Source organism: Heterocephalus glaber, unplaced genomic scaffold (genome assembly GCF_053883595.1).
Source record: "Heterocephalus glaber isolate CG9 unplaced genomic scaffold, H.glaber_assembly_v1.0 deba00001472, whole genome shotgun sequence".
Lineage (NCBI taxonomy): Eukaryota > Metazoa > Chordata > Mammalia > Rodentia > Bathyergidae > Heterocephalus > Heterocephalus glaber.
The window spans coordinates 24581695-24721226 of NW_028258315.1; the positions used below are offsets into that span (position 1 = coordinate 24581695).

The 139532-nt window shown below is 41.5% G+C and overlaps 18 protein-coding genes, 11 non-coding genes and 4 pseudogenes across 35 annotated transcripts; 16 read left to right on the top strand and 17 right to left on the bottom strand.

Annotated features, from left to right (window-relative positions):
• The first annotated feature begins 2753 nt into the window (after positions 1–2753).
• H1-4 (H1.4 linker histone, cluster member) lies at positions 2754–7060 on the top strand. Its single transcript, XM_087181853.1, has one exon. The coding sequence runs from the start codon at positions 2827–2829 to the stop codon at positions 3487–3489; it is 663 nt and encodes a 220-aa protein (XP_087037979.1). The 5' UTR covers positions 2754–2826; the 3' UTR covers positions 3490–7060.
• Positions 4370–7060, top strand: LOC101703236 (histone H2B type 1-M-like). The gene has a single exon (XM_021260502.2). The coding sequence runs from the start codon at positions 4370–4372 to the stop codon at positions 4748–4750; it is 381 nt and encodes a 126-aa protein (XP_021116161.1). The 3' UTR covers positions 4751–7060.
• Positions 7061–23984: 16924 nt separating this feature from the next.
• Positions 23985–24493, top strand: LOC101699198 (histone H2B type 1-C/E/F/G/I-like). Its single transcript, XM_004847537.4, has one exon. It carries the CDS (start codon positions 24031–24033, stop codon positions 24409–24411), a length of 381 nt encoding a protein of 126 aa, XP_004847594.1. The 5' UTR covers positions 23985–24030; the 3' UTR covers positions 24412–24493.
• Positions 24494–28266: 3773 nt separating this feature from the next.
• Positions 28267–30323, bottom strand: LOC101699549 (histone H4). 2 transcript variants are annotated; one of them, XM_004847539.4, is made up of 2 exons: positions 29916–30323; positions 28267–28470 (listed from the first exon to the last, which is right to left on the bottom strand). In XM_004847539.4, the coding sequence occupies exon 1, from the start codon at positions 30249–30251 to the stop codon at positions 29940–29942; it is 312 nt and encodes a 103-aa protein (XP_004847596.1). In that variant the 5' UTR covers positions 30252–30323; the 3' UTR covers positions 28267–28470; positions 29916–29939. The 2 variants fall into 2 exon arrangements, with proteins under 2 accessions (XP_004847596.1, XP_004847597.1); XM_004847540.4 differs by lacking the exon at positions 28267–28470 and adding an exon at positions 28479–29184.
• Positions 30324–30502: 179 nt separating this feature from the next.
• LOC106007632 (histone H3) lies at positions 30503–34732 on the bottom strand. Its single transcript, XM_021260498.2, has one exon. It carries the CDS (start codon positions 33704–33706, stop codon positions 33296–33298), a length of 411 nt encoding a protein of 136 aa, XP_021116157.1. The 5' UTR covers positions 33707–34732; the 3' UTR covers positions 30503–33295.
• Positions 34733–34921: 189 nt separating this feature from the next.
• Positions 34922–35356, bottom strand: LOC101700399 (histone H2A type 1). The gene has a single exon (XM_004847541.3). The coding sequence runs from the start codon at positions 35354–35356 to the stop codon at positions 34964–34966; it is 393 nt and encodes a 130-aa protein (XP_004847598.1). The 3' UTR covers positions 34922–34963.
• A 271-nt stretch (positions 35357–35627) lies between these two features.
• LOC101700762 (histone H2B type 1-N) lies at positions 35628–36717 on the top strand. Its single transcript, XM_004847542.3, has one exon. The coding sequence runs from the start codon at positions 35673–35675 to the stop codon at positions 36051–36053; it is 381 nt and encodes a 126-aa protein (XP_004847599.1). The 5' UTR covers positions 35628–35672; the 3' UTR covers positions 36054–36717.
• Positions 36718–43716: 6999 nt separating this feature from the next.
• Positions 43717–45036, bottom strand: LOC101701115 (histone H2B type 1-F/J/L-like; annotated as a pseudogene).
• Positions 45030–45546, top strand: LOC101701480 (histone H2A type 1). Its single transcript, XM_004847543.4, has one exon. It carries the CDS (start codon positions 45083–45085, stop codon positions 45473–45475), a length of 393 nt encoding a protein of 130 aa, XP_004847600.1. The 5' UTR covers positions 45030–45082; the 3' UTR covers positions 45476–45546.
• Positions 45547–46088: 542 nt separating this feature from the next.
• Positions 46089–46727, top strand: LOC110349753 (histone H3-like). Its single transcript, XM_087181856.1, has one exon. It carries the CDS (start codon positions 46263–46265, stop codon positions 46608–46610), a length of 348 nt encoding a protein of 115 aa, XP_087037982.1. The 5' UTR covers positions 46089–46262; the 3' UTR covers positions 46611–46727.
• A 1996-nt stretch (positions 46728–48723) lies between these two features.
• Positions 48724–64801, bottom strand: LOC101702177 (histone H1.3). Of its 5 annotated transcripts, none has more exons than XM_021260496.2 (3): positions 63345–64801; positions 63066–63109; positions 48724–59869 (listed from the first exon to the last, which is right to left on the bottom strand). In XM_021260496.2, the coding sequence occupies exon 1, from the start codon at positions 64736–64738 to the stop codon at positions 64079–64081; it is 660 nt and encodes a 219-aa protein (XP_021116155.1). In that variant the 5' UTR covers positions 64739–64801; the 3' UTR covers positions 48724–59869; positions 63066–63109; positions 63345–64078. The 5 variants fall into 5 exon arrangements, with proteins under 5 accessions (XP_021116155.1, XP_021116154.1, XP_004847601.1 ...); XM_021260495.2 differs by having other exon boundaries at positions 48724–61402; XM_004847544.3 differs by having other exon boundaries at positions 48724–63109.
• LOC147826246 (uncharacterized) lies at positions 49488–49811 on the top strand (annotated as a pseudogene).
• On the top strand, positions 52912–54816 carry LOC147826247 (histone H3-like; annotated as a pseudogene).
• Positions 64802–69053: 4252 nt separating the features above from the next.
• On the top strand, positions 69054–69468 carry LOC147826248 (histone H4). The gene has a single exon (XM_087181858.1). It carries the CDS (start codon positions 69096–69098, stop codon positions 69405–69407), a length of 312 nt encoding a protein of 103 aa, XP_087037984.1. The 5' UTR covers positions 69054–69095; the 3' UTR covers positions 69408–69468.
• Positions 69469–73785: 4317 nt separating this feature from the next.
• Positions 73786–74217, bottom strand: LOC110349750 (histone H4). Its single transcript, XM_021260491.2, has one exon. The coding sequence runs from the start codon at positions 74150–74152 to the stop codon at positions 73841–73843; it is 312 nt and encodes a 103-aa protein (XP_021116150.1). The 5' UTR covers positions 74153–74217; the 3' UTR covers positions 73786–73840.
• A 912-nt stretch (positions 74218–75129) lies between these two features.
• Positions 75130–75611, bottom strand: LOC101700900 (Histone H3.2). The gene has a single exon (XM_021260832.2). It carries the CDS (start codon positions 75608–75610, stop codon positions 75200–75202), a length of 411 nt encoding a protein of 136 aa, XP_021116491.2. The 5' UTR covers position 75611; the 3' UTR covers positions 75130–75199.
• A 1040-nt stretch (positions 75612–76651) lies between these two features.
• LOC106009622 (histone H2B type 1-C/E/F/G/I) lies at positions 76652–77096 on the top strand. Its single transcript, XM_087181859.1, has one exon. The coding sequence runs from the start codon at positions 76688–76690 to the stop codon at positions 77066–77068; it is 381 nt and encodes a 126-aa protein (XP_087037985.1). The 5' UTR covers positions 76652–76687; the 3' UTR covers positions 77069–77096.
• A 13352-nt stretch (positions 77097–90448) lies between these two features.
• Positions 90449–90901, bottom strand: LOC147826249 (histone H3.1). The gene has a single exon (XM_087181860.1). The coding sequence runs from the start codon at positions 90899–90901 to the stop codon at positions 90491–90493; it is 411 nt and encodes a 136-aa protein (XP_087037986.1). The 3' UTR covers positions 90449–90490.
• LOC101698466 (histone H2A type 1) lies at positions 90449–92287 on the bottom strand. The gene has a single exon (XM_087181861.1). It carries the CDS (start codon positions 92232–92234, stop codon positions 91842–91844), a length of 393 nt encoding a protein of 130 aa, XP_087037987.1. The 5' UTR covers positions 92235–92287; the 3' UTR covers positions 90449–91841.
• A 210-nt stretch (positions 92288–92497) lies between these two features.
• On the top strand, positions 92498–92964 carry LOC101698085 (histone H2B type 1-F/J/L). The gene has a single exon (XM_004847534.3). The coding sequence runs from the start codon at positions 92558–92560 to the stop codon at positions 92936–92938; it is 381 nt and encodes a 126-aa protein (XP_004847591.1). The 5' UTR covers positions 92498–92557; the 3' UTR covers positions 92939–92964.
• A 2336-nt stretch (positions 92965–95300) lies between these two features.
• On the bottom strand, positions 95301–101007 carry LOC110349751 (histone H4). 2 transcript variants are annotated; one of them, XM_087181862.1, is made up of 3 exons: positions 100277–101007; positions 96873–96959; positions 95301–95493 (listed from the first exon to the last, which is right to left on the bottom strand). In XM_087181862.1, the coding sequence occupies exon 1, from the start codon at positions 100959–100961 to the stop codon at positions 100650–100652; it is 312 nt and encodes a 103-aa protein (XP_087037988.1). In that variant the 5' UTR covers positions 100962–101007; the 3' UTR covers positions 95301–95493; positions 96873–96959; positions 100277–100649. The 2 variants fall into 2 exon arrangements, with proteins under 2 accessions (XP_087037988.1, XP_087037989.1); XM_087181863.1 differs by lacking the exon at positions 96873–96959.
• A 745-nt stretch (positions 101008–101752) lies between these two features.
• Trnam-cau (transfer RNA methionine (anticodon CAU)) lies at positions 101753–101824 on the top strand. Its single transcript has one exon. It is a non-coding gene; the product is annotated as a tRNA-Met (tRNA).
• A 3723-nt stretch (positions 101825–105547) lies between these two features.
• On the top strand, positions 105548–105620 carry Trnar-ucg (transfer RNA arginine (anticodon UCG)). Its single transcript has one exon. It is a non-coding gene; the product is annotated as a tRNA-Arg (tRNA).
• A 2229-nt stretch (positions 105621–107849) lies between these two features.
• Trnas-gcu (transfer RNA serine (anticodon GCU)) lies at positions 107850–107931 on the bottom strand. The gene has a single exon. It is a non-coding gene; the product is annotated as a tRNA-Ser (tRNA).
• Positions 107932–113739: 5808 nt separating this feature from the next.
• Positions 113740–113821, bottom strand: Trnas-uga (transfer RNA serine (anticodon UGA)). Its single transcript has one exon. It is a non-coding gene; the product is annotated as a tRNA-Ser (tRNA).
• A 453-nt stretch (positions 113822–114274) lies between these two features.
• Trnam-cau (transfer RNA methionine (anticodon CAU)) lies at positions 114275–114346 on the bottom strand. Its single transcript has one exon. It is a non-coding gene; the product is annotated as a tRNA-Met (tRNA).
• Positions 114347–114732: 386 nt separating this feature from the next.
• Trnag-gcc (transfer RNA glycine (anticodon GCC)) lies at positions 114733–114803 on the bottom strand. Its single transcript has one exon. It is a non-coding gene; the product is annotated as a tRNA-Gly (tRNA).
• A 7710-nt stretch (positions 114804–122513) lies between these two features.
• On the bottom strand, positions 122514–123544 carry LOC101700538 (synaptonemal complex central element protein 1 pseudogene; annotated as a pseudogene).
• A 1102-nt stretch (positions 123545–124646) lies between these two features.
• Positions 124647–124718, bottom strand: Trnaw-cca (transfer RNA tryptophan (anticodon CCA)). Its single transcript has one exon. It is a non-coding gene; the product is annotated as a tRNA-Trp (tRNA).
• A 2150-nt stretch (positions 124719–126868) lies between these two features.
• Positions 126869–126941, top strand: Trnar-ucg (transfer RNA arginine (anticodon UCG)). Its single transcript has one exon. It is a non-coding gene; the product is annotated as a tRNA-Arg (tRNA).
• A 5655-nt stretch (positions 126942–132596) lies between these two features.
• Positions 132597–132678, top strand: Trnas-aga (transfer RNA serine (anticodon AGA)). Its single transcript has one exon. It is a non-coding gene; the product is annotated as a tRNA-Ser (tRNA).
• Positions 132679–133045: 367 nt separating this feature from the next.
• Trnar-acg (transfer RNA arginine (anticodon ACG)) lies at positions 133046–133118 on the top strand. The gene has a single exon. It is a non-coding gene; the product is annotated as a tRNA-Arg (tRNA).
• Positions 133119–134633: 1515 nt separating this feature from the next.
• Trnaw-cca (transfer RNA tryptophan (anticodon CCA)) lies at positions 134634–134705 on the bottom strand. The gene has a single exon. It is a non-coding gene; the product is annotated as a tRNA-Trp (tRNA).
• Between the last annotated feature and the right edge of the window lie 4827 nt (positions 134706–139532).

Sequence of the window (139532 nt, forward strand, 5' to 3'; positions counted from 1 at the left end):
CCATCCTCCCAACATGTGGTCACACCCAGCATGGATGTCTCCAGCAGTTTCAGTCAGGCCAGGAAATCCAGGGAAGCACTCACGTGACAGGAAATACTTTTGCCCCGCCAATAACTGCAATGAGAGCAGCAATCCTTCTCAGATTTGACTGCCCATAATACTAGCAAGAGAAGCTTGCTAAATGTTCAGATTCTGAGGACACACTGGAGATTTATTAGATTGAATTCCTTGGAGAAATGCTTTGGAAGATACTGTAAATGTATAGATAAAGATGGATCTGTTACAGAATTTCTGATATAGCCAGCCTAGTAGGCAGATCAGTGAGGAAGGGAAGCCTTTTGGTATATCATCTATTTCATCACGTTAAAGTGTCAAGTAAATATTTGATTCGATAATAAGCCAAACATCAATGACTTCTTTGTCAGCCAATAGGTTTATTCATCAGCCAGACATGTGGTGGCACATGCCTGTAATCCCAGCACTCTGGAGGTTGAAGTAGAGGGACTGAGGGTAGTTCAAAGCCAAGCTACATAGTAAACTCAAAATTAGTCTGAACTACACAGTGATCCCATCTAAAAAAAAAAATAGTTTTATTCACCAGAAAATATACTGTGCCATAAAGGACACATAGAGATGACTTGAAAGATCAAAGAATTTAGAGAGTTTCAGTCCCTCTCAATTGGAAACAGTGAGAAAGTAGACTAAAGAAAGGCATTAAGAACAAACTTCAATGTGTTGTAGAAAGTTCTATTCACATCATTAGTTGTCATTAACAGTGAGTATAAGCCCAGCATTATGTAATCAAATGCCCATATACTGACAGTTTCTCTAGTCTGTTCTTGAATTTTTCCCACTTTCTTTTTATTTTAACAAATTTTAAAGGGCATATGTATTTTGCACTACCATGCACTAATTAAACTGAACATATTAGCTTGGCATGGTGGTAGACACTTATAATTCCAGAACTCTGGGAGGTTGAAGCAGGAGGATGGCAAGTTTTATCCCATCCTGAGCAACTTATCTTAGTGACATCCAATCTCAAAATTTTAAAAATGCACTTAAGATGCTGTTCAGTGTAAAGGCCATTGGTTCAATCACCAGCACCCTCTGCAAATTGAAAATATTCACAAATCAAGGCTTAAAAAATACTGATAGAGTACATCATTTTACCCCAAATGGAGCATTAATTTAAACAAGGCTACATTATTTTTAAAATATTTCATTAATGTAGCATAAAAGTTCTATATTCTCTTTATCTCAGTAGGTGGGTTTGTGTGTGTGGAAAAGATTTGGGGAGCTAACACTTAAAATGTTGTCCAGTGTCATTTTACAACTAATCATATCCATAAAATAGTATCATATCATCTTAGAGCACTGTACAATATTATATTTTGTCCTGTAGTGGTGGCTTGCAGTTTTTAAAAGCCAAAATATTCCCAGAAATAATTCTTTTTGTGGGGCTTTCATTGTCAATTTACACTTTTCCTTGGTTGGACAACTAGTTTAAACCCACTTTGTCAGTACTTTGCAAAGCTACCTTCAGGAGACAAAGACGTAACATCTCAACGCTGCTTCTGAGATTGAAATTTTAACTTGTCATTCAATCCCTGCCTGTTACTTATTTTGTTTTTCAAGGAGCCCTAGGAAGCATTAGGCCATAATCTTCATGACGATTGAAACCATACATGTTGGGTAGGCTAGTCATTCATCAACTATTCAGTAATAACAGGGTCTGAGTTTCTTTAACAATGGGATTAGTAATGTTCCAATCCACACTTCTCGTTTATTTTTCTCTTATGATCAATGTTTGGATTCCAGTTCTCATTAGTATATAATAATTTCATCCTGAAACACATGCTTAAAAAAACAGAAACGCTGTAGACAAATACTTCAAAGGAAAGTGCACCTCTGCTTCCAGGGACTTTATGGACATCATATGTGCTTTATTCGAAAATTAATCCTTTTTCATCTCTATACCCTGAGTATGTTTCAGACTTCTCTTACTTCCCAAAAATCCTGAATTCAAGGTATCTCAGCTCATGGAACAGTAGTCCAGAGGAAAGAGAAGCAACAGCCCCGCCCCCAACCCTTGGGAGCAGAAAGGAGAAGAATTTTCCTAAGGAATTATTGTAAAACTCAGGTGCTGTAGAAGGAAATAAAACCATAGTTGCTTAGACTGATGTCCCAGGGGTCCAAAATTGAACCTCAAATGGGCAATAATTTGTGTGGCATTAAACTAAACCAGTTTGATGAACTCAAATGCCCTCGGCTCAATAGGCAGGACTCTCCCAGGAGCTTGTGTTACTTCCCTCACTTAAGTGAAGATTTGTAATAAAAATCTTAATGCCAGTGGCATGTTTTTTGGATATACTAGAAGCTAACCACTTGGAGAATCATGTTTGAGAGGTCAGAAAACTCTACAGTTAAAGATCAGTTTATAATTTACGAAGAAAATAGAAAGTTTTGTTTCTCTGAGTTGAAATTTGCCGAGCACGGCAGGAAATATTACTAGTTTTTGGCAAAAGGTTCAGTGCTTTCCTCATTATTTCAGATCTGCATGAAGCCTGAGACTTCAGGGATCATTATCTGAGAAAAATCAAGCAATTCAATGTAGAGAATTTTGATATTTTTGGCTTTTTTTGAGGTGTAACAAACACAACTCGGGATCGGAGAGGACACTCTGCGGCTGCCAGCGAGGCGGGCTGGACAGCGCACCAATCACGGCGCAGCTCCGCCCTATATAAACGGGCGGGCGCAGAGCCGCGGCCGAGTCCCGATCAGTGCCTCTGCTTCCGGCTCGAGTTCTTTCCCCACGCCGCCTTCAGCATGTCCGAGACTGCGCCCGCTGCGCCCGCTGCTCCGGCCCCCGCCGAAAAGACGCCTGTGAAGAAAAAGGCGCGCAAGCCAGCAGGTGCCGCGAAGCGCAAAACGACCGGGCCCCCGGTGTCCGAGCTGATCACCAAGGCCGTGGCCGCCTCCAAGGAGCGCAGCGGGGTGTCGCTGGCCGCGCTTAAGAAGGCGCTGGCGGCCGCTGGTTACGACGTGGAGAAGAACAACAGCCGCATCAAGCTGGGGCTCAAAAGCCTGGTGAGCAAAGGTACCCTGGTGCAGACCAAGGGCACTGGCGCCTCTGGTTCCTTCAAACTCAACAAGAAGGCAGCTTCTGGGGAGGCCAAGCCCAAGGCCAAGAAGGCGGGCTCGGCCAAACCCAAGAAGCCCACGGGGGCCGCCAAAAAACCCAAGAAGGCTGCGGGCGCGGCTGCCCCCAAGAAGAGCGCGAAGAAGACCCCCAAGAAGGCGAAGAAGCCTGCTGCGGCTGCTGGCGCCAAGAAGGTGGCCAAGAGCCCCAAGAAGGCAAAAGCGGCCAAGCCCAAGAAAGCCCCCAAGAGTCCAGCGAAGGCCAAAGCGGTGAAGCCCAAGGCGGCCAAACCAAAGACCGCCAAGCCCAAGGCTACCAAACCCAAGAAGGCGGCGGCCAAGAAGAAATAAAGTTCCTTTGGCCAGCTGCTCAGAAGTTCCACACAACCCAAAGGCTCTTTTCAGAGCCACCCACTGATTTCAGGAAGAGAGCTGTTGCACATTTTGGGGGCGTGGCCACTACGCGTGCGCCGTGGGGTAGAGTGGCTCCGGGAGGGCGGGGGTCGACAGCCGCGCGCTTCGCTAAACGCGCTAACGCAGCCGGGGGAGAATTACTAGGGGCGTCCCCTGCGTCAGGGTTGAGGTCTGCGGAGTACAAGAGTAGGATTTACACAGCTAACCTTAAGGCTTGGTAGCTTCGCGGAAGTTATTCCTACTACTTCCTAGAGGTGTGCATTTCCACTCTGCTTTCAGATCTGGAGGCGTGGCCTGTAAAAACAACCGTAATTTGGGGGTACAAAATTTACGAAATGTGAACTCTTAGCATCAAAGCGGCCAAAGCATTCTTAACTAAATTTGGAATAGTAAGCTGTAAGGCTTCAGGTTAGCAGTTTGCTGTCCTCGCACAGAATTCTCCTTTGCCGACTAGGTGATTTCACTTAGCCACAAATAAAAATGTGACCGATCACCAAAAGTGCCCAAGTGCTCTAAGAACTAGCGTCACTGCTTGGAGAGGACTATTTATAGCAGCTTTGGGGAGCCTAGTTAGAGCTTGCTGATTGGGCAAAAGTGAAATTACAAAATAGCCAATGAAAAAGTAGACCTTTAAATGTCGTTTACAATCGCATTTGTGACGACATTCTAAAATTAATCCAATCGTAGACGAAATATTACTAACCTCATTTGAATACCGCATCTATAAATGAGTGTGTCCTAGCTGGCGGGGGAGAGGCGAGTGATTCGCCAGATATAAGCTGTAGTGTAGTGATTCCTTTTTTTTTTAAGCACTAAAATGCCTGAACCCACGAAGGTCTCCCAGGCCCCGAAGAAGGGCTCGAAGAAGGCGGTGACCAAGGCGCAGAAGAAGGACGGCAAGAAGCTCAAGCGCAGCCGCAAGGAGAGCTACTCCGTCTACGTGTACAAGGTGCTCAAGCAGGTCCACCCCGACACCGGCATCTCGTCCAAGGCCATGGGCATCATGAACTCCTTCGTCAACGACATCTTCGAGCGCATCGCCGGCGAGGCGTCGCGCCTGGCGCGTTACAACAAGCGCTCGACCATCACGTCGCGGGAGATCCAGACGGCCGTGCGGCTGCTGCTGCCAGGCGAGCTGGCCAAGCACGCCGTGTCCGAGGGCACCAAGGCCGTCACCAAGTACACCAGCTCCAAATGAACTTGGCAAGTAAGCTGTCTTTACACCTAAGTCCAAAGACTTAAGATCTATGCATGATTTCGATCCATGAGTTGTAATTTTTTCACTCGGAGGAATTTTTTTCTTCATTGCATACTTAAAACTTAGTTAGCAACCTTTAATGTTTCATCATTCCCGCATACAAAATACTTGAAAAGTACAGGAAATAACTATTAGAAGTTGTCTACTCCCTACGGGCCCGTACAAGTTAGTGTTAACTATCACGTAAATATATAACCAATATGAGCTGCAAATGGCATTCTAAATTTGTAGCTCATCGTGTTCTTATACAGGTCTCAAGTTTTTCTTGATCTGAGTCGATGACGACTACTTACAGTGAGCACAAAAGATTGTGCTCTGGCAACTTCTATCTGCTCAGAGCTGGCATTTTCTTTTACTTTTTTCATCTTTACCATTTAGATGTGTGGTATTAAAACGTGACTGAAGACAATGTGAGATTTCACTAAAATAAGAAAAACTGCTGTCTCGCTTTGCTGCCCAGCGGATTTCCAGGCAAGGCTATGATATGCAAAAGGGCAGGCAGAGGCAATTATTTTGTATCCAAAAGGCCTGGAGGAACAGAGAAAGGGAAACAACCTTTGAGACACTTGCGAGTTGTACGTTACTGTGGTTTTCTAAGAAAGTTACTTAGTTTATGGTCCTTTTGCGCCCTTCAGCTCACAAATTCCTCACAAATCCCCACAGCGAAAATTTTTGTTTGAATAGAGCAAGTCCACACTCCGTGAAACGTGGAAGTATGAGCAGAAAGAGCAATTTAGAGAAATACAAATGAAAACAACACTGAGATTCCATCTTACTCTAGAAAGAATAGCTATCATCAAGAAATCAGATAGCAAGTGCTAGTGAGTCAGGTGAGAAACTAAACTAATACCATTATGGAATTTAGGATGCATACTCCTCAAAACACTAAAATAAATTCATACGACCCAGCTGTCTCCATCCTAGGTATCTTCCCTAAAAAGCATGTATCATATTACAGCACAATTCACAATAGGTAAAACTTGGAAGCAGCCTATGTGTCCATGAACATATGAATGGATAAAGAAAATGTATTTATACACAATGGAGTACTACTTTGCCATAATGAGGGATAAACTTGAATCATTTGTGGGAAAATGAATGTTTCTCAAGAACTTTAAATGAAATAAATCAGACACACAAGCTAAAAAATATTGTGTGCTTTCTCTTATATGGGAAGTCCAAAATATAAATAAAGAGCAAAATAAAAGATAATAGGAAAGAAAAGATGGTGGGAGGGATGGTAGGGAAAAGTGTAGATGGGAAGGGAACATAAGAATTGAGATGTCTTATATACCTGTACCAATTGCTTATGAGGTTGAGATGTCTTGCATACATGTACCAACTGCTTATGAGGAATGTAATCATTATGTGCTGAAAATATGTACAATAAAAATTTGTAAAGAAAAATAGAAAAATGAAATGAGCAACTGACAATGGAAACAAGGAATAAAAAACAAAACAGACCTAGAATGACTCACTTTAGTAATCTGTGTAAACATAAAAAGTATATAGAAAGACTAAACACTACAAACATCAGAATTTTAAGAGAACCAAACAAGAATCTAGACAAGTTTTTATAATTAGCTCTATAAATGAAAAACTGATTTTCATATGCTTGTACCTTCTGCTCCATATTGACTGGCATCAGATTAAAGGACTTTGCAATGATACAAGTGTGAGAATATTTAAGCAGTTAATTATTTACATATATTTTGTATCTAGTGAACTTTACCAAATTGTTAATTCTACTACTTAATACATTGCCTTGATTTTATTGCTTAAGCTATTAATATTAACAAATGTTATTCTTTCTAGTAACTATTTGCTTTTATTATCTTATGTTAACTACAATTATATGCCATATTAGAAATGCTAGCAGTCATTCTTGTCTTTTTTCCTTATTTCCATAGAAATGGCTTTTGTCGTTTGTGATTGTGTGTATGTGTTTAGTATTTGTGTTGATGGGGTCTTCTTCCTAGTTTGTTTTAAAATTTTTATAAGAAACGATTTATGAATTTCATTCAGTCCCTTCTTTGGCATCTGACAGAAGTATGTGCTTTTGCTCCTTTAACCTGTTGCAATGCTGTATAGGCAAATTTCCTAATGTTCGTTCATATTTGCATTCCTGTGCCAAATCTTACTGTTCATGTTGTATTGTTAACTTAAATAATTACTGACTAAATTCTGCTTATATTTTACATGGATTTTTTTTCCATTTGTATTCATACATAAAATTATTCTATGATTGTCTCTTTTGGGTTTGCCGTCTTCAGATTTTGAATCTCCATCTCAGTTGTCCATTGCTGTTCAAATTATTCCAGAATTGAGTAGTTTAAATCAATGAAGATAAAACATTTACCACTTCTTTTGCTGTCTGTGGGTCAGGAACAGAATGAATGGAAGTGCCTCACAGCCTCTTCCCAGGTAAAAGTCAAGACAGAAGCATAAGCTGTAGTGAAGGCTACCATCTTCTAAACATGGCAGCTGTTATCACTCAAAAGAAATCAAAGACAAAGTGGAGCAAGCCACAATGCATTATCTAGCAGGAGAATTAGGATCAATTTTTTAATAGAGGGATTAAAAAAAAGTTTTGTGGACATATTTTAAAAGTACTATATCATCCTTTTTTTATATCAGAAATACTGGAATATAAAAAGTATTTGCGCTTCAAAGACAACATAGAAATTAGCTGTATAATCACCTGGATATGATACCTTTATAAACAATAGACCTTCAAGAATTCCAAAAACATGGACTACAATTGACCATTGTTTACAATGAACAATAAAATCCCCATAAGTCCCTGATGGACATTTCCATGCCTCTGAATAGGATAAAATGCCTCTGTACAATATTAGCAGGAGCAGGAGCCTTTTTTTAAAAAGACTGAATTAATGTGAGAAATCCTAAACTGCAATCTGTAAGGAAATCTCTGCTGTATGACTGTTGGAATATCCAACAAATTGGTTTGAAAAGAAAAATAATGAGGTAGAACAATAAATACTTAATGATAAAAATTAAAATCTTGGAAAGTATGAGGCAGTATAAAAATATGAGAAAATAATAGTCTAAAAAAACATGAGATTTTAATTTGGGTGAAAAGATAAAAGCTAACAATAGCTTATTTGATGTATAGAATTTAAGACTGAATAACTGTAAAATAAAAGTACAATGTGGAAAATGTAAGATAACAGGTTAAAAGCCTCAGGTATGTCAAAGAAGAAACTAAATAGAACAACTTATTCATGAAGAAATATAAGGAGATTCTTGAAGTGTGTACAAATACACTGGTAATTACAGCAGACCTATATTCAGAGTGCTTATTTATAAATCAATTTATTCAAGAAATTGTCACTGAATGTCCTTGGGCTGGGCACCAATGTTGGCATGGGGGGGGTGGTATAAGACTACAATTCTTGACCTCCTGGTTTCTTTCAGTCAAGAAGCAAGAGTAATGTTAATGCCATTGTGACATATCATGAAGTTAAGGAACAGTTTATAATAGTACACTTTAATGTGACACCAAATGCGGAGTTTAGGGTCTCCAAAGCCACCCTCAGATTTGATAATTCACTAAAATTCACAGAACTCAGTAAAAGCTATCATATTTAAGATTACAGTTAGTGACAACAACAGGATACAGATTAAAATCAGCCAAGTGAATAGACAGAGCAGTAAGAGAGTTCCAAATGCAGTATCATCTATAGGCAATAAGAGAAGGCAACATGGTGCGATGTGGATTACTGACAACCAGGAAAACTGCTGCAGCTTTGGTGTCTAGACTCTTTACTAGGCCTCTATTACATGAAAGACTGCTTATGTGTCTGGCTTTTCATCTTCAGTCTCTCCAGAGGGCAGGTAGATATGGCATGGCTCAAGCCCCCACCATAGATCATCTCGTTAAATTATCTGGAACAGCCTAGGGTCCCTGGTAAACACAAACTCTCAACAGGCAGGACATCTGTAAACCCTGGAGATCACCTCCTAGCCAAGGACAAAAGCCATGCTGCTCTTTGGATAATGTGAACTCTCTACAAATAGTCATAAGTCAAACTGTGTTCTCAATTTTTAATTAGATATATAGCATTAATCATAATGAACTGTACACCTATTTGGTTTTTGATTGTTCTATCCCATTATTGTATTGTCTGCCTTTGTTTTCATTTTGTTTGGCAGTACTGGAGACTGAACCCAGAGTCCTTGCACTGAGCTACATCCTCAGGCCTTTATTTTAATTTCTGTATTAAATTTTGAGTCAGAATCTTCATAAGTCCCTAAGTTGCCCAGGCAGGACTCAAACATGAAAGTTGTTCTGCTACATCCCTCAAGAGTGGTAGGATTACAGAAGTATGCCACCACACCCAACATATTATAGATATTTAGATCAACTGTAGACCTAGAAGCTATGAGAAAATTTCTCATTGATTTTTTTTTTTTTTTTTTGTAGTTTACTCAGATGAGCACCTTCAACAGTATCCTCCTTTATTTGCACTCCCTAACTCTCCTTCTAGAAGAATATTTGGGAGACTAGAGATCAATTTTGGGCAAAGTTTGGAGATCTTGAACTTCATTTTGGTAGCTCAAGACATTCTGTGCTGTATACAAAAAGAGCTCCCTTTTTTCATATGATCGGCAGCACTAACTCTACTGGCTTTTCCTTCCATAAACCATGAAGTTTGCCACACTGGTAGGGAACAGGGATTGTAGAAAAATAGATTGTATTTTTAAATTTTGTTTAACAATGTTAAACTACACTTTAGAAATACAAAACTGTTTTATAAACAACTGCAGGCTTGTGGCTATTTTTTTTAAAAACAGCATGAAGGGACAATGTGGCATAGATGGAAAAGACAAACTAGAACTTTGGGAAAGATCTTAGAGACGCAAAGAAAATCCTACAACAAAACGTGGAAGGAGAAAGGCTGAGAGAAAAGGGGGGATGAGTAAATTGATCTTTTCTTGTATTTGATGTCTTGGCTGTGTATAATACTTGTCATATAGTAACAGAAAGACTTTTCACATTTCTTGGGTTTTGAGTTGAGTGGATTGGTTAAAATGTCACAACTGGAAGGCTTTCACTGACCATCACATGTAAAATCCATCTTTCTCTCCCCATTCTTGTTCTTAGCATTCTTCTTAATTGTAGTTAGCCTTAACAAGCAACTTGTTTATTGTTTACCTCTGCTTCCCATCCTTAAGACTGTTCTACAGGAGTAAGGACTTCATCTTTTTTGCTGGCTCCCTAATACTTAACAGTATTCTGTACATACAGAAGATGCTCAAAAGCTATTCACAGGGAGATATAACTGATTATTTAAAGTGCATATATGTCTATACCAACAGGGGAGGAAGACAAGGGTGAGGTGTCATAATGGTTCAATTGAGTAAGTAACCCAGAAAAAGGATCTTACTTTCCTCATCTATACAAGGAGGATAATAATAATAGGTCACTTCTCAGGACTATTTTAAGCTTTGAGATAATTCACATTAAGCTTCTAAAGCAATGATAGACATCTCGTAAGCACTTAGCAAGTGTTAGCAATTGCTATATTTTCGTTTTCACTGAGTTGAAATAAAAAACAATTATAGTTGGTGGCCAAATCTCTTCAGCTCAAAAACTGAAGGATAAGGATATCAGATTTTGAACTGTTCGATTGCCACTCAAAAAGGATACTTGAGGGAATTCAAAGTAAAATCACAATATTTAAAGTCCCTTAATTAAACATGATTTGAGCTACTATTTGTAAATGCTAGTAATGAGTAAGGTGAAGGTAACAGTGGAGTGGAGATTTCCTGGTAGACCATTATACAAGCACATGTAAAAACTACCCTCTTCTTTATATAGAAAATATTACTTCTGATGATAAAATGACACCTGAAATACATTCTTCTTATTTCTTGAATCAGGGGACAGGTGCACATGAATGCAGAGAAGGAATGACTTCATAAAGTGAAAATATGAATCTGTCCATAGAAGTTATGACATATGAAGTCTCATCTGCATAAGAATGATTGACTAGTGTGTATCTCCTACCCAAATTTATAACCTACCCTGGTTTGCTGCACATTAATTCATCAAAAGGATAATTGCCTGAGCACAAGAGATTAAATAAGATGTGGCTTTTTTATTTTTTGTTTGATTTACAAAACTAGGATTTTCTTTAGTAGTAGTAGTAGTAGTAGTAGTAGTAGTAGTAGTACTATTACTATTATTAGACAGATCTTCCTAACTTGCTCTGGCTGAGCTCAAACTTGAAATCTTTCTACCTCAGCCTCCCAAGTGCTAAAATTACAGGCATGAACCAACGTGCTTGCTTAGAATTTTTACTTCTTTTACAGGCCTAGTTACCTGTAATTGATTATTTACCATGGACTAACCTTTCCACAAGAAGTTTGCATGAGAGGATAGCAGACAGTTTATAAATTAAACATGATTGATAAAATATGTGAGTTGGAATTCTGGCTTCATTGTTAATTCGAGTCTTTATTCTAGTCTTCTCTTTCTCCATATCTTGTCTGTCCATGTATGCATGCACCCATCCATCCATCCATCTACCTATCTTACCTTCACATTATTTTCTGGCATCAAGACCTAAATGAGTTAAACCCTAAGCACTGTTGGAGCTCTGGTAATGATTCTGATGGTAAAACAGCTTAGTTTAACCAAGCCACCATTTTGAGGTCACTTTCTGTATCTGAAGTAAAGGAAATGATACTTCGACGCAGTCTCAAACTTGAGTGCACACCAAATTTTCTAAAAGATTTTTATAATCACAGATTCCTGGGCACCACCTGCATAGTTTCTGACTCATTAGGTGTGGTGCAGGACCTCAGTTTGTATTTATAAACTACCTAGGTGACGCCAACGCTGCTGATCTGGCAACGTGTGGGTGGGACATAAAATTGTCTTTAACTGCTAATACCAAGTACCCACACAAACCCCAAAAGTTTGCAGCTTTAAACTGGACAAGAGAGGTCCTGGGAAAGTCAGTCCTCCTCGTGCGATTATCCAGGCTCAGGTTTAACAACAAATGGCTCTCTGATAGGACTGACTTGCTACGCCCCCTCACGCAGCCTCGCTGATAGGACTGTATTGCCACGCCTCTACACGCCAACGCTCTGATAGGGCCATCCTGCTATGCCCCCTCACGCCGTTCCCTGTGAGGTCTGTACGCTTCCTCCTCCTGGCTCGCGCTCCTGGACAGTCTCACCACACCCCCTCACCCGGTCCTTACACTCTGGTCTCCTTGCACCACTGGCTCCTCTATGGGGCAGCAAGTACCTTTAGGAAGCGACGTCGCTTGCGGGCGCCCCCTGGTGGATTCAAGACCCTCTCCTACTAAGTCCCTGGTTTAGGCGACCACAGAAGGACTGTATGAACACAGCTGGGCCAATGTGCACCTCAAACTAGAGAACCGCGAGGTTTGATGTTCGAAAAGTAGGGCAACGACGCACTCTCAGTCTGTTTGCTCCACTTCTAGCTTTTCTCTGCCAGCTGAAACCTCCAAGGAGTGACGCAACTTGCAGCTGCAGCCTCCTTGCACATCCTCGCTCTCTGGGCAACTGATGCGTCCCCTTTCTGTAGAAGCTGGGGACACCCCTCACGACCTCAGGGACACCTGTTGCTATGGGCACTTGGTGTGAGGATTGAGTGGTGTGTGTGGATAGTTATTTCCTAATTGAATACCTACATATGCACTTAATTCCATCTTCAGGCACAATGCCTAGGAAACACTATCATTTTAGACGCTTACAAAAATATTGAATTTCTTCTGCAATCATAAGAAAAAATGAATTTTTAGGTCGAAAATGTTTTAGTACATATTAATCTTTGTATTTTTTTAGTAGAGAAAGGGGCCCAAGAAGGCAGAAGCGCTTTGGACCCAAGAAAAACAATGTGGCTATGGATGCACATGGCAGACTGATCTTTGGGGTTACTTTTAGTTACTTTTTTTTTTTTTTTTAAGAAACTCCCAGACACATTTCAAGTGCTTTCCAGATGTTAACATATTTAATCTTCACGACGCATCTGTGCACTGTTGGTATCCCATTTTTGGCTATGAGTATATCAAAAGAATCTTAAAAAGACTTGACCAATGTTGTACAGTTAATAAATTGCAGAGGCATTCTACCCCAGGAAGGTCAGCTAGAATCTCTTCTCTTAACATCACAGTACAAATATTATCTCTTCATAATTCTAAGGAATTAATCCAAGTAACATGTTAACCCTCCTTCTCCCAAAAAAGTCGCTTCTCACAAGATAGTGAGATTTCCACTCCTCCCCACCCCCGCCCGCAGTGTTGTGCTGCACAGGTATTCTCCCTATATCCTATGTACACTCTCATTCAGCTACCACCCACCTCATCTGCAGAGATTCGTCGTAATTTTGCCACCTGAGCACCCTCTATATGAAGGAAGCCTCCATATTCTGCATTGACAACACACCACCCTGAGCATTCAACCAGGTACTTTTGTGAACAGTGTAAGTTGAGCTGAGGATCAGAAACTTAGTTTAAGGTTCACACCCTTGCCCCATCTCCAAAGATACAAAAGCTAAGGCTCAAAGCATCTGGTGAAAAGTGGTGCACAGACAACTAGAAAATGTCAGCAAAAGAGTCTCTCAGAGAACATCAAAGATTCCTGACTCTGTTCTTTTCACCTGCTCTCTAATTCTGAGCCAAAGCCACACTGCCATAATTCCTGTAGTTTTATATGTGTTAGTCTAAGGCTCACAACTATCTTCTTCCTATTTGAGAATCAGTTTGACTGGTTTTATTCATTAATATAAATTTTACCAAATACTCTACTAAATATGTAGTAGAGTTTGGTGTTATACTGAATTTTCAGGCTATTTTGCAATGTATGAACATGTTAACATATTGAGTCATCAAATGTTTATAGTAGAATATATATGCTATATATATAATATATATCCTGTGTATATCATATAAATCCTGTGTATATATAGCATATATATCTTTATATATACTGTCTATTTAAGTGGATAATTTTTTGTCCTTCCATAAAATTTCATAATTAAAGAATATTTATTCTTGTATTTAGAATCTTTTGCTTTTGGTTTTCATTTTTGTTTGTTTGTTTTTGGTCTTGATTTTGGTTTGGGATTTAGTTTTTTGTTTTTTCTTTTTTGAGACTGGGTCTTGCTATGTAGTTCAGTCTGGCTTCAAACTCATGAGGATCCTCATGCCTCAGCATTACAGGTTTACGCCACCATACCCAACTAATTGCATTTAGTATCTTTAGTCCTATTGTAAATAGTATCTGACTTTTCTAACTACTTTCAGATAAGTAATTGGTAATGTATAGAAAAACCATAATTTTTTATAATGTGCTCTCATACCTATTGACCTTACTGGGCTTTTATTAGATCTAATTGTTCATAAATTCTCATGGACTTTAACACTGACAGCTACATTATTTTCAAAAACAAAATTAATCATCAAGTCTTACTGAGTTTCTTACATTCTTTCTTCCTGACCATGTCTCCGGGCTCTGTGATGCCACATAGAATAGTAGTAAGTGCCACAGCCTCCAACCTTGCTTCTGGCTCTAAGAGACTTCTTTTAAACTTACACCATTAAGTGTTATGCTTACTGTAGCTATACTTTGTGAAGTTCTCCTTTTAGTCTGTTGAAAATGTTTATGAAGATTACGTGTCATATTCCACCATATACTTTGCCAGCATTTATGAAGATGGCCACAATTTTTATCTATTAATCTCTTATATTTGCAAATTTATATTAAATTTTTCTTTTATTCCTAGAATAAACCATACATAATAAGCTATTTTTAATAAAATGCCCTGTTAGTTTCCGTTTTCTAACATTTTAAATAGGCCTTTTTTAAATGAATGTTTATAAGTGAGGAGGGACTATTATTTCCTGTTTTGTTTTCTTTCTCTCTTCTCTCTCCCTCCCTCCCTCCTCTCCTCTTCTCTCTTCTCTCTTTATTTTTTCTTTTCTTTTTTGTAGCCCTCCAGTTTGGATAATAAGGTTATATAATTTCAAACAAAAAATAGTAGAGCTATTTTCCTATTGATTCTGTAAAATAAAGGTTATTGAATCCCTAAAATTTGTGCTTGCTTTGATGACACATATACTAAAATTCACTAAAATTTGTAAAATTCAACTGGGCTTGGCATCATTTCAGTTGAAGGGTACAGAAGTTTTCCTTTTTTTCTGCCTATCGTATTAATCATAATTTCTTTATTCATTTTTTCTTTTACTAAATAATTTTTCTTTTTTCAATCAAAAATTATTTTCAAGCCAGGTATGGTCCTAAATGAATAAACACTTAATGAATAAATAAATCTGTGTAGGTCTAGAGAACTTGAGTTCCAGATCCTTCCCACTTGAAGGGGATTACTATCTGGGACCACACTACTTTGAAGGCTCTGGATCTCCTAACAAGGGATTTGTTTGCCTTTTAAGAGACTAGGTGGTGAAAGGAACATGGATCACTTTAATTCGAGAACCCTTTTGTTGAAGACCAGAGTCTGAGCAAATCTAGCTTTAAACTTTAGAGCAAACCTCCCCTACCCTCCTTAGTTACTTTTCTTGTTGCTGAGACAAAACACCCACCACCCAGCATTAAAGGAGGAAAGGTTTGTTTCAATTCAGTTTTTAGAGGTTTCAGCTCACAGTTGGTTGGCTCCAAGGCAGGGTAGCAAGGCAGAGGGGCATCACAGAAGATAAACAGTTTGTGGCAGACAGAAGGCAGGAAGGCAGAAAAGCAGCAAAGTAGTGAGGAAATCTTCAGCAGAAGCCCCTCTCTGCCTTTTACCCCTTTCAGGCTACCTGCCTGTAGAGCGGGTAGCATTCACAACCAGATGGGCCTTCCCATTATCCACACCCAGAACCATGCTAAACCTATCAGTGGAGTAATTTAGTAATCACATACCCTCAATCCCAGCATCACTCAGTTAATCCCAACATCACACACCCTAGATCCAACCAACTCTGAAAAGCCCTACCTTTAACCACCAGAAGCTTTAGAGGGCCACATCTAGACACAAGCCAAAGCACCCCTCTTCCAAGTCTTGCACAAGACAAAGATTTTGTTTCTAAGAACTGTTGCTATGCTTTTCTCTCCTATTTAATGCATTCTCAAAGAGGCCTGCTTTTATGCTAGGTAACTTAATTATGTTTAAGACCCTAGAATTCTCTTTCCCAAGGGGCATACTTTAATTCCCAAAGCTCAGAATCTCCTAATAGGCAGTATTTGGCCAAGGGAACTGTAGCTGTGATGTTTACCATCCTAGTCCCCCCCACCCCTAAATTTTTAGTGAGGGAGTGTCAGAGAATTTCCTATTTTGTTTTTTGTTAGCTGGGCAGGGATGTGGTAGTGAGTGTTTTATACTTTTTCTACTCCTTAGGAGTTTTGCATTATAATAGCTTCCAAAAATATCTTCTTTTCCTCATTGCAAATAAAACCTCACAGTGTCCCTAGCTGTCCCTACTTTCACCTTAAAATTATACTTTATCTTATATTAGTATTACTGCATTTGCGTCCTCTTGGTAAATATTTTCCATATTTTTTCTTCATCTGTTTTACATTATTTTTCATTCCATGCATGGTTTGTTTTCAGACTGATGTATTTGTTAATATACATTTAATATATTTTACCAATTCTAATTTGAAATAAGCAACAAAGTACAGTTGATTGCTGCATTTTTAGTTTTATTTAAAAACAGAAACATCATAAAAATATAAAATAGTGAACATATTCCAGTACTGATATGCTTTTCTTGGAAAGGCAAAACATGAAACTTTCTTTCATGAGACCAAAATCATACAGCTAAATATCATATAATATGCTATACTTAAGTTAATATCGCCTATTATTCTGAAGTTTCATTTTATATATTCCTGAAAAATATCAAATTTTTAATTTAGAGATAATATGTATGGGGAAAAAGTCTATGAGAGAAGTATACTTATCTATAAATACACTGGCCAATTTTTGTCTTTAACAATCTTGGGATCTAGTTTCCCCTCATTACTTCATTATTAAATGATCACTGCCACAGAGAGTTTGGAACAAGATAGATTTAAAAGCTTTACCTGGACAACCAATCTTCATGATATATAACATATATGATTATAAATATCTGATATAGTTCAATAACTATATTACATTAACATAAAACCAAATGTGTTTAATACTTTATTTGTAAACATCAGACTCAGCAAGGTTTGAATGTGATGTTAGTGATTGCAACTGACAATATTAACCATGATCTGATCTGAGTCCTCTGTTCCTGGAACATAGCATTGATTAAAGAAATCTCCCCACCTTTGTTTTTGTTGTTCTGAAAATGGGTTACTGAAAGAAACTCATGGGACAAAAAAAATTTGTTTAATGATTGTTCTCATTCACCTATGACAATACATAGCCAAACACAGACCCTCCAAATTCTTTATAAACAATTAGGTAGATTGCTTTTCCCTACTAATATTTTGTTGTTGTTGTTGCTTTCTGCTTTTTGGAGAGAGGGTGTCACTTTCTAGTCCCGGCTGGCCTCCAATTTACAGTGATCCTCCTGCCTCTGCCTCCCTTGAGTGCTAGGATTGTGGGTGAGGTGTACATCACCAGGCTCTGAAGAAAAAAAAAAAAAAACCCTTCTTGACCAAGTTAGTTAAATTATCTCCTTCCTTCAGGCTCCTAAACTTTTGCCCACCCTAAAGCTGAGCCAAAATATCCTACTTAAGAGTCACTGCTAACCCAGAAGGAAGCTGCCCCACTGCCATTCCGAGTTCCTAGGGCAGAGAAGGTGAGGCACACCGGCGCAAGAAGCACCCCATCCCCACCCCCACCTCGCCGTGGAAATGAGAAGACACGTAAACAAGCCTCAAAAACAGACTTCCGCATCACCTACAGCAAACCCAAAGGGAAATGAGATGGAACAATCTGATACTCAACCACCTGGACTCTCTGAACTGGCAACAAAAGATGATCTGGGAAAAATGAAATCAGAAATAATTACTCAGATAACAGCAAAGATTGTGCTCATAGTGCAAGGCATGATTAATAAATCTATAGAGGATATAGATTTAAAAAAATAGAGGATCTGAGGAACATGATGGAATCCCAACATAGGAAACAAATGGAATCCATTAAACAGATGCAAACAGATTTCTGGAAGATTAAAAACTCTCTCGAAAGTCTGCACAGCAGAATGGACCAATGTGAGGATAGAATTTCAAATATAGAAGAAAAGATTTCAATTAGTGACCAGAAAAAGAAAAATTGCTTCAAAATTGTAAGGGAACACAAGAAATCCAGCAGCTGCTAAATGATGCAAAGAAGAATAACATAAGACTGATTGGAGTCAATGAAGAAAGAGGAGCGAGTGCAGATGACATAAAAAATCTGCTCACAGAAGTGATGGCAGAAAACTTCACAAGCAGGGGAAAAGAACTTCACATACAGATAAGTGAGGCATATAGGACTCCAGCTAGCCTTGATCAAAAAAAAAAAATCTACACCTAGGCATATAATAGTTAGGATTCCAGAAATCCAACAGAAGAACAAAATTCTACAAGCAGTGAGAGAAAAGAAACAAATCACATACAAAGGAAAGCCCATCAGAATCACAGCAGACTTCTTAATGCAAACCCTCAAGGCAAGAAGAGCTTGGAGTGATATGTTTCAAGCCCTAAAGGAAAACAGCCTCCAACCCAGATTGATGTACCCTGCAAAACTATCTTCAAAATTGATAGAGAAATAAGATACTTTCATGATAAAGAGCACCTCAGGAACTTCATGAATACCAAATCAGCACTCCAAAAACTTTTAGACAATATCCTAGGAAAAGACAATGAGGATCACAACCCCAGGAAGCCCAGCAGAATGAATCTGTTTGGTGTGACAAATTAAACGCAAAGGGGGAGAATCCAACAAAAAGAAAAAGTCATGACAAGGCTTTTAAAACTTTTAAATTCATCTCCCTAATGAGTGTATAATTCAATCTTGTTATAGTACTGATTGATTAGCATTTTTCTGATTCTAGAGTTGCACACCTTTCCTTGTGCTGTACTGGCTGTTTATCATCTTCTTATATCTACTTTTTAATTGGATTGTCTATTAATGAGCTGTAAGAGTTGTATATATTCTGGTCATAGGTTATATGCATTGTAAATATGGTCTATTTAAGGACTACTTTTCATTTTAACGATGTCATTTAAAGTTCTAAATTTTGATGGACTCTCATTTATCAATTTTTTTCTTTTATACATCATGGTTTTTGTATCCTAAATAGTTCTTGCCTACCCTAAATTCATAAACATTTTGTCTTATAATTTCTTCTTAAAGTTTTATACTTTTAGGCATTCATATTTAGGTTCATAGAACCATTCAAGTTATTTTTATGTATGGAAATAAAGGATTGAGCTTAATTTTTTATATACGACTACCAGGTGTTCTAGTGCCATTTGCTGAAAACACTGTCTTTTCCTCGGCTCTTGAATTGAGTTTATATTCTATAAAATGTTAATGTTAAATAATCTTCTTTCAAAACTCAGTTGACCATATATGTGTGGTTCTATTTCTAGATTCTCTGTTTTATTCCAATGATCTATATGTCTTTCCTTACACCAACACTGCCTTGATTACTGTAGCTTTAGAAGAAGTCTCAAAATTAGGTACTAAATGTCTTCCAACATTTTTTTTTTAACTTTTCTAGGTCCTTTGTACTCCTACATAACTTTTCAATTTCAATATCCAATTCTTCATTTATAGCAAGTATACACAGACCTGAATTTTTATATATACCTTGTGTTTTCTAATCCTGCTAAATTCAAGTACAAGTTCTAGGGGCTCCTAGAGATTTCTTAGTATTTTCTCTGTCGATGATCATTTCACCTACATATAAAGATTTTACTTCTACCTTGCCAATCCTATCCTAATTGTGTCATTTTATTGACAGACTATTTTGGTTTGGGCCTAGGTTTCAAAGTTTAATGGACAGATAAAGAGTAAGCATATTTGCCCTTGTTCCCCACTTTAAGGAGAAAGCATTGTATCTTCTCCATTTATGTAAGGCGTTCTCGCTGGAAGTATGGAGTACATGTCTTTAATCTGTTGAGAAGTTTCTCTTCTACTTCTAGTCTCCTGATAGCTTTTACCATGAACAGCTGTAGAATTTAGTCCAATACTTTTTCTCCAACTAGTAACAGGACCATGTGGCTTTTTCCTTTCCTCTGTTTAAATGATGACTTTTGGGGGTGGATCTTCCAATGCTGAACCAACACTGCCATCCCTATAACAAAACCACTTTTCTACATCCTGCCAGATCTGACCTCCAATAGTTTGTTTTGTTAAACAAATTTCTATCTATGTTCATACTTTTTTCTTCTATTATCTTTATCCAGTTTTAGGATTAGCACAATGTTGAGTTCCTAAAATGAGAGGAGAAGTATTCCTTGTTTTTTCTGCTTTAATTGTTTGATATAATTTATCAGTTAAAATGTTTATGAGCCTGCTGTTGTCATATAGGTAGGTTTTCAAGCTAGGAATATACTTTCTTTAATAGGTGCTATTCAAATTTTATATTTCCTCCAGAGTTAGTTTCATTAATTTGTCTTCCAAGGTACTTAGAAGTTGTCAAATTTATTTCAAAAAAGATTTTTGTAATATGCTTTCTATATCCTTTTAAATTCTGTAAAATCTGTGGTAATGTCTCCTAGGCCTTGATATTTTAATTTTAAAAATATGTAATTGATATTGTGTAATAGGAAGCAAAGTTCTAGGGGGTGGGGGAGGTGGGGGAGAGGGGAAAGAGGGGGAAAAAAATATGAGAAAAGGGAAAAAATATGAGAAAAGGAAAAAAATGGAAACGGGATCTTCGCAAGTGGGGAGGGGTGGTGGAGGGGGTGAGGGGAGGGCAGGGGAAGGGTAAAAAAAATTGGAACCAAGATACTCATGTAATGGTACAAGATCCCAATGATGTACGTAAATGTATTTTATACCTAAAATAAACGTAATGGTGGAAAAAAATAAAAAGAGTCACTGCTGAGAACATGAGTAGTTTCAGAGTGAAACATTCTTTGATCAGTTATCCATCCAATCCGGTGACCTTTTCATCCCACTTCCCCACACCCAAAGCCTTCTAGTCTTTTTCATTCTTTCCTATAAAAGGACAATCCTGTCTTGCCTCAACCCTGTGAAATTTGCAAATCTTACACAATAGCAACCCTCACCATACTATAACAGTGTATTACTTATCAATAATCTTTCTTAAGAAAAATCTCTCCCCTTCCTAAGTCTAAATTTGTTTCTTGACATAATATTTGGACTAATTTATCTCCTTTGTACACTTTTTATTTCACAAAATTTATGTAGGTATGGAATAAACATTGCACTTTGGGTCTATTCTCACCACTCTTCAGTGTCATGTAAAAGCCAAGTTCATTTACTTATGATGCACACATTTAAATTAGTTGCCTGGTCCTTTAGATTCATGATTTAAATCCTATAAACCCAATAGCTGTAAAGATTGGCTATAGTTAAAAATTAAGAGACAAAAAAAATAAAAGATTGGTTATAGCTGGATGTGGTGATCCACACCTGTAAGGCCAGCTACTTCAGAGGCTGAGGCAAGAGGCCACAAACAAGTTCACGTCCACCTGGGCAACTTAGCAAGACTCTGGCTCAAAATGAAAATGAAAAGGGGTTCGCTCAGTGTTAAACTACTTGCTTAGCAGGAGTGAGGCCTTGGATTAAATCCAAATGAATATACTTATGGGGCAAATAATAAAGTTTTATTGATTTAGTGCTCTCATTTTTTTTAGTCATATTTCTCTGAAATTGAAAATGTCAGTCTAAAAAGGTCTTGTGTTCTCAGGCGGTGTGCCTTAACAATGATCACATACATTTATACAAATAGATGTCCTTTTTAAAGTGAAATCTCATGGAGAAGCAGAAATTTCAGTCAGGTCAAATTTTAGCCATTTTTTACAGAAAATGTCACACCTAAAATAGCTATATATTTACTAAACTCTACAGCTTTGGTTCTCAGTGGAAGCCTTTCTCCATAATGGGAATATCATCAAATTCCAAACTATTAAATTAACAATCAGCTGATATTGCTGAAACTAATATAAAATTAACAAGTAAATAAAGCTAATGACAAGCTTTTATAAATTATTACACTAGTTATATTTCTGAAAATACAAACTATTCATTTTTTCAAATACATATATAAAAAGGAAAAAAATCATAGACAAAGAATGGAAAACGCATCATGTTTGAAAAAATGTGGCATAGAGGAAGACTGAGGGAAATATGTCCCTTGATGCCTTTTCTTTTTTTCTGCCTCTAGCATCTCCACTGAAGGTAAGAACAGAGGCAGCAAGGCAAATACACCCACAGCTCCTAGCACAGCACTTCTTACACTACAGTGTGGGTCCGTAACACCTGGGACCCACCTTAGGATGCAGTGTGTTTAGATCTGGACTGAGTGGACACTGCATTTCTAAACTCCGGAGTGACTTGTTACTGCTGATCCAGGGACCACATTTGGAGTAGCAAGACTGTAGCAGAAAGGAAGCAGTTATACTGAATTACCTCCACAGAAAAATCCTCCCAGATGCAGGCCCCCCCAAAGGAAAACATGCCTATAAAAGACTACTGTCAAGAAAATTGGAGGTGTGCTCAGAAAAATAAGCCAAAAACACAGCATAAGACCCAGCTGAGCAATGACAACGATATCAACGAAGGTATGTATAAAAATTTGCAGCTCTAGTGATAATCAGGAGCTAAATAAGAAATAGCAATAAATATCTAATCAATCAGAAACACAGAAAGACGAACCATAAAAAATGTAATTACATACAGATCCAGCCTCTTTTACATTAGTTATATAGCTGAAAAGCCTTAGCCTATTTATTTTTCAAAATACATATATAAGGTAGAAAATTTTTTCTCTACCATCTTAAGGTCTTTGGCTGAGCCTCAGAGTTAAAGTGACATAGGACAGACTGCAGGAGAAAAGAACACACAATTTAATAAATTTTACATATACATGAGTTCTCACAAGAAAATGAAGACCCAAAGCAGCAGTTCACATTGCGCTTACATGTACATTATTGTGTACATTGTGCTTACGTGTAAATTAGATAAGAGTAGTAAATTATAAAACCAGGATTAAGGGCTTGGGCTAAGGCAGTTGACGGTGGAAAATTACATGCAAGATAGGGGTAGTTTACAGGATTTTTATGAACAGATTTTTCTGCGCCTCCAATTCCCCTTAGTGATCCTTTGAGGTTAACCATTCCCTGTAGAAAGAATTTGTGCGGGCGCGTCGTGCTCCTAGGGACTTAACCGCAGGAAGCGGGTCAGAGTGGGCACGGTAGGAGAACCTAGAAAAGTACCTTAAAGATAGGAAAGATACTGTAGAAAGAAAACATGAGAATGGAAGAATCCCACTCCCAAAGCCAGGTTCAGTAAAAAAGAAAATGGAAGTAACCCTGTTCGATATAAGGCTTTTTCATTTTACACTTTTTCTTTTCATCTTTTAACTGGTTAGGATGGATATTCAGGTTGTGCATTTGTCTGGTCTTCACTCTGGCGATCATAGGTGTGATTCACTCTTTTCCAATGGGAGGGACCAACCATGTTGGCTAAATCTTCCGACACGATCTCTCCGCGGAATTGTCTTGTTGCCTCTCCAGGGACTGTTCCCTTTCCTTTCCTGCGGTATCTGCGTCCTATACACAGCAGGACGAAACCGACAGGCTTGGAGTTGTCCACGTGACTGCCGGCCGCTGGGATCTCACTTCTTCCTTTTCTGCCACTAGTCTAGAATCTAGACTCAAAGGTAAAATTCTGCTCTTCCAGATTTCAAATGAACTCGTAGACGTAACTGAGCAGCGAGGTTTGCCTGCCTGACACTTCAAAACATAGGAGAAAGCAACTTCTTGTAAATAAAGCTAAAGTGTTCAGAATAAGAGGTATTTATTGTGGAAAAGTTATCAAGGAGGCTAAGGAAGCTAGCCTGAATGGGGAGGGGAGCCGAGCTCTGAGGATTTGACCAATGCAAGATTCACTTAGACGTCATCTTTTGCATACAAACCACACTGGAATGAACCAATCAGAGATAGGAAAACTCAAATCTTCATTTGCATGACTTTGTCTACAAATAAGGAGACTCTCAATGCTCAGATAGCATTCTCTCCAACCCATACGAACAGTAATCAGTATGCCTGAGCCAGCTAGGTCAGCTCCCGCCCCGAAGAAGGGCTCGAAGAAGGCGGTGACCAAGGCGCAGAAGAAGGACGGCAAGAAGCGCAAGCGCAGCCGCAAGGAGAGCTACTCCGTCTACGTGTACAAGGTGCTCAAGCAGGTCCACCCCGACACCGGCATCTCGTCCAAGGCCATGGGCATCATGAACTCCTTCGTCAACGACATCTTCGAGCGCATCGCCGGCGAGGCGTCGCGCTTGGCGCATTACAACAAGCGCTCGACCATCACGTCGCGGGAGATCCAGACGGCCGTGCGGCTGCTGCTGCCAGGCGAGCTGGCCAAGCACGCCGTGTCCGAGGGCACCAAGGCCGTCACCAAGTACACCAGCTCCAAGTGAGCGCACGCGCCGCTCTCTGCAACCCAAAGGCTCTTTTCAGAGCCACCCATTTCTTCATAACTGGAGCTGCGCACTGATGAACCCTGTTCCATTAGCGGCACCGCTGGCAAGGCGCTACACCCGTTCCTGTTGCTTGTCCATGGCCCCACAGCAGTCCTCAGTTGCAACTGCTCACTCTCCGAGCTCTTGCTTCCTGCTGCCTGTAAAGTGGGTACCTTTTTAAATATTTTAAGAAGTTTGTTGGATGTTTGCAGAGTTTGATAAAGTTAGTAGTCCATAGAGTTACCTGTCTTTGGTAAGAGTTAATGTTCACCTGAAAGTTCTCTGAAAACTTGTTTCCATGTGAGGTTGGAGTGGAGTGTCTAACGTCATCCCTTTCTGTTCTAAGGGCTTAGATTTACTGCTAATCCCATAAACTTGCACAGGAGTTAGGTTGGGGCTGGGGGTGTGTCTAGGGCCTAAATAGACATTTTACTACTTCAGTGACCTCTTTTCATAAGTAGATGTGCAAGTGTTCTCAGTATTCATGACTTCAGTTTCCAAGCCTATGAGAATATAAGGATTGACTCAGCCTCCAATTTATTCTTGTTACTTGCAAGTTCCTATCCTACCCTGAGCCCTTCCTATCTTTTGTTCTCCAGTTAATCTTAACAATTTAAAAAAATTAGCAATCCTGGGAATGAAAACAAAGTATGGACCTAGGCAGATCAGTCTTTGTGGAAGTGGATTTGGGAGTGTTTGGAATAGAACCCAGGGCCTTGCTACATGTGTTCTACCGCTAATCCACACTTATTCTGGGTGTAGCTGTTTAGTGTTCATGTGCTGGACACGGTTCTGGAAGTTTGCTTTGCTAGAAACAGACTATGGAAGTTTTTCTCCCTCATTTCTCCAGTCCCTTCAGGGTAGAGGCTTTTGGGGAAAAGAAAGATAAAGGTTTGGTTAGAGGCTCCCAATCCCTAACTGGAAATACTAAACTTACCCAGAAATAATGGATCCTTGAGAAGTACTTATAGCCAGACTTCCCAACAGTTTATATAAACTTTTATTCTCTCAACAAGGTAAAGTAAAAGCAAAAATGAAACAAGTTTTTATGTTAAAGTTACCAAATTCCAACTGCATTTCAAGTTTACCTACTCACTTTTATTTTAGTCTGAGATACACTGAAAGTTCCTAGTCCATACTGAACCTACTTTCCTTTCCAGAGTCACGGTGGTCATTTTAAAAGCACATCTGATCATGTATGTACCCATGTTCTGATCCTTTCTATGATTCTTGGCATAAAATCACAAAATGAATCTATGGGCTCAAACTGCAAAGTTTGAGCTTCCTCTGACTCTGCAACTCAAACAATGTTTTTTTTCTTTTTGATTTTTGGATTTTGTTTTGCTTTGTTTTTTCTATATTTTTGTTTGTTCACCTTTTTCCAGTTTTTGGAATTACTTATGACCCCTCTGGGCTATGGGCCCTGCAATTTTTCTCAGCTGAAACGCCTCTGGTTCAACACCCCTCCCCCAACACACACACACACACACACACACACACACACACACACACACAGAGTTTACTGATCAAGTCCAAGCTCAGCTAATTCATCATGTTGTAGAAACTAGTCTCCACTGTTAAAAGGTTTGCATAGCCCCAGAAAACCTCCAAACCATTCATTAATAAAGTTCATAGAACCCTAGAGATTGGTGTAGTTGAATCAAGATAAGATCCCTAAATCTGGGAGGAACTCTGCCTCCTCCAGAGCACAAGACAGGGAACAAGGGGTTAACTAAGCAAAATCAAAATTGTATTAGAGAGGAAAAAAAACAAGAAATGACATTTGATTAGGCACCTGTACTGTCTCATACAAGGACATTCTGGACAGGCAAAATGAGTATCTAGGAGGCTGAAGGTCAACAATTATTCGCTCATATTCTAGTGGCAAGCACTGAATTATGTAGAAGGATATAGCACAGTGATTCTTAAACTGGAGCGTACATAAGAATCACCTGGAAGGCTTGTTAAAGAACCATGCTGGTCCCAATCAGAACATTTCTGTTGCATTAGGTCTAGGATAAAAGCCAGAAATTTACCTTACTAAAATAAAAAGTTACCATGAGACACAAGCCTAATAAGGCTTCCCCATCCATATGTTGCTTTCCTTGTGTTAAAGATGAAGTTATAAGATCGTGAAAGGCATATATGCCAAACAAGAAGATTAGATTTATTCTGTAGGCCATACAAAATGGAACGCTTCTGAGCAGGGACTGACATGATTAGCTTGCTTTTGATGGTAGGAGACCAGACAGATTGGAGGAAAATGTCACTGAAAAGTGATAAAAAAAAAAATTCAAGCTAAAGACACAGTAGCAGTAACAGGGTCAGAGAATACAAATAAATAAATAAATAAATAAATAAATAAATAAATAAATAAATAAATAAAATCAGAAGTTTCCATTCAGGATTTTGCAAATTGTTAGTTATAGTGCCTCTGTGCCAGATCTCAGGCACAGCAATGAGCAGAGTTAGCTGTCCTGGCGCTAAAATATCCTAGTGAGAGAAGAGAGACAATAAACAAGTTGACATCTCAGCAGAGTAATTTCAAGTCGAGAGTTCTGGATGCTGTGAAGAAATAAAGCCAAATGGCATGATACAGACTAGGTGATTCTGTAAAGAAAGCAACCAAAAATTGAAGAAATAAAGATTCCAGGACAAGGTAAGTATTGGTACAAAAAAAAAAACTACAGAAAGGAGTTTGTGCTAAAGAAATAGGCTTGTGTGCTAAGATACTAGAGACAATAAAGTATTAAACTATGAGGCTGAAGGTTAAATATGTGACTGAATGTGGTACATTATATGCCACAAGCTATAAACAGGTTATTCATACCACAGTACAGGGATTTTTAAGCACCTTTTAAATTGTAATGTGGACAATGGCTTTTATGAGGTTAAAAAGTAAAAAGAAGCAAGGAAAAAAAAAAGTTACAGTAAATAATCGTGGTGAAATTATTAGAACTGGGAAGGAGAGAGTCAAGAGAATTTACTGATGAATTGGGTTTATGTGAAGAAACAAATAGCTAGCATTTATTGGGCCCTTACCATACTAAAGATAGTAGTTTGGGCTGGGGATTTAGCTCAGTAGTTATGCTGCCTGTCTTGCAAGCACAAGGACCCGAGTTCGATCCCCGGTAATAAAAAAAAAAAAAAAGATAGTGGTTTAGTCAATTTTGTGCTGCTATTATAGAACAGCAGTGACTGGGCCATTGATAATGAAACAAAAGCTATTTCTCATGGGTGTAGAGGCTGGCAAGACCAAGGAGCTGTTGTCTGGCAAAGTCCTTGTTGCATCATCCTGCGGCAGATGGGCAAAGGGTAAGAGAGAAAAAGGGGCAGAACTCTGCCTGAAAAGGGAGTTATCCTATGTAATGAATATTGGAAAAATAGCGGTTACCAACATGCTACAGACTGCCAAGGTTAGGGAAAAAAAGCTACAGTTCTGAAACCTTAACAACACAACTGCATGGTTCAAATGCCCCTTTTTTCTAGGTAATTCTATTGTTATGAGAAATAAGAGTTACAGAAATACTAATAGCCAAAATACAGACAGTATCATGTGACATGCACTGGTCAAAATACTTAGCAAATAATTCTATTCAGTACCAAACCTGTAAGGTATTCACTGCTATCACAAGCATCCCTCAGTTCAAGGCTTCCTAAAACCTCAAAGGGATATGAGGAATGTTTCCTATCAATCTAACTTATGGGGCTGGGAATGTAGCTCAGTGGTGCAGTGTCTGCCTGGCAAGTAGGAGTCCCCGACTTTGTTTCCTGGTAAAAACTTAACATATGACTTGCATAATGACCAACTACTTAATATATAGACTTTATTAAATAAAGTGGCCAAATGGAAGACAAATCCAAAGGATCAAGATAAAATTCACCTTTCTTATAAGACAAAATAAAATCCCTGTTGTTTCTTATTTTGTATTCCTCATTCTTGTAAGATTCAATTCAGAGCCTCAAACTTGAGAATCAATCCTTCTTCAGAATGGAGGCTTTCTTCTGTTCTGCAATCTAAAATATAAAGAGGTGACCAATTCGAGAATATATAGGTCTGTTGACAGCACTCAGTGAATGGTGACAAAACTAACTTACATATTCAAGTTGTTCTCCACTGTTGTAATGTCTGCCCTTTTTTCTATATCCGTAAATTCTGGGTTTCTAGATCTCAGCTCTAAGTACCAGATTCGAGGATGACAGAAAAGGAAGGTAAGCCTCAAAGGATAAATAACCCTATGAAATGCTTTATGTCCATGTGTATTTTTAAATAAATTCTTTTCAAAGGACTTTTTCATCCATATATTAAGAACTACTCTCCACAGGGAAAACAGAATACTGTGAAATACCCAAGTAACACTGCCTAAGATACGGGAAAATGCATCCTTTGATTTTTTAAAGTATGCTGAATACAGTTCTGGGTTCTTCCCACAATACAACACAGTGCAAGAAATAACAGTTAAGGAGGATCATTTAACATCACCTTTCCTTAAAATGTTACAGGTCAAGGTAAGGGCTGCCAGGCAAGTTGAAAAAAACAGTATCTTGTATGATAAAGTTAAACTGCTATATCAAAGGCTTTGAAAGGTTTTGAAAACATCTACTTTTCTAGTGGAAAAGATTTATTGTGATTATTCCAATTCTGCAAAGCACCTCTTGCAATCAATCAGGAAACTTTGGTTCCTTCCAATTCGGTCTTGTATGTCTGATGCTTTGTTTACAACACCTTAACTGATAAGAGGAAAGAGACAAGGTTAAGTCCAGATCTGAGTGACTTTCATTCCTCAGAGTAACTGGGAAGAATTTAGTCACATGCTATTAAAAAAGATCAGGAAATGCTGCTTCTGGCTCAAGTTACCTGTCCTGTCATGATTTTTATAATATATATTTTAATTGTGTTTACACACTAATCCCAGGAATTCAGACTAAAACCCATTACAGTAATAGGACGTAGTGACATTCCTGGATAAACGAATAAAAGCTGCCATTGATTTAAGAATCTGACTAGACCACTTGTAAACACTCGTTTCCTGATACTGAAAAAGTGGTGAGCTTTGAATTAAAACGGAGGTTTCTTACACCCATTCCAACATGTAGCCCAGCATGTAACCACAGCAATTCAACATTAGCTAAATTTACAAAGTTCTTACTGATTCCTAAAATAAACATAGCTACAGATGGAAGTTGCAGCTCAAAGTCAAAAGCAATACACAGCAAACCTTTACACCTGACAGTTCAGGACACGTTTAAAACCTTGAGTTAGCGCATAGAACCTACAGAGGGCCCGCCTCCATCCCATTTCAGCACCACCCTACTTGTTTCCCTCACCCAAGGCCTTTAGCGAAAGGTAACTAAAATCTACGTAAAGAAAAAAAAAAAAAATCAAGCATACTCTTTAGAGTGAAACAGGTAGTTGGTCCTGAAAAGGACCTTTTGATTTGAATAGAAAATAGACGCTTTACTTAGGTGTCTCAGGCGACCTAGCCTCAGCCGCCGAAGCCGTAGAGCGTGCGTCCCTGGCGCTTGAGCGCGTAGACCACGTCCATAGCCGTGACCGTCTTGCGCTTGGCGTGCTCCGTGTAGGTGACGGCGTCGCGGATCACGTTCTCCAGGAAGACTTTTAGCACCCCGCGCGTCTCCTCGTAGATGAGGCCAGAAATGCGCTTGACACCACCGCGGCGGGCTAGGCGGCGGATGGCGGGCTTGGTGATGCCCTGGATGTTGTCGCGCAGCACCTTGCGATGGCGCTTGGCGCCACCTTTACCGAGGCCCTTGCCTCCCTTACCGCGTCCAGACATAGCAAAAGAGACGCTGAGCAAGAAGCACAAGGCTTTTAGGCCGATCGCTCAGAACTTTTATAATAAGATGGCGGACCTGTTTGGAAACTTGAAACGCAGGGGCGGGAACTGTGCTTTCAACCCTTCTGCGTATTTTTTTCCTGCTCAGACTGGAGGAGAGGGGAGGAGCCTGAAGCAACTGCAGAGCCGGAAGGAACTGGTGACAGGCCAATTCCTATGCTTTCCACAAAGGAGATTGACACTGCGGTGGCACCTCAGAATTCGCAATTATGAAACAAGTGCTGTAATCCCGTATTACACGCTTTAAATATAGTTTTAGGCAACTCATGTCTTTATTGTTTAAGAATCCAAGGTTATTTTATTGATTCACGTATGTGCAGTTACCTCAGCAGGGTTCGTTAGCAAGCAAGCCTAGTGAGGGGACTAAAGTATGTGAAGGTTACAGAATTAGAGGTGAAGCAGGTTAAAAGCATTGAGGGCTGCATTGAAGATTTATAAATGGGGCTATCCCGAAGGCAAGAGATCCTAGTTCTGGGAATTCAAGCTTTATGGCTTGATTGTATCCTTAATCAAGCACAGCTCTATGCCTATCACTACATGCTATCTCCCCAACCAGCCAGCATCATAGCAACCAGCCAAGACCATGCTCCACACACCCGCTGTGTGACCGTGGGTAAGCTATATACTCACTTTATATGTATGATGTTATTTTAGAACAATACCGAAATTACAATTTAATAACAGCCAAACATTATTACCTTGTATTATACCGTTGTGGCTGCTCTCATCTTCCAGCAAGGTTCACTTCTTCAAAGTAATGATCGGAAGAGAGAATCCTCATTTGCTAAACTTAGTTGTAAAACTCCTCAAAATGATAAATACTTAACTCATTGTTACATCACTGAGGAGTCCCCGTACTTTGGACAGAAGGCTGGGCTTCTCCATGATCTGTGGAAAAGACCAACTTCATCACAACTGTCCCTCAGATTTATATTGCATGTAAACATTGAAGAATATGTTTTTAACCTAGGATATATAGACAGGATTCAAGGGATGTGGAATCCAGATAGAAAAATATTTTTGATCTTTATTTTTCCAACCTCCAACCACACCTTAACATTTCTACAAAATATAAATTCAGATAACAGTATTAAGTGATATTACATATGCTATTATTCATACAGCATTTCAGTTGTCAGTATCTCATATTATTTAAACATTGCTTTCTCAGTTATTTCTTAGATCCATAGATCTATTACTTAATATATTAATGAGGGAGCATATAATTAGGTTAATATTTTACCAATTTTGACTGTGAAAATATTTTGATGCTATGTTTATATTGTTTCCCTTTGTAATTCCATGTTTTTTACATCAAGTATTTAAAAACATTCTAGAAAGGGGCCCAAAAGCTTTATTAAATGTACAAACAAATGCATGGCACCCGAAGTGGTGAGAAAGTCTTCTACAGAATCCTGAGACAATTGAAAGATTCTGGGATTCATAAATGTGCAGAGGAGCATTAAGAAATTCTATGAATTTTGGGGATGAAAATCATGTTAGTAACAATAATCTAATGGAGATACGTAAGGATAAATGACACTGGTTTTCTTCACTGATAAAGGGTAAAAACATTATGGAATTTTCTTGGAAAAATAGCCTCAATTTTTACTGAACCCTTAGGAATGAAGGTAAAATGTCCTAGGGATTAAAAACAGTCTCCAACAATAGATTATATCTTTAAGGTCATGGACAAATAGCCTCTTGATATACTTAAGTATATCTCTGGAATTAGTTTAGAAGTTCATGGTTAATAATAAATGGTGTTCTTTCTGAGTACAGGTTCTTTTGTGGCCAGAATTCTATGTTTCTCCAAAATGTGAAGGTGAGCAAAAGTCCTACTGAAGGTAAAAGCAAGTGGACGTTTTCCCATGAGTTGTGACCTTTACCCACATTCTTCTTTGCCCCATAATTATGCAGCCCATGAAATCTGTTTGCCTTGCAAAGCATTCCAGATCAAGAGGCACTCTCAAATAACAAACAGGAGTTGGACCAGTGACTACAAATTCAAAAGGCCTGATCATGAGAATAGAAGGCCCCTAACCTCCTCATTCCCTTTACCTTACCTTTACTCTGTAAGAGAGCTGCTTTTGGCACTTGGGAGCCAATGGCCCCTTCTCAGGTCATGATGGCTATTAGATCAATGTAGGAACTCAAATCAAGGAAAGAGCTCATCCACGGTGAGATGGGAAATGGTATAATGACCAAACTGCTACCTTCACTAACTATATTTGCATGGTGGGAGAATACTTAAAGGTAAAATTATGTCCAAAACCACATTCCAAGACTTCTGCTGTTTCCAGCAGAAAAGCCGCAAGTGAAAAAAACGGGGGGGGGGGGGGGGTGGAGACAGGGCACAAGGCCTCCAAGAACAGGGCTTTCCAGCATACCACATTCATCATCACATCAAAGCCATGAAATCAACCCAAGGAGGCCTTTCTCTAGCCACGCTCAAAGCACTAGGAACCTTGAAAAGAGAATAACCTTGTCAGGCTGGGACATGAGGAATCATACTCAAAGGATACCTCGCCTCTCCCTTCAAGCTTAAATCAGGACTTGCAGCTAAGATCAAGAGCAAGAGGGAGGGCTCAGTCAAGAACCTCAGGAAGGTGATGGGCTGGCTCATGGCGACAGCTAGAAATGATAGGACCCTAAAGGCCCCAACTGCTGGGACTGAGGTGGGTAGAACACCAAAAAGACTACGGCATAAATAGACTAGGAACAGAAGGCCAAAGCTCCCAGAAACAAAGTAATCAAACCCAAACCAGTCCAGCTCACCGGAAGCAGCGCTAAAATAGAAAGGACATTCAGAATTAAAATTCACTAATTAAACACCAATACTTTCACAAGAATGGGGATTTTCTTCGTTTGCGAAATACCTTCCTTTTCCAACACTACTGCAGTGCTACACACCTTTTACAAACACGTAGTTGGCTCTGAAAAGAGCCTTTGGGTTCAGTTGAGCACTGCTAAGGAAAAAAAAGTTATGCCCTCTCCCCACGGATGCGGCGCGCTAGCTGGATGTCCTTGGGCATGATGGTGACCCGCTTGGCGTGGATGGCGCACAGGTTGGTGTCCTCGAACAACCCCACCAGGTAGGCCTCGGACGCCTCCTGCAGCGCCATGACGGCAGAGCTCTGGAAGCGCAGGTCGGTCTTGAAGTCCTGCGCGATCTCGCGCACCAGGCGCTGGAACGGCAGCTTTCGGATCAGCAGCTCGGTGGACTTCTGGTAGCGGCGGATCTCGCGCAGCGCCACAGTGCCGGGCCGATAGCGGTGCGGCTTCTTCACGCCGCCGGTGGCCGGCGCGCTCTTGCGAGCAGCCTTAGTGGCCAGCTGCTTCCGCGGGGCCTTGCCGCCTGTGGACTTGCGAGCGGTTTGCTTAGTGCGAGCCATTACAAACGCGACAAAACAAGAAAGTACTAACAAAATGGAGACCGACGACGAGCTAGCTGTGTGTGTGTGTGTGTGTGTGTGTGTGTGTGTGTGTAAAAAGTCTCGTTCTGATTGGACCGACGAGCTTGTGTGTGTGTGTGTGTGTGTGTGTGTGTGTGTATAAAAAGAGTCTCGTTCTGATTGGACCAGGCAGTTGTTACCTTGAAGCTCGAAACACAAGCATTGGTTGGGACGTTTGCTTCCGAATCATTTAAACCTCGCTTGCACTTAAACCAAAAATTAACATATTTCTCTTAACCTTTAATTCCTGTTTTCTAACCTCTCTCGCTTGTAGCGTCCTTCTCTTTTATTTCAGATATTCCTTCACTGAGCTTCGGAGAATTTTACCTAGACATTAGAATGATATAGACGGCTTACAAAATACAATTTTTAAATTTTGGCGCCAAAACTGGCTTTACTTTCATTCTCTTTTTGAAAACGCGCAAAATGTGATTGGCCAAGTGATATTTTTAACCCCCATTTTTGAAGAAACCATAACATTACATTAAAAATAGACTTGTAAACTAGTAATTCTTAAGCATGTTAAAGTGCTATATTAACTGTAAATGAACAGCAGATGTTAAACTACATAAACACTTTAAACTATAGCTTTCTCATATAAATACAAAACATTAACACATATTTGTGTAAACGTACTGAAAACTATGCCCAGACAAAATATATGTCCTCTCAAGGTCAGGTTGGACATCGCTGCCTAGCAGCCAACCTGACTGTTAAGAAACATGATTTTGTATTTTCATTTACGACTGAGGACCAGGATCAGTAAATGGAGAACGGCTTATTAAACGCATTTACAAAAACACTAAGTACACAGGGGCACACTAACATGCAGAATTCCCTTTCTAAAGCATTTTGTGATTACTCCATTAGTTGCAAACTTTCACCCCAGTAGGTCACTAACTACATTTGCATTTCAGCGACCATTGTTTCTCCCTATTATCGGATCCTACAGATTTTCCACTACCGAAGCAAGGCTGCACAAATTACCTCTAATTCCCAGGTAAAAACGACCTGGAGTTAAAAATTACACTCTTGCAATAACTTTTCTGCTTCTGAATTGTACTTCGAAGCTGAGAAATTACAAAAAAATCACCTATGTCAGCATGGGAAATGTGTGCCCTCTTAATGAATATGTGGGTGGCTCTGAAAAGAGCCTTTGTTTTCTGGAAATAGGAATCACTGTAGTTTCTAATCACTTCACTTGCCCTTGGCCTTGTGGTGGCTCTCGGTCTTCTTGGGCAGCAGCACGGCCTGGATGTTGGGCAGCACGCCACCCTGCGCGATCGTCACCTTGCCCAGCAGCTTGTTGAGCTCCTCGTCGTTGCGGATGGCCAGCTGCAGGTGGCGCGGGATGATGCGCGTCTTCTTGTTGTCGCGCGCAGCATTGCCCGCCAGCTCCAGGATCTCGGCCGTCAGATACTCGAGCACGGCAGCCAGGTACACCGGGGCGCCGGCGCCCACGCGCTCGGCGTAGTTGCCCTTGCGGAGCAGACGGTGCACGCGGCCCACGGGGAACTGCAGCCCCGCGCGAGAGGAGCGCGTCTTGGCCTTGGCGCGAGCCTTGCCGCCTTGCTTGCCGCGACCTGACATTAACAAATGTAATCCTACACAACTAGGGAAAGAAAAAAGCAATATGATACTTTCCACACCAAATGACGAGTAATTATACTTCCAGTATGGATTGTAAATTCCGTTCTTTGATTTGCTAAAACAAACTCTAGGAGTGAGCCAATTGCAAAAGAGAACTCCAAAGCACATGATTTGCATATGACGTAATACCCACGACAAACCCTCCAATCAGAGCCTGAATTTTGAAACACCATATTTGCATAAGCGCCCTACAAATATTAATGCCATTTGGAAAAAGTTTACCACTTTTGTTCTTAGGCTTCAGAGTTCTGTCAGCATGCCTGAGCCATCCAAGTCAGCGCCCGCCCCGAAAAAGGGCTCGAAGAAGGCGGTGACCAAGGCGCAGAAGAAGGACGGCAAGAAGCGCAAGCGCAGCCGCAAGGAGAGCTACTCCGTCTACGTGTACAAGGTGCTCAAGCAGGTCCACCCCGACACCGGCATCTCGTCCAAGGCCATGGGCATCATGAACTCCTTCGTCAACGACATCTTTGAGCGCATCGCCGGCGAGGCGTCGCGCCTGGCGCATTACAACAAGCGCTCGACCATCACTTCGCGGGAGATCCAGACGGCCGTGCGGCTGCTGCTGCCAGGCGAGCTGGCCAAGCACGCCGTGTCCGAGGGCACCAAGGCCGTCACCAAGTACACCAGCTCCAAGTGAGCGCACGCGCCGCTCCCTGCAACCCAAAGGCTCTTTTCAGAGCCACCTACTTTCTCACTACAAGGGTTGTAATGACGACTACACGTTTTCATCGATTTTTTTTTTTTTTTTTTTTTTTTTTTAGTAGATTGCTTTTGCTGAAAATCGAGGTTTACATTGGTCTGGTGCTAAATTATACATTTGTAGACAGGTCGGAAGTTTGCTTGCAAGTGACTGACTGCTGTCGCCACGTCTACATTTTTCTTTTTGTTTGGGTTTTTTTTTTTTTTTTAAGAGGGTTTCTAGCTCAGTCTGGCCTCTAGTCTAGTTGGCTTCTTGATGGAGAGGATTCAGCAAATTTGGTTAATGGTCCTACTAGTGGTATAATCAGGAGCGATTAAATGATACTATTCTCAGTCAAGACAAAATTGTATGCTTCAAGTGAATTAGTTTACTTGAAATCCTCCAAAGTAAAGGGAGGAGCGTAACCGAAGTGTGACAAAATTGAAAAATGACCATCACTGGTTCCTTGGAAGGTACACTTAAAAAATTTCCAGTTGCCAATTCAGACTTTATTATTTTGGAAATTTTAATGCATACTTTATATAAATTTATTTTACATTCTGGTAGGCATAATTTAATGAAAAATAATATTACCGTAGTTATACCTTGACTTTCCTGCCCTATGTAGAGACACATATAGTACAGAATGAAGACGTACACAGTTTCTAATGATTACAACTTATATAAGTTTAAACTGCCATGAATGGCACCTCCTGTAGAAAAAATGATAAAAGTATAGATACAAAATATTTTAGACTTCCAATCAGTCCAGGGAAGAAAGACTACTCTGTGTTACATGACTTCTTTTAACGAAAATAAATTTTCCATTACCTACACAACATGCACGTAGAACACAATATACGCAAGAACATAAATAAACATTCAAATAAACATAATAAAAGCAACAAGAAAAATCCAGAAAAAAACCCTAAATGTCCCAGTTAGCTTTATATGAGTTGGTTACTATAAATAGTCATGGCATATTATCTAGGGAAATACTGAACTATGTAATATTACATAAGAAAATGTGTCCGTATTTGATTCCTTTTCCCATTGGAGAAATTATATAACTATCAAATTCTAAAAGCATTGTACCTCGAGGTAATAGCATAATGCCAACCCAGGGATGCCAGTCTTTCTCACCTTATCTGACAAAAGGCAATGAAAGCTGCACATGGAATTCAGTATACTAGCTGACCTACATTAATAGTGAAATCATACTGTAATTTGCAAGTGAACTCAATTTAATCAACAGGTTCCTCAATAATAAAAGAGGGAGTTAAAGGGCTGGAGATTAAGCTCAGTCGTTCCACCACCTGCCTCAGAAACGCAAGGTCACAAGTTTGATCCCCAGTGACAAAAAAAAAAAAAAAGAGGGAGTTAGAATCAATCATTACAGAAATTGCAGTGTGAGAATGATTTGGCTATAGACTGCAGACTTTGAAAATGATGGAAAGGAACCAGGAGTCGAGGAGAGGGTAGATTCTAACTCCTAAAAAACAAGGAAATAATTTTTTGTTATTGTTTTTGTTTGTTTTTTGTTTTTTAAATCAGAATCTCGCTATGTAATTCAGGCTGCCCTCGAACTCATTATGTAGTCCAGACTGGCCTCCAACTCTGGGGAATCCTCCTGCCTCAGCCTCCAGAGTGCTGGGATTACAGATGTGCACCACCACACACAGAGGAAACAAGTTTTAAATCTTCAGCTCTTGAGCTAAAATCAGACCAACATCTTGAGTTTAGCTCAGTGAGATTCATGAAATAATCCTGATTTACAGAAATATATAATTATAAATCTCATTACTTTTATTCAGTCTGTAATAAATTTTAGACCACAAATAGAAAACTAATACAACCACAGAGGTGAAAGAATTATTGACTACTCAGTAAAGTTCTTTAAGATTGTAATCACATATATGTAAATTTAAATGTGTAGATCCTATTGTAATTATGGATCCATGAAAATATTAAATATCACAGGCTTATAAAATTTGCAAATGCTTGGATTGCAGCAGCTGCAATTTATATTGTTTTGTTTTGGTTTGGTTTTAGCTAGCTTCTAAGGGGCTTAGTTTTTCTTTTTCATAGCAGAAAGTCTAATTCCCGGGAGCACCGTTTCTTCTATGCATTTGTAGCACTGTTATTACTTCTGAGTGATAAGAATAGCACTTCAAAACCCTTACACTAGTTATGTTAAAATACAGGATTTGGGGGGAAATTTGCCTCATACAGTCTGCAAATGACTTCGTCAGGCCAATAACGACACATGAGCAGGCCTAACAGACAAAAGAGGGTGATGTCAAAATACCATGTTTTGGAGTTAAGCAAGGAAACAGAGTTCAAAACATATATAATCACTTGTTAGAGCTCAGATTTAAATCCAACCCTCAGAGCACAGTGACATTTTAGGGCCACACACTGTGTGCAGTCCTTCAGATGCTGTCATCAGAAAGGGTTCCAGGAGGTTCCCAAAGTAGAGATAAAGAACCTAAACCTACCCTACCTACTAAATAAGTTGCAGATTCATTGACTTCTGTTGTGGGAAAAGAATTATCAGGACTGATCAGAAAGAACCACACAAAGGGTTCATTAGGCACAATGTTAGATGTTCACACTCAAGAGTGGAGTGCTGGCATTCAGAGAAATGAGACGTGTCATTTCCATGAACTGGGAACATTTAGGCCTCTCTTGAGGCATGAAAACCCAAGGAAAAGATGGACCAACCCCCTGAAGCATGTTGGACCACTCTAAGGTGTGAGCCCACTTCTTTGTTTGCTTTTTTAAAAAAAAAGAATAATTTAAGCATTATTTCAATTTTTTCAACCTGTTCCTTTATCTCTGGATCAGGTTTCTGCTCTTTACTTTTCTCAGGTAAACAAATGTATGAACTTACATTATATGCAAAGAACTTTCAGTGTGATGCACCTTGAAAGAAAGGAGCCTAAACTAACCAAGGCAATACCCATATATAGTCTTTGGTAACTGGGGCTGGGGCCCGGGCCCAGGAGTTATGGACTTTTAAAACATATACTTTTTAAATATGGTTTCTCTTCTCTCTTTTCTACCTGTCTATTTCTTCCATTCTACCTAAATAACTGGCCATCAGGCATGTAGTTCCAGAATGAGGCACACAGCATTCCTGGCTGCCATAGCCTACAACCCAACGGTTTGAGAAAAGAAAGTGATCTTTAAAGGATCTCTAACCTTGAGCTGGAACCTGGATTAAATGAAGAACTTATCCTTTGTAAGTTTCTTACATGACTGAAGCCCCTGAGGAAACACTGAACATCAATAAAGGATAGGCAGACAGTTTACAGTTCAAAAGTAACTTCTAAATAAAATGATAGGGCTGGGGATTTAGCTCAGTGGTTCCAGAGCCTGCCTCACAAGCGCAAGGTCCCAAGTTCAATCCCCAGTACCAAAAACTAAAAATAAAATAAAATGATAAGCCTCATAATCACCATGGGTCCCTAAATCCCAGGAGTAATGTTTGTATGTATAAAAGATATTGAGGTCATAATGTTACACAGAGAGTCATTAGCAGGCTGGAGACAAGTGGTTGGGGGCTAATTGAAAAGCAAAGAAGATGATTTACCTTCACTTTTTTACTCACTAACTATAGATAATATCCACACAGCTTGTAGTTTCAAACTTAAGCTAAAAAAAAAAAAAAATTAAAAAAAGATAATATCCTCTAAATGAAGAAATCCAACCACACCATCCTAGGCTGATTGGAGGCCACTTCAAGCCTCTCCCATTCTCGTATGCTTTCACATGTGCTGAAGATGAATAATCATGGGTAAATAAGGCCCCGTAGCCATGGCTTCAGCCCATAACTCCCATCACATTCTGCAGCCCTGCAACTGACAGACAACCACCACACACTGCATTTCTCAAACCTTATCTCCAGCAGATAGCCACAATTTCTTTTCACTGAACTTTTTCCCTCACAGCCCACTTTGAACTTTTCTGCTCAGAGCCACCCTTTATGCTCCCTACCCTATAAAAAACCTCACAGCCTGTATAATATTGGCTGCTCTGGTCTTCATACCAGCAGTCCCTCTCAGGTCTATTTGAAATAAACCTGTACTGACTATAGACCTCGAGTCTTTGTTTCTCCTTTTTTCCTAACAATATGCTGCTGATAAGGTCTAGGGCCCTAATATATTTCAGAGTATTTATGAGGGATTGGAAAAATCTCAAGGTCTCAAAACAATTTTAATAGAGACAACTACCTGAGGGGAAAACAAGGACCTACTTGCTCTGAAGTAGGTACTCACCGCCCATTTTATTTATACAAGAACAACAACATAGTGAGGGATCATTATAGGTATGGGAAACAGGAAGGAGAATCCTGGGCCCTTTCCTGCTATCCATTAAAAGTATGAGGTGTATTTTCTCCTAGGACAATTAGAGACTTGAAAGCCATCTTTGCTATGAACCCCAACTCTTTAAACCCACAGATGCCCAGTAGGTAACTAGAATTACAACAAAGTTTGACTCTCACTTTGGACTCTTTTTTGCTACTAAACTTTGTCCAAATCTCTTCGCAGCTCTACAGACAGACATATTAATCATTTAGGGACTGTCTATCTAAAAATTGGATGAACAAAATTGATTGGCTCTGAATTTACATAATCTCACCCTCTTAAAGACTGAGGACACCAGGATGGGTTATCTCCAAGGACATTCAACTATACCTGACAAGTCTCCAGCTATGGTCCTTAACCTGCTTGTTCTGAACTTCCAAGCACCTGGGAACAAAACTATTTCCCAGTCTAAATATTCCAGAACCATGACACTAGGACTGAGACAGTCATGATCAATAGGACCTAGTCCACCAGCTAATCCTTAAAATCTGGCCTCCTGCCTTTGTAAGTATGCCAGTCTAAACCCCTGTATCAGCCTAAGCACCCTCCAGCTACAACTTTCTGATTAAAACTTGTTCATCTATAATTTATGCTTTAGTTTAATTTCCATTACTTCTACAAGTAAAGACCTAAACTAGCCAATGAGAGAGGTATTCAAACTCTCACTCAGTGCAGATGGCTTCGTGGCACTGTCTGTGTTCTCAGTTGAAGCCATAAGTCTCTCTATAGCTACTTTAAAATAAATTCTACCAATGCTCCTGCTTGGCTGTCTATATTTCTTGACTGGATTCTTTCATTATACAGATCCAAAGACCAAGGAAAGAACTTTCAGTGTGATGCACCTTGAAAGAGAGGAGCCTAAGCTGACCAAGGGAACACCCATATAGATAGTCTTTGGTAACTGGGACTGGGGCCCAGAAGCTGTACACTTTTAAAACATATATTTTTTATTTATGATTTTCCTTCTCTCTTTCCTACCTCTCTTTATTTCTTCCATTCCACCTAAATAACTGGCCTCCTGACAGTTCCAGAAGGAGGCATATAACATTCCTGGCTGCCATAGCCTACAATCCACTGGTATGAGAAAAGGAAAGGAGGGGCCAATTCTTCACCATGTCAGGACCCAGATTCCATGGGGCAAATCTATGAATTGTAAACCTCTCTAAAATGATTCCTTCCAGTATAATTATTTTGACAAAAATGTCCGTATACTTGATTTTAGTAATATTCTCACTATAAGAAAGAAATACAGGGTACGACAACCAAACTTCAGTTACATGGCAAAACACAAATTTCTACTACAATCTTTAATGGTGTATTTTCTCAGATGTCTTATTAGAATTAAAAAGTACTTTAGTTCAGCAATTTAGCTCAACAGCACCACACTTGCCTCATAAACACAAGGTCCTGTGTTCAATCCCCAGTACCCCCCCCCCCCGCAAAAAAAAGGCACTTTAGTCTCTGTTAATGTCTCAAAGCTTTAGGAATTACTTTTATATAAATTATCTTCTCCCTCAAATATACTCTACACTTGTTTTCTTTGCAGATTCCTCCATCTTACTAGCACAAGTAGTAGTAGTAGTAGTAGTAGTAGTAGTATAGCTAGATGAGCTAGGTAGAAATATTCTAGGCAGTTAGATAGGGCTAGGTCCTTGAGAAAGTCAGTACAAAGGTGAAACACACCACAATGGTGACTGCAGACACATCGACTGAAATCCAGGCCTCAAGATGAAGACAAGATGACCAGGCCTACATACTTCCTCAGAAAACCAACACCGGGCCTAATGAAGCCTAGATAAACATCAGCCAGCCCAGTGGGTGACCAGAGACCGCTAGACCCACTTCCTAGGAGAAATCTTTGTTCTTTCCATCCAAGCTTGTTACGTGACTTGTTTCCCAGTTGGACCACCATTACCTAAGTGACTATACTTGTAACCTTATTGGATGAGCATGGCTATGGCCTACATTGTACCCACCTGGGTTTCAGCCTATAAAACTACTCTGTAAAGTGGGGTTCTCTGGACTACCCACTGAAACCCCTTCTGCCACTCAAGAGCTTTCCTATCAATAAATATCTTCCTACTCTTAACCTCCATTGTTCCTAGGACTCATTCTTCGATTTCTAGAGAACAAGGACTCGGTGTATCATACAATTAACAGGTTGGGAGAAATCATATTTCATATTTCATCTCCGCTATTATTTCCTGTAACAGTAGTCGTAGTAGTAGTAAAAATGCTTAAAGGCCTAGGAATTGAACTCAGGGCCTCAAACATTCTAATCAAGCACTCTACCACTGGGCAAACTCCCCAGACCCCTTATCCATCTCTAAATCTCCTCAGTCAAGCAAAATCATCTACTGAGGCTAAGCACTATTAGCTCAGAGGCCTGTATGCTATGCTAATATTCATCTCAGTTATCATAAATCTGCAACTAATTACTTTATCCACTGAGAAAATTGATAGAGACAAATTCTTTAGAAACTTACTTCTTTGAGAGCAAGGAAAAATATCAAAGTCCTTGGTGCCAATAGGAACCTCAATAACCAAAAGTATTAATATGTAAAGTAGCAGTGTTCCCTATAAAATAAGAGAGGTTTGGTTCTATCGGTTGATATCCACTCAAGAAAAGAGACGCTCTTAGAGATCATTTTTATAAAGATAATTAAATAAAAGTTACACTCTTACTGGCAGACTGAAAAGCAAAATTTGACCTGCACTATTCTGAGATAATAGACAGCAGTAGGAACTACATATAAGCCAGGGAACACAGAGAAAAAAGTCAGAGCCTAGAAGACAGGAGGATAGCCTGGGCCATCTGGGGAAACAAGAACTCTGGAGAGGGTGTAATGAGGAAAGTTCTGAGAGGAGAGTTGAGGGAAAACCAAAGAACTGGAACAAACTGCTGCGGCCAGCGGGGAGATTATTAATGGGGTGATACTAACACTACAGCTCCCCCTCTTACCTCTCCCTTTCCAGCTTGCTACCTTCCTTCCTAACAAGCATCCAACTTGGAGAAAAATAAACAGAAGCAGAAGAAAAAAAGAAAGAAAAAATTAAAGTCTACATTGCTGTCCACATGGACCACTCCACTGCTCCCAAGGCAGCTGAGGTCTCAATTCTCCCTATCCCCAACCCCACCCTCAGCCCTGCTTTTCATCCTAGACAGGGAAGTAACCAACAAAAAGGACATTATCTTTTTCTGCCAAATCTTGGAAATAGCATGGCAAGATTTTTAGTAATTCTACTCATCACTGACAAGCAACTTCTAACGCCTCTGATTCCAGTTTTGTGATGGTGACAACCCCCTTCAGATAGGGGAGTTATCAGTTCTTAGTGAATGAAATCCAGCACGTGACAGAACATCACTTACAAGGTTAGTTACTGGCTTCTGTAACTCCACTACCATTTGGGAAGGGGTCCTATAGATACTCCACTGCCACGAGGAACTAAGGAATGGTCTAACTCCCAGATCAAACAGCACACAGGACATGGGAAAAGATACGACAAGGAAAAGACAATGTCAAATGTTTTGTATCATACGCAGAGCTCTGTCGTCCTAGTTGTCCACCATAAATTTAGGGAGAGCATAACAGCACAATTTGGCCGGGAAGTTAACTCCCTAAACCACCTGAGGTCACTGCTCCCATGCCACACAGCATAAAAGTATTAGGGATTAGGTTGGAACATCTTCGAAATTGAGATGAGAAATGAATTTGCAGAAAGATTGCTGTTCAAAACAATCAGAATAGTCTCAGAAACCATACTATTAAAATACTTGCACAATACAGACAATGCACCTAAGTGAAACCATGACCATTTTCATTAAATGTACCTAAAAAGTAAGACTGAAAGGACATTACAACTCTGCACATGAGAAAATTAGCGGCTCTGAAAAGAGCCTTTGGGGTGCAGGGAGCGGCGCGTGCGCTCACTTGGAGCTGGTGTACTTAGTGACGGCCTTGGTACCCTCGGACACGGCGTGCTTGGCCAGCTCCCCGGGCAGCAGTAGCCGCACGGCCGTCTGGATCTCCCGCGAAGTGATGGTCGAGCGCTTGTTGTAATGCGCCAGGCGCGACGTTTCACTCGTGATGAGCTCGAAGATGTCGTTGACGAAGGAGTTCATAATGCTCATGGCCTTGCACGAGATACCGGTGTCCCGGTGGACCTGCTTGAGCACCTCGTACACGTAGACGGAGCAGCTTCTCCTTACGGCTGCGCTTGCGCTCCTTGCTGTCCCTCTTCTGCGCCTTGGTCACCGCCTTCTTCGGGGCGGGCGCCGATTTTGCTGGCTCAGGCATGTCGACGAAACTGAAACTAAAACGTAAAATAGAAGAAATGCTAAACTGAGAGGTACAAGAAGCAGTTCATTTATAGGGCTTGTATGCAAATAAGGTTTCAAAAATATTCAGGTCTGATTTGAAAATGTTTCAGTGACGGAATATATGCAAATTTGAATAATTCAATCTCCTTTCTTATTGGTTTGCTGGAGAAAGCAAATTTTAACCAATCAAATCTCTTGATTTACACTTCCGCCTGCCAGTATAAAAGGCTTCAGGTTTCTCCTACTAACACTTTTTTCCTTTCTCTGTGACTTCGTTTTCTAACCTCCAAGCCAGTATGTCTGGACGTGGTAAGCAGGGCGGCAAGGCTCGGGCCAAAGCCAAGACGCGCTCCTCCCGCGCTGGGCTGCAGTTCCCCGTGGGCCGCGTGCACCGCCTGCTCCGCAAGGGCAACTACGCCGAGCGCGTGGGCGCCGGCGCCCCGGTGTACCTGGCGGCCGTACTCGAGTACCTGACGGCCGAGATCCTGGAGCTGGCGGGCAACGCGGCGCGCGATAACAAGAAGACGCGCATCATCCCGCGCCACCTGCAGCTGGCCATCCGCAACGACGAAGAGCTCAACAAGCTGCTGGGCAAGGTGACGATCGCTCAGGGTGGCGTGCTGCCCAACATCCAGGCCGTGCTGCTGCCCAAGAAGACCGAGAGCCACCACAAGGCCAAGGGCAAGTGAAGAGGTTAGCCGCTCGCTGTTCAGTGGCCTCTATTCCTGGATATCAAAAGGCTCTTTTCAGAGCCACCTAATGTTTCTATAAAGCGCTGCAATGCTTTTGAAGCACATGAAACATTAACTGAAGTTATCACAAACAGAATCAAGTTTCGATTATTTCCAAGTGGAAACTCATGTTTTGCCCAGGAGAGGTCGGTTTCTTTAGTGCTATGCATCATAAGACGTTTCAGAAAAACAAAACTAACAAATCCACTGTGAAATAAACGTTCAAATGTGCAGGGAAACAACTACAATTCCATTTTTAAAATTGCGTCTTAAGCAATTAAGTAAAGGCAATTTAGACTATAATATGAAGATAAATTTGTGTCTGCATGAACCTGAGTACCCATAAATATGTCTAAGTTGGGCGTCAATATCCTCATTTAGAAAACCTGAAAAGAATAAAAGCCAAAATAAGAATAAAAATATGAGAGAACAAAGAAGAAAAACTAACCAATAACAGTGGAGGGCGGGTTTTTTAAATTACAGAGATGAGGACAACTCTAATAGTAACAATACTTTTAAAATGTTAGTTATTACCCTTCAGAAAACTGTAGTTAACGAAAACCTAGTCAACACAACACGATGCTTCGCTTCTATGTATTAAATTTAAAAGACTCAACTGAAAACCATCTTATTAGTCAATCTCTCCCTAAAGCAAACCTCAGAGCGCCGGACCGATAAACCAGACTCAGCTTATAAAAATTTAACAGGGTGACACAAACCCAGCTGCCCTTTCCCTTACAGCCAAATGAAGCAAATTGCTGGCAAGTTCGCCGGCTGCAAGACCCCGCGCAAGCAGCTGGCCACCAAGGCTGCCTGCAACAGCGAGCCGGCCACCGGCGGCGTGAGAAAGCTGCACCGCTACCTGCCCGGCACCGTGGCGCTGCGCGAGATCCGCCGCTACCAGAAGTCTACCGAGCTGCTGATCCGCAAGTTGCCGTTCCAGCGCCTGGTGCACGAGATCGAGCAGGACTTCAAGACCGCCCTACCCTTTCAGAGCTCCGCTTTCTTGGCGCTGGTAGGACTTTGGGTCGAATGTGCCCCAGATAGAAAATATATGACAAGAACCGCACCTGTTTACGTGCAAATCAGATGACAGGTCCTTGTAACCATTTATTTTAACACAGTGAAATCATAAGTCAAAAAATATAAAATGAAGAGGTACCAAGAGTTTCCCTCACTGAATGAAATAAAATGTTCTCATAGACTGAAAGATCACTTAACAAATTATGTCTTTTGTAAACAATTTAACAAAGAAATGTTAGGATGAGATTGTTGAATTTGAGAAAAACATACTGAAAAAAAGGCCATCAGTCTTTGGAGTCACAGCTGTTCCGAAGAATACAAATTTTGTGTATGGCTACAAGAAGTAAACAGAAAAGTTAACAAGAAACTTCACTAAGTTTGATACCTTAAATCAACAGTAAATAGTGCAATGCAGAAAGCATATTTTATGACAAATTTTGGATACAAAGTAGTTTAAAAATCAGTTTTGAATGCTTTCCCTTAAAAATACACTTTTGAAGAGAAAAATATGCATTGACTATGTAGTACTTGCTATCTACTGACTGCCTTGAAAAATTCAAGTATTGTTTTCTAACTGCCCACCTTTTCCATTATGAGTAATGGTGTGTTTGACAAGCCTTCCCTAGCTTCCTAGTGTGACTTGTTTTTATATAATGCTTCATTCTATCTCGAGTTGAACTGGTACCAAAGTTTAAAGGCAAAAGCCCAAGCTCTAAAGAACTCAAGAAACCAGGCTCTACCACGATTGCCAAAATGTCTTTAAAGAGATGAGCAGTGGTGAATGGGAGGAGTCTTAATCAGTGTGGTTATGCTGGGAAGGACAAATAAAGACATTCACTATTGGTATTTCAAGGTCTGACCAAAAGTACGAGGTTTTATAGGAAAGGAGATTTTAATGGCAAGGTTTATAGCTTTGCATAGCTGTGAAGTATGCATACCTTGCAGCATAAGTGATCCTAGTCAAGTCGTAGTCTTGGTGACCATTACCTGAGGACTGTTTCTTCCGGGTTGTTCCAGAGGAGACTTCATGGCTTTGTGGCTTGTCTGCTTCTGTTTAGGGGCACTACCTCATCATTGGATATTCTACAAGGCTCTGCTTTTCATAGAATCTAAAGGGCCTGTAGGTTTAGGACAGTAACTAGAGATTTCTAGGTGTTGCTCCATAGAACAAGACTGCAAAAATTGACAATCTGTAACCTCAATCCTGAAGGGAGATGACATAAATTAATTTAGGGATTATAAACCTTGGATTCCCAGTTTTTAGACATATGTACCTGTAATTTACATGATCACATAGAGAAGTGAACAACCCTCTGACTCAAAGTTTGAAGATAATGAAAGAGATAGATAAAATGGAGACAAAGATTGCAAGTTTGTCCTGCCTTTAGTTACCCATTGGGCATCCACAAGCCTAGCTTCTAAGGCCCTGTTAAACAGTCTGTTGCTAAATTCCTTAGAAATATAATGAATGTCCACTATTTTGCAAAACTTGTGCTATAAAGATTATATAAAGAATAAGAAAGGGACAAGTTAAAAGTAGAATCCTGATACAATGCTTGCAAATGAAATATAATACAAAGTAATAATAGCAATAATGAAAGCCAAACATGCAAATTTGATATTTCCAGAAACCACATCTTACAAACTGGAAAACATATAACAATATATTGTATTTAACCTCAAGTATCAAAATATTATTATTTAAACATATAATCATTATAAAACATTATTAATGTAAAATTTCTTTTCTTCACCCTTAATATTCCACAATGGGTTTATATTTTATTAAATCTGGTAACTTTTATGGAAAAAAATATATTGCATTTAGATTTTATGAACTTCACTGTCGAAAAATTAATTTTACATATATGAACTGTTCAGCTATACTTAATATTTTCCAATAATTAAAGAACCGACATTCTAAGGCCAAAAGTGGTGTCAAATTATTTCGAGACAATGCTGATCCACAGAGTAATGGCATTTAGGATGTGGAGATGGTTATGAAAATTGAGAAAGGTGGGGGAATAAATGTAATCAAATGAATGTTGGACTGATCTCTTGTATCGCATTTATAAATACACACTGTTGGGATTATGATAGCAACAGAAGGTAGGTCAAGATTGCAAACTACCATGTGAACAGATTAAACAAGCACTTAGGAAGAAATAAATGATAGGCCCAGATTCATGATGGAATTGACCAATAAGTTTTATTTTCCCCACTCCAAAGACCATTTTACCTGCATTATTCTGCATTTTAAGTGAAAGTGTACATGTTTTTCTCCAAGAGACTCATTTATTTCAGATATGCATGAATCACAGTACAATGTAAAATTTCGGAAATTTTCCCCAAAAAAACTGAAATAGTTTAAACTTGCAAGATAAACAGCAGCCTGTTCCACGTACGATGCTGTACCCCTGTGATTAATCTCTCTAGAGGCTGAGGCAGGAGAATCACCGCGACTTCCAGGTCAGTCTGAACTACACAGTGAGTTCAAGTCCAACAAGGCCATACCCTGGCTTCCAGAAGAGAGGGAGAGGAGAGGGTGAACGAGGGAGAGAGAGAAAGAGAGAGAGACACACAGAGAAAGACAGAGAAAGACACGTATCCTGACAGGTGGACTTGTTTCATCCTCGTAAATAGACAAAAAAATTTTAGCGCTCTAAAAGCGATGAGTGAAGAAATGAACCAAGACAAACAATGTAGTCCTTGACGCTTTCCCTTTCCTCCCTAAGGGCTGTCAGCGACCACCTCCGGTTGAGGCAGGCTGTGCTGTTACCTCAGGCTCCTCCCCTCTCGTCCACTCCGAGCAGGAGAAAAGTGTGCGAAAGGGCAGGAAGCACAGTTTCCGCCCCTGCGCTTGAAGTTTTTAAACAGGTCCGCAAGCCTATTATAAAAGTTTTGTCCTAGGACACTTAAAAGTAGTGTTGTTTGTTTGGTAGTTGCAATGTTCGATGTGTTTGGCCGGGACAAGGGCGGCAAAGTCCTTGACAAAGGCCGCGCCAAGCGCCACCCCAAGGTGCTGCGCGGCAATATCCAGGGCATCACCAAGCCCGCCATCAGCCGCCTGGCCCGCCGCAGCGGCGTCAAGCGCATCTCTGGCCTCATCTGCGAAGAGACCCGTGGGGTGCTGAAGGTCTTCCGGGATGGAGACCATGATCCGTGACATCGTCATCTATGCAGAGCACGCCAAGCGCGAAACGGTCACGGCCATGGACGTGGTCTACACGCTCAAGCGCAGGGACGCACGCTCTATGGCTTCGGCGGCTGAGGCTTCCGGGATTCGATTGGATCTCATGTATCAAAGATTCGTTTCAGGGCCACCAATCTACTCTGAAAAGAGCTGATGAACTTCTCTGGTCCATTCCATAACTGCAACAGTGGCAACTTTTGTAACATTTGTGGGGTTTCTCCCCCAATATTCGTAAACTTAATTGAAGAGTCATGTTTTAACGTGACTGTCTATAGTTAGCGGCCACTTAAAACGTAAGGCTTGAATATGTTCAAGTGGTGTCTACTGTAGCCCCAGAAAGGGAAATTTGGGTTGGAAAAATTTTTCTACTGGGTACATTGGCCTGGGGAAGGGGACTACGGATTACGTTGCCAAAGAAACGATTGACCAAATTTAACATTGATGTAGTTCACCTTACTGACTAAACATTTCGGTAGTTTAACTCATATAACTATGAAGGTGCTTAACCAGAACTGTAGTCACATTTCTTATCTTCCCTGATGTGTTAGCCCTACCCTTACCTGTAGCACAGATTCCTGCGTGCAAGCTAAATGAGCCTATCCTGGGGGGGAAATGTGGTACCTATGATCTTGCTGAGACAAAATACCTGACATCCATACTTAAGGAGGAAAAGTTTATGTGGCCCAGTTTGTAAAGGTCTGTTTATAGTTGGCTGGCTACCAGCAGGGTGGCCCACCAAAGCGGCATCTCAGAAGACTTGCTGTTGGAAAAGGCAACAGAAGCGGCCCTCTGTCCCTTATGTTGTATCCAGACTACTTGCCTTTAGGGAAGGGTAGCACTACACCCTAAATCCTAGCATCACAGCACAAATCAATCCCAACATCACATCCTTAATCCCAGCATCACACACTAGATCCAGGCACCACTGAAAAGCTCCTCCTATGCCCACATGAGGCTTTGGGGAGACATCTAGATCCAAATCAGAACATGCAGTAACATTAATAAACCTGGTTGCAAGACATCTTTTTAATTTTCCTGAAAGTACTGACAAAAGTAATTTCAACACATGTGCACACAGCTGGGTTCACCCTGCAGGCTTCAGACACTGGAACAGAAATTTGATAAATTGCTTCTCATTTAGAGTCCAGCAAAGGTGATAGGATGTAAATGTGTATCTATGATTAGATCATCTCTCATTGTAATATCCATTTCACTGGACTCTCAAATGCTGGCTTTGATGCATCAAGATGAACTGCTGGGAGGCTCAAATGAATAAACTCAGAACCCTCTGGAAACTAACAAAGGAGCCTCCAGCTGGCAAACCACAAGAAAACAAACCTTCAGTCCTACAAACAAATTTACACCCTGCCTTAGTGAAGTTGTAATCTAACCATTCCCCATTCAAAGGTCCAAGAGATTTCAGCTGTGGCCAACAGTACAAGGATCTGGCTAAGCCACACGCTGTCCCACTGCAAATTCAAGACTGATGGAATTGTCTCGGTGAGAGTGACCGCTAGGTGATCTGTGGGTGCATTCTGTGGGAGTTGCTGGGAAGTCCCAGGGACAACAGATTAAAGATAATCACCCGGATGTGCGCTCACTATGTCCCATGTGCTCCCCTAAGGAAAGAATGTCTCCCTGAATGTTTATTTAGATGTATGCCTTGCGATAGCTTCACTCCCGGAACAGAATTTATTGTCTTCATTTATGTAATCTCTGTAATCTTTTAACTTCTTTTATGAGTAATGTAGCCTATTCCGCACTGAAAGTACATGACTAGTGACATGTAGCAGCTCACTGTGAAAGATACAAAAAGAACAAATCTTGGTCTTTGCTCTTCAAAGCTGTGACCCTCTGTGCCTCTGTTTTGTGTCTTTCTTTTCTAAATAAGTCCCTTTCCCTTCAGGACACCCATCAAAGATACAACAGGAGAGTTGTTTAAAGCCACTGAATTTGAGGTGCTGTATTATACAATAGATAACTAATACTTCCTTAACGTACTTGAAATCACCAAAAACCCACTTTCTAGCCCAAATAACGGATTTGATGAACTGAAACTGTAATCCTGATCTAAGATATTTAAAAGAATAAGTATATGAATATTGTTTCACAACCCCCTACCCCCACCCCGTGAGAGAACATCCACCCATGGTTTGTCACAAATATTGGTCATGCCTCCATGACTATCCTAAAAGGAACTTGTTAAGTTTGATGTTCACACAAACACAATTTATCCAGCTCAAATCATTTTAAGCAATAAAGATACCAATGATCTATCTTCAAAATATGAACATGTGCAACCAATGGATTCCCATTTGTATCCTTATGCACTCCCAGCAGTAACAGGTCTTTATTTACCCAACCTTACTTCCACCCTACCGCACCCCTTTAGTCAGTGCCTGGTTCATGTACAACAAAACAGAAATAAAAAAAAAAAAAGAACAGGTCAGAACCTGGACAAGCACTATGGAGAGAAGAGTGTATCAAAACTTGTCTCAAAGAAAGGTATTGAAAAGTTTATTTTTAATGAAAATTTGAAGAATTGCCTTGGAAATAATCAACAGGCATAATAGGATTAAACTTTCAAGTCCAAGAACAGGAACTGCCCCAGCCTAATCCATTACCTGCTCTATGAACTGATATGTCACCTTTATAAAATGAGGCATTAAATCTGTAAAACAGATAAAACTACAATGTGGGCACTATATTTGAACCCATAAAAAATTAAGTTAAAGTATTACACTACTTTAAAGGCCACATGTGGCCACTATAGAATCATATTAAAATCTAAATATGGGACAAGTTTGAGAAAATTCATATATGTAGAACATCAACTGAAGCTTATAATATCTAAACATAAGCAAAAAATTAGCAATAGTAGAAAATTTGTTGCAATACTTTTCCTACTGCATACAATTGTGTTAAAATTCCTTGCTTCACTGAAAACTTGAAGTTAAATCACACACTGTCAATATGTTTCATATACACCCTATTTACAACAGATAAGGTGCAGAAACAAGATAAAACATCTTTATAAAACACATTTGGAAAATATCTTGTTGTGAGAATGCAATAGGCAAAAGTCGGTGGCTCTCATAAGAGCCCTCTGAGCAGTAAGATCAAGAAAAATGTTTATTTGGAGACTGTGACCTTGTTGACAATTTTGAAGATCTCAGACATGGGGTATGTGGCCACCTACCCCAGAGGTAGATAGAACCTGGATCTCTCTGGACAAGATGGTCCACTGTTCCTTGTAATGTGCCAGGAGAGGTGCATCACCCACAGTAAGCCTGAAGATTTTGACAATCACCTGCTTTGGCACCTCATGCACCTACCCAGAATAGCTCTACTTGCTGCAGCATTTCTTTTGGCCATCTTTCCTCACCACCATAGTCAAAGTCATTTTAGTAACCATTGCTATTGGTAGAACAGAAAAACATGGAGACTTCCACTGACAATCACAAAGTTCCTGTATATTGTACATATGCACAACCAAGGACTTATAAATCTAAGCTCTGACTAGAGCAAATTAACCAGAAGATTATCAGTATGTAAATAAAGATTTCCAATTCTGCTTTTCTTTTTTATTAGTTGAAAAAGGAACACCACCCGGAGCCCTTTAGGCTCATTTATAATAGTTACAATTTTACTAAGATTCCATCAAACCTCTTTTTACCATTTCTTTTGGATTTTGAAAATAACTAGGAACTGTCACATTTGAACCGAAAAATCAGGAAAAATATTCTCTAATCTGGGAAGGTGCAAATCCCAACAGAAGCTCAGTCAGTCAGAAATTGTTCAGAACACCCCGGGTGTCTCTGGAAAGAACCATGAGACTCTGCTGCTCTGGGCTCATAAAGAAATGGGAGACTCTTCCCTGCCATCTCTTTCACGGTTGTAAATTGAAATTTTTTCCCGTGTGCTTTTGGCACTATGTAGATTTTTCAAAAAACAAAACAAAACCAGTCAAAGTGGCAAGTTGTCCCTTTGCTTCAAACTAGATGTTAAAGGAACAGGGACACATTCAAATTTTCCTGCATGTATCTGGAATGAAAATCAAATTTCTTTACTTTTGAGAAGAATATTATGCAAGAGTCTGTCTTAGAGAATTAGATATCTACTCAAATAAAATTAAGGCCCATGAAAAGACAGACAACCTCTGTTGGTGGTTTGAGTTTTGTTCACCCTCCCCTCAGGCCCTGCAGTGCTGCTGTGAATCGGAGCCTTGCTCATGCTTATGCAAGCTCTGTATATCAAGTCCCAGACTTTTCAATCAGGAAAGAAAAATGCTAGAAGGAAAACAGCAGTTAAGTAGGAAAAACCAGCAGGTGTTTTTGCCGACTTAAATCGATAAGCACTGTCTCTTTCACACATTCTGCTTTACAACCAAAAAGATGGAAAAGCAAGAATATCAAGTTGTATGATTAATGTACTTATGTTTAACCCTCGAAGGTGGGGAAGCATTATAAAAGAAAGCTGCAGGCTAGAAGTTGATTTTTTAGGGGGCTTTGTAACTGAAATTAATGCATGAGAAACTGCATTAAAAGGATCGACCAGGCTTGAATCACTCTGGGCACTTCCGGAAGTTAGGAACCACCGAGAAATCTTCCCAAATCCAATCAGAGTGACTCAGTTCCTGTATAAATAGAGAAGCCAGCCAGCGTTTCATCCGCCTGCTTTCTGTTTGCTCCATAACTCACACTAAGCAAGCCGCCCGAAAGTCCACCTGCGGCAAGACCCCGCGCAAGCAGCTGGCTACCAGGGCTGCCTGCAAGAGCGCGTGAAGAAGCCGCACCGCTACCGGGCCGGCACCGAGGCGCTGCGCGAGATCCGACGCTACCAGAAATTCACCAAGCTGCTGATCCGCAAGCTGCCGTTCCAGCGCCTGGTGCGCGAGATCGCGCAGGACTTCAAGACTGACCTGCGCTTCCAGAGCTCTGCCGTCATGGCGCTGCACGAGGCGTCTGAGGCCTACCTCGTGGGGCTGTTCGAGGACACGAACCTGTGTGCCATCCACGCCAAGCGGGTCACCATGCCCAAGGACATCCAGCTGGCACTAAGTATCCGCGGGGAGAGGACATAAATTGCTCTTCAAATGCCAACTTAACTGCTTTCTCTGAAAGAAACTGTAGTTCTGCTAGTGAATAATTTAACAAGTGAGGTTTATTTACTCTGTCTTTAAAGGTTGGGGGTAGCTTTGGAAGTAAGCTTTTAACTCCTCAATGGATGAACACGTTTTCCCATTAGCTTTCATAAATTGCCACTCCCAAGCAGCCTTTTAATCTAGTCTCAACTGGTTAATCTTAGTTTTCGATCACCCTGGTTTCACCCATCCCCTTCCCTTTTAGCAGTTTATGGCCAGCCACTTAATGGTGTGTCAACGCTGAAAAGGCTTGGATTTGCAGGAAGCTTGTAGAGTACAAAGACCCAAGGCTCTTGGTCCACAGCAGGGTTTTCTTGTTCACTGGGTGTTATAGTCCAGTTTGTTGCTGGGACCTGCCAGGATTTATACCCCCTTACTAGGACAGAACCCTGGGCCTTTGCTTTGAGCTATATATACATTTTTAAGACAGTCTTAAGTAAATCAGTAAGTTGCCCAGAATGAGCTCCAACCTGTAATCCTACTGCCTCTACTGAACATGTTCTGCCCCAACTTCCTAGGTGCTGGAACTAGAAGCATGCTCCAACATTCCAGGCTTGCCAGCACCCTCTTGTGCCAGGTCTCGCACACATCACTGAGCTCCTGATGGGCCAAGGCTTAGCTTGTTATTAGGTGGATTACGAAGGACACAGATTCTGTTGGCCTGTATTCAGGTTTAATCGGCAAAGACTGAAGGAACAAATAACAGTCTCAGACAAACCTCTGAATGTGAGTTCAACAGAAACGCTGAGCCTTTCCAACTTTTCAACTGACATCCTCAAAAGGAACTTTTAAGCTTTCCTAAATAAGTCCTACTCTCTTGATCAAATCTTATCAAAATACCCCATAGTTATCACTAAGACACAAAAATCCTGAACACCACTGGAACACTCTCTGGCAAGAAATACTCTGTGCTTTTCACTCATACAAAAGCACCATTATGGTGACACCTTATAACATGTCCTTTCCCTGGAAGAAACATTCCTCATCGTTTCTGAACAGATAGCTAAATAAATCAGGAACTGAGTGTCTGGCTCTGGTTTGGAAATGTAGGAGAATGTTTACTATGTGAGAAACTGTTCTTCGAAGACTTTTTGTCTAAACATTTAGCAAATCTATGAGGTATCTTTAATTGTGCTTAAAAGGTTAAAAGTTTTTTAAAATTGTAAAACTCCAAAATAATTGAAATAATATCAAAAAATTTTATTATGAAATGCTGTTTCCCAACAAGTATCACTAAGGAAAGAAGTTAATTGGGTAGTAAAGTTAATAATGAATGTGTCTCAAAGTGATACAAAAGGCAAGTTAACCATAGTGATGGGGGAGGCAGACAATAAGACTTGGGTATTGTGAACTGGAGAACTAAATCCATCTGGAAAAAAGCTTAATGGTGAATAAAATAACTAGTCATAAGTGTTTGTTATACAGTGATTCCCTATCATGTCAAATGAAAGAATTCCATAGTTGAATGCATTTTCCTGCATACTTGTGAGCACAGTCCTATTTCCAGATTCTAGCACTGCACCTTTGTAACCTATGGTTCTGTCTGACAGCTGTTGGACTTTAAGACTTGAAGTAGTGAAGACAGAAATCACCTTAAGTCATGAAATCCATCAGAACATCCAGCATGGCCCTGTGCTTAACACAAACACAAAGGGAAGCTTTAATCAAACTGACATTTAAAATTAAAGGGCTTTGTTTTTTGTTTTTGTTTCTGTTTTTTGGTACCAGGAATCGAACTCAGGACCTTGCACTTGCCAGTTAGGCGCACCACCACTGAGCTGCATCCCCAGCCCCAAAGTAAAAGATTAATGAACACACAGAAGTTATCATTCAGTGCAGTCCTGTTAATAGAAATGAAAGATGGAGTTTATATAATTTTAATATGTAGTTTTCCTATCCTAAATAAAAATTATCAACATTTATTAACTGGCTGCAATGGGCCAGAAGTCCTTTATGATGCCACTAAAAATAAAAATTATTACTTACTATGTATTTATCAAAGACATAATTGTCATTCTACCAGTATAAAACTGACAAGAAAGCTTCAGAAATGTGGTAGAGCCAATAATTTTCACATTAAGCTTGAAATTTTACCAAACAACATCAGCATAACTATGATCAGCTACCCCTGATAGCTTTAGCATTTGAGGTGCCTGTTATGACTTGTATCTAGATGTTCCCCCCAAAGCCTCATGAAGACATAGGTGGGGCTTTTTTTGAGGTGGCTGGACCTAGGGTGGGTGATGATGGGATCAGGCATGCGATGCTAGGATTAAGGGTGTGAGTGCTACCCATCCTAAGGGTGGATAGCCTGGATTAGATATAAGGGACAGAAAAGTGATTATCACAGATTGCTTCTCACTCACTTGCTGCTTGCTGCCTTCTGCCTGCCTGCTCTGTGATGGCCCTTTTTTCCATGCCACCCTGCTTTAGAGCCAGCCAAATATGAACTAAAACCTCTACCAACTGTGAGCTAAATAAACCTTTCCTCTTATAGCTTTACGGTTCAGTATTTTATCTGAATAATGAGAAAAGTAACTAAGACAGTGTCTCAGGAAAGTTGACATAGTTTTATTGGTAGAATTTTTAAATCTTTTCATACTGAAAAAATCTCTGGGGGCCAGGGAGTAGGTGTTACTGGGCATTGAAGCCAAGGCCTTCACACTAAGCTACATCCCCAGACTTTTCTTTTGTTTTTTCAGCTAAAACACTAGGTTGCCCATGCTGGCCTTAAATTGCCACCCTCTTGCCTCCCAGAGTTCTGGGATTACAGGCCCATGCCACTCCAACCAGCTCTGTTGGTAAATTGTATTGCACTGCAGTTGTAGAAAATGCTACAGAAATGTCATCGATTCACATATATAAAAGTATAACATTAACACAGATAAGGCTTGGCCTTTGCCTGGCATTCAATTAATAATGTGTGTGCTTGTGTTATTAGGGATTTAATCCAGGTCCTTCACACTAGCCATAGCCCTACCTCTTTTACTTTTTACTTTGAGACAAGGTCTCTCAACTCTCTAAATTGCTCAGGTTGGGCTCAAACTTTTGACCAATTAATAATCTTGACGAGTTAACCACATATGCACAAACACACACACAAGAATTTTATGCTTTTAATTTTAAATGTCTTGTGTCATGACAACACCTATAATCCCAACACTTAGGAGGCTGAGACAATATAGTCATTGCAAGTTCAGGGCCAGCCTGGCCAACAGAGTGAGACCCTGGATCAAAAAACAAATAACAACAAAATAATGAATGAATAATATGAATTGTGATTTTATTCAGAGAACACAATTTTCTTTTAGACACAATCTTGCTGTGTATTTCAGGCTGGCCTTTAACTCACTGTGAAGCTCAAGCTGGCCTCAAATGTACTTGATCCTCCTGCCTCAGCCTCTCCACCTACGGGATTACAAGCATGCACCACCAAACCCAGTCAGATATCACAAATCTGATTCATTTATTTCACATGTACCTGTTGGTAGATTATTCTCTGTAATCACGTCAGGCTTACAGGACTACTTGCAAACACCTTTGGATTTAGAAAATGAGGCCCTAAAGTGACACATCCTCAGAGTTTCTTTCTGACCTTTTACTCTTTCCTTGTCTCAGGTCCCTGTTATCCCCCCAAGGCATGACAGAAACTAGAATTTCACCCCCTCCTCCCAATCCAGGTACTAGAAGACAGAGCCAGAGCTGCTTTTCTCCAACCAAGCCATAAAGCCTAGAAACAGTGCTGTAATCTTCCAGCAAACTTTCTTCATCTTGGAGTGGGCCATAAAGAAACTTTCTGACCTACCTTGCTTGAGAGTAGATCATAAGCTTCTCATTCCAGGAGTCCTGCCCCTCCCCTAAAGAGGTGATTGCTGCACACAAAGGCTGAGAAAAATCTGGGCAGACCTTGTGGTTTCCCCCATGCATTTAAATATCATTCCATTACATCCATTTTGCCCGATACTATTTCTAAATGGCTGCCCGTGCTCCCTAAGCATAAAAATGTGTATTTTACCTTTGGTTCTGATCTTGTCTCCAAAACCACTATGTCAAATAAAACTATAATCAGATAAAGGTATTATCCTTTTCTTTTTAACTTGTCCTCTTACTTTTCTTGTTGCTTGGACAAAACAACAAGTTAAAGGAGGAAAAGTTTATTTCAACTCACAATTTGAAGAGACTTTAGTCCACAGTCAGCTGGTTCCAAAGCAGGGCAGCATGGCAGACAGGGATCACAGGAGAGAAGCTGTCCATGGTGTGGCGAGCAGCAGCAGAAGTGAACTTGCCTTTCCCTTTTCTCCCCAACAGGCTATAAACCTCTTGGGTGGTGCCTCCCACACCCAGGGTTGGCTTCTGTCTTCAGTAAATCCATTCTGGCACACCCAGAACTAGGATAATTCCAACCAGTAAACTAATTTATGACCACAGACCCTTAATTCCAATATCAAACACCCTAGGTTGAGCCACTTCCAGAAAGCCCCTCCTATGAGGGCATGAGGCTTTGAGAGGACATGTAGATACAGTGGACCCTTTATTTACGAACTCAATTTGTTCATCAGAGGTGGTTGTAGCTCAAATTGGTCAACTGAAGGCTCAGGCTCCTTTACCCAGCCTTCAAAGTCTCTCGCCTGTATAAAGGCAGATCTCAGCAGCCTTAGAGAAAGATTGGCTGAGGATTTCTCAATGAATCCCACACAAGAAAAGGATGTTGCAATGTTCCTTCCAAAACTCTTTGAGTTAAATCTGTATCTGAGACCATCTGGAAGCACAAGTGGCCAGCGTTCAGGTCATAAATCAAGACATTGGTCATAAGTTAAAACTGAAATTCCGATCATAAGCCAAGTTGTTTGTGTGTCAGGGCCAGTCATAACTTGAGGGTGCACTATACAAGTTGTAACACCTGTCCTTTGTTGTTTGGGTTTTGGCCCATGACCCTTTACGATGGACAAAGAACGCATTCACACCTTTTTTCTTCTCCTGCAGAATATAAAATCTAAATAACAGAAATGTAATCTGTAAATGACCAATAACTGTATGTTACGAAAATCGGTAAATTTATACTTCATAATTTCTCCACATTCTCCCTACTGCATCTGCCCACAGTAATTATTGATATTTCATATTTTGAGAGGTTTTTTTACTGCAAAGTCAGAAATATTTTTGAGTTTTGTAGTAGCCCCAAAACTTTGGAATGGCATACTTTACAAGTTCAGAAAGATAGTCTGCAAATCAGGCCTTGGGAAACAGCAGAGAACTCTGTTACCACTGTCTTCTTATATAGGAAAACACAAACTAATTGAATGTGATTAGTATCTGGCAATAATGTATTTCAGTAAAGAGGATTTTGAAAATTCAATTAAACATATACACACCCAGAGTAGAGAAAAACAAGACAAAGATTAATTCCCTAGTTATTAGAAATCCATGCGTTAAGTTTGTTCTGCTGGGAATAACTATACCCCATTTCACAAAAGGACATTACTAGACTTTGAGGGGAGAAGAGTGCAAGGAGAAGGAGTCTAGCTATTTCGCCTCAACTGGCCTGGAAACTGAGATCCTCCTGACTCAGCCTCCCAAGTAGCTAGAATTACAGGTACATTATACTATGCCCAGCTAATAACTAGATATTTAAATTAGAGGAATTTGTTCAAGGAGATGAAATTTGAGATGGAACTCTAAGCAGCAAAAGGATTATCACAGAAGAAAACAGAGGGAATTGCTGGTAAGAAGTTGTGAGTGTGAAATAATAATAGAAACGAAGATTAATTTGTGTTGTTATTAGCGCCTGTGAATGTGAGCAAAAAGATATAATCATGAAAAGATGCCACAATTTTTCACTTGACTGAAAAGCAATGCGGAGTCAGTGACCATTTTTATCAGTATATTTTGGTTTTGGTTTTGCACAATGACTAGAATGTAGTAGTTGGAGCTCTTAGAGAAACTAGAACTAGGAAACTGATCAGGAAGCAATAAAATCATCCCAGCTGTGAGATGAAGAGCATGTGTGGAGAAAATATAGGATATATTGAGAATTCTTTAAAAGTTAACCTGAAGCCTGACGTGGTGTTGCATGCCTGTAATCCCTGCACTCAGAAGGCTGGGGGTCAAGGTCAGCCTGGCCTACAGAGTGAGTTCAAGGCCAGCCTGAGCTACACAGTAAGGCCTTGCCTGAAAAACTGCAACAGAAAAAATTATAAGAAGCAGTAGTGGTTCAAAAAACTTGAAATCCTGCTTAACGGAGCTGTGTCCAAAAAAGAAACCTGAGTTATTAACTGTGAGTGACAGAAAAATTAAGACCTCCACACATTAACATTAACTCAGCCTCCACCAGTTGAACAAAGTCAGGCAATTACTACATCAAAGGAACAAAGTAGTGCCTGCAAGTTACTTCTATGTCAGACCCATGCCCTATACAAAAGTGTTCTCCAGCAGCAGAGAGAATATGAAAATGTCCTTCACATCTTCCATGTTGTCTTCAGTCTTTACTCATCCATCCTCTGGCAGTCACTGTAACCCAATTTATCTGCTGAAAAATCATAAGAAATGGACGAAAAAATGTTTAAAGTTCTCTTTCCCTTGAAAATAAGTACTTGTTCAAAGCAGAGGAACGTCAATGTGAATTGACATAAGTCAGAGTAAGGCTCTGGAAGGTTGTGGACTTCATTGCTTCCTTTGCATTCCTTGCAGCTTGGGAAATGAATGGCTCACAATGAGCTAAAAATCAAATAGGGACATGTCTTCTTGTTCGATAAGCCTAAAAAGTAACTGAATTCCAACACTTTTCCTTAAGAGACAGGTGTAGTATGAGAAAAAGCAAAGAATCGAGAAGCTCATGTTACAGACTCCTAGTCTATTTCATATACTGACAACAAATGCTCATTTCTGGTCATGAGGTCTTTCTAAGCCCAGCATTTTCTCAACTTTAAAATAATCACTTCAAGGAGGGGGATTTAGCTCCGTGGCACCGTGCCTGCCTCACAAGTTCAAGGTCCTATGTTCGATCCCCAGTACCAAAAAAATAAAGAAAAAAATTAAATAATCATTTTATTCACACCTAATATCAGTGCTTTGTAGTGAGACCCAAATAAGACAGTTATAGTAAGGCTTTAAAAGCCCTAAAGTAGAGCTCTGATGGTCACTGTGATTGTGCTTACTGACTGAGATGTCCCACCCTCAGTAAGAGCCTAACTCTCATTCCGGAACCGAAGACCTCCCTGATTTCTTCCTCTTTCCTGCTGGATGACTCAAATATATTATTTAAAATATATTTTCCATTTGCCATTTGCCATTCTCTGATGATTCCCATATCCTTCCCAACCAAGCCACTGGCATAAAAGAAAGGTTTCCTGGCTTTCACTAGAAAGAAAAAATTGAGATGCAGCACTGGTTCAAAAAACTTAAAATGCTGCTTAACAGAGCTAGGAAGACAGTCCTGGCCACAGCCCTCTCCCTTTTTAAAAAAAAAAAAAAAAAAAAAAATAGAAAAGTTTAAGTAAGATGTAAAATTTAATAAAGCATTACAGAATAAGTAAACAAAAGAGAAAACAAATGCAGTGAACAGGTATTTCAATCAGGAGGGATTTTCAGGATTCTGGGGCTCAAGATTTCAGGGCATGTATTGGAAGTCCAGTATATAGTCTGTGCAAACACCCACAGACCTTCTCAAAACAGTGGCTTTTAAGGACAGGGGGAAAATGAAAGTTATCAAAGAAATTTCATGTACAGCAATATATTTGCTTCTTTAGTAATAGAAACGTGTCAGTTCGAAAGACTTACCGATTGCAAACTTCATTTGAAGAAACTCCTGAATAACTACTGATCACAAAACATGTGCCATCACACTACTGATGAAAACGCCATAGATACTTTGAAATCCAATGTTATTAGTCACCTCTAAAGATAACTGAAGGAACTGACAATCTGCACTTAAAGACTGTGTAAAAATATGTAAATTTTTCCCACTGAGCCCTATAGGTATCTGTAGAATTATGTGGTCAGGATTTGTGAGTAAATCTGCTTTGCAAAAATAAAACTAAGTTTTTAAAAAATTAATCAAGATCAAACAGAATGGTAGTCCGTCCCAGTCAACTCCTCTTCCCATAGCCCATTTTCTTTGCCCTGGTAATTCCAATGTAATTACCTTGCTTGCAAAGCATGCCACCTTCTAAGGTTTCCCCTTGTCTACTTACCAAACAGAAACGGGGCAAGAGCTAACCACGGATCCCAGGGTGCCCTAAACAGTTTGTGAGGAAGAAAAATGGCAAAGAAAATATTAGATGGAAAAGTTACAGAAATGCTCTATAAATTTCTTGCCATACGTTAACATCGGGGTGGTAGCAATAATTATCCAGATTATAGCAGCGTACCTACTATTCAAACAATCTAAAAAAAAAAAAAAAAAACCCACGACTTTCAGTAAGAAAAAAAAAAAATCCAAGCCTCTCAGGTTTCCCAGTACACATACGTACCAAGACAAGCGGCAGGGGTTTCAGCTTCTCTGGCCACTTCCTGGTACGCGCGTACAATGTTAATGCTTCAATCTTACTGATCTAACATTTTCTTAGGGGAAACCTTACCAATGCAACAAAAATCCAGATATAGTTTGAACATCCGGATTGGCTACCTCCACAGCCAATGCAGACCAATGAGAAAATAGCTTGGACAACAGTCGGAGGCTACCATCCCTCCCTCTGATTGGCTCAGTTGTGCTCAAAATGCCGACGCGCGTAAAACAAAATCTCTTCCCAGGCTGTTATTCCTAAGTATCCCACTGCCCACCGTCGTGAAGAGTCTCTTCCAAAGGGTAATCACGACCAATAGGTCCGACTCACGGCGCAGAGCCGAGCTACGCAGAACACTGATGCAAACGCGCACCATACCGCACCCACGACCTCCTAACCCATGGCGCTGCACAAAGGGGAACACGTAGCCATTTCTCAGAGGGTCTAACACAATTCGGAACTAGCCACCCCACAGAAAACCTTAAAGACCAAAACAAGGGCGACCTAGCTGACAAATCCGCACAGTAAGAATAGCTTAACTATGCGGACTCACACCATCTGAATTAGGGAACGACCAGCCAAGTACCCAAGGCATGTTTCCCCGAAAAATGTTACCTAAGTGTTCAGCTCTTTTGAACGATAAACTTAGGTGGCTCTGAAAAGAGCCGTTGAGATTTTTTAAGCAAGATCGGTTGGCATCTTCACTTCTTCTTAGGAGCAGCTTTCTTGGCCTTCGTAACCTTAGGCTTAGACGCTTTCGGTTTGGCAGCCTTTGGTTTAGAGGCTTTGGCCTTAGCTGGGCTCTTGGCAGCCTTCTTGGACTTGGCCGCTTTCACCTTCTTGGGACTCTTGGCCACCTTCTTGGTGCCAGCAGCCGCAGCGGGCTTCTTCGCCTTCTTGGGGGTCTTCTTGGCGCTCTTCTTGGGGGCAGCCGAGCCCGCAGCCTTCTTGGGCTTCTTCGCGGCCCCCACGGGTTTCTTGGGCTTGGCCGCGCCCGCCTTCTTAGCCTTGGGCTTGGCCTCCCCAGAAGCCGCCTTCTTGTTGAGCTTGAAGGAGCCGGAAGCGCCAGTGCCCTTGGTCTGCACCAGGGTGCCTTTGCTCACCAGACTCTTGAGCCCCAACTTGATGCGGCTATTGTTCTTCTCCACGTCGTAGCCGGCGGCCGCTAGCGCCTTCTTGAGCGCGGCCAGCGACACCCCACTGCGCTCCTTGGAAGCGGCCACAGCCTTGGTGATCAGCTCGGACACCGGGGGCCCGGTCGTCTTGCGCTTCGCAGCACCCGTCTTCTTCGCCTTCTTCTTCACAGGTGCTTTCTCCGCAGGTGCAGGAGCAGCAGGAGCAACTGGAGCAGTTTCCGACATGTTTCTACCTCACCAAGACAGAGAAAACTAAATTCAAACTGTCAGAACGGCGTGTCTCTGGTACTGAAGGCTAGGGGTTTATATAGAGAGACGCTGCGTGGTGATTGGTTCCCTGCTCAGTGCGCCGCGCGGCTGGAGAAGAGATCCTCCGCTTTTCCCTGAGGCTGTGTTTGTTGCGCCTTAAAAAAGAGTAAAAATAAAAGAAATCTGGTCACGAAATAATTAGGGATTTGGGGGAACCGGATCCGAGAGGCCTCAGGCTTCATCCATGCCTTGTTTTCTACATCTAGTTTCAAAACCGGCTCCCTGAAGCTTCCCTGATTCCCCCAACTCTCTTCCAAACTTGGGTCAAAACGAGACAACTTTCAGGTTTTCCTTAAAAATACTACTTCTCTCTGATTCGTTTGCAAACCTTTCTTTCCAGGCATTGTTCTGCGCATCCTTATCGTCTCAAGAGTACAAAAATAAACTCATTTATACTGAAATATATAGGGAAAATCAGGTTTTTCGCGGAAGCAATAGCACAAGCTCTCCTGTGTGCTGTTTGCTCTAAACTGTAGGAATTGGCACTGGAATGCAAAGTTCTACTTACACGTGGGATGATTATTAAGGAAAATATGGATTTTTTGAAAAAGTATTTGTGTTACCAGTGTGCAAGGTGGGGTTGATCCCAATTCTAGTGACTGTAATATTTTTTAAAAGATAAGGGTGTGGCGGTTCCATTCTGCTTCTGAATACACTTTTCTGACCTAGAATGGGCATTAGAGATGAATAATCTGAGCTATTAAGAAAAAAAAATTTTTAATGCCAGGACCACATCATTTTACCTAGTGTCACCTGAAGTAAATTGGGACATCTCATACGTGTAAGTCGCATTATTTTAAAATTGTAAATCATGTAATGACATACACCTGGTTGTAAGACTGCTCCATCTAACAACGTATTTGTACTTCAAAATGATATTTGAAATTAGCAAACTACAAATATGAATAAAAAGGGTTTAGAAAGAAAAAAAATTTCTGAAGGCACATAGTTCTCTCTCTGCTTTTAACTTTTAAAATGTGGGCTATGCTATTGCAGTAGGAGGTGGCTGAATGTGCCCACATAAAGAACTGAGCAAACAGGAGTGCTTTTAGTACATAGTTTGCCTTGCAATAAAAAAGAGCTGATGTAAATACATTATTGTTGAGTACAGAACCACAAAAGTAAAATTCTCCGCTGAATTTCTGTTTGTTAAAAAGAAATTTAAAAAGTAACGTAGTATTATATTTATTTTAATGGATATTTCTATTTCCAAAGCTAGTGTTTTTGCCCTAAACTCAATTATGACTGGAAATGTTTTCTCATATACACACAACATAAGATAACAAAAGTTAAAGATTTCATGTGTCCACGCTTGTAGAATTCCATTAAAATAATTTTCTTTTAAATAATCATTTTTGAATCCACACACAATAAATAAATAAATAAATAAATAAATAATCATTTTTAGGTAGCATACACTGAAATTAAGTCTGCGATCTAAAAGACAGTCATACAACATAAAAATACAAGTACTGTTTATAAAGGAAGTCAGCAATAGAATGACATCAGCAGCACTCAGAAATTTCTCTAAGAAGCATTTTATTGGAAGGGAGAGTGTGTCAGCACTTGGTCACAAGCATCGTGTGAGGAACTCTTCCTTTTGGTTATACAGCTTTATATTATGTAATCCTGCAGATACAATAAACAGATTCTTAAAAGTTTGAAACTTTGGCCATCATTGTAGTGATAATTAAGGTAGGTGAACAATGTGTGGAATTGTTATATTTGATAAGCATGTATCACCATTCCATCTCTGCATATCTCTGAGTGGTTCCCGTGGATAGATTCCCAATGAATGAGAAGGCATTCCCTGTAAGGGCCATTTTGTCAATTTGTGATAGATAATCTGTGCCCTAACTGAAGGACAATAACTGAGACTCCATTTCTCCAGATAAGTTCATTTCCACATCTTCATGGAAGAAAAGTGTGCTGAATACAGTTACTGTGTTATTATTTGGGACCTACACGCCTATCAGAACAAGGTTGCTGAAGTCTGGATCACCCATGGAATGGTAAACTGGAAGTACTAAAGACTCCCAAGTACTGTTTTCATAGGGAAGCCCTCAAGAAAGAGTTGTTTTCTTTGCCTTTGTATCTGACATTGAACATAGCCTAAAATAGTACAATGTCCTCTATACTGGCTTTAACCATTTGTTTTATACAGAAAAAAAAAAACTACTTAAATACATGGCAGCTGTCTAATTTATGGCTTCTATTTCTCTCAATTTTGTGTAAACTCCCACCACCACCACAACCCTAACATATGACTATGAGATACAGGTAGCTTTCACTACGTCGTACCACGGTGGTTGTGTTTAAGCAATCCAAAATGCCCTGAATTTCAAAGATTTCAGGAGCAAAGTACTGCACAATAAGTATCAACAAGGACTACACACAACACAAGGACTACAGAAAAGACAGAACTTTGTTAAAATCAAATGTGAAGTCAGTATTTTAACACCCTATCATGTGGCCTTACATCAGGGCACTGGCCAATTGATACCCCCTCCAGCACAAGCATAATGTATCAGTTTTATTTCCTGAAAAGGACACTAATGCTTTCAAACTTCAAATCTCCTTTTAACATGTCTCTAGTCCACCTGCAAGTATATCAGATCTGGAAGATGCCTAATCTCTATGAAATATTATAAATACTCTAAGTCTTCATTCTTAGGCATGTGCCACATTGCCGTGCCCAGTCCTGACCAAAAGCTCCTCAGAAGTAATCCTTTACCACAGACCAGCACAGCAGAACTTTCAGCAATTGTCCAATAGGTTACCACTACCCACACATGGCTGCTGCGCACTTCAAAGCCTTTTGTTATTCAAGTCACATTTATCTTAAATTTCATATAACTGGAATTCCAATGAGTACAGGTGGCTAGTGGCTACTACAAACAGGACAGCACCACTTCAAGACAATTCTTTAAAAAAAAAGTAAGCACACCACCCACTGAAAGATTTTGTGTGAAGCACAAAAGATTCAGAGGGAAGAGTGAAATTTTCTTCTGTCTAACAAGTTTTCAGGTAATGACAATGCAATTGGGATATAGCTGCCTCACTAGACAACAAATGGAAGTGTGCCAGCTTCACGCCTCACCGTTTATCCTGAACTTACTTTCCTCCTCCAACTAGACTGAGTTTTCTAAAAGAAAAGAAGTGACTGTCACTGAAAGCCTGGTATTCACACACCATTGTTGGCTGGTGTGTTGCAGACACTAAATTGCTGAATGAAGGAATGATGGAATCCAGCTTGCATGACACCTTTGTGGAAAGGAAGATCAATGTTTCTTAGCCTGCAGGTAACTGGGCCTCATCTAAATCAGATAGACTCTAAACCCAGAAAATGAATAATTTGTCCCGCCTATAAGGTAAGCACCAACAGAGAAGCAATTTTTTAAAAAATTGCCTCTCCAGTATGTAGAACACTGAATATGAATGTTCCCAACGTGTAAATGCTGGAATTTGTGTACACATATCAAGTAATGATTTGGGAGTACAGCATGTACTTATTCCTTTTACTCTAACATTTCACAGGATGTTTTTGCTGTTATTTTTGTTAATTGTGTGAATTTGCAACTCTTATTCATCTCTATGTACCCACTAGTGTTCTACTGGCATAGACTCAATGGCATGCGGCAAGATCACAACACTCAATAATCAGGACCAGCAGTACCATTTACTAAGAGTCAGATCTCCAGGCCTGGGATTTTCATCACTAGACTGCAAATGATAACTGATGAATTGAAAAGCAAATAATGGGAAATTTAACACGGAATCCCCTTCGCAGAGGTCCTGGATCAAAAGTACTGAAAACAAGGTATGTGTACATAGCCTTATCAAACATATTTGTGGTCGGTAGGTTGTACAAGTTAAGGACAGTCCTTGCAATTTCAAAGAATCTTCTCCCTAAAAAATTAATAGTCTCGGTATGTCGTAGGCCAATGTATAGCCTCCTTTTGCAAATGATAAGACTAAGTAGGAGCCTCACAGACACCAATTCTTAGAATCCTTAGGCCTCCTACAAGACACAGAAACCAGCAAGCAACTCAAAACAAAGAGAAAGTCTGAGAGCCTGACTCTCACGTCCCTCCCGTCTCCGCCCCTTTCCCTTCTCTAGACAACTGCACGCACAGCCAGTAGGGTGGAGAGGCGGGAACAGCGGGTTCTTCCCGCCCGCACGGTGCAGTTCTCAAGAAGGTCCGCAAAAGGGTTATATAAGGAACTGCAGCGATTGCATTTTGCAGTGTTGATCTCTTCACAACTGCTCGCTATGTCTGGACGTGGCAAGGGAGGTAAGGGCCTTGGTAAAGGCGGCGCCAAGCGCCACCGCAAGGTGCTGCGCGACAACATCCAGGGCATCACCAAGCCCGCCATCCGTCGCCTGGCACGCCGCGGCGGTGTCAAGCGCATCTCCGGCCTTATCTACGAGGAGACGCGCGGGGTACTGAAGGTCTTCCTGGAGAACGTGATCCGTGACGCCGTCACCTACACGGAGCACGCCAAGCGCAAGACGGTCACGGCCATGGACGTGGTCTATGCCCTCAAACGCCAGGGACGCACGCTCTACGGCTTTGGCGGCTAAGCCTCCCTAGGATTCAACCCGATCTCATTCATCAAAGGTCCTTTTCAGGGCCACCACATAATTATAAGAGGCTGATGCACTAAATTACAAAGGGGATTTCTTCTCTCTTGTTGTCGGTACAGGGGATCAAACTTTGGTCCTTGCGCATGCAAAGTAGGTGCCGGAACCACTGAGCTAAATACCCGGTCCATTTCTTTATTGCAGCCTTTGAAACTAGTCTCCCCGCTTTCCTGGCACAAACATGGCGCCTCGGCTGTGCAAAACAAAGACCCAAAGGCCACGTGGGTGGAGACATCAGTGAGGCAGATGAAAGGAGCTAAATACTGTGCTTCATCACTGCCTGCAGCTATGGCCTTTAGTTCTATAACCATACTGTTCCAAGGGTTGCTTATCTTGATGGATGGGCCTCACCGCTACTGCACTGTACATGTGGAGGCGAGGAGATATTTTCGGTTACCCGAGCAATCCCAGGAGTACTTAAGCAAACTACTAGCACTTTGTCTCTTGTGAACATTGCTTACTGTAGCCCAAGATCGTTGCCAAACTGTTCGCCATAAGAAACCTTTAAGGGTCAGGTAATCCCGGTATTAGATGTGCACCTGTTTTAACTGATTTGGCAATATTTGAAAATATTCCTGCCACTTGGAAACGACTACATTGTCAAATCCACACACTGGTCTTGTTTATTACTCTTAACATTTCAAGGTTTTCACAGTATTTTCTGATTTATCTAGATCCTGTTTTTTTATCCTGTTTTCACTTCGTTTTTCTGGCTTGTAATCTTTTGTGATTTTTACAATGCTTTGCATTATTAACTCAAATCCTGCGTGTGTCCTCTCGTCCAGAGTGTGCTTTAAATGGTGAGACATCCAGGTACTGAATAGAACTGAATATATCAGTTCTCCCATCACCTTAACTAATGCCCTATTTCAATACCCTAGTGTAACCAATCACAGACTCCTTATATGCTACCTGATTTATGAACATTTTTGATCTTTCCCACTGTCATCAGAGGTTTGAGCCACTTACAAACTTGGTCCTCTCATCTCTGCCACAATAAACTACTGAGTCTAACAATATTTGCAAAACGTCACCTCAACTCTTGAACCTTCTCTGACACCCGCCTGCCTCCACAACCTCGCACCCAATCATGGACTGTGAAGTTGAATGTACTGAACACCTTGTCACACATGGAACTTTTATTAGTAATCCCTGAAGTACATAGTTTCTTCCACAAGAAGCCCTCAAATCCTTTGGGGGTTCTGCACGCGTTTCTTTCAGGAGAACTTTATCTCGTTCTCCCAGGTGCAGTCACTACCTAAGGTTTCCTCAAGCTAACCAAAGCACGGTCCATATATGTTTCTATACAGCCCGCACAATTCTTTTTTCTGACTACAGCTACTGAACACTTAGAACGTTTGTAGAAGAGTCATGGTTGCCTCCTCCAAATATTTTTTAGGTCTTCTTTAGACAGTATCTTCATTTGCTATCCTCAGGACCTGAAAAAATACATGGCACTTCTAATGTACTTAAATGTTTGTGCAAAGACTGCATGAATGGGTGAATGAAGTTAGGCAACGTGGACCATTAAGAAACTTTTATGCAAATCATCCCCTTCCTTAAAAGTGTGTCTCGCCCCCTACCACAATCTCATCCCTTACTATTTTCCATTACATAAATGTCAAAGTTGTGACTGCCAACCATCTACTGCAAACTTTTTTAAATGCAGATTTTGAAGTATTTATGAGTAATGAAAATAATTTAGTGAATATATTAAAACAATGGAATGGCATGGAATGAATGCATGGAATTATCAATGCAGTTTCTCTGTAACACATAAAAATGTGCTCTGAAGTTCTATATGTGCATTCAGTTTGCTCTCATTTGAAACTTGTAGGAAGGCCTTCCTCAGGGCATAAATGTTTACCAATAAAAATAGAAAATATCCCTAAAAGAGACCCAACTCCCTTTTTTTAAACAAAACTCTTATCTACAATGTTATGAACAGATTATGATCAAGCATTTCACCAGTAGTATCAAGATAGCAAAGCAATTAAGAACAAAACCATAAGATTTGGAGAAATGCACTTCTTAAATCCTGTTATTCTGAGTAATTTAACCATAACTGGCCAGCAAATGGATGGATAGCAATTAAGCAGATATTTAGAAGAAAGAGCACAGCCTTCTCTTCATCTATCTCACTTTAATGTCTCTGTAGCCTCTGTCAAGGTCTGAAGTCCTCAGTTCTCTGGGTCTACAATTCTAGATACAATACTTAGACTTCATATAAATTCTATGGCATGTACATGAAATTGACTCCATTTCAAACAGAGCTTGAAAGGAAGGAAGTTTGTACAGGAAGGAAGTAGAACAAAATATACTCTGAGATTTAAAAAGATAGCATTTGTTCTGGGCCTGATAGTGCCAATATTTGAAGCAGGCAGCTAGTGAGGGTTAGACTTGGAAAACACGCTGGTCTCTATCTCCTGTCTTCTCTGTGTGAGGGTCTGTGAAGAGTCTGGTATCTCACCCCACTAGAGGTAATAAGTTAATCTGACTCATTCCTGGTTGCTAACATTCGACGTAATGTTCCTGCATCATGTCACACATCCTGTTAGCATGGGGAATACAGCATGTTAGTTCTTCTCCATCTACAAGAGGGGCTTCTTCCACAGGTAAGTGCCGCACTTGCCTCATCCTTCATGTATGTTATCCACTCTGCTGCATTAAACTACTAACTGTCCTTTATACAGTTTCGAACATTGCCTCCAGTGCTCTGTCCCCGTAACCCTTCCCTCTGACTGTTGATTAAGTAGCAGATGGAATAATATACATCCTTACAACATGAATCAGGGAGCAGGGTGTCCTGGTACTTCCATCTCCTCTCCGCAGGCAAATAGGTCTTTGAAATTCTCATATATTGAGGACCTTTGTCATGATGGTATTGATTCTCTAACACAAGTTATCTGTGTATTTTTTCGAAATTATTATCATTAAAAAAATCAATTAAAAAAGTGAAAGTTCAGTGTATTGATCATCTAGCACAGAGATACAACAGTACCATTTTTCTGTATCAGTCTATATGTAAATTTTAAATGGTTCATCACGAAATTTAGACCTGAAATACTTCAACATATAACCCCTATGAACAAAGGAACTCTCAATTTAAATATATCAAATCTTTAAATTAAAAACGTCTCTAAGATGATCTAACATCGGTCCACATCCAAGTTCCCACAAGTCTCTTTTCTGTTTGTCTTTTGTTTTTGTGTTTTCTGTAGAGACACAATGCAATGCTTTGGAGTTAATATTTGTATTTTAAAATTTATAAGAGCTAGGAATATAGCTCAGTTTGAAGCACCTGAGTTCAATCTTCAGTAGCAAAGGGGGAAAAAAGTGAAAAGACAATTATCATATATAATATGCCACTTTTGGGGTTGATTTTTTCCTTTTCATGCTGATGTTTAACTGGCTCCTCGATCCCCGTACTCTGAAAACATATTGAAGTATGACTAGGTTCCAATTACAGCTTTGTCAAAATGGTTTCAAATTTTTAATACCTAGCCAGAAGCACAAATTCAAAGGTTGATATTTTTACATAATAGTGCCAAATAAATTGATTTAGCTAACAGAACGGCCCACTCCCCACTGCAAAGATACATATGACCCGTGAGCCAGATGTGGTGGTGCACACTTATAATCTCAGCACTCAGGAGACTGAGACAGGAGTATCCATGCCAGTTCCAGCCCAGGGTAGAGTTCAAGGTCAACCTGAACACAGTGAGACGCTGTCTCAAAAAGGAAAAAAATACACTTGAGCTTTTGTAATACCAATGTGTAGAAATATTTTAGAAAGGTTTTACCGTCTCAAGATTCATTGACAATATTTGCTCTAATCTGTATTACAGTGAACACGTTAGAATGGTGCTAACAGTTTCAATCACCTCTTACTAAATCTATCATCTTTTACTAAAAATTACCTTAGTAAAAATGGCTCCCCATAGAACAAAGCTGTAAAAAAATTGTTGGGGAGGTAACCTTAACATTAAGTTAGAGGAAAATGTCTTTCAACAAGATCAACGGTGGTCTTAAAAGTGGTAGTGCGGCTGTTCAAGTATTGGTGCTAACTTCAGCAGCCCATTTGATTTCTAACCCATGAACCCATACACCCATACACCCATACACCCATACACCCATACACCCATACTTCCTTCGCACCACCTATGACACTTTACACCCAAAAAAGATCAAAATAGCAGTAACAGCTTTAGGAATATTTTCAACACCCATCACGCCGCATTACTGGACAGTGAGTCTACATTAAGAGCACAGAACAGAACTCTGAATCTTCATTAAGTGCTTTGGCTCCTTAGAAGAAAAGGGAGGTGGCCCTGAAAAGGACCTTTAGCTTATGTTTGTCTACAAGGGAAAATTTAGCCTCCGAAGCCGTAGAGCGTGCGTCCCTGGCGCTTGAGCGCGTAGACTACGTCCATGGCCGTGACCGTCTTGCGCTTAGCGTGCTCCGTGTAGGTGACGGCGTCACGGATCACGTTCTCCAGGAAGACCTTCAGCACCCCGCGCGTCTCCTCATAGATGAGGCCAGAGATGCGCTTGACACCGCCGCGGCGGGCCAGGCGGCGGATGGCGGGCTTGGTGATGCCTTGGATGTTGTCGCGCAGCACCTTGCGGTGGCGCTTGGCGCCGCCTTTACCAAGGCCCTTACCTCCCTTACCACGTCCAGACATCGAAAGATACTAAATATTATATAGAAAAACCAAAGCGCTCCTCTCAAGTCTCTGGTACCTGTAGACTGTATGAGATTTTAAAACAAAGTATCGGACCTATTTGAAAACTGCAAGCAAAAAAAGGCGGGAAAGCTTAATCGGTCCCCGCCCCACTATTGACACAGGGCAAGGCCTAAAAGAGTGTGATAGGGAGATTGTTTTGGTTTTTAAAGACTCCGAACGAAAGTAACAGTATATACAGAGAAAAGTATCCTGATGATGAAATGGTTAGTTTTACTCATTCCATATGTGTACCTGGGTTATTTGTAATATTTGGCTTGCCCAAATGCCAAAAAAAAGGTAAGTTTGTCATTTTCAAGCAACACAGCTGTGCAAAAACCAGGCTTTCAGCTTGGAATGAGCAGCTGGTTTTAAACTTGGAAGTTTGATGACCTGTATTTAAATGAATGTAACTGGTGAGCAAAATGGCACCAGGTTCTCAGTTCATTTTAGCCATTCTGTTATGTACAAGACATAAAGCACAGACGAGAATGCGGACGTTTCTAAAGGCGCCTATACAATTTGTCGATTTACCCCAGGCAACTGTAGGTCAGGTTTTGAATGTGTACTGTACACTGCTTGTGGCCATCAGATCAAATCGTACAAGGGACGCTTCTGCACAAAACAAGTGAGTTGGACAGTCAAGCTACCGAAAACGTGAGCACGCTGAATGGACACCTTAATTTTAACAAAAAACTAAAGGCTCGAGTAAAACAGCTTTAAGGATAGATTAATATTCTTTTGGATTACCTCGCATACAAGCCAAGAGGCATTGTTCAGAGCCCGCTCAGACGATAGTAAACCTGGTCACAACCGCCTGAGCCAGCCAAGCGTGCTCTATAAGCTATGGTACGAAATTCAGGGAGGTCAATGCAGTAGCTGCACCCCGTCAGCAATGAAAACTGGCTCGAAGAAAAAGATGACATGGCAAACCAGCGCTTTTCAGTGAAATTGTAGGTGGCTCTGAAAAGAGCCTTTGGGTTTACAGATATCAGACACACTACAAGTTTATGCCCTTTCACCACGGATGCGACGCGCCAGCTGGATGTCCTTGGGCATGATGGTGACCCGCTTGGCGTGGATGGCGCACAGGTTGGTATCCTCGAACAACCCCACCAAGTACGCCTCGGATGCCTCCTGCAGCGCCATGACGGCAGAGCTCTGGAAGCGCAGGTCGGTCTTGAAGTCCTGCGCGATCTCGCGAACCAGGCGCTGGAACGGCAGCTTGCGGATCAACAGCTCGGTGGACTTCTGGTAGCGGCGGATCTCACGCAGCGCCACAGTGCCGGGCCGGTAGCGGTGCGGCTTCTTCACGCCCCCAGTGGCCGGCGCGCTCTTGCGGGCAGCCTTGGTGGCTAGCTGCTTGCGTGGGGCCTTGCCGCCTGTGGACTTGCGAGCAGTTTGCTTGGTCCGAGCCATCCTAAAACAGGGAAATAAGTACAGTTTTTTCCTCCTTTTTATAGTGACAAAGTTCTACTGATTGGTCAGAGCTCTAAACTCCGCGACAGGAATTGAAAACTAACATGAGCCCTGCGATTGGCTACCAGGTCACAAATTGAAAATTTCGACCTATCGCAGCGTTCTTGGATGTATCCTGTTTTCCAGTTCCGGTCTTCCCTATACATAGTACAGCTACCAATATCTCAGTCCAAATATTTAAAGATAAATGGAAAGAGATGGAAATGAACATTCTTAACCATCTGGGAAGTTCCAGAAAATCTGTTTTTGGACATCATTCCTCCAGATCAGTGATGTTCTTTATTTTCCTTACAATTTCTTAGATTGAAGGAATGCCTTATCCAGCAATAGTACCAGGGTTTTCACAGACTAAAACTTTCCTACAACCACTGGCATCACTTCCGGGCACTTTTAATACAGAACATTAGTCTCACCCCTGTTAAGATGTGAAAATTCTGTGATTCCCAAAAAAAGCTTTAAGGTTGCTGCCCACACTGATCAGCCTTTTAAGAATTTATTCCTACTACCTAATAATGGAAAAACTAACTTTAGTTTGTAGTTTTAAAAGGAGCTTACAGATGGGACTGGGATTTAGCTCAGTGGTTCCGCCGCCTGCCTCGCAAAGGCAAGAGCCCGAGTTCGATCCCTGGCACCGAAAAAAAAGTAGTCCACAGGTAATTTCACCAGAAAAAATTTGGCATGAAACAGCCATAAATTTACATCTAGATTTTTTTCATTGAGATAAGAATCTATGGAGAGAAAAAAGTGCATACGAAGTACAACATAATACTTTAAACTTCTGAAATAAGTACTGATAATTTTTTTTCTAACGATGTACAAAAGAATTGTGTGGTTTCCAAGTAAACAGCCAATCAAAAAGTAGTTTGAAATTCCCCTTATTTGCATGAGTGCCTTCTATTGGCTACTCTGGTCCAATCATGGTTGCAGGAACATTACACCCTATTTGCATAGAACCCTTACAAAAGTCAGGCCTGAGCCGTGCTACTATCTATTCTACTTTTTTCTTTTCTATCAGCTATGCCTGAACCAGCGAAGTCGGCCCCTGCTCCTAAGAAGGGTTCCAAGAAGGCGGTGACTAAGGCCCAGAAGAAGGATGGCAAGAAGCGCAAGCGCAGCCGCAAGGAGAGCTACTCCGTCTACGTGTACAAGGTGCTCAAGCAGGTCCACCCCGACACCGGCATCTCGTCCAAGGCCATGGGCATCATGAACTCCTTCGTCAACGACATCTTCGAGCGCATCGCCGGCGAGGCGTCGCGCCTGGCGCATTACAACAAGCGCTCGACCATCACGTCGCGGGAGATCCAGACGGCCGTGCGGCTGCTGCTGCCAGGTGAGCTGGCCAAGCACGCCGTATCCGAGGGCACCAAGGCCGTCACCAAGTACACCAGCTCCAAGTGAGCGCACCCGCCGCTCCCTGCAACCCAAAGGCTCTTTTCAGAGCCACCCACAATTTCAAGTAAGAGCTTTAATGCCAAGTGTTACTATGGCTTTGATAGGTAGATAACCAGACTTGAGAAGCAAAGGGCGGTTTCAAAATGGCATGCTTTCCCAATTAAGCATTTATAGTCAGAACTGGTGTGATCCTACGTATCGCAATGAAACTTAAAGGTTTTACTATGTTCATTCCTTTGCATATTAAGTCATCTGATTTTCCTATCGCTACAGGGTACACTGCATTCATTCCTGGATGCCATGTCCTATGCTCAAAATGGGAAGGGTGCACTCTTTAAAAACCTGTTTGGCTGAAACCTGATTTATATTCTTGGGTGATAAGGCACCTGACAACACCCAGCACCTAAAAGCAAGACGTTTTTGAGATACTGATATTGCAAAGTTACCCCCTAATAAATGTCAATAAATATAACCACCGTAGTTTCTTGGAGTGGCTTAGTGTGCATGAAGTTCGCAGCAAACTCACATTTGGGGGAAATGCCTTTGTAGCACTCCCTGACTGTCTTCTCACTTGAAGATGTAATGAGAAAATTCTACCTATACTTGAACCCAGCCTGTGGCCTGTGTCTTCACTGAATTCTTTTCATCGAGCACAAAGAGCTGAGGATCAAGAAGGTGAAGATCCGCACATCCAATTAAAAGAGTGCTGCACAGCAGAGGAAACCATCTACAGAATGAGAAAAAAAAATTGCCAGCTACTCAAACCACTAATAACTAGAATATATACATAACTCAAGTAGACCCACTCCGAATTTAAAGACCCAACCAAAAAAAACAAGTATCCAAAATGAATAGACACTTGTCAGAGAAAGTACATGTGGCCAATAAATGTGTGAAAAAATGTTCAGGGTCGCTGCCCATTTCAGAAGTGCAAATTAACACAGACTCCATCTCACTCCAGAAAGAATGACTATCTTCAAGAAATCAACCAGTAACAAAAGCTGGAGAGGCTGCAGGGGAGTATGGAAGGAATCCTACACTGTTGGTGAAAGTGTAAGCTGGTAAAAACCACCATGAAAGTCAGTATGGAGACTCCTCGAAAAATGAAACTCGAAATTCCATTTGATCCAGCTATTCTTCTTGTAGGTATCCTCCCGAACGAGTTGTTTGTTTTAATACCATAATGATGTATCCAGACCATATTTATAGCAGCACAGTTTATAATAGGTAAATCTTGGAAGCAGCCTGTATGTCCATGAACAGATGAATGAATAAATAAAATGTGGTATATATATATATATATATATATATATATATATATATATACAGACACACACACACACAGACACACACACACACACACAATCGAGCACTACTCCACCATAAAGAAGAATATAGGAGTCATTTGTAGGAAAATGAAAATTGATGCACCTTGAAAACATAATGTTAAGTAAAGTAAATCAGACACACAAACTTAAATATTGCATGTCTTTTACATGAGAAACTCCATATATGCATACATAAAGTGCAAAATAAATGACAGGAGAAGAAAACAGAGAAACAAGTTACCGTAATCCAGCCTGTACGATGTATCTAAAAGTGAACTTTCATTTAGTATAATTCTTTTATATGTTTTATATGGTTTTTGGCCTGTTAGTCTGGCTGTTAATTTGCATGTACAACAATTAACTTTACTAGGATTTATAAGATAATTATGTGAATCTAATGAGGGGGGAAGAAAGAAAAAGAATTGAGATGTGTTAGGTACACATACCAATTCCCCACCATGAGTGTAACTATTATGCACTGCAATAATGTACTGATAAAAAAATTACTTTAAATTTTTAAAGGGAGAATCCAGTTCTTTCCTGCATCAAGGAGCTGGCCTCCCATTAATGGTTCATCTAAAAATATATATTATATTGGAGTTAAAATGTTCGCATCCATTTCTGCAATCCTGTAATGGTCCTTTCGTGTGAACAGCTTCTTGGTTTAACACAGCAGAGGCCTGAATTGTAGGTTGACTCAATGTACCAGCATTTTCACTTAGTTCTGAAACTGGCTGTTTAGAGTTCTCAGAATAGACTGAAAATATATAGGCCATCCTAAACACCATAATGACTTCACATGAGTCTTATTAAAAAAAATTATGGTGGAAGATGGTACATAACCTAATGAGAATTTGTTTCCTGGTAGACAGATGGGATTGGGAAAATGTTATAGGAAGGTAGATAAATCTATCATAGTAAATGGAACCCTTCATCTGAAAAAGTATATATGTATATATATCGTCAGGGGCATCTTTGAGAAAGGCTAGATAGTATTTGTAACTAAGAAAGAAATCCAATAAACGTGGGTAATGTTGGTAATCTTATCCTTGCATCCAGCTAACAGGCCAAGACAATTATCTTGAGCAGCCTGATAGTCACATGGGGAAAAAAATGAAGCTCCCCTCAGGGGTTCAAGGGGGAGCAGGAGAGGTGAGTGGAGAATATTCTAAAATCTGAGATATGAGATGTGCCCAAGACTCCTCCCCACATGAAGAGTTGGGTGAATGGACTAGGGCTCTTGAGTGTAATCATTTTTGTTTAATAGATAAAGGTCCCTGACAGGGGAGGGATTTAGTTCAGTGGCACCTTGCCTGCCTCGAAAGTGCAAGGTCCTGAGTTCGATCTCCTGTACCAAAAAAAAAAGAGAGAGAGAGAGAAAGGGCCCTGAGAAGGATTAAAAACTATCTTGTTCCCTAAGCAGGCCCATTTTGCCCTCAGCACAGTAGGCAGCCAATCAACGAAATGAGTTTCGCAAAAGCAAAAGGTTATTTACAAAGGAACCCAGCCTGAAGGTATGACAGCCAGTGCTCAAATCCACCTATTCCATTCCAAGGATAGGGTTTGGAGGTATGTATGGAATACAGAAGGATAGGATGGTCTGAAAAGTGCAAAAAAATGATTGGAGGTAAAGTAATCAGTGATTCGTGTCTAAGTAGTGAAACTCATGGTTGTGCATGGGATGCATGTTCAGACAGTGGCTTTGTTACCATCATCTGAGGTGGAGTTTTCAGCCACTTGATGTGCAAAGATTGCCCTCCAGTCCCTTGTGCAGGTCCTGGGAAAATTGGTGGCTTCAACAAAAATGGCCCTCAAATCCGTAAAAAGTAACTAAACCAATCACTATCATCATAACCCATATGTCAAAAGTGTCATCTATAACAAAGCCAGAGGAAGACTACTATATTGCTTGACTGTGTGACCTAGAGAATTGGTGATTTTTTTAAAGCCAACTAAAAGCAAGTGACTGAAGAGGAAACAGAGAGCCAACAAGTAAAAGGTACAAAGGGTTGATTAGTGTACAGGACACTAGGCCAGCTTGTGTTTGTTGGCTGCTAATTATCAAAATTAGATTATGTCCTCCTGTGGAGTCTTGGAGACAGATCTTATTCTTTTTATGGTTCAGTTTTAAGAAGGCTGTCAGATCCTTGAGAGATGCTGTTGAGCTGCAAAAGCTGCATGTTTACACTTCTAAGACTTATCTTTTTTTTTTCCTTTGGTACCAGGAATCAAACTTGGGTCCTTACGCTTGCTAGGCAGGCCACGGAACCACTGAGCTAAATCCCCAGCCAACAATTATAGGACTTAATAAATGACCAGAAGATGATTGTGGCCAACTGAGCAAGGGCTCAGTTGTTGTTGGTTTGTTGGTTTGGTTTTTTTTTTGGTACCAGGGATCAAACTCAGGATCTTGCACTTTTGAGGCAGGCACAGCGCCACTGAGCTAAATTCCCAGCCCCAAGGCTCATTTTTGATCGTAGTCTTTACAACTATTGCAGTCTAAAATGGATATTTAAATAATAATCTTAGCTAACTGAAAGGGGAAGGATCAGTGTGAAAGTCTTTTTTTTTAAGTCATTTTATTAAAAATTGTTGTGGCACTGAGATTGAACCCAAGGCCTTCACACTGAGTTACATTGCTGGCCTTCCCCTCCCCTCCCCTCCCCCACAATCAGTTGGAATTTGCAGTCCTCCTGCCTCAGCCTCCCAGAGTCCAGGGATTATAGACATGTGCTACCATACCTACCTTCAACTGGCTTTTGATGGGGCTCAATTTAAATCACCAAAAACTGAAATGGAAATCTTGAAAATTTTCAAATCCCATGGAAGCAATTCTGCAAGGAGAATAGAGCAAGAGAGGTGAAAAGGGAAGAGAAGCAAGCAAGACAGATTTGGAGATGCAAATGACTTATCCCGCTTAGGGGAGGAGAGCCAGCAAGCTAGCACTGGCAAAGTTCAAATCTGTAAGAACAGACTGTAGTTAAGAACAGGGGTCCCCAGGTATGGTGGCCCAGGCCTATAACCCCAGCTGTGGCAAGAGGGTCACAAATTTCAGCTCACCCTGGATAATGAAGGAAGACTGTCTCAAACTAAATTTTAGAAAAGGCTGGGGATGCAGCTCAGCTCAAAGGCCCTGGGTTCAATCCTTAGTACCGAAAAAGAAAGGGAAGAAGGGATATTTATATTCTTATAGCCATGTCTCATCACTGATTAGAAACAAAAATTTCATAAAAATGCTAATTTGGTGCCTTAGTAACATGTAGAAAATAATACTATAATGATAGCTAATATTATCCTTCCTTCATTTTTTAATAAGATAAAGTTGTTTTCTTAATGTGTACCTGTATGCATTATTATCAAGATCCCTGAAATCACTACTTAAATAATCATAAAAGCACTTCTCTGTCCTGTAAAACTATGTACCTCAGCCCTGGAATGGGACGCTGATGCCCTTAGAGAATACCACTGCTATGTTCAATGTGTGATCTGCCTTTTTGTTTGAATTTTTCTCAAATATATTCTGCTATTCCATTCTGCTAGGAAGAATGAACACAAACAACAAGTGGGATGGATGAAACTCATAAGGATTTTATAGATGATTCATACAAACTAAGAAACTTAAAAGAAGTTTTAGGTAAATAAGGTGCAGATAAAAATTAAAAGCTGTATTTTGTATGAGTCATAAATTAGTGGCCTATGAGACAAGTTACAGAAAGTCAGGAAGAGCTTGCATGTGCTACACAGACACAGGAGTACATGAAAAAGCAGAATATGTGTGAGATACCAAACATTCATGAAGAAGTTCAACATTTCTGAGGTCTTCAACTAACAAATTTTGGATCCAATTTTACCTCTCCACATGACTGTTTAATGTGTCACTGGTAAATAACATCTGTGGTTTATATTTCTCCCTGCATCTCTTCAACAGGTCAAATATGTGTAGGCTCCAAATAATGTCCATCTGCCAAGCCCTTTTGGTCACTGTCAACTCCGGCTCTGAAGACTACCCTCTCTCTCATCAGAAAAATCTGTTGGGGAAGGAGGGAAGGTTCCCCATATGACAGACCTAAGCAAGGATTCAGGTTTGTAACTCTCATTGGCAACTTATCCGAAACATATTAACTTGTCAATCCTCTTCCCCTTGTTTCCTATTATGTGTTCAAAATTGATTCAATAAAAATGCGCACAGGCCGTGAAATTTGGGAACGTTACAGCAGTCTGTGAGCCTTTTGGTCCATGGTTCATGAACAGCCTGCCTGGCAGTGTATTTGGAGGTTTATTTGCATTAAGGGAATTTCTCATATGACAGTCTTACTGTGTCCCTTCCCCTTATAGGCTAAGATGCCTGCTCCAGCACCATCCTATTCACATTGCATCCTGAAGGACGGAGAAAAGGGCACGGAAAGGGACATTCCCACCATGCATGGAAACTGAAGGACCTGAGGAAATACCACCCCAAAATCAATTTGGACTTCAAACTGAGAGCATGTAGGGAAAAGAAAACACCGGAGAGGTTTCTCTGAATTTCCACAAGGATACAATTGTTATGAATCCTCACCCTTCCAAATCTCATTACTATCACCAGAGAGATAGGAGATCAAAACCAAACCCAGACAGACTTTATCACAGGTTATATCACCTGTTCTTCTGAGGGCCCATTCATCTTTCCAAAAGTAATTTACTCTCCCCTAAATAACCTATACTCCCTTCTCTCCCCTATGCAGAGGGTAGATAAACTTTTCACTGGCAAATAAGATCTCACTGGGCTTCTGAGCATAAAATTTCTTTCATGTGATGTTCCCATACACATAATAAATTTGGAGACATTTTCTCCTGTTATTTCACAGACTCATTTATTCAACCCTCAGTGGACACAAAGAACTTTCCCTTCTACAAAGCCTTGATGATGGCAAAATATAAATACACCATTGATCAAAATGGGCCAATGGCACACATAGCTGCAAAGGAATGTGGGAGATTTTATCACTGAGTAAGAAGATATAACCAGTTTTAACGTACAACTCCGTTGTAATCCCCGCCTCGGCTCATTGCCTAAAACAGTAGAAATAAAACAAAAAGAGTAGCTCTTAGAACCTAATCAATCCTGGATGTGGTGTTGCACACCTGCAATTCCAGCCCTTGGGAGCCTGATGCAGGAGGATTGCCAGCCTGGGCTAACTAGTGAATTCAAGGCCAGCCTGAACTACATAGTGAAACCTTGTCTCAAGAAAAAAAAAAAAATTTAATCAGTGACTCTTTTTACCTTCAGGATAACGTAGGCTTTCCCCCAGAATTTTGTTGAATGGATTATACACACTCACAAGAATTGCTTCAGTTGGGAAGATAAGATAATCCAACTCTAACTAGAATCAAATTCTCATTTTCAGGTGAACATTGTTAGGAGTCCAAATGTAGCTGTGTAAAGTCAAAATATGGCTGAGGAAATCAAGAAAACACCTTATTCCAGTCAGATTCACATATCAGTCTCCTCTGGAAATACTGCCACAGAAATACCCAAAAATAATGCTTTACTAGTTCTCTAGGTACTTCATAATACATTCAACTTAACATCCTAAATTAAACTTCAAAAAAAATTAAATTAACCACAGAAATAAAGCAAACTGTAGTTGTGTTTCTCAAGAACTAATCAAAGGAAGAAAAAGGAGAGAGATGGGGTGGGGGGTGTTAACCAAAGGAGAGGAAGTTGCATTTGCCTCAGCAATAGAATTTCCAACTCTAGTGCAGTGATCTTTCAAAGCTGGAAAAGACCGTAGGGATAAGACAGCTTCACGGAATACAGTACCTCTTGGACGATCAACAGGAAGAGCTCACCGAAGAAATAAAGATCTAGGGAACTGATGTTGTATCCAAAAATTAAAAATTCTCAATGATATTTGGGTAAATCCTGATGGACGCCAGACTTCTGTTCCTCCTTCCGATATGATTTACAGAAATTGAAAGTAACTGCTAGTGTAGATACCATAAGAGAAATCCCTGCATCTCAGATGAGACTGCAGTAACATCCAATATGAAGAGTTCAAAAAACAAGTGATCACTGCCAAGCCTCAGGTAGGGATCAAGATCAGCAGGTGGAAATATGTATTGCTTGCATCACTGCATGATTTTAATGTATTTAATTTTGTGTTTAGCTGTCACAATCATGCATTTGGCCATTATATTAAAACGAGTATAGGATGAGCAATTTTACCTGTACTTGGAAACTCATTCATAGATATCCCAGTGCCATACAATTTCAGTGAGCATACTTGTATGTAAAGCTTTCTAAAGAAATATCATGTTTAGACTGTCTTTCTTCTGAAAAATCAAAACAATAATGCTGATTTTGCAGAACCTCACTTCTGTTTTTTAGTTTTTTGTTTGTTTGTTTTGGTTATTGGCAATATCAGGGATTGAACCCAGGGGTTCCAGCAGATAGGAAAGCACTTTACAGCATCCCCAGGCCTTTTATTCTTTATTTTCTGAGACAGGGTGCTTAAATTGCCCAGATTAGCCTCAACTTGCAATCCTTTCCTGTCAGCCTCCTAGAGTTCGGGAATTACAGGCATGTGCCACCATGTCCAGCCAATGCTTGTAAGTCTAAATGATCGTATTATTAATATAATACTCTTATTTTAGTAATCACTGTGGTTGTATCAGGCATTCTTTCATTGGATTAAAATTCATCTCTTCCTGTCTCTGCCACTTGGTTCCCCATCTTAATTGTGTGTCCTCAAAGACCTGGAGCAATATTTGAAAAAAATGAAAATGTATAAATCACTTTTGAGTTCCCTAGAAACTCAGACTTGAAAAAACAGAGGAGGACCCTGGATTATGTAGTTGGTTATAAGAACTGTGGCCCACACCTCAGGTATGCCAGATCTGTGTGGTGTTTCTTCTCTACGGAATGCTCTTCCTTTAGATTTATAAACACTGCACTCCTTCCAGGCCTAATGTCCTTCACTCCATCTCATCTTCACTGTGAAGCCTTTTCCACCTCACCATTTAATAATACAATCTGTATGCCTACTGGCTGGCAGTCCTCTATGTCCTTATCTTCTTTATGTTTTTCATCTAAGAGTCTATTGTATTTTTTGATTCTTGTCTATCATCTGTCTCCCAAAAGATTGTGAATAAACTCCACACAAAGGGAACTTTACCTATTATTCACAGCTGTATCTGCAGCACCCAAACAATGCTGGGCACATGGTGAGCACTCAAAACATTTCCACCAAGTGACAGTGAAGCTCATTCTACAGTAAGTGCTTAGAATGTGCAAGGCCCTGGGTCCTATCCGCAATACCAGAGAAAATGTTTGTTGAAAAGATGGATGGATGAAAATAAATGCATGCATGTAATATACATGGTTGTAGCTATAGTAATAGTCTATGACTTAATTCTCTAAATAAACCCTCTTGAGAGGCCGTCCACCTCACCATCTTCTGTTTCTCCATCCTCATAGTGGGTCTAATATAGTAATGATTTCTAGCCCCTGGAGATACTGTGTGGATTACATAAAGTAAACCATATGAAACTCTCTGATAGACAATAAATTACAGACTTTTATTTGAGAAAAGGTCTTGCTATGTAGTCCAGACTGTCCTTGAACTCACTGTGGAGCCCAGGTTGGCCTCAAACTCATGGTAAATCTCCTGCCTCAGCCTCCTGAGTGCTGGGATTATAGGCATGCACCACTATGCCCTGCTTAAATTACAGATTTTTGAACTAATGAAATCATAAATCCTCACCACTTGGACAGTTCACAAAGAAAGTGTTGTGAATTTCTCTTTTGGGCAAATTACTTAATGAACAGTGAAACAGCTATAGAAGCTTACAAGTGATAGTTAGGGACCTTAAATTCAGCCAGGTCTTTTATAGCCTGACCCAGTGAGATAAAGGTGGGTAGCTCACGGTTATCCCTGCACAGTGAACCCTTTCCTACTCCCCAAAGACATTTAACTTGGCATTCCATACAAATCCAGTGTGCTACCCAATGAGGAAAACAATTTTCCAGTGGCTATAAAGCTAGTCAATGGAAACAACACTAAAGTGAATCAAACTCAACCCAAAACAAACTTTTATAGGCTTTGCCTTTTCTCCTTATTTTAGGGAAGGAAAAATAATCCTTTCCTCAAGCATCGTAAATTTTTAGCTGGAACAGACCGTAAAACAGAAGTTTATTAACTTGTATATATACCTCATATATACAGTGAGAGAAACCTGGGAAATGATGAGTTATCAAAGAAGCGGTTTTTGAATTCTGGCTTATATGAGCACCATCAAATAGAAAGAGAAAATGGTTTAAAGAAATGTTTTCAGTGATTACCTTTGTTCTACTGCTAGAAGACAGGCAGCTAAAGCTATGCTGTGCTTTTAGAAAAACGGAGAATGAACCATTTTCCTGCATCAGCACCTTCTTAATTTCCTTCAAATAACAATTGGTGTGCCAATGGGACATATTTGAGGGTAGCATACTCTAGTCTCCCACCCTATGAAAAGCTCCAGGTTAGTTTCTGTTTTCAAGATTTGAATAGCAGAAAAAAAAGAAAACTGGGCCCTAATTTATATACTGGAGCACAATCAAGACTAAAAATAAAGCAGAAGCTGCATAATTGTGAGACAAGAAGATGCCTGTGTTCAACTCCTCTCAGGGCCTTGTTTCTCATCTAGAGCAAAAGCCAAACTTCTTACAGTGACCTGTAAAGAAAACCCTGAATAGGTAACCCCAAAATAAGAAAGACTATAAAGCTAAAGACAATTAAGAGCCGGGCATTTAGCTCAGTGGTTCCACCGCCTGCTTCAAAAGCTCAAGGACCCGAGTTCAATCCCTGGTACCAAAAAAATAAAGACAATTAAGAAGCACATACAAGAAATCTCTGTGCCCTCTGCCTCAAAGCAGGACAAAAATTTACAAACAAGGAATCCCTCCACCCCTACCCCCTCCAGCCCTTCTCCCAGGGAGAACAAAGGTTAACTGCTAAAGACAGCACTCACCCTAGGGAGCATGGAGGTGAACCAGAATAAGGAACATTCATAAACTTTATTAACTACCTTTTATGTTATTGCCTGGTTATTGCCTTTCCCCCAAGATATGGCACACAAAGTCCTATTCTTTTGTCCCAGCACGTTATATATTTACTGTCCTTTGTTGAAGGCGCTGTATGAGCCAGGATGCAAAGCCACCTCTATGATTTACAAATTATCTGAGTGTCTTCCAAGTATATGTGAAATGTACATATTAGTGAACTTGTTTCTCCTGGCAATCTGATTGTTTCAACTGAGAACCTAATGTTGGGGGTGGGAGGGTGGAAGGGTAAATTCTTCTCCCCCAAAACCTGTCAGATGGCAGGCTCAGGCCTAGTGAGTTTTTCCACCTTCATCTCCTGCTGTATCCTTTCCATTCCACCTAGCCCACTCTCCTACCTCAACACTTCCCTCTTCTTCCTGAGGCCACCCCCACAGCCGTCTTCTTCACATCTTTCAGGCCTTTGCTGAAATACTCTTTGTGAGGTCTTCATTGTGACCATATATATCTAAATTTCAACTCCAAATTTTACTCCACATTCTTGTCTTTTTTCTTATCATCTGATATTACACACAATGTTATTTATATAGTTTAATTTCTGCCTATCACAGAGCCAATGCAAACTCTCTGAGAACAGGAATTTTGTTTTGTTCTCTGGACACAATGCACAGACATTGTAAAATTTCAACAAATACATTAGGAACAAGTAAGTTTAAAGGGCATCCATGTTAAATTGCCATAATGATGTCATTGCAATTAGATTCTTACATAGCAGATGCAAGCTGGGTGTGGTGGTGTACCGCTGTAATCCCTGCACTCTTGAGAAGCTGAAACAAGATTGCTCAGTTTTGAGGTTTGCCTGGGCACCTTAGCAAGTTAGCAAGACCTTGTCTCAAAAAATAAAAGAAAGGAGGCCAGGGATTAAGCTCAGTGGTTCCGCACCTGCCTCCCAAGTGCAAGGTCCCGAATTTGATCGCCAGTACCAAAAAAATAAAAGAAAGAGCTAGGGATGTAGATCAGTACAAAGGCCCTAAATTCAATCCCCAGTACCTCAAAACAAATTTAAGTAATTGGCCGGTGCTGATGATATTGAAAGTGGATGAGATGTACATCAGCTTTATTAAACTGACTTCACATAATAAAGGTTGTGAAACACTTTTACTGAAATAGCACATACTAAAAGTATTTAAAAATGAAAATATGGGTTGGGGATTTAGCTCAGTGGTGCCGCTGCCTGCCTCCCAACCACAAGGACCCAAATTCGATCCCTGGTAACAAAAAAAAATGAAAATATCTGGGTTTCAGCAAGACTGTTGCTGCTGTTGCTTCTGCTCTATCTCCTTTTCTCCTCCTCTTCCTCCTCCACCTCATCCTCTTCCTTCTGGTCTCCATAAATGAGCTGTCTTTTCAGTTAAAAAAAAAATCTGAAAGTGACAAGTTAGTAAATAAACAAAAGCCATGACAGCACACCAGCTGATACTCAAACAGGACTCTGTGCTAATTGTGTAGAGGAAAGCCCCAATGTATAAAGACAGAAAGGCATTTTGGAAGTTTGACAAAAAGCCTAGAATGGTGTCTGCCCCTCCTGGTAGCACCCGCCCCCCCAAACCTTGTGCAGCCATTCACTGAATGCAGCTGTGTCTCAGCATAGACTCATATTAATTAGCCTTTCACTCAAAAATAGCTCTACTACCTGGGAGGCTGATGCAGGACTGCCAAGTTCGTGCCCACCTGAACAAGTTAGTGATTTAGGGTGACTCTGCCTCCATAAATAAGGGTTGAGAATGTAAATCATAGCAAAGACCTTGGGTTCAATCCCCAGGTGAGGTGGGGGTGGGGGTGGGGAGAGGCACTGTTGTGAATCCTGGGTGACCATTACAGTGACTCCCTGTACTGAGTTAACACAGTTGTCAAGCAGGCCAAAAGGTCTTTTTTGCAGAATATTTCTCTCTCAATGCAAATTACAGAAAAGCGTGTTTCAAAACAGAAGCTGGTCATGGGACTGGAAATGATTTAATGATGTCTCAATCCCAGCTAACCAGTTTAGATATTAATTGTAACTGGGTAGATCTGAATTTCATGCATCTCCTCACAGACTCGTTACAGTAGTTAGAAATGGGTCCCAAGGTCTTTTATAAAAACTCCAAATGATTGTAACTGAGACCAAATTATACAGAAATCTCATGAGGTCCCTGTTATGTACAGAGAATAGTGCTTTCTGTCATGAATAAAGTTGGTAAAAGGTCATTAATCACGAGTTGACTATGCCTACAAACACTAAAATTAGGCCTCAAGCTAGTTTTCCTAAGAATTACTTTTTGGTATTGTATGTAGTACCAGATTTGGTACAATACAGATTCTTTACCCTAGATGGGGTACCAAACTAATTCCTATAATGTGACTGGATTCTCACACTTCTAGTAGGTGGAAAACATTGAATCGCATTGTGTACATCCCATCTGAGCACTGCTTTGTTCTGCTACAAATGAACTCAGAAATCCTGATGGGGGGGGATTAATTATTGATTCAAGTTAATTTTGATACTAGCAGGTCCCCGGTCCGGAGACCTTCCCATTTTTTCTCATACCTACCTCTTCTTCCATTACTTCTAATGGTTTTGTATTACAAATGTAATAATTGGGAAAAATGTAATAATTGTGTAATGTAATACTTGCAGTTTTGTATTCCACTACTTGTAATAGAACAAAAACTAGCACAACACACCGGCAAGGCAAACCCTGAATCACTTTGATCCTTACATAGGGTTTAACTGAGCAAATAAAGTTCCGGACACTAAGGTCATCCAGCAGTATGCTTCTTAACTACCAGTGGCCAAACAAATTTTTGAAGGGCTGTCCTAGTACGTACCCATAGCTGAATGCTGTTTTTCTTCCACTGAAGAACCGTGCTACAGGATCAGCCTCCCAACGTAATAGAGGTACAGCTCATAAAGGGGTAACCAACTTCTCCAAGACTGAAACAAAACACCCACCTATGTAAATTAAAGATTAAGTTAGTTACAGCTGTTTCTGCATAGTAGGTGGCTCTTAAAAGAGCCTTTTGATGTGTTTGAAAGTTTTAAGCCCTCTCTCCACGAATGCGGCGCGCGAGCTGGATGTCCTTGGGCATGATAGTGACCCGCTTGGCGTGGATGGCGCACAGGTTGGTGTCCTCGAACAGCCCCACCAGGTAGGCCTCACAGGCTTCCTGCAGCGCCATGACAGCCGAGCTCTGGAAGCGCAGGTCAGTCTTGAAGTCCTGCGCGATCTCGCGAACCAGACGCTGGAACGGCAGCTTGCGAATCAACAGCTCGGTAGACTTCTGGTAGCGGCGGATCTCGCGCAGCGCCACGGTGCCGGGCCGGTAGCGGTGCGGCTTTTTCACGCCGCCGGTGGCCGGCGCGCTCTTGCGGGCAGCCTTGGTAGCGAGCTGCTTGCGTGGAGCCTTGCCACCTGTGGACTTCCGGGCGGTTTGCTTCGTACGGGCCATTACCCAAGCAGGAAAAGACAAACTAAAACAGAACGAGTTCCTTAGCTGCTTGCCTTTATATATACTCAGGAACATTCTGATTGGTCTTGACGGTTTTCAAAAGTCCCGCGCACTAAAACTATTGGTTGAAATTCAGCGAAGTGATTGGCGGATAATTGAAGACTCTGATTGGATGAGTTAGTTCACTTTCTAATCCGGTACTCTGTTAGCATGACCCCCAAGGAATTCCGTTCCTAAACCTAATTGCACGCTTCTCAAACTCTAATATCCACAAAGCACCACTTGAATGTCTTATAAAATGTTCTGATTTAGCAAATATGTGGTGGGGCTGGTAAGACCACACTTTAAGAATCCATAATTTGAACCCACAAACATGTAGATTGTCCTTTCCTAGTCTGGACTTTGTATGACTGCGCTAAATTAAACGACATCCGAACATTCGCTTAGAGAAAATTTTTACTTCGGCTCAGGATTTGAAAACCCCAGACTGTCTCGACTTCCCAATGACCGCATTTAAATGATGTCCAGGGTCACTACACCTACCATCTTCTGCGACGTCTTCCGAAAACTACTCGCCTTATTTTGGATTTCCCTTTTCTGGGGACTTTTCTGAAACTGCTTTTCTGAAACTCCAAACTTTTCTGAAACCTGCTTCCTAGCAGATGGTAAACATCGCAACATTAAAGTGTCCCGTGTAGGAAGTTCATATTTCTGGATAACATTCAACGGTAATGTCACAAGACACTCTGGTCAGTTTACCCATTGAGTGAACTGCATGGGGTTCTTGTAGGGTAAAACTTTCAAGTTGGCCGAACATTTGAAACCAATAGATTTCAACCCGGTTTCTGCTACGTGCTCTTTTATTTGAAAATGTGGATGGCTCTGAAAAGAGCCTTTGGGTTTGAGAGGAGGTCGCCACACGTTCCGATATTTAACTACTTTACTTTCCCTTGGCCTTGTGGTGGCTCTCGGTCTTCTTGGGCAGCAGCACGGCCTGGATGTTGGGCAGCACGCCACCCTGAGCGATCGTCACCTTGCCCAGCAGCTTGTTGAGTTCCTCGTCGTTGCGGATGGCCAGCTGCAGGTGGCGCGGGATGATGCGCGTCTTCTTGTTATCGCGCGCCGCGTTGCCCGCCAGCTCCAGAATTTCGGCCGTCAGGTACTCGAGTACGGCCGCCAGGTACACCGGGGCGCCGGCGCCCACGCGCTCGGCGTAGTTACCCTTGCGGAGCAGGCGGTGCACGCGGCCCACCGGGAACTGCAGCCCGGCGCGGGAGGAGCGCGTCTTAGCCTTGGCGCGAGCCTTACCGCCCTGCTTGCCGCGTCCAGACATCACTAAAAAGTTAACAAGGGTAACCACCAGTACGTGTAAATGTATATAAAGGTTTCTTATACAAGTGACAAGGAATTATACTGCCAGTAGGGATTGTAAATTCCACTCTATGATTGGCTAGGGCAAACTACAGAATATAACCAATTGCAAAGGAGGCTTGCAAATCACCTAATTTGCATGTGACGTGGCGGTCTAGGAAATCTACCCAATCAGAGCCTAAGTTTTGAAACGCCACGTTTGCATACAAGCCCTACAAATATTAACATCGTTGCAGTTGGAGACTGCCATTTGTCTTGGAGCTGGATTCTTGAATTGTGTCTATCATGCCTGAGCCGGCGAAATCGGCCCCTGCCCCGAAGAAGGGCTCGAAGAAAGCGGTGACCAAGGCGCAGAAGAAAGACGGCAAGAAGCGCAAGCGCAGCCGCAAGGAGAGCTACTCCGTCTACGTGTACAAGGTGCTCAAGCAAGTCCACCCCGACACCGGTATCTCGTCCAAGGCCATGGGCATTATGAATTCCTTCGTCAACGACATCTTCGAGCGCATCGCGAGCGAAGCGTCGCGCCTGGCGCATTACAACAAGCGCTCGACCATCACGTCGCGGGAGATCCAGACGGCTGTGCGGCTGCTGTTGCCAGGGGAGTTGGCCAAGCACGCCGTGTCCGAGGGTACCAAGGCTGTCACCAAGTACACCAGCTCCAAGTGAGCGCACCCGCCACTCTGAAACCCAAAGGCTCTTTTCAGAGCCACCCACGTAGTCTTTTAAAGGTCTGTAACTGGAAACTTAAGCCTATGGCATCACATGATTACGTTTATTTTTTTTTCTTAATACTTTCTAACAGGGAAGCATTAAGATACTCAAGAGGTTCCATTTAGCTAAATTATCAACAGGAAAGATGACTAGTGTTTAGATAGATCCCACCTCGTACTATCCTCTTCCCTTCCCCCCACGCCGCCACTCCCTAAACTGATTGTTTTCAGTTTCACTTTTTCATTACCCCATTGTCCTTGATCAGGGAGTAACCAGGCAGAATTCTGGAGTTTTGAGTGCTTCAGTATCGAAGATTAGGTTAAGAATTCCTGAGAGAAAGCTACATTTTACATTTTGCTGATCTTAGATTATACTGGCAAGAGCTGCGTCTTAGGGATCTGATTATATAAACCACAGGTCTCTGCCACAACTTCGCCCGTAGTACCACGTTTATTCACTGATTTTTTTATCCCTCGGATTATTTGATGGTCAAAACCTGTTCTATCCATCCTAGATTTTTGCTCACATGAACACACAAGCTTTAGAGACAGATCAGGCAACATACTAGGAGGGTGGAAGGGAAGATGTAAAAATTATTGCCATGTACTACATCTATCGTGGGGAGAAGTGAGTCTCATACTGCACCTGCCCCTACCAGTTTCCACTTTCAGGCCCCAGACTCCTCCAGTTCCCCCTAACTCCTCAGTGTGCTGGACCTTGTCCATGTCTTCTTTGTTCCTTGAAATTTCACTTTAAGAGAAGAGAGTTCGGAGGCATTTAGATTTGTGGGTCATTCTTTACATTCACTGTCGATTACCCTGCAATCACTTCCTATGAAATGAAATCATGGAGGTGGGCGGTTGTTCGATTTTTTGTTGGGGGGGGCGGGGGTGAGACAGGGTCTCATTATGTAGTTCAGGCTGGCCTTGAACTCACTATGCAGCCCAAGCTGGCTTGGAATCATTTGTTTTAGGGAAAAATGACCTGAGAAATTAAAGTTAAATAACTAGTCTCTTACATAGAAATTATGAGATCTGAATCCCTTGTGTATGAATCTAAGGATGAGTTCCACACTACTTGTTAGTAACAACTCAGGCAGGAAGCTAGTTGCAATTATAGGAGAGATTTAGGTTCAGTTGAAGTAAAACATCAGGAGATATAAATATGTTGTGAAGCAAAGCCATTTATTACACCAGCAAATGTTTCTTTTAAACAACAAAAAATCAGTTTTGGAAACTCAAACTCACCTGAAAGGAAATGTAAACTGAACATCATGGGGGGGGGGGGGGGGGGGGGGCATGGACATTGGCAAAGTAAAACTGAGCTTGAAATCCTCATTTTCTGCTTATTAACTAAATGGTTGCAAATGCCGATGGAGCAAATTTCAATACTAAGTGAATACTAAGTGACCCAATTTTGTAGACACTCGTGAAGGAAATTTCGCAAGCCTCATAGTATTATTTAAATTTTCATTTCTTCATCTTCAATGCTCATCTTGAAATACATTTTTAAACAATGTATTCGTGAGAATACTGTGTTATGGTTTAAATGAGAAACCCTTCAGAACAAAATAGTCCTGCCTGAAGCCTAAATTTGGGCAATGTATTCAATTCCTCTATGAGCATTCTCTTACCTCTAAAGAGAAGATTGACTGCATGATTTTGCCGGGTTGGCCAATAAGAACACAGATAATGTAGCGCAGTGTGTGCTCAGAGGAAACCTCCCTGCCCCTCCGACAAAAACACAGTGGTTCAAGGCTCTGGCCGCCTGCCATGATAGGGCACACTCTGTCCTCCCTGAAAAACCTTGAGGCCCCGGACCTTAAACAAGGCAAAATAGTCCCCTTGTCCAGCAGTAGCAACGGTATTCTTCAAAGAGCCCAACCCCTCTCCTAGACTATGGTCTTCCCCGGAAGTGTTTTTGAAGATATCCTAGTTCCTATAACTGTCATGTTTCCCCCGAAAATAGGACTTAGCCAGAACATAATCAGCTTTGAAGACTAAAGATCAAAAATCCCAGCCCCAATCAGCCGGTCCTTGCCTTACCTGCCTTCCAGAGTAGCCACTGAGCAAGACAATAGTGACGGCAAGTAAGGCAAGGAAAGGCTGATTGGGGCTGGAATTTTGATCTCTAGTATTCAAAGCTGATTGTGTTCTGGCTAGGTCTTATTCTGGCGAAGAAGGTGTTAGAACTCCCTGTCATTGCCTGCCAAATAAGCAATGTAATATTTTCGGGCAATTTTTTTCCCCAAGCCCTCACTAGAAGAACCAGGGATATCCCGCGAAATCATGTCAACAAAAATCCGCTAAGAAAAGAATTCAGATAAAAGAGAAAGTTTTAATTAGCCGTTTGCAAAGCAGGGCGCTCCGAGGGACAATGAGGGGGAAGTGACATAAAGCACCTGCACAGGTTAGCACTCGGTGCGCTATGCAAATAAGGGACGGGAACCTGCAGGAAGCCCTCGAGCCTGATTGGTTGATTGTGGAACCTGGAGCACCGGTAGATGGTTGCTAAAAAAAAAAAAAAAAAAGAAAGTACAAATATAAATGTGTAAGAATAGAACTTTGGCTAAGAATATGTTCCGTCCCTAATAAAATACTATGCAGTAGTCAAAAATAACATTGTAGAAAAAATAAACAAAATATGCTTGTGGGGCAGTATGAAGGAAAAGAAAATTATCAAATAATGTATTCCCATTTGTGTCATTTTTATTCATACACATGATTTAGTCACAAGGGAAAAAAATAGATTAATGCCAAAATGTTAACACTGCTGCTATTTCTTTAAAGTTCTCCTCTGAAGAGAACCTTCTCAGACCAAGGATGTAGCTCAGTGATGCCGCACCTGCCTGACAAGCGGTTCAATTCCTAGTACTGAAAAAAAAAAAAAAAAATTGGAGAGAACCTTCTCTACTTGGCGCTCTTCAACTCTCCCAGTGACAGATGGGAAGTTCTGTCACAGTTTCCTCTCCAGATCTCCTGCCCCTACATTAAGAAAAAGAAAAGTTGGGGCTGGGGATTTAGCTCAGTGCCACCGTGTCTGCCTTGCAAGCACAAGGTCCTGAGTTCAATCCCTGGTACCGCAGGAAAAAAGAAAAGTCATTTGTTCAACTAAAAATTAACTATGTATATTGTAAAATGTCCTTGGTATACAAAAGTGAATAGAATAAATATTTGAAGATATAATTCTGTACTCAGAAAATTTCTTTGTTGTTGTTTTTGTACCGGGGATCGAACTCGGGTCCTTGTGCTTGCAGGGCAGGCAATGGAGCTACTGAGCTAAATCCCAAGCCCAGGAAAATTTTTAAGTGAAAGTATCATAACCTAAAAGGGAAAAACAGACTGAGAAGTATTTGTGAACCAACTAATCCTGTAACTCTAAGCATATGTCCTTATTTATAATCAGTCATACCCTACTGACCACGAAGAAGACCAAATAAGAAAGCTAAATAACATAGTGCAACATATTGTAAAGGACAGAAAAATAAAGAATTTTTATAGCAAGAAAGAAATACCGAATTCTAAATTGTGGTTACCTCTGGTGGGTAGCAACAGGGGCAAATTGCAGCAAAATGGTTATTGGTAATCTGTGTTATACCTGGTTGATAAGTGGGATCAAGTATGATCATCACACTATCCTTTATAACTTAGCTATGTTTATGTAGAATTAAAATTTAAGGCCAAGAAACAAGAACATACAAATATATTAATGGAAAAATGATCATCTTAACCTCAATAAACAATTAAATGTTGCTTGTTCTGAAATTTTATTACAAGAAATATCACCCTTAAGAACAGCAGTTTGCAAAATTGCTAATACACTAGACTTGCTTTTGAAAGGATCCTTCATGAAATGTTTTCCTTTTCTGCTAGAAAAAGGAAATAGTCACCTGAATTACATGCTCTTTGGACATCCTATGTCACCCTTCCTTCCTGCGGTGCTTCTCTGCAGGGCGTGTGTTGACTCTCCAATATACCTTCCAAAGAAAGGAAAAATACAGCAAGGAATGGGGGAAGTGTGGCAGTTCACTATGAGTGATCAGACAGCCTCACTGACAGGATGCCGTTTAAATACAAACCTGAGAGAGGGAGCAAGGCCTGCAGAAGTCCAGAAGAGGTGAGGCCCAGGCAGAAGGAACAGTCAGAACAGATGTGTATCAGAACAGAGACCCTGGGTGAGGGAAGGTCCCAGGAGTTGGTGAAGCTAGGTTTGGAAGGAGAGGAAAAGTACTGGGATTTGAGGCCTAATAGCTAACAAAGACCTAAAAGCAAGGCCTTCTGGGCCACGGAAAACACTCCGTCTTTCACCTGGAGTGCAATGAGCATTACTAGGGGTTTCCAGCAGAAAGGTGACCTGATCTCACTTGCCCTTGGTTGTAGTCTGTCTGGCTGCTGTATGAAAGAAAGCAAAGGGAGAACCAGGTGACCAGGACACGGTACTAATAAAAGTGAACAAGGCCAATGGGAATAAGAAACGACTTGTAGTTTCAGAACTGAGTTATTATGACAGATAGATTGGATGTCCAGTGTGAAAGGAAAGACAAAAATGGCTCCAACTGAAAGGGTAAATGTTGCAGTTCACCAAATTCAGGATGATGACAGGACCTCTTTTTTGCAGAGGTGATTTCCAAAATTCCAAAATTCCTTTGAAGTTACAAGTGAATGTTAATTGGGCTGTCTCAAGGGCTTGCCAACAGGTAGCACAGTCTGAGACTGGGGCTCAAGGGGAAAAAATCTGTGGGGTGACTTAATTTTCCATATTATCAACAGGTAGACCTATCTCCATAGCAACAAGGAGATGGCAGTTCAACAGCGTCAGATTTTCATTCTCAGGGCTCATCTGTGAAGACCTTTAGGATCAGTCAAATTAACAAATTGCTGCCTCTCTGTTCCTGTTTATGCTCTTGGTGAAGTGTACTTCTCATGTCCTGAGCTTCATCTGGTTTCCACGCCGTGGCAGTGTCTGTGCAGCTGTTGTCCTTTGTCCAGGAGAAAGCTCACTTGTCATGGCTGACCTCTGAGCTGCACATGCTGCCTGTAGAGTCTCTCCCTAAGGAGCGAGTTGGGTGACAGCCCCAGCAGGGTCCCCAACACCCGCTGCCTCCCCAATCACACCCACAGCAAGGCTGCCGTGCAGGGTCTGTGGCCTTCCCTGGTTCCTCCTGTGTAATACAAGCTTCTGTGATGGTTTGGAAGAAGGCAGCATCAGATACAGAACTCTTACACTGAGTACTATCGTAGACTTCAGGAGGCCTGAAAACACACTGAAACTGTTTGCTAATCATGTGGGGAGAAGGGGTGCATTTCAGAGAGAGTGTCCTATATGTCCAGGATCACTGTATCCCCACAGGGATTGCCCCATCGCTCTAATTTTAAGACATTGCTTGGGTGAGGTTTCCAGAGTTATTGCATACCCTGCTGGTGAGGGCATTTTTCCACATAGGAATAAAATGTATTCTGTGCTGAGAATAACAGGAGAAAGGATGAAAACTGGACAAAGCCCTTCTAAAACCAAAGTTATTAATCTATACACCATGGGTACCTAGTAAATATTCCTCATTTCTCTGACCTGGGGCTCCATCCTTGAACTGCTTCTCTTCATTTTCAAGCTTCTTTCCCAAAAGATTTCTTTGGATCTTGTGGCTTTTCTATTCTCACGGCAGTTACATTCAATTATGTTCCCACTCTTTTTCCCTAAACTCCTGACTCATATATCCAACTACCAATTTCACATTGTTCTCTCCTTGAATATTCAAAACTAGACCTGTAATTCCCTTCAAAAAGTTGTTCCTTACATTCTTCCCAATTTACCAATGTGGTTTCTCTATCCCAATTTCCATAGTTAAAATCATAGGAATCATCCACAAATTTTCTTTCTCAGATCCTAAACATTACTAGTTCATGGAAAAAAGTCTAAAGCCTTCCTTTCAAAATATATGCAGGGTCCAAACACTTTTTCCAACCTCTACCACCAGCACATTGGTCCAAGCCATTTCATCCCAACTATTTTTGTAGCCTCCTATGTGATCTCCTCACTCCTACTCTGGTCCTATCACATTTTCCATCAAGCATCCAGATAGATCATTTTTAAATATAGATTAGATCCTGTCACTCAGGAGGCTGAGGCAAGAGGATCACCGAGAGTTCAAGGCCAGCCTTAAACATCAGCTACATACATAGCATTGGTAGCATTTTGTTTAAAAATATACATACAAACATCAGTACATTTCACCCCAAACTGTTAAGTATGCAGTACCTAAGCCCTCACGTTTCACACAGCTAACTAAAAACCATAATATTTCCTAACACAAAATTTACTGTTTCTAGCATCAGTAATGAGAGCACTCAGTATCATATGACATACTATGTTTAACTTACATTGTGCACCCAGAACCTATTACTAAAATAAACTCCATGAATGAATACTGAACTACTGCTTTGTTCACTGTCATTCACTACTGCAGTTCCCACAGCATAGAACCATGTCTGGCCTATGAACAAAAAACATTTTTTTGCTTGTTAAAATTATATTCATGTAAGTTTTTCTCCTCAAACCAATGCCTCAGCTGTAATGATACGTGATTCTTTTCATATTTACACACAATTATACCCAAGTGTAGTGGTGCACAATTGCAATCCCATCACTGAGGAGGATGAAGCAGGAGGATCACTCAGAGTTCAAGACCAGCCTGGGCTACATAGGGAGACCCTGTCTCAACACACATGCACACACAGAAAAAGAAAACTCAGATCTTTGAGAAGAAAAAACTGAAAATAATTCTATTAGTTCTTCTAATTCAATGTATCACTCTACAGATCACTTGTGGCCACAAGGAAAAGGTTGATTTTACAATAGAACTATCACTAAGCCAGCAATTGAACGTATTAAATTTGGATAAGGCAATCATGCACCCCTGATATGTTTCTGACAAACATATCGACCTGAATTAGACTAAAATTAGGGAAACCATTTCTGCTTTATATGGCATACCATGAATGGAAGCTAAATGAAATTATCCCATCAGGAAGCAAACCTAAAAACATGTATAAGTTTGTCTCTAGCATATCAACGTCAAAAAATGGAGGGGAGGATGCTGTTTACAACAGATTTGAGCAAATATCTTAAGTCGATATGTAAGGCAAACAGATGACATTTTGGGATGGCTTCAAGATTGTGTAAGTACTCGAATTTTAGTTCGCTGTGTGAAATGTGAGGGCTTAGTCCAATATTTAACTTGGGGGACTTGCACTGCTTCATAAATACTTTCGCCAAACACTCTTCGCAGGTACCTACCTCTCCAAAGCCGTAGTCGGCGCGGACGCCCAGCGCTTTGTTCCTGCTCCCGCCACCCCGTCTTCCTGCAGCCATCTTGAGTGCGGCAACAAGGGAGAGCAATCTCCCGGCACCCAGGAACGAATTGTGTCTCCGCTGATCGACTGCACGGATAGGAGCCGGCACCGACCAGAACAAACCCCAAACTACCTCTTTCCTCTTTAAGCTTACAATTAGGTCAGAGAAAGGAGTAATACCAAAACACTCGGGATTAAGAGTCTTACGTGATAAATAGATCAGCAAGACAAAAATGTTAGCTCCTTTAAAGGGATATGTGGGCGGCCCTGAAAAGGGCCTTTGGTTGGTGTTATAGGGTTTCAGTAACAGAGAAGATCTAACCGCCGAAGCCGTAAAGCGTACGTCCCTGGCGCTTGAGCGCGTAGACTACGTCCATGGCCGTGACCGTCTTGCGCTTGGCGTGCTCCGTGTAGGTGACAGCGTCGCGGATCACGTTCTCCAGGAAGACCTTCAGCACCCCACGCGTCTCCTCATAGATGAGGCCGGAGATGCGCTTGACGCCGCCGCGCCGGGCCAGGCGGCGGATGGCGGGTTTGGTGATGCCCTGAATGTTGTCGCGCAGCACCTTCCGATGGCGCTTAGCGCCGCCTTTACCAAGACCTTTGCCTCCCTTGCCACGACCAGACATGATGACCCTGCTACTGAGAGACTTCTGGAAAGCGATTGTTCAGGCTGACAGCAAAACTTATATGCATGGAGTGCGGACCTAATTGAAAGCTGCAGCTCCCGCGTGAATTTTGGTCCCGCCCTCGTAGCCCGCCGAATGACGTCACCGTTAACCCGGATTCTGCTCCCAGAGGCGTTCTTCGCGGAAGTCCTGCCTACTAATCCTCTGCGCGAAAGAAAAGCTCTCCGCCTTTGTCACTAAGTCAGACTGAAGCATTTAACCTTTCTTAAATAATTGTTATTCGCTACTTGGGTCGCTTTAGGACGACTGCACCAGAGCTGCTTTCCGCAACCCTGGTTGAAAGTAAGAGGCAAGCTTTCTGCGCTCCCGTTCCGCTCACTGCTGTTAGAGACCGAAACGCTTCCGGGGAGAAATTTGAAAATTGCCGTATTCGCTCTCCCCAACGCCTCGAGTTTTCGGAAAACAAATCGGTAGCTGGTTACTGATTCCGTAGTATTATTCTCGCCCGCTGTGCAGAGGTCCTGGTTCCATTCTCGGCGTCTTTTCCTCCCCATTATCAAAATCTTCAGTTTCCATTCAGGTATCTAACCTCCCATCACATCTGTACCCAACAACTCACTAGTGTTGATGTTTGTGTCTCTAATTTTTGTTTTCTGTTTGATGCAGACAGCGACTTTCCAAAGAATACACACCCTTTGCTCTCCAAGTAAAAAGGCGATTTCTCACTGGTTAGTGTATGGTGTCATTCAGGAACAGAGTTAAGACTATTCTTAGGAGCTCTTTGTGTAAGTAGCAGAGTGGCGCAGCGGAAGCGTGCTGGGCCCATAACCCAGAGGTCGATGGATCGAAACCATCCTCTGCTAAGTTCTTTTCATTTGTTTTTAACCTCATCTCCGTTTATTTAGCTAGAATCGTGTCGCTTACCTTAAGAAAACAAATTGCATCCAAATAGTTCAAAGAAAGATCCCTGAATTGAAACAGCTTCTCAAAAATATATGTGCAAATATTGACCGTCTGCACCTTTCATGGATTCCTAAGTGGTATTACTTTGTCCTCTCAAATCAGATTTCTTCTGGTTATCAAAATGGCTGTGCCACCTTTATGAGCCCATTATCACAAATATGTGTTGCCCTGTGAAGCCGAAAAATGTTGAAATCAGCTGAGTGACAAGGATGAGGGCGGGTCGGAGATGAACCCAGGAATCAAGTTTTATTTCCTTTTATAGATAATTCAGAAACCTTTACTTGCCAAGTGGTTACGGTGATTAACTAGGAATCTAATGGACAGTTCCCTGTGCATATTATTCGCAACTACAACTCTGAATTTTGGGAGAAAATGGGCAGTTTGAGACAGGTGTGGTAAATAAATGTGTCTCTAATCTCTACCCCGCTGTAAAATCTTCTATAGTCATATTTTCTGTGCTTATACGAGTGTCACTGTTCTCCACCCCACCAAAAAACTTCTATTCTGATACTTATGAATCAGATTCTGTGCTAGAAGCTAAGAAGAAATCAAGTCGCCTGCAGTCTATACATGCTTTTAAACAAGTAAATATTTTCAATATACCACTATTTCTTTAAAAAGAGCCCTGACTAAGTGCAGTGAAAATAAAGGAAATTGGTGATCATAGCCATGAACACCACTGATTTGAAGAAGGAGTTATATAACTTGACATATAGTCACAGTTCACAATTTATTACAGCAAAGGTTACAATGCAGGAAATGAAGGAAAGAGATACACACAGATGAAGGCTGGAGAAGGCTTTTTTTCCAGTCTTCAGTGACAACACACATTCTCTTTTCTCTTGAGCTATAATCTGAGTGTCATCCGTGTTTGTCAAGCAAAGCCCACTTTACTATGGAGTCAGAGTTGCTAAAGGGAGTTGGTCACCACATGACCAGCGACGGGGTGAACCCTTAGCCAGACACCAGGTGCACATCATGAATCTTCATGTTTACTTTTAAAATGCTGACAACCTGGTTCATAATGATTTGGTGCTCCAAGGGTATAGAATAACATCATTACTCAGTAAATGTGGACATTCCAGCATTGTACTTTTCAAGGTGTGGTCAAGGGTCCTCACCGTGGCATTTATCTACAGAGTTCAGTGGAAAGTGAATAAAAGAGTTTTGCTGTATTAACTGTCCTCTGGCAAGTGTCTTCTTCAGGAATGGTGGCAAGTTTTGAGCCAAAACTTGAATAAGTACTTGCTAGACAGACAAACAGAGGATTCTAGGCAAAAGAAACAAATACAAAGAGGCATGACAGTTAAAGAGTTGGTAAGAAACTATAAATAGTTCAGTGAAATTGAGTATGAAGGTAAGGGAGGTTGTATGAGGGAAAGGAATTTGAAGCAAGACATGGCTGTGTTGGGATCAATTCTTATTCACACACTTAGTGAGGCACAGGCCTTGTCTCCAACACGGGGTAGGTGAGATAGGTAGCAATGTCATACATATGGTCATAAATATGGAAAGCCAGGAAGAGTAGTGCACTGCATGCCATGCAGACAATTGAGTGGATGTAATGAAAAGCAGAAAAAACTCCCAGAGCCGGTGAGAGGCAGCCTTTGTGGTAATGGGAAGCTGGAGGTTTAGGAGCTGGCAGAGAAATTAAGGCTATTATGCTGATAACTGAGTAGGATGCAGCCTGTCTGGCTCATAAGGGACAGGCACCATGGGGAGCCTTCCCTGTTCATGGGGGGCATATCTAGCAAGACTCAGAGCTAGAGATCCTGCAAGGGTCAGAGGTGTGAAAAAAGCACTAGAAGTTTTAGATCTTACATTACTTTCTGGATTTATGGCAGAACAGATAGAGAAAGGGTAGCTCATTAAGGGACTCAATATGCAATGCAATTTGATTTTATTATTCCATAGGCAATAGGAAACTACCAAACAATTGTGAACAAAGAATGTGATCAGATTCTCTTGTTACAAAAACTCTATGAAATTCTTACACATATTTGTGATTTGGTCTTTGATTAGTTTATCTTTCAAGAAATAATTTTCCTTCTAAACTTAGAGAAGGAAGGTTTGGGATGACTTTGTATTGGTCATTGCCACTGAAATGTTATACACAACTTAAACAAGTCTTAACACACACATACATACTTCACCCTCCAAATACTCCTCCTGCCTTCATGTCTATTCCTGGCAATGGAAACTTCGTCACTACAGAAAAAAAAAAATCATAACTTCTGTTTCTCTCATGTGCCAAATCCAATTATCAGGATCTTACTACTTTTCACCTCTTTCACCATTACACATGATGGTTTAGCCAAAAATGGCATCACATGTCATGAAAATATTACAAATAGTTCTTCAACCAATCTCTGTATCCAAGAAGAGAGAACAAGTCTGTTTTCACATGCTTTGCAGAATAGAACTTTTTTAATTAATTTACTTCAAAAATGATTGTAGAATTCAAAAATGTGTATATTAAAAATTCAGCACATTTTTATTGCGCTCCTACTATTTTCCAGGTGCTACTCCTTGGCTCCAGAAATTTCTTTTTTCCTAATCCAGAAAAGCCAAGTTCTACCACAAATGAGGGAGAAGAGTCATTGCTTCCAGTGCCTGCGATGTAGGAAAAGAAAGAAAACAGCTTATGAAGAAACTACTGACATTATCTTCAAACAAAATGCACGGAGTCACAAAGATTCACTGAGAGGCTTAAAAGAAGCCAGCCTGGAGTACGTAATGAGACTCTGTCCAAAAACAAAAAGTCGTCCAAAACAGTTTTAGATCTATATCCTGTTATATAGAATTAAGCATACTACAGAGCATTCTAAATCCTGTAAATACTCTTTCTTCATAGGATAATTTTATTGCTTCTTGTTTTTGTACTGCTTCAATAATTCATTGTAAAAATTCTTAACAGTCTAAATTTTTTTTTCTGCTTTGTGTTTCTTCACTTCATAATAAAAGGAAGCCTCAGAATATAGTAATGGCCCTGGAATTCTCTTATACCCCTTATTCTTTTCTTTTTAAAAAAAAACAGACAGGAATTTACTGGGGGAAAAAAAATGCTTAGATGCCACGTTGTAACAATCAGGGAAAGATCCCGGTTTTCCCTGGGAGACACCCAAGCACGAAGACGCTGACGTTCCTTTGGTGAAACTGCCGCCTGCGATTTCCTTGGCAACCGCAAGGCTCACCGTCAGCGTCCCTAGAGTCTGTGAAATTGCACGTGATAAGCCTGCCCGGGGAAAGGGACTCTGAGAAGCATCTTGAAAAATATCCCTCGGTGCAGCCAATATGTAACATCTTGGCATCTTTTAGAGCACAGAAACTACAATATTTCTGCTGCCAGAAGTCATAGAGCAGACAACTTTTCTCTGTAAAACAGCGAGACCACGAGATCGAAATAATTGTCAATTCGACCTCTCAGAAATCCCGCATCCGGGATCCCAAATAACTCACGTCAACTACAGTTTCCATTTTTCCGATAATTAAAGGTACAGGGGTCGGGACGTCACTGCCTTCTTGTTATTATTAAATGACTTTTTAAAAACTCGGGCTTGGACAGAAACTTCGGTATTCAATGTACTACTTTCTATGTACTCCAGCAAAACAGTAGTTACGGGGACCACGTGGCCTAACGGATAAGGCGTCTGACTTCGGATCAGAAGATTGAGGGTTCGAATCCCTTCGTGGTTAACATTTTCCGGTTGTAGCTTTTTTTCTTTTTCTTTTTCTTTTTTTAATATAACTCTTTCAAAATAAGATCACCTTGTTTCGTTGAAAGAAAAATATTACTCGTTCTCTCTGGGATTTTCAAACTTTTTTCTTTCTTCCTCTTCTCCTTTAAAGGGAAGTAGAGAAAAAAAAAATAAATAAAGGGAAGGACACCAGTCTCAAAAGGCCTTGAGACAATTGGCGCTGGAGTGAAAAGATAAAGTCAAAACTGAAATTAGCCTTCTGATATATTGAAGATCTATTCTCCCCACATCAGAGTTTTGAGTGTCTGGGTTTCAGATATTTTTGTGCCTCTTGAAAAAAGAAATCAGCTCTGTAAACCACAGCCTCTCGACCTTGAGTCTCACAATGAGGTCAGGTTCTAGGGGTCATCCCAGTGGGAAACCTGTCCCTTTTTCCTCAGGCTTAGCAGGTTGGCATATGTTCCACATTTCTAATCCAAGCCCATATGAGCTATTAGACTACTACTGGAACCCATGTCAGTGGTTCTCAGTCTTCCCTTCCTTTTCCATTTTAACTTTTTTGCTTTGGTTTCATTGGCATCAAAAGGATGACAGCAGCTCATATTCAATCCTAAATTGCAGAGCAGAAATAAATATTAGGGCCATTAAAAGAGCCCAATTGTTTGTGCTGTTTGTCTACAAACAGGATGTCGGGAAAACGCACATGAAACGCATACAGCAATATATTTCTTGTGCCTCGATATCTGCATGCAATAATGACTGTGTTTGAAGGAGAAATAATTTCCAACTGCTGATGTCACGATGAAATAGGTTGCAAATGGGTGTGTTGGTTGCATTGAAGTCCAGGGGTGTTTTTCTAGATCAGTGGTAGCAAACCTATGGTACATGCTGCAGGGAGCACCCAGAGCCCAGATCTTGATCCGCATACCAGCCAAGTTGTTCTAAGCATCACCCCAGCATCACCCCAGCACCCGAGCATCAAATACCTTTCAATAAAAAGCTATTTGTATCATTGAAAGTTGTTATAATGATTTTCCTTTAAGACAAAAATGTTAATGTACGAGTTGTTTTTTCTAAACTGATAACTCAGTATTCCAGTTTAATTGTAGTGTTGGCACTTTGCAATAAGTAAGAGGGTTTGGGGTTGCAGCTGGGGCACTCATCTCTAAAAGGTTCACCATCACTGTTCTAGATCAAAACATGAATATTAACAGTACAATCATAATTACTTCCTCTGCAGCCTCCCTTTTAGATCTCCTTTCTGGTTCCTGCTTCCTCTAGTCATCCATAGATGTTTTTACCAAGTAGTTTGTGTTCTCCACATTAGTTTTCTCGTCTGTATAAATACGTAACAACTGATACAGGGGAGAAACTTTTCAAAGAGATCATCTTTATGGTCCTGCAAATGTCACTCTGCTCTATATAGACAACCCCTTACTACAGTGTACTATGAAGTGAAAGCAGGTGACCGGTGAAATGAAGATGCAGAACAGCAGCAAATGATCAAAGGAGAAATAAATAGGCACTAGAATGCTTGGGAAAGATCTTCCATTAAAATTGATCCAACTAAAATATAAGGAGTTTTTCTGTTTGAGTATTTGTGGCAAGAGGGGGAGCTTTAATCTCCATCTTGCAAAAGGATTTTGCCACCAAGAAGCAGAGCCTCTTGGTCAGAGGAGCACGGTGCAGAAACAGTTGAGTTGCAGAAAGGCAGGACCTGCTATCATCTGAAATTAGTTCGCGGAAGGAGCTATGGACTTGGAAACGTGAATGGGATTTAACAGAGGATGGATATTTAACAGAGGATGGATATTTAACAAACTCCCAAGACAGAGAAACCACAATTACAGAGAGTGCGACGCTGAGTCGAGTGTGGCCAGTGGCCCTCAACCCAGGAGACCCACTGGAGGTACCTCTGGGCTAGAGACAGCAAGGGCGGCTGCGCCCCGCCCTCGAACATTGACTTCACTAAGCCTGGGCAAGGAGCCGGGGGAACGCGGAGAGAAAACTTGCCCAGCTGTAGTGGGTCTACCAGGAGAAGGGCCAGGGCTGTGCGGGAAGCGGCGACCGGCAGACCTGGGCAATTCGGTGCCACCGTGCGTGCAAGTAGCAGCCTCCAGAACTTGGAGCAACCGCTAAACCTCCGGACCTCCAAGCCTCTATAAAATAAAGTTGGAGAAAGGGTGTTACGGCTAAAACTCCGTTTCCACGTGAGTGGAGGACTGATCGACGAGGATGGGATTCGAACCCACGCGTGCAGAGCACAATGGATTAGCAGTCCATCGCCTTAACCACTCGGCCACCTCGTCGTCAACACGTGCCCTCTCAGAAAGTTTTATGTTGCTTTATGAACTACAGTGTTCTTTTTTTCCTTTTATGTGCTTTTTTCTTTCTTTCCTTGAGGAAACAGAACTTCGTTTCACAACCTCTGTTGCTTTATCGCATGATTTAGTTGATGAAACCAATCTCTTTGCTCTATTTAAATAACCCTCTTACTTTGATGAGGAAAAAAATTAAAGAAGTTTGGGGGAGGGGCAGGCGTGAGTGAAGACTACAAAGTACCGTACGCTTCCTCAGGAAGAAAGACTGGAGAAATCACCCGAGCAGAATGGGTTTATGACTGCTTTTGTTTTTAAAGTCAAATTGGATTTTTGTCGTTTTTACGTGGCTATGACACCATCATTAAACCAATTATTGTCTCTGTGGCCTCCCTGGACGCTCCTACGCAGGATTCTCAAAAAGACCCCAGCCAGGCAGTATTCATGCCCCTTAGAAACACACTCCTGGTCTCTCTGCGAAGCCAGAGCTGGGAGCTGGGAGAGATGCATGAAGTCAAGCTACGGTTGGTTTTGAAGGTCAGACCACAGGTTTTGGACTTGATCTTACAAAACTGTGGCCCTTGCGGGTGGGCGGGGAGTGTTTTATTTAGTTCAGGAAAATGTGACAAAAATGATAATCTGGTCTTGGCATTTAGCATTACAGCTACCTATTTCTGTGACCTTCAGCAAAAGGCCACCAGGAATATTCTTGTGTCTGCCGCCAGGTAAATTGAGTCTGTTATTCCTGCGACTGGGGAGAACACACCTTGGGAAAGAGAGAATCTCAGTAAAAAGGTATTTTAAAGGTCTTATTGTAGCTTTTGTGTTACTGTGAGGTGCCTTGGGAACAGTATAAAGAAGCAGGCTTTGTCTAGATTGGATGCTGTCAAGAAAAGAGAGGGCAAAATTCAATAGCTGGTTATCTGAATAAATTGTATCAAGAAGATAAGGCTAGAAACAAGGTATTGCCATAAAAGCAGTGGTCTCTCGTATGGTAGACAGGGATGTTTGGTATTTTGGGGTTTCCACAGTAACATTGTTCTATTATCTGTGCTTAGTCAAGGTTATAAAACTTTTTGTTTGGCTATTTCTATCTCATTTCATCATAATCAGAAAGGTCAATCTGATACCGACATTTTTGAAATTATGTTCCACAGGAAAACCCCATGGCCTAGGAGGGAGGGCCAGGCCAGCTCCTGACTGCACCCTGGCCTGATGAATAAAGTCAGGCCAGGTCCTAGACACCAGGGGCTTCTTCTTTCTCACTTGTAATCAGTATCATTATTTTTTAGTTATGTGTGTGTATATTGCAACGTGATGTAATATAAAACAAATAAGATAGTGAAGATGAAGGAAAAACAAAGATAAAATGTGGAATATGATCAGAATTCAAAGGAAGTACCTCAGACTAGAGCCAGGCATGGTGGTACACACCTAATCCCAGCACTGTGGGAGGCTGAGGCAAGATTGCACATTCAAGCCCAACAGGGCAATTACTCAACAGGACCCTGTCTCAAACAAGAGGTGGGGATGTAGCTCAATGCTAAGGCCCTGGGTTCTGTCCCTAGTACTACAAAATGGTTAAATAAATAAAAGTTTTAAAATAAAGCTAAAACAAGTAGACTATATAAAGTTACATTCCTAAAAGCTTAAATAGAAAATATAAACTGGGGAAAGAAAAAAACATTATTTGGTCTTAGTGGTGTTGGAATTAGGATATGTAAGGCATAATAAGTAAACTCAGGCCTAGGGTTCATTGGTTCTTTCATTCATTCAGTCTTTGATAGGTACTTATCAAGGATCTCATATGTCCCAGTCACTGCTCTAAGAACAGGAGTACACATACAGCTCACACAAACTTTCCTGCCCTGATGAAACTTATATAGAAATATGCAATAAGTTATTTAAACCAAAATATGCAGTACGTCAGAGGTGGTCAATGCGTTGGGGTGGTGGCAACTTGAACAGAATGGTCAGGAAAAACAGCCCAGTGGTTCTCACTCTGTGCTGCACTTTTAACTCCATGGGGAACTTTTGAGAAATATTCATGTCAGGTTCTTATCCCTAGAAATTCTGTTTCAGGTGCTCAGGAGTGATGTGAAAAGAGCTATAGTAAAGGTCTTAAATGCTGGTTTAATTATAAAGAAAAAGCTGAGACAGATCATGTGCCCAATTAGAAAGTGCTAGGAACTTGCACTCAGTACAGCAAAACAATGTGCCTAGAAAGTACTAGGCGGGGCTCATTCTGCCTTCAGCTCATCGGGCTGTTTAAACCCTAGTGAGGTAGGCACTCTTCTTGTACAATCCTTTCCCTGTGGGTGTGGACTAGACTTCATGCCTTGCTCCTAACTGGTAGACTATTGAAATTGTGATTGGATGATTAGCGTAGAAAGGACTGTGACCTCCAACAGAACTGAATATTCCTTTTCAGTTCACTCACTTTGATGAAACAAGCTGCCATGCAGGTGAGGCCCACACAGGGAGAAATTAAGGGTGGACCACAACCCACAGCCAGCAAATGATGGAGGTTCACAGTTCAGTGACCACTAAGAAGTTACTACTGCCATCAAATGCATACGCTTGGAAATGGATCCTGCCCAACTGAGCCCAAAGACAGATATAACCCAGTCAACAATTTGACCTCAGACTGTTAAAGACACTGAAGTAGAGAACCTAGTGAAGTTGTTGTTCAAGTTCTTTCTATCATGCTGTGACCACATAAGCAGAGTTAAGCTGAACATTGGCTCCCAAAATAGGCCCATATCCATGATGGAGGGTAAATACTCCAGAAGGAGTTTAGAGGACTTCTTCTGGAACACTTTTTAGATGCTAGAGGAATTCCTAGGACGCTTGGTTTGTTGCCATTGAGTCCACTGGAGTAGATGCTTTAAACTGTTGGGGGTCAACAGGAAGAATTTGAGGTTCTAATGGACAGCTAGGATTGCTGCATGTGAAGTCCAAACTTCATGAAACAAACCTTCAAAGGAAGACTTACATACCTTTGAATCTGGTCAGTAGACCTGAAAATTATTTCAAGAATGAACTCAACCTAAGAAGGAGCATTAGTAGAGAACCAGTGTATGGAAACAATGGAAATTCTCAGATGGACAGGCTTCTGACATACAAACCCTTAACCACTCCAGCACATAATTACCTTACAGGGGCTGGCTGTGGTGGCACATGCCTGCAATCCTAGCACTTGGGAGGCTGAGGCAGGAGAGTCTCAGCGAGTTCCACAGTAGGCTAGGCTACATAGTGAATTCAAAGCCAGCCTGGACTACATACAGATACTCTGTCTCAAAAAAACAACCAACAAACAAAAAATAACTTACTGGAATCCCATTAACTTCAGGCATCACCAGAGCCAAAACTGGCATCAAGAGGAGAGTGTAGTCAGGCATGTGATGGGAAGAGAACAGCATTCTAGAGCCAAAGGAAGAAGCAAGTGGCTGGGTGTTGACCAAGGGTGGAGGAAGTACCAGTGTGAGGGGTGTTGGTACATGCCAGGACACCAAACCCGAGACAGGGCCACTGAGATTTGAAATTGAGGTCTGAGCCATAACATCAGAAGTCCCTGGACACAGGTCAAACTCAGGTCCTTGCACTTTTGAGGCAGGTGGTGGAACCACTGAGCTAAATCCCCTGCCTTCGTATGTATTTTAATACACCAATTAATCTTCCAGATAATGTGGGCAACATGTGATTTAAAGGTGTTGGGATGGAGCCCTTGCTGGGTACAGACCACCGAGGCCCTAAGATGCATACAACTGTACTTACTATGTAGTCCAAAATTTCCAGGATGGTGTTAGTGCCTAAAGGCCAGTAGAAAACTTTAAGCTCCAAGAAAGAAAGAAATTGGAGGCTATAAAACATAAACACCTAATCATCCAAACAGAGATTCTAACCTACCAGGAATTCTGGGCAAAACGTCCAAATCGGACATCAAGTGAAAGGGGGATTAGGGCAGCCATTCCAGAGATACATGAAGATGATTTTCTGTTGGCCAAGATTCCATGTTGATTAGGAGGAAGTAATTGGCAGTACTGGTAGCCGAAGGTGCACCCTGAGTGTGTTGTAGAAAAAGCACAGTGGAAAATTGCCTAAATGTTTCTGAGGACCCAAAGAGGTTGGGATTCAAATTCTTGAATTCAGTGTAAGCATGCTGAACACGCTACAAGGACTGTTACGTAGAAGGAGCTGGCTATTAAAATTCTTATGTATATTTCTGCATCTGAAAATGCATATGGGAGGGCCTCTGAAACATGAACCATGAACCTTAAGCTCCCAGACTGCACAATTACTTTCCATAAGGCATAATTATGGGTGTAAGGAGTTACTAGAAGCTCCTCTGGAGAAGGAGCCAGCAGGAAGGTAGGTAAATTCAGAGTGACCTGCATGTATTAGCAATTTGTTGGAAGGATGTGGGATATAGTATCAAAAGCTGTACTACATTCCACCAAGATCTGAACTCAGATCACTGGATTCAAAGTCCAGAGTACTAACCATTACACCACAAGGCCAGCAGCACCAATCTTTCCTGGCACCTTTTTGACAGAGTGCACGGGAAGCAAGACTAGCCCAGTCAGAATGCTTTGGGATTTGCAAAGTGTTTCCAATGTTCTGGGATTCCAAGAAAGCCACAAAATTGTTCTAACCCTGACCAAGGAAAATCTTAGTATGGATAGATGTCCCTTGCAAAATCAAAACTGCACATTTGCTCAATTTTTAACCTGGTCCGTGGATATTTATATACCTATAGGCTTATAAAGGAAATCTCTTAGGACACCTATGCGTATGGAAGACGCAAGACGAAAGCTAAATATGAGATGCCAGAAATTTACTGGCAGTTCCAAGAATAAGATGAAATTTTTTACTGTACATTTAAATATTTCCTTCTCTTTTTTACTTTCATTTCCTAATGGATTGGTTGTTCACATAATACCAATAAGATAAATGTCATATTTATTTTACTCTTGTATATCAACAATATACGTATGTTAGGAAGAGGAAGACAGAATTTTAGATGGTGAACAGTTTTTAAAAATAAGATGTGACCAAAATCTAAACACAGCTGCTGAAACTCTCTTATCTAGTGTTTCCTCTGTGCAAGTCTGCCCTCTGGAAGTGGGAAGATAGCCAGATCCAGCAGGGAGGAAGGACTATAAATGTTTGCTTGACTTGATCAATATTGAGATACAAATCAAATATTATCACGAGTAGAACAACAATATGTTGGATGTGCCCAAAATCTTGGAAGAATGTCCAGGGACAGGAGTTAAAGAGAGGCGAGGTTTTGGAAGTCCAAGATAAACCAGATTTCAGAGGTAAGACAAGAGCCATGTGTTGAACAGGGAGACAGCAATTCTGGAGGATTTCTTTAAAAATCTTTTTATTAGTACATGTTTGCAGAACATGCAGTTTACAATCGTCTTGGGGAGTGGGTACACGTACATAACACAGCTTGGTTCATTTTTTCTTTTAATCCTCTTCCCCTTCCCTCCTGATTCTCTTCCTCTTCTAAATACACTTACCCCATTTCTTCTCTTGTTGACATTAAAATCTTGAGGATTTTAAAGTAATACAACCTGAACTTTGCCAGCACCCTTATAGCGTCTCAGAACTTCCTAAAGATCTCAGGTATTTTGCAAAGACACCTACAAAGATGTTCGAGTCTTGTTGCAAGAGAGGAATAGGACCACCTACTTTCAACTTACATGGAGAAAAACAACAACACACAACTCCACAAGTGGTAACAGCTTGGCGGTTGGGCGCAATATACCTGCAAAGAAAACACGCCTACGTAGTCGGCAGGATTCGAACCTGCGCGGGGAAACCCCAATGGATTTCAAGTCCATCGCCTTAACCACTCGGCCACGACTACACCACTTGCTTAGAACCTTGGATATATTCCCATGAGGAGTAATACCTTCGCTGGTTAAAAACACATTTTGAAATTTGTTTGTTCCGCCAATAGAAGCTCTTGGGGAGCTCCTGTCAAGGTGATTAAAAGAGATCACGCTGTGAAGACTGAGATCCTGGCTGGAAGAGTTACATATGACTGCAGCAAGTGCCCGATGTAGAAGACCTCCCCGGAAGGAGGACAAACCCTAAAGCGTAGTCGCCTCCAAATCCGGGAGATTGAATAGCAGATTCGCTTGACGTAGTGAGATTTAGCGTAATTGAAGACTGGAAATGGCCATTTCTAACCAATCACCTTGCTGATTCCTACACTGTCAGGTCTAGTCCCCAAAACTTTAATAGTCGGTGGTGCCCCTTATTTAATTCTTTTATTTCCTAAGGCCCAGGTTTCCAGCAAAAAAAGAGAAAAAGCTTATAGCAGAGGATGGTTTCGATCCATCGACCTCTGGGTTATGGGCCCAGCACGCTTCCGCTGCGCCACTCTGCTTACGAGTAGGGTTGTTTTCCAAGTACATATGAAAGCCTAAGCGTTTTGGCACTTTCCTAATTCAGAATAATTTATTACATTTCAATGATTATCATGAAGAAGGGAAAAAGTAATGTACACACGACTACGCTCCACCACCAAAACACCAAACGTTTAGAATGCTTCCCCGAAAAGCCAAACAGCTAAGGTTGGAGTTCAGTGGAGCTGGGTGGGAACTGTTTTGAATTTTTAGAAAATAAAATGCGCACTGATCGCCATAATTTATAGAAGTAAAAATTACAAAATTTTTGGCCTCTGGTCATTCACGGATATCGAAACAACAATTACTGTGAAACTTTTTTCCCCCATGTAAAATATTAAACTCTCGATAAAAAACAAACACAGAGTGCATTGGCCGGGAATCGAACCCGGACCTCCCGCGTGGCAGGCGAGAATTCTACCACTGAACCACCAATGCCAACTGTAGGCGAAGCTTTCCTGCTTCCTTTCTAAATCTATATTTATATCCTAAACTAAATAGTGTATATGTTTTTTTCTCCAAGATATACCTAAATTCGGTTAAACAAAAATACTGTCTAGACATTTCAAAAACATCTGTGAAGTGGAAAGAAGCTAAAAGTCTACCTATAGCTGTATGACCTTTGGAGGCTTTTCAAAGTGAAAAGAGCCTGTAAGTATCCAGTAAACAACAATGTTTCTTCATCCTTTCCCCAATACAAATCTTTCCTGAAAACAAATTCTGAAAATCTCTCACTTAGGGTACAAGTCAATTCAATTAATGTACCAAGTCGAAGCTCTCGCTTTCACTTTGAAACACCAAATTACCATACTGGGCGGGGGGGGAGGTTCGAAACTGTCGGTAGTCACTGTGTTGGGAATCAAGTTTGGCAAGGAAGGCGTTGCCATGATGAAAGTGGGAATGCGGGAGAAAGGACTCGGAAAGTGGGAATGCTCAGAAACCTCCTGCATACCTCCACCACCTTACTCGCCCGCGACCGGGTCGCTGTCCGGTTTCCGGGAACCGCGACCCAAAGTAGTGCCTGGAAATACACAAGTGTGGCCCCTTGTTTGAAGAACTTGTTATTTGGTTTGGAGGAAATGAATATGTAGAAAACCATTAACCAACAAGGAAAAATAATTTACCTCAGTACAATTAGTTTGTGGTTTGAACTTCAGAAAAGTAATGAACTTGGATAGCCTGGATAAGAAAGCATGTGAACAGCCCAGAGGTTCCCCCGTGCCCAGCTCCCTCTGGTCTCCGCATTTTCACTCCTTTAGAACAGAGAAGGGTCGGGTTATACTCGAGAATTCATTTGTCAGCTATCATTCAGTGCTGTGTTGAGTAGGAAAGGCAGGAAGCAGCCCACCAAATGAAGAGGCTATTACTATTTTTCCGAAAAGAAGAATGTGGGCTATATATACTAGGTTCTTCTAAATCTCAGCAACAGAAGAAATAGACAGTATGAGAAATATCCCAAAACTTGCTCAATTACATAATGTATTAGTTCTTATCTACTCATTTGTAAATGGAGCTTAGAGAAGCTGAACTACACTCCTGAAAGGGCTGGCCATAAAGTGAATTAAAACAGATGCACCAAATAAATAATGTTAGCTACTGGTAATTATTTCGTGGGACTTCTTTGCAGAACTAGGAATTAAACCCAGGATCTTCGGTGCTGAGCTACATCCCCAACCCTTTTCTGTTTTTTTATTTTGAGATAAGGTCTCCCTATGTCTTTAAATTTCCTAGGCTTAGCTCCAACTTGGGATTCTGCTGCCTCAGCCCTCTAGAGCGATGGAATTACAGGCACACACTGACAAGCCAGGACCGTCATGTAGGTTTATATGGGAAACACTAAGAGTCAGATATTTTACCTTATTTCTACTTACAAACAAAAATCTTCAACATAATGGACATAGTAGGTACTCATTTGAGTTATATTCAGTTGATAGCATAATAAAGCCTATTCTAAGGTAAATATCCAAAGTGTATTCTTTGTGTGTGATATAAATATAATCTTTATAATGTGCACTCTATGTCCTCAGATTTATAGGCCGTTTGTCAAATGCTGGCACCCCCAAGCATCAACTAAAATCCCCAGAAAGAACAAAGTGAGTTTACTTGCAAGGGAAAACACTGACTCAAGGGTCTTAGGAATGTCTAGAGAAAGGAAGACCAAAGCTGAGTTTCTACTGAGATGTTTTTAAATCCAGCTTTTGGTGTTCTGTTTCGCTCTGTTTTGCTTTGTTTTATTTTGTAAAACAGTCTTGTTATGTAGTTCAGTCTGGCCTTGAACTCACTGGGCAGCCTAGGCTGGCCTTGAACTCAAGGCAATCCTCCTGCCTCGGCCTCCTAAATGCTGGGATTACAGATGTGCCCCACCATGCCAGGCTGAAATCCAGATTTTGAAATCCCTGGAAAAATTTAAGAATTTAGTTAGGATTGAGTTGGGATCATGATTAAAATATTGGTAGACAGGGGAAAAATTTGAGGTGAAATATAGTATTAATTATCTATTACTATGTAACAGCTCACTCTAAAATTTGTTATCTTAATAGTACATTTACTCTGGCACTTTTTCAATGGGTCAGGCATTAAGGAAAGCCTTATCTGGGCCAGGTTTTCTCTTGAGGTTGCATCAAGACGTCGGTGGAGCTATGGTTGTCGAAAGTCTAAATCTCCAGTGAGGCTGAAGTTATCCTCCCTTCTGGCCCCATAGGCTGAGGATAGAGACCTAGCTCTTCCCCACATGAGCCTTCTTCAGCTCAGGGCCCTGATTTGGCAGCTGGCCGGACCAGACCAAGGGACTCAAGGAAGAACAAGGAGGAGGCTTAAGCCTTGTAGGACTTAATAGATCACTGTCCCTTCCACAATTTTCCACACAGTGGTAACAAGTCACTCAGTCCACACACTTTCAGGGGGAGGAAAATTAGGTCCATCTCCTGAAGGAAGCCTGTTTGACGGACCTCACCAAACCACACAGAGCTCAGAGTACTGCATGGAAACTGTATTCTGTTGGGGAGTTGAAAAGTCTTTCAAGAAATCCCTGGAATAAACAAAAAATTATAATAATAATTCATGCTTCTACCTTCTGAGCAAGAGCCTGGGAATAGTAACATCATGCCGATGAAAACAGTGAAATGGAAAAGTCACATGAATATAGACAGTTAACTGAGATGTTTTCATTTCTCAATTCAATACAGCTCCCTTAAAATATATAGGCAAGGGCCTGGGATTTAGCTCAGTGGTGCCACCGCCTGCCTCAAAGGAGCAAGGTTCAGAGTTCCATCCCCAGCACCAATAAATAAACAATAAAATAAAACATATAGGCAGGGGGCCCGGGATCTAGCTCAGTGGTTCTGCTGCCTGCCGTGTAAGTGCAAGGTCCTAAGGTTGATCCAGAAAAAAAAAAAAAAATATATATACACACACACACACACACACACACACACACACACACATATACATATATATGGGCATGGTTTCCACAGGTAATCTTTAAAGGCATTGTTTTTTAAAATATTAAACTCCAGGGGAAAACATTAGCTAAATAATGTTTTTGTTGTCTGACAATAAGATTCAAAATACTTATTGCCTTAGCATGCCTTTTATTGGAAATTAAAGCCTATTTCCTAGTATTTTGAATTTTTTAAAGAAACTTCAGATTGGCATTATATGGAAATGATATATTGGCTTCTGCATTGAAACAGAGACATTTATTTGTCACATGTTGGAGTCTGTAAATATGGTTATATCACTGTCACACATTGTAATTACAAGTCCTACTAGAGATGGGGGGCAGAGGATGAGTTCCAAATGCTCTGTTCAAAGTTAAATCTAGTGAAAACAGAAGAATATCCATGGAGAAAATCTTAACAAGAAATCCTTGTGTGAGATAAATAAAAATGACATTTATGGGGCCCTCAGATATGCTTATTCCTTCATCGTGGTCTGCTGTTTAGAACTCTTCCTCATCTGTGTTTGTAGAACAAATTCAATGAGATTTTCACCTGTACAGAATTAGGTCCTGGAAACCGTCATGGACAGGACACACAGGAGCCTGCTGTTATACATCAAAATACAGTTTACGAGCTTGTACAGATTTCCAAAACTGCAACACTCAGAGCCACAGTTCAGGTCACCTTGAGCCTGGTCCTGAGGTTCTCCAGTGGGTGACTCATTAATGACAAGGCAACCTGGTGGCAAAACATTGGCAAGGACTTCCTTTTATTTGAGGCAGGGTCTCACTATGTAGTTCAGGCTGGCCTTGGGCTCACTATTATAGCCCAGGTTGGCCTCAGACTCATGACCATCCTCCTTCCTCAGCCACCCAAGTGCTAAGGACTTTCTTTTTGACCAAACTTGGGCTGTCTTCACTAGGTCTCAACTTTGGACTGCTCAGCCAGTTTTAGCAAGAAGATGGCCAAGTCACTTTATGAAGGATCCTCTCACCCTTGATATCTTTTGTTTTGGTTGGTTTGGTATTTTGAGACAGGGTCTCACTATGAAGTTCAGGCTGGCCTCGAACTCACTGCAATCCTCCTGCCGCAGCCTCCTGAGTGCTGGGATTATAGGGGTGAGCCAACACATCCAGTGTCCCTTAATATCTTAATCAAGTTCCTTTTAGATATTTCCATCCCAGGACTTTGCCTCATGCTGCCAATTTTCTATCAACCCCCAGCTGTCCTTACTGTTACTCAGAGCTAAGGTCGGGGCTGGATGTGCAGCTCAGTAGCAGAGAACTTGCTTAGCATATACCAAAGCTGTGGTGAGTTTGATTCCCCAGTACTGGAGGACAAACAAAGAAAAGCAAAGGAATGGGGCTCAATTTAGTATGGGTAGAACAATGGAGGCTGAGGAAATCAGATCCCTTCACTCACTTGAGCTGAGGTGGCACCTTAGAATCATTGTATATAGCCCCAGACCAAAGCACATGCTAGGTCCCCCTCCCCTAAACTGCTTTTCCCTCACCATCTCTTGAAACAAGTTTGGAATTTGTCTGTTGCATTCACCACACAGTGACAAGTTCACAGTGTACAGAGACCTCTCCCCTACTGCAGTTGTTTAAGTGAAATCTCTAGGTTGGTGTTCTGCATTGATTATTATTTATTTCTATGACTGAATAATCCTCTGACTATCTCTGCAGCAGATGTCAAAGATCCTAAGCCTACTCAAATTCTAGCCAAGCTCCTCACCCCTCTTCGCACTGGTGCAGTCCCCCTTACTGCACCCTGCCTGAGAAAACTGGAAGCCGCCAAAAGAATTCACTGCTTGTTGCAAACAGCACTGAAACAAGGCTCCCCTCTCCCACTGTGGGAGGGTAGGAGCCTAACCTCTGCAAGCTTTAGTCAGAAAACCCAAGTGACCAATCCTGCTTCCCAGTTTTACTGAGTGTACTGAATTTTCTCTGAGTTTACTGCTCCCCCGCTCCAAATTTCCTTGTCTTCTCTTTAAAATGCTGTGCCTCTGCAAAGACTGAAGTTCAGTCCATGCTACTCTTTCCTTCCTGCAAAAGTATATTGGACATTAAAGTTAACTAACTTTAATTGGGGATTAAATTTAACTAACATCCAGCTTCATTTATCTTTTTTACATTTCCTTTTAATAGGCAAATAAAAATTACATTTTGTTTATCTTTGACATCAGAAAAATTGTGAAAGCCTTCAAAATAGACCCCTCAAAATTACTATGTATGTAGTCTAGTGCATATTTCTGGATTATTTCATTCTCTAAGAACCTACACCCTTCACTGTCTTGAAGTTATTTTACTTGTCTAAATTATAGAAAATGTATAATTATGCAAATCATTCCAGTCCATCAAAATCCAAATGAACCGTGTCAGATGGAATGTGTTTATCATCCTGTGGGTAGAGACCAGTCTTCCTTCTATTCAAGTTCCTGATTACCAGTGTGTGTTAGTAATAATCTTTTGAATTGATTGTAATAGTTTATAGCTTAATCATTAATTATTGAATTAAATAAAACACTGGGCCGGGGATTTAGCTCAGTGGCACCACACCTCCCTTGCAAGCACAAGGACCTGAGTTTGATCCCCACTACCAAAAAAAAAAATTTTTTTTAAGAATAAAACACAAGTTCCTTTTATATTTGTATGAAAACCATTATTTTATTTTTTAATTTATTCTTTTAATCTATATATGAGAAACTCACATGATCTGGTATTAGAAAAATATAAGTTCCTAGTTGGTTTGTTCCTTATTTAGATTATGAGCTTGAATAAATTATTTATGACAAGCTTCAATTTCTCAGAAAAAATGAAGGAATTTTTTTTTTTTGGTACTGGGGATCAAACTCAGGTCCTTGCAAGTCCTTGCGCTTGCGCAGCAGGGAACGAAACCACTGAGCTAAATCCCCAACCCAAATGAAGGAATTTTATAAAAAAGAGACACCATGCCTAATCTATAAGTCACTAGGTAAATATTGCCTCATTTATCCTTAGAGCAATACCCAATTTAATTGGTGACTGACCTGTCTGCCACTGCCCAATTCATCTGTTGAAGCCCTAACTTTCAGTTCCCCAGACTATTTTATTTGGAGGTACCAATCTCTAATGAGGTTATAGGGTGACCCCTAATCACAAATGACTGATGGTCTTAGAAGTGGAGATTAGGACAGGGACACACAGCAGAAAGGCCAGGGAAAGGCAGCAAGAGAAGACTGTAAGGCAACTGGAGAGACCTCAAAAGATATATCCGACGACACATTGGCTTCATGCTTCTAATCTCCCAAACAATGAGAAAGTTATTTCTGTAGTTTCAACTCCCCAGTCTGTGGTATTTGTTATGGTAGCCCTATGAAATTTATGCAATCGGAGATGGTGAGATCTGCAGCAAGATATAGGAAATTATCATACAATGCCAGTACACAACTTGACGGAGCTCTAACTTTATAGCTTTTAGGAATACAATAAAGTAAAAAATGTCTGATTGATTTTTTAAATGACAATTATCCTAGTTTCCCCCTTTGCAGATCTCTCTCTCTCTCTCTCTCTCTCTCTGTCTCTCTCTTCCTTCTCTCCTCCCTCCCTCTCCCTCTGTTTCTTTTTCTGGTACTGAGGATTGAGCCCAGGGCCTCCACACTGAGCTCCACCCCCTGCCCATTTTCTATTTTTTGAGACAGGGATCACTAAATTACCCAGACTGGGCTAGAACTTCTATCCTCTTCCCTCAGCCATCCAGAGGGCTGGGATTCAAAGCCTGCACTACCAGGGCCAGCTATATCACTTCTTTATAAGCCTTGTAAGGCAAAACACAGACTAAGAAATGTCATAAATATATTGATCCAAGTAACAGAGATATACCATGATTCAGTGCATTCTTAGTAACTAGCCATAGGCTTTCATTCTTTTCATCGTTCACTTTAATGGGAAAGAAAGAAGAAAGAAAGCAGTTTAGTATAGAAAGCAGTTTCTACTCACTATTCCCATTGGCCACCAGGCTACGCTGACACAACTCCACCATCATTTTTCCTTTTTTTGCTGTGCTGAGGATCAGGATTAGGGCATCACATTCATTATGGGAGCCCGTGCAGTGGAGCTACATCCCCAGCCTATCTATGGGTGCTCAGTAATAACACAGCAACAACTCCCCTCTCCTTCCATGCTTCCTTCAAAGCTACTGGGTGCCTTTGCATACCAGACACTGTTAAACACTTGAGGTGCAGCCATAAAATACCTCACTGATCATACAAGGGATGGGTGAGTCCCAACAATATGGTTCCAGAGTGTAGACATTTTAGAGAAATGTAGGTGGTGAGAATCTAGAAAGCGGTTTGGAGAGCTCGTAAGGGGACCTGTCTAGAGACCAGAAAGGTGGCCTTGGCTCAAAGGGTTTTTGTTTTCACTGACTGCTGAAAGATGAGTGTCTGAATCATGCATAAAAGAGGGAGAATGTCTTTCAGGACAAACAGCAAGTGCAGAGGCTCTACGGTGAGGACCAAAATGCACTTGAGCTGAAAGAAGTTCAGAGTGACACAGGGCTGATAGGCACAGATGGTTGCATCCGATGTCAGGATATGATTTGCATTTAAAAACAGACATAATAATACCAAAACATCATACTGTATTACACAAGTGTCTACAATTATGATTTGTCAATTAAAAATAATATCAGGTTTTTTAATTTTTTATATCAAAATAATGCCTTTATTTCCTGCAACACCATGGGAGGAGGTTGGAGCAATGTATGTCTTCTTGGCCTAGGAGGGAATCAGGCCTTCCTTGGTGGGCAGTTCTGGATCTTCCTCCTCAAAGACAGCTAGGACCTTGGGACTGGCCATGCCTTGTGGACCAGCCCCTTCCTCTTGCATGCTCTGTGCCTGCACCCTGTACTTTTCCAGTTCTTCCTTCAGCCTCTGCCGCTTCTCCTGCAGTTGCTGGCACCTCTGCTTCAATTGCTGATGGTGCTGGGCTGTGGCCTCCAAGAGCTCCTCAGCCTTCCTGTTCTCCTTGAACAGCTGCACTGCTGCTGCTGCCTCCTAGCTGCGAAGGAAGAACCCCTCGGTGAGGGCGGAGGGCCCCTCAGGCCCACACAGCGAGCAGAGCTGAGGCTTCACATCCTCCAGCTTCACCTCGACCAGCTTCTCTTCCCAGAGTAGCTGTTCCTTGTTGCTGTCCAAAGCACAAATCTCCCTCGCCAGCTGCTTCGGCCTATGAAATTCCCAGAGATCCTTGTGCTGGTCTATCAGAGCCTCCAGTTGTTCCTCGAAATCCAATCTCAGTTGTCTCTGTTCTTCTCCTCCTCTGTCTGTAAGTTCAGGAAAGAAATCTTCTCCTTGCACTCCTGCAACAAAGTCTGCTTCCTCTGTGCCTCACTTTCTTTCTCCTGACAATGCAGCTGAAGTATCCTCAGAGACTCTTGCTTTTTGTTCAAAATCTCTTTCAGATGTACTTTCTCTTCATGTAATGAATCCAGTTCCTTTTGCAGGGCATCCCAGACATTCTCCGCTTCTCCCAGCTCCTCAATGGTTTTCTTTTTTGCTTGTTGAACCTCATTAATCCAGTTAATTAGAAACTCAATCCGGGGCTCGAGACTTCCTGCTTTCTGCCGTTTTTTCACTATTTCCATCAAGTCATCAATTTTCTGGGTAGATGTGTCCTTCCCTCTGGCTCCCTCAACTCCCTTGACCCCATCGACTCCCGCGGGTTCCTCAGGGGAAGGTCTAGGCTTCGCAGCCATGTTTGTCCCGTCCCTCAGCGCCCGCTGTCGCCTCGACGACTGACTGGACACTGTTCAGTGCTAATATCAATTTTTAAACAAACAATAAGGACACGGGTGTCATTGAACAAGAGAAGTTAAGAGATAGTGCAGATGGCACATAACACAAGCTCCGACGATCTTGAGGCTTGAATGAGAAATGGGAAGGAGGTAAATTCCGGAGTGGCTCCGGGTTCAGGCTCAGGAGCGAGAGGGTGAGGACGAGGCCAGGAAGAGTGCGATACTGTCCGCGGGAGCAAGAGCTCAGAAGACCGGGCTGGAGAAGACGCCATGGACAGGGGGCAGGTGGCGGGCAGCGTCCTCTGCAGCCGAGAGACGCGAGAAGCCGCCAGAGAAGAAAGAGGGAAACAGACCACGCAGTTTCTCATGCCAGATTTCAAGCAAATCTCCCTTTAAGAGAGTGACAAGGTGAAAGGTCGCCGAAGAAGGGAGCACACACGGGCTTTCAAGCAGTAAGCCTTTATTAGGGGTGGCAGTCTGCAGCCTGCCGGGCTGACTCACAGAATGGAGACCAGCAACTGTATGGGCTGAGCTGGAAGCTTATACAGGGATCTTGCAGGTGGGAGAGCACTAGTCCGTTGGTGGGGGTGGGGGATTGGGCCTGGGGTTTGTAACAATAGGCTTTGGTCGGGGGGATGGAGTCACTGCTTTCGGGAAGCCCCTGTCTCACCGGAACATCTGACCATAGAAACCGGTGGGACGGAAAGACCTTAACTAGGCAGAGAGTCACTAACAAAGGGAGGTCCTGCCTTAGCTATGCGGAAGTTCCCTGTTCCTTGTGGCCGTAGTGGGGCTAAGGAAAAGGAGAGGAGGGGGCTTGCTCTGTGGGGGCTCTGAAATACCTAACACAAGGGTGCTTGTCCGTAGGGGAAGTTTATTCACTTTTAGTCCCAGCAGCAAGCCCCCGGGAAAATGACAGGACCTCACTGAGAGAAATTATGTTCCTTTGTCTCAACAGCCTTCAGGATAGCAAGTTGGGGCGAGAGGAGGGGGATAGTTAATCACACCACAGAGTGAAGCCCCACTCCCCTCTCAGCCATCCTGTCTAAAATAGGAACATATTTGACCCCGACGTGATTTGAACACGCAACCTTCTGATCTGGAGTCAGACGCGCTACCGTTGCGCCACGAGGTCACAAGGGAAAGTTTTTTTCGCTCTTAATTAAGGATTTCTGCCCGCAGCCTGAGGATTTATTTTTCTAATTGCTATCTGGTTTGCTCTTTTCTCTCCCCACCATTCATAGCTCTGCTAGTGCATTTTGGGGGCAAAACAAGGAGCATACTGTTAATGTTAATCTCCAAACTCAAATGCTCCACGTGGGAAAAGCTCTTTTGTTTTCTTCTACTTGCCGAAACTTTCCTCAAAAAGAAAAATCGTGGATGTACTTGGTTTAGACTCTCAGTGAAACAGGAATAAGACATGGCTAGGACGTTTGCGCTAGGACTTTTCTTAGCGATTCACTGCATTTCGGGTCTTCTGGAGCAGACATCCAACCTGGCCCTGCACTGCCCCAGCATGCCTAACCCTCCCCTACCTCCCTCCAAGCCTCCCCGACCTCTTTCCCCTCTCCCCTACCTCTCTATACCCTCCCCTATCTCGTTCTCTGCTCCTTCCCTACTCCTCTTCCCCCCCACCCCAGCCCCTCCCGGCCACCCCAACCCGGGTCCGTCAAATCCTAGGAGTGGCATTTCCTTTCCAAACCCTCACTTCTCAGTCAGAATCCTGGGGCCCTCTCACCTCCCTGGTGTTCACAACAGTGGCTAGGACCAAGCCACCTACATTTATGGCGCTCTTATTCTTTTCTACCCTCCAGGCCAGGGGTTCTCTGAAAGCCCTCCAGGGTCAATAGCAGTAGGGACTGAAACAGGCCTATTTTACCCCACACCCCAGACCTATTGAATCAGAAACAGCAAGCGTTTTAATGAGCCTCCAAATGGCTGTGATACAGGGGAAGGTTTGAGAATCACTGCCTCCAGCCTGCCCTTGCTTTTGAATAAACCATGCGTTCTTACTTCCTGCTTAAGCTCTCTCCACTTTCCCTGCTCTTCTTGGCTTGCTTTAGTTGACTATCATACGCGGACAACACCTGGACCGTTCGGGTCTCAATGGTAGCATCAAGTTTGACGCGGTCACCTTCCCATGTGCCTCAGCCCATAAACGTCCTGAGCCCTATCCTCTGGGAGTCGGATTTGAGACTTAGTCTCCCGATTCTACAGGCTCAGCCTCGCACAAACATTTGGGAAACTGGTTTCAGTAAATGACATACTGTGCCTTAGGCAAACGGGCCTGGTTCAGAAAAATAAACTTTCACTCTTCCAGGGTGAAGGAGCAGCAGTGCCTGAGTTTACTAAGGGCTGCCAAAACACAGCCCTGGCAGTTTAAACAGCAGGAATTCATCTTCTCGCAGTTCCAGAAATGAGGAGTTCAAGATCAAGATTGGATCTCACAGATTTTTTTCCTGAGGCCCCTCTTGCTGTCTTGCAGGTGACAATCTTCTCTATCTTTTTGTCCTCTTCCTTCTGTGTCCTGTCCCAATCTCTTCGTAAGGACGTCTATCATACTGGATCAGGGCCCAGCCATAGACCTCATTTTACACTTTCACCTCTTTAACGGCCTGATCTCCAAATCCAGCTCCATTCTGAGGCCAGGAAGTAGGGCTTCGTTCACCCCAGGAACCCGAAGCAGTTGGGGGAAGGAGATGTCCTGGTGCGGTTCCTGAGGCCCCTGAGCTGGCCACAAGACGTGGAGTTGTGCGATGCAGACCCTATTCCCTCTACAATTATGCTTTCTCGGGACTGAGAAATCAATTATCCTTCCTAAATCGGCTTTTCAGATTACAGAATTCTGTTGCTGTTATCTCCTCTCCTGAACTTTCATCCCATTTGAATTTGTCTTAGATTTGTCCATGTGGGCTGGTGGAGAGCACAGAAGTGAGTTCTTGGGTGAAATCCCGGGATCTGTATTTGGAAGCACGCAGCCCCCTGTATCTGTCCTAGCCTCCTCTTTTTCCTCTCAGAGAGGGCGCTTTCTCCTCTCTTGGCTTTGCTCCCAGCTCCACTGAGAGATAAAGCTATCTATTAGTAAAGCCTGAAGCAGTATATTCCTGCCCTGGATAGCTTCTGGCTGAAATTGCAAAGTATTTCTGATCATTAAGTTAAACTTCTTTTCCCAACCAGGTTGTAATATTTTTTAAGGATTGGAATTCCTTGCTTTACAATGATTTCACTGCTATAATTCATGAACAGTGTTTTTCTTTCAACAAATTAACAAATCATATGCCTTGGGACCACGTGGCCTAATGGATAAGGCGTCTGACTTCGGATCAGAAGATTGAGGGTTCGAATCCCTTCGTGGTTGCTCAGAGGTTGTTTATTTCCTCTTAATTATAAGAATCATAGGGCTCATTTTTATTCCCTTGTAATTTTCTTTTCTCACTATCAGTAATCAGGTATCTGTTCCTTTTCACCTTAGTGGAATAGTTTCAGCCTATGTTTGTTTGTTTGTTTCCCACTTTGTGCTCCCTGGGCGGACAGCAGAACCTGGAAGCTTTTTGGAAAAGCAGGCTTTTCAGAGAGCACCCTCCGCATCCGCGCCACCCCGGCCCTTGAGCTTGGGTCTTGAAGTGGGGCCTCGGGCCAGTTCCAGAAACTGGTACCGACTTGATGGGCCGCAGAAACCACTCGCAGAAGTCAGCTCTTGCCTTCTCGCTAAGGTAGTGAGTAAACAGCCCAGCGCCCTTCCTAAAGCAGGGCCACCTACCCAAGTGCCCATGAAGCTATGAATGGGAACCCTCAAGGCGGGGGCAGGAAAAGAGGTCAATGGAGCCAACAAATATGCCCTCTAGGGAATGTGGAAGATCACTGTCAGCAAGCCCCAGCGAATAATAGATAAGGCAAAGAAATGAACAATGTGAAAACCTTTTAAAAAGGCCACAGGAAAACAGCCTAAGTTCATAGTTTCGGGCTGCCATCCTGAGACTACCGATCATTGCAAAGTGAAAAAGAGCCCTGGATGCAACCCTTTACCTTTAGGGTCAGTGGGCATCCTAATCAGGCCTCGAATTTCACGTTGCAAGGTTAACACCATGGTGTGGTGTCTAAAGGAAAATGTAAACTCGAATCTAATCACTCAGATCAAAGGGATTTGACCAATCACTTAGACTTCTGGTTTGAAGGGAGTAAAAAATTAAGAAGTGCCATTAGGAAGCATGAAACAAACCCAGAATGTGGGACATTCTAAAACACAATTGACTTGAACTTTTTAAGTCATCGTCAGAGCAAAACAGCAGTGACACAGAGCTGGGAAACTTCAAACTAAAAGAGACAAGGATACATTACAACCAAAAGTAACAAATAATCTTCAAATGTACCCGGGTTAGAAAAACTGCCTTTAAAAGATATAGCAGATAAATTTAAATAAGGACTGGATAGATTATTTTAAAAAGGACTGTTAGATTATTTTAAGTTGTGATGATGCTATTATGATTATGTAACATGCATGTCTAAGTGATACATGTTTATGCATTTAGGAATGATATATAAAAATGTCTGCAAATGAATGTCGTGATTCAGCAGGGAAAAAAGTAGATAAGAGTAATGTGACAAAGTTAATTGTCAAATCTTAGGGTAGTGGGTATACAAGTAATTTCAGAAACTTTTCTTTTTCTGGTACAAGGAGTTGAACTCAGGACCTTGCACTTGCCAGGCAGGCACAGTGCCACTGAGCTACATCCCCACCCTTCTGTATTCTTTCATTTCTTTGTGTGTTTCAAATTTTTATTGTATATAAAAATTTTATTTATTTATTTATTTTGAGACAGAGTCTTGCTATGTAGTTCAGGCTATCCTTGAAGTCACTATGTAGCCCAGCTGGCCTCAAACTCATCGTATTCCTACTGCCTCAGCCTCCCAAATGCTGCTATTACAGGCATGCACCACCATGCCTGTCTTAGAAATTTGAGTTTAAAAAAATAAAAGTTTTACAGAGTTTGTACTATTTAAGCAAAAGTCCTGAAGGATGAACACAGCACCAACCACACAAGGTGGAGGATCAGGGTGAAGAAAACCCTGCTGCATTAGGAAAGGTAAATTGTTTTGAGATTCAAGAAATATAAGCCCGACCTGTTAGATATCAAATGTGCCGAGTTCATGGTCCCACAACATTGAGGAATAAAGTCACAAACCAAAGGAAGCAGTTAGGAGAGTTTAACTGGAATGGAAATAAGGAGAGAAGAATAGCTCCTGGATTTCCCAGGAAGGATCCAGAATGGAGTGACCACCGAGGTCCTTTGTCAGGGATAGTTTATACAAAACTATCATAATCTGGGTACAACGTGGGTCAAACAGCCATCAACCTATAGGATTACAAGTATAGCTGCTTAGCTAATATTGAACCAATAGGAAAACTGGTCACGTAGTAAGGGTACATGGAATGAGCAAAGGGATTTGGGGGAAGGGATGGGTCCAGATGCTCTCTGGTCACCCACCTGGCTACAATGCCTATCTGGGCTTCCTGGACCAGGTGGTGTTAATTACAGTACAATTCCAAGTTACTGCTTATCCCTTAGGGAGGCATGCAGGCCTGGCCATTGCGTCTTCATCTTGAGGCCTGGCCTTCTTCAGATGCACCTCCAGCCACAATTCTGATGTCTTTATTTTTTGTGCTGATTTTCTTGTCCCTCTCTGACTGTATATTAATTTCTAACTTAGCTGCCAATAGTACTTTTGTAACAAGAATTACACAGGAGTTAGAATTCTTTTAGGCAGTAAGGACAGCTTCCCCAAAATGGAGTCAGGAAGCCCAAACTGGAGTCTGCTGAGTCACTATCTTCCAGGGATCTTACAAAAACATCTGTCAGGTGTCCTTCGGCTATTTGGGATCTCCCCAGAGCATGATCAGATGGGCCATTGGCTCAAGGGTGCATTGTCCTGCATGGGCACTGTGTGAACTCTGCATAGAGTGGACCCTGAAAGGGATGATCTCCCTTCTAAACCCTTAAAAACTCCTACCTAGACAAAGAGCCCTGGTGAGTATCCTACTCAGATCTCCCTTTGGGCTAGTGGGACCTTTACTTCCTTGCCTTTATATCTTTCACTTTCTTACTTTTATACCTTTTTAATAAATTTTCTTGCACCCTACCTACTCCATCCATGGTTTCATTCTTCATTACAGTGGGACATGACCCCATTGTTGTGGTAAACACTTGTCTCGGGAATTTTCAGGCTCCCTTGACAATGGCCAGAGAAGATGCTGGAAAGGTGAAACAGATGCTGAGGATTCAGGTCTCCTGTGTCATTTGCCATCTTTCCCATAGACCACAGGGTACCTTAAAGACCCAAAAGGAAAAGACACAATCAAATGTGCTTTTCTTGTTGGTAACAACATGCCACCTACATAATCTACCCTCAACATCTCTTATTATTGCCCCTACAAAAACCAATGTCCCAAATAAAATTTTCTTTAATTCCTTCCATACTCCACGAGGTTTAAGTGTAGAACACTACCTCACTGCTCCCTACCCAAACTGGGCTCACTCCTACACATCTTTTAGAGCTGAGCTTAAATATTCTGCAAATATTTATTGAGCCCTGTTGGAGCAGGCAGAGGTAAAGAAGGTAGAATTGCAACCTTTCTTCATGAAGATTGTACTCTAATGAGTGACTCTCCAAGGAATGCCTAAAACCTTTGTGGTTGGGGTCATTCCTATGGGTTACTGTGGCATACACTACCTCTCACTTGTACTGGCTTGTTAATTGTTCACTTCTGCAATTGTTTTTACTCTAAAAATTTCTGAGAGTAGTGGCCACATTTTTCTTTCTCTCCAATGAATGTGCAGCACTTGATAAAGGACTAGATATGATTATACTCAAAATAAAATTTTTGAAAGAATGAAGAGGGATTAAGAACTAGAAACCAAAATAATTCTAAGAAGTTGTTGCAAATAACGCATGAGAAACTGTGAGGACCTGATCTGAATGAGCTTTGCTTTGGGGAGGAAGAGCTAGATTTGAGAAGTAATTAGAAGGTTGAATTGAAGATCTGGTGAGAAGAGAATCAAAGACAGGGAGAAGGACAGGTGTTGTTATGGTTTTTATCTAGATGTCTTCCCAAAGCCTCATGCACTCATAGGTGGGGCCTTGGGAAGGGAACTGGACCATGAGGGTGATACTCATCACTGGATTAGTTCACTGATGAGTTTATAGCTAAATGTGATGTTTGGAGGTGAATCTTGGTGGGAAAAAAATGTGTCACTGCAGGCTTGGTCTGGAAGGGTCTACCTCCTTCCTCCTCCCTGGATCCCTCCCTGCTTCCAGCCTGCCATGCTATGGACTGTTTCTCCTCTGCAATGCCCCTCTGTCGTACTACCCTGCCTTGCAACTAGCCATCTATGTACTGAAACCTCTACAAACCATGAGCCAAAATAAATCTCTCCTCTCTTAACTTGTGGGTGTTGGGTATTTTGTCCCAGCAACAACAGAGTAACTAAGACAAGTGTCATTCTAGGTCTCTGGTTTTGGAATCTGAGTCCTCATAAAAAATTTTAAAGGAGGTTCAAATTTGAGGTGAAGGATGGAACATTCCTTTTGGAATGTATTGCTTTTGTGATGCCCCTGGGTATGTAAGAAGAAATACCCAGGACAATCAGATATCCTGGAGCCCAGGAAAGAAGTCTGGACTAGAGATGATTTTTAATCAGGCAGATATCAAGCATGGCTTATTCTTCTGTTCATTGGAGCCACTGACAAAACACAGAATCCCCTCCTTGCTCACTAATACACATATACATGCAGATAATATTGTGGTAATGACAGTGAAATTTCAGAAATGTGGAATTTCTGAAATTCCATTCTTACTGTAGGAGGTGCCCTCAGTCATTGACCCAGCCTTCACAGTGAGCTACACCTCAGTTTCGTCTTTCCTTTAAAATTTGTTTTATTAATACATGTTTGTAGTACATAATATTTACACTCTTTGCATGGAGTTAGTACATGTACATAAACATCTTAACTCCTTTTTCATCTCCTTTCTTTTTCTTCCCTCCCACTTTCCTCCATCTCTTAATCCTCTTCCCACTTGAGAAAGATCTATCTCCCTACTTTCTATTATCTAGCTTTTATTTTGCTCTTTATTTATATTCTGGGTTTCTCATTTAAGAGAAACCATGCAATATTTAAGCTTATTTCACTTAATATTATGGTCTCAAGGTACATTCACTTTCCTACAAATGGCCTGTGTCTATCCTTCTTTATGGCAAAGTAGTACTCCATTATGTGTAAATACCACATTGTCTTTATACATTCATCTGTTTATGGACATATAGCCTGCTTCCAAGACTAAGCTATTATGGATTGTGCTGCTAGAAACATGTGTATGGATGGATCACTGTATGTATGATGTCTTTTGGGAAGATATCTAGAAAGGGAATAGCTGGGTCAAATGGAATTTAGTTTTAGATTTGACAAATTTTCATACTGATTTCCATATGGTTGTATTAGTTTACATTCCCACCAACAATGAAGTTTTCCTTTTGAGACAGGATCCCGCTACAAGGCTAAAATGAAAAATGATTACAGCCATGCACCACCATGGCTGGCACACAGAGGCTTTTGTATATTATCAAAGTTTTGTCCACAGAATTTCAGATACAGCTGTTCTTTCCCTTGTGTGAGTAGACTCCACACAGTGAAGAGTTACTATATTGCAGGCTAAGCATCTGAAGATACTGGGGATCTCTGAGGAATATCTCTGTCAAATTTATTGAACATAAATTCCCTTCAAGGAAACAATTATGAGGATTTTTAAAGTTATTAAAACATATTGTTGATTTGCTTTCTAGAAAAGACCCTAAGAACATTATTAGCTTAACATGCATAGGCTTGGAACTGAGGTTGGTTGGTTCTTTTCCAGTTTCATTGATAGGCCATCAAATCAGCTATTAGTGAATCCTTAGTAAAACAAGAAACAAATAATATATAGTAACATGTAGGATATTAAGGAATCACTTCAGTGTCCGTAGTTGTGGCCGAGTGGTTAAGGCGATGGACTAGAAATCCATTGGGGTTTCCCCGCGCAGGTTCGAGTCCTGCCGACTACGATCCCTAGGCTTTTGTATTTTCGAATACCACAATCATGGCTGTTACTGTACATAAACATTCTCCTAGATATTTTACAAGTCCCGTCAAAATGAGTTTATCATTGTGCAAAATTAACTTTCTCTCCGATCGAGTGCGATTTACGTCCAAGCGATTTTCGGATTGTCTAGGAAGAAATTGTGCATGAGTAAAGAAAGTTAAAGGAGCTAATAGAAGTACGTTTGGTTTTGGTTCTGAGATTTCTTTGGGTTCAAAGTCCTGATAACTGGGGATAAATGAAAAATTCCCCTATTCACCTTTGCAGAGAAAGTCGTTAATCCTGTCAGTTTCTTTTTCTATAGGTTTAACTCCACCTATTGAAACGTGGGTGGGCCAGTGGCGCAATGGATAACGCGTCTGACTACGGATCAGAAGATTCCAGGTTCGACTCCTGGCTGGCTCGTGGCTTTTCGTTTTGGTTATCAAACAAAAAGTCCCAAAAACAACGACAAAAAAACCCTTTGAGGTTCCAGCAAGTAGCAATAGATCTTTCAAGTGGATCTTTCTACAGGCTGCGTTTTATTTTTATTATTTAAATTTTTGGAATAAAATAAATTTTCACTTTACACAAAATGTACAAAAATGTTCATTATACAGACTCAAGCTTTAGTTCGCTCCTCATCACTACATTCTCTCTACCTAAAACCAATACTAGTATTGTGGCTCAAACTCTCATCTCTTCAGGTCTTTGCTCAAATGTCACCTCGGGAAAACTTGCCCTGCTGTTCTGTTCAAATTTGCAGCCGCGCTGCTCTCTCCCTACCTCCCTCTCTCTCCTGTGGCCAACAAAGTGTTGTGCCCAGAGGTGCTCTCAGATAAATTCTCTGGGAGGAGCGAATCCAAATTAGTTCCTAAAGGTCTCCAGGACACCTGTACCAGTTTTTACCTTAAATTCACAATGGCAACTCTACCAGTTTTCATTTCACAAGGGGGCAGATCTAACTTGGAAGGAAAAAAGTGAACTAGCGGAGGATGGTTTCGACCCGCCGGCCTCTGGATTATGGGCCCATCACGCTTCTGCTACGCAACTCTGCTGTTCCTAATTACCATCCAACTTTTTCATAGTTGATGAAATTTTTTTCTTCGATTCAGGCAATTATATGAATTCTTTTCCAGAGCAATACTCTATCTCCTCTTAATATGATGCCTAAAGCCTTAGACTGGCTGGTAATAAAAAGGACTCATATGAAATACAGAAAAGTAATTTTGATACATTCCGTACACCTCAAATGTATCACCTCTCTCTCTCTCTCTCTCTCTCTCTCTCTCTCTCTCTCTCTCTCTCTCTCTCTCTCTCTCTCTCTCTCTCTCTCCCAGATACTTGGGTGTTTGTCAGTGTAAATGATACAAAACACTAGACACTCTTTTGAAGAAATAAGGATGTCCTCCCTTTCTTCCACACTGTAAAATATTAATTCATAAAATGCTGGAGGATCTCGATTCCCAGGTGGAAAAAAACCTAGAACGTTCATTCATTTTTTGCATAGTTTTAGGTGGTTTTCGCAGTCGCTACCCGGGAGGTTGTAATGGTCCCTTCCCTGGGCTCTGCATTTGGGATCGCAACCGCGTTCAGGTTTCCTGCCTTCCGCGCTTGGCACTTGCCAGGCAACTCCCCAAAAATGTCACTGAAGAGGGCGGGGAGAGCAGGCGGGGAAGGTTAAAATCCGAAAGGAAAGAAAGTCAGAACGTGTGCAGTGACAGTCTGAAGCGACTCTGCTGGCCCACGCATACGCTCCCAAAAGCAGTCATATATTCCTGTCTGCACCTGTCTGAGTATTGAAGAGAGCATTTTCAGCAGGCTAAAGTAAATCAGTTTTTACATCCTGGAATAGCTGGGAAGGTATCTTGTTCTTCCTTCATAACATTTCACAGATCAGTACCCGCCAAAAGCCCACTCACTCCAGCTAGCGAAAACGTTTGACCCCGACGTGATTTGAACACGCAACCTTCTGATCTGGAGTCAGACACGCTACCGTTGCGCCACGAGGTCCCCGGGAAGCCCATGCTTTAATTAGCTGTTGACGTGATCTAGGTAATAAGTTTTCAGTGCTCACTGAATACCAGACAGCTGGTGCTCTTAATAAATAAGTGTTTCTTTTCCTCCCCCCGTCCCTCCAAGGGTGCTGACCAGGATAGATTTTGAACACGTGGCCAAAGGTGATTCGAACCTAGCCAGGGTTTCAGCGAGATGAATCCAGGCGGAGCTGGAGAGTTTATTTTGTATGGAGTCCTCTTTCATACCCCGACAGTCCTTCAGAGTCAGATTACTAGAGCTAAAAGAGCAAGAACCCTGGTCTGCAGGAGCGAGTGGCTAATTCAGAGCTGTGCTTTGGCTGGTGAAAGCCTCTGCCTAGGAAACTCTGGATGTGAGTAGACGTTTTTCCCCCCAAGACTTGAACTATACGGGAGATCTCCCCCAATAGTGGAGGGGTCGCTTTCGACTCAGAGAAAAGGGTACCCGGACAAGTGATCCGCTGCGGTGAGCCTGGGGTTGTCTCTGGTCGCCCTGTGTCCCCTCCACACCGCCCCTCACTAGGAAAAACCTTGCGGAGGTGGACGCAGGGAGACGCAATCTACGGGAAGGCGAGGCCCTCCGTCCCCTCCCAGAGAGCTGACGAGTCTTCTCGGGGCGGGACAAGGCAGCGGCCTCGCTTCCGACCCCAAACCGGGGAGAAAGAGAGGTCAACGTCAATCGGGCAAGTGCTGAGCAGACGAAGACGATGCCCACTGACTACACTGAAGGGTCTGCTACTCAGCTAACCTCCGATTATACACAAACGAGTGCGCAAGACTTCACTCTTGAGTTTATGTATTACAGATTTCCAACGTATTGCTGGGGCTTTCTACTCGTTACAACGTCCCTGCAGACAAAACCCACGCCTTTCAGGCTTGAGATAGCAGAGAGCACCGCTCGCTCCCTCACCAGAGTTGCGTGATTTCTTCAGGCACGCGCACCTGCAGCGGCGCGGGGTGACCACTAAGGGGCGCAGTGACCCAGAGATTCTCTCCTGCGGGAGAAGCGGGGAGGGGAGGTGGAAAGGGTAAAGGGAGGGAGGAAGAAGAGAAGAGGGGAAATGGGGAGAGAGCAGGGGAGGGAAGAGGGGCGGGGTGGGGGGAAGACAAGAAGAGAAGAGGGGAGGGGAGGAGAGGAAGAGGGGAGAGAGGAAGAGGGCAAGAGAGAAGCGGGAGCAGGAAGAGGGGAAGAGGTAACACCTGGGAGAAGGGAGAGAGGAGAACAAGGTGGGGCTGGGGGGTGGAGAAAGGCGGTACACGCAGGCAGGCAGGGGGGAAAAAGCAAGATGCCGAGGGGAAAAAGCAACCCACTGGAGCTGGGATGTAGTTCCCTGCTACATTCCTTACCTGGCATGTGAGAGACCCTGGGTGAGTTGCCTGGCGTTGCAAAAGAAAAAAGTAACAATTCCCTAGACAGCAGAGTTAGTGGCATTTGTAGGTGTTAGGGCCAGCGAGAAAGAACCAACCAGAGACCGATATTAAATCCACACAGGAGTTTATTACCGGCCGGGACCGGAGCCGAGCGTCGGACTCCAACTCGAGCCCCGACTGGGGGGAGACAAACATGTTTTATTCACCTTTGAGGCCAGCAGTTTCTAGGCCCCACTAGGGGATAGAACTAGCTGAGCAAGCGAAAGGTACAGAAGCGGAACGTCCTGCAGTTAGAACATTTGTAAAACAATAGTTGATTGTTATTTCTAAAGAGACTTTCTAAGGGGAGGAGGTTTTTAAACTTCCTCCTGAGTTCGTCTAAAGGGCAGGCAGGTGGGTCAAGCAGCAATATGGAGTCTGTCTTGCTAACTAGGGTTCTTCAGTAGGGTACTTTTTATTTTGCAATGTGTTACAGATGCCATATCATTTTTCCTCGCAGTTAACAAGCTAGTGATTGCTGTGATTAGTAGTAACTGCTATCTACTTTTTTTTTTTTCTAAGAGTAGGAAAACTTGAGAAAAAAAAAAAAAAAAAGGCCAGGGATTTAGCTCAGTGGCACTGCACCTGTCTGGCAAGCACAAGATCCTGAGTTCAATCCCTGGTACCAAAAAAAAAAAAGTGGGAAAAATTTACTGAGAAAAAGATAGCTTCTGTCTAAGAGAAACAGAAGGGGGACGGGGAAAGTGAGTTGCCCCTACTATCTATGCTTTATCATTAACCCGAAGTCCTTGTTCCTAAGGAAACATACCCTTTGTGTGACGAAACAGAAACCTGATGGACCTTTACTACATTTTACAGTTGTATCACACACATTTTTATGGCAAAGTTATGGCCACTCAGGTCCATATCCTAAGGTTTGTTTGCTGGCTGCTGACCAAACCAAAAAAAAAGCCATTTATTTTGGTGAATAGGAAAAAGGTTTTATTCAAAGATAGCCTTGGGGAGATGGAGCGGCTTCTTTACCTCAAAGCACCTTCTCCCTTGGTCCAGCGGGGCAAGGGTCTTCACAGCAAGGCACAGAAGGGTGGGTGATGAAGAGTCAGTGCCCAGCCCCACACCCCTCTCAGCTGTCTTCTCTGACAGGAGAAAACTGGCCCACTGCCTCCTGGTGTTAGCATCGACATAGTGTTTATCCTCCAGAGAGGAGGAGGTGTTGGTTACATACTCAGCAGGAGAAAGTTTGGAGAAGCCTTTATCTCTAAAAGAAAAAATAGATAGATAGATATAGATACAGATATAGATCTTCTAAAGTTCCATGTGCAGAGCCGGTTACAGTGACTCTGAGATCTGAGATGTAGGAATATTATGTCACTGAATGGTGTGATCACGTCTAAGCTCTGACAAAGAGGCAGAGGGCAAGCATTGTGTCCTCTGGAGGAGGCCTGTTGAAAGCCCAAGGGAAAATAGATAATCAGAGTGCATCACACTGTGACTTAAATGTTACAGAGAACAAGGAAGGAAAAACAAAGAGGAGGTGGGGAGTCAGTGAGGGGACCTGAGACCAATATCTACATATTCCTTTCAAATAGATGAGCTAATTTTCTGTCTTTTCATCTAAGGTAAGGAGAGGGTGGAGTAGGGGTGTACACCCTCAGCATGAGCAACTTTGGAAAAGTAGCTTGTCTCTAGAAGAAAAAAAAAAAATCTTACTTTTTAAAGATCAATTTTTAACCTCTCAGTTGCAATGCTGAGGAAAAACCCCAGGACCACATGCATACTAAGCAAGCACTGGACAACTGAGCTACATCCTCAGCCTTGGATGGATGGATGGATGGATGGATGGATATATGTATGTACTTTGTGGTACTGGGAATTGAACTCAGGGCCTTTCCAATGAGCTATGTCCCCAGCCCTTTTGTATGTTTTATTTTGGGACAGGGTCTTGCTAAGGTACTAAATTGCCAAGGGTAGGCTCTGAACTTGTGATCCTCCTGCCTCAGCTCCCACAGTGCTGGGATTACAGGTGGGTACCCCCTTGCCACTCTATTTATTTTTTAAATTGATAAAGAAAAGTTGAATATATTTATGATGTTTTTAAATATGCACATATTGTAGAATGCCTAAATTGAGGCAATATATGCACTATTTCACCTACTATATTAGTTGAAAATGTTTGTAATAAAAAGTTTAGCATTATGAAAAGTGCCTATTGAAACCCAACATTTTGTAAAGTTAATAGGCACTAATAAAAGTATATTTTTGAAGTTTTTAACCAGGCATGGTGCCACGTACCTGTAATCCCAGCAGACACTCATGGGGGAGCAACTTGCCTCAAGACAAATAGCATCCACATTGCCCAAGAAGAACCACTGGTCCACTCCCTGGTCTGGAAAAACCTCTAGATCCCCTTACCTCAGGGCATAACACAGGCTTCACGCTATTGGCACCTTAGGTCCTAATCCCACCTGCCCTGGCTTGGTATCAAGGGGCTATATCCCTGTCCAGCCCTGTCTACACCAAGCCTAGAAGATCTGCTGCCCTTGCAAGAGCTGTCTCTTCTTTCTGGGAAGAGAGAGTTTGCAGGAGTCTTTGTTATGTCCTCACAAAGGGTCAGCAATGTCTGAATTCCTCATGAGTCCTCCCATATTCCCAGTATCCTTCTAGGTTGGCTTTCTGGAGAAGGCCATGGCAATGGCCTGTGGGAAAGTGCACAGCAGAACAAAAGCACACAGCATTAGTTGAAAGCCCCCCTTAATCTGGCCTCTCCAGGGTGTGTGTTACCTGAGACCATCAAACCTTTGGCCTTCTCTAACTACATTATATAATGTATAATATGAGGTGGGACAAAAGAACGGAGGTATAATGGTAGAGTTCAAATGACTTGGGAAGAATTTTTCACACCAGCTTGTGCTGTAGAGATGGAAAAATGGAAAGACCCTCCAGATTTGGAAGCAGCCTGGAATTTTTGCCCATTCTGCATTCAGCTAGCTCAGATGCCCAATGTGACTGCCAGATCAATGGCTTTCAATCAGCTGTGATTTGGAGTTTCAGGGAGAGTGTAGATGTGTCTGGAGTTTTTTCTCATGATATAGAGGGCGAGTAGATTTTACGGCCTCTTGTATCTGTAGGCCAAGATGATGCTAAATATCATACAATGAAAAAGATAGCTTGTATTACAAGTAAATACTTTTCTGGTATATTAACAGAATTTACTAGTTTATCTGATTTTGATTATCAACTAAGTGTCAAGACATTTTCCTCTTTCCACAGGTCTGGTGGGTGGGGCTTAACTTTTCATCCCATTCATCAATTAAAAATAAAAATAATTTTCACATTTTCTATCTTTTAAGCATTTTTGTTTCTTTGGGATTTCAGGTAATTCTCCACCAAGAATCAATTAATAATTCCCCACCCACTAACAATCTCAGTATGA

Bases quoted from the DNA above. Each gene is read 5' to 3' on its own strand.
- H1-4 (XM_087181853.1), top strand. From the start codon at position 2,827: ATGTCCGAGACTGCGCCCGCTGCGCCCGCTGCTCCGGCCCCCGCCGAA.
- LOC101700762 (XM_004847542.3), top strand. From the start codon at position 35,673: ATGCCTGAGCCATCCAAGTCAGCGCCCGCCCCGAAAAAGGGCTCGAAG.
- LOC101698466 (XM_087181861.1), bottom strand. From the start codon at position 92,234: ATGTCTGGACGCGGCAAGCAGGGCGGTAAGGCTCGCGCCAAGGCTAAG.
- LOC147826248 (XM_087181858.1), top strand. From the start codon at position 69,096: ATGTCTGGACGTGGCAAGGGAGGTAAGGGCCTTGGTAAAGGCGGCGCC.
- LOC147826249 (XM_087181860.1), bottom strand. From the start codon at position 90,901: ATGGCCCGTACGAAGCAAACCGCCCGGAAGTCCACAGGTGGCAAGGCT.
- LOC101701480 (XM_004847543.4), top strand. From the start codon at position 45,083: ATGTCTGGACGTGGTAAGCAGGGCGGCAAGGCTCGGGCCAAAGCCAAG.
- LOC106009622 (XM_087181859.1), top strand. From the start codon at position 76,688: ATGCCTGAACCAGCGAAGTCGGCCCCTGCTCCTAAGAAGGGTTCCAAG.
- LOC110349751 (XM_087181863.1), bottom strand. From the start codon at position 100,961: ATGTCTGGTCGTGGCAAGGGAGGCAAAGGTCTTGGTAAAGGCGGCGCT.
- LOC101700399 (XM_004847541.3), bottom strand. From the start codon at position 35,356: ATGTCAGGTCGCGGCAAGCAAGGCGGCAAGGCTCGCGCCAAGGCCAAG.
- LOC101700900 (XM_021260832.2), bottom strand. From the start codon at position 75,610: ATGGCTCGGACCAAGCAAACTGCTCGCAAGTCCACAGGCGGCAAGGCC.
- LOC106007632 (XM_021260498.2), bottom strand. From the start codon at position 33,706: ATGGCTCGCACTAAGCAAACCGCTCGCAAGTCCACAGGCGGCAAGGCC.
- LOC101699549 (XM_004847539.4), bottom strand. From the start codon at position 30,251: ATGTCTGGACGCGGTAAGGGAGGCAAGGGCCTCGGTAAAGGTGGCGCC.
- LOC110349753 (XM_087181856.1), top strand. From the start codon at position 46,263: ATGAAGCAAATTGCTGGCAAGTTCGCCGGCTGCAAGACCCCGCGCAAG.
- LOC101699198 (XM_004847537.4), top strand. From the start codon at position 24,031: ATGCCTGAGCCAGCTAGGTCAGCTCCCGCCCCGAAGAAGGGCTCGAAG.
- LOC101703236 (XM_021260502.2), top strand. From the start codon at position 4,370: ATGCCTGAACCCACGAAGGTCTCCCAGGCCCCGAAGAAGGGCTCGAAG.
- LOC101702177 (XM_021260496.2), bottom strand. From the start codon at position 64,738: ATGTCGGAAACTGCTCCAGTTGCTCCTGCTGCTCCTGCACCTGCGGAG.
- LOC101698085 (XM_004847534.3), top strand. From the start codon at position 92,558: ATGCCTGAGCCGGCGAAATCGGCCCCTGCCCCGAAGAAGGGCTCGAAG.
- LOC110349750 (XM_021260491.2), bottom strand. From the start codon at position 74,152: ATGTCTGGACGTGGTAAGGGAGGTAAGGGCCTTGGTAAAGGCGGCGCC.